The sequence below is a fragment of the Labrus bergylta genome, chromosome 11 (assembly GCF_963930695.1).
Source record: "Labrus bergylta chromosome 11, fLabBer1.1, whole genome shotgun sequence".
Classification (NCBI taxonomy): domain Eukaryota; kingdom Metazoa; phylum Chordata; class Actinopteri; order Labriformes; family Labridae; genus Labrus; species Labrus bergylta.
In genome coordinates this window covers 20,879,354-21,013,722 of record NC_089205.1, presented here as the reverse complement: position 1 = coordinate 21,013,722, position 134,369 = coordinate 20,879,354, and the positions used below count along the sequence as shown (strand labels likewise).

General features: G+C 39.9%; 11 protein-coding genes across 18 annotated transcripts in view; 6 read left to right on the top strand and 5 right to left on the bottom strand.

Moving 5' to 3' along the window:
- The window catches only part of LOC109985758 (SH2B adapter protein 2), a 22,369-nt gene extending 12,935 nt beyond the window's left edge, over positions 1 to 9,434 (top strand). The window contains exons 3-9 of the mRNA XM_020636156.2: positions 2,593 to 2,694; positions 2,882 to 2,973; positions 3,324 to 3,424; positions 3,513 to 3,674; positions 3,800 to 4,002; positions 4,638 to 4,812; positions 6,496 to 9,434. Of these exons, the coding sequence (XP_020491812.2) occupies positions 2,593 to 2,694; positions 2,882 to 2,973; positions 3,324 to 3,424; positions 3,513 to 3,674; positions 3,800 to 4,002; positions 4,638 to 4,812; positions 6,496 to 6,842 (1,182 nt within the window). The 3' untranslated portion in view covers positions 6,843 to 9,434. The remainder of the gene's footprint in view (positions 1 to 2,592; positions 2,695 to 2,881; positions 2,974 to 3,323; positions 3,425 to 3,512; positions 3,675 to 3,799; positions 4,003 to 4,637; positions 4,813 to 6,495) is intronic.
- Positions 8,968 to 12,067, bottom strand: dnajc30b (DnaJ (Hsp40) homolog, subfamily C, member 30b). Its single transcript, XM_020636157.3, has one exon. The coding sequence runs from the start codon at positions 12,005 to 12,007 to the stop codon at positions 10,823 to 10,825; it is 1,185 nt and encodes a 394-aa protein (XP_020491813.2). The 5' UTR covers positions 12,008 to 12,067; the 3' UTR covers positions 8,968 to 10,822.
- Positions 12,068 to 13,211: 1,144 nt separating this feature from the next.
- On the top strand, positions 13,212 to 17,862 carry bud23 (BUD23 rRNA methyltransferase and ribosome maturation factor). Its single transcript, XM_065960673.1, has 12 exons — positions 13,212 to 13,398; positions 13,696 to 13,733; positions 14,949 to 15,044; positions 15,154 to 15,236; positions 15,434 to 15,530; positions 15,627 to 15,723; positions 15,842 to 15,892; positions 15,974 to 16,059; positions 16,299 to 16,344; positions 16,437 to 16,498; positions 17,200 to 17,289; positions 17,448 to 17,862. Exons 1-12 carry the CDS (start codon positions 13,351 to 13,353, stop codon positions 17,500 to 17,502), a joined length of 849 nt encoding a protein of 282 aa, XP_065816745.1. The 5' UTR covers positions 13,212 to 13,350; the 3' UTR covers positions 17,503 to 17,862.
- Positions 17,863 to 18,361: 499 nt separating this feature from the next.
- stx1a (syntaxin 1A (brain)) lies at positions 18,362 to 72,999 on the top strand. 5 transcript variants are annotated; one of them, XR_002278037.3, is made up of 11 exons: positions 18,367 to 18,807; positions 36,304 to 36,381; positions 43,004 to 43,103; positions 59,810 to 59,884; positions 61,620 to 61,693; positions 62,046 to 62,154; positions 67,245 to 67,318; positions 67,398 to 67,532; positions 68,832 to 68,869; positions 69,089 to 69,199; positions 71,688 to 72,999. XR_002278037.3 is itself a non-coding variant. In XM_065960670.1 (10 exons), the coding sequence occupies exons 1-10, from the start codon at positions 18,778 to 18,780 to the stop codon at positions 70,838 to 70,840; spliced, it is 864 nt and encodes a 287-aa protein (XP_065816742.1). In that variant the 5' UTR covers positions 18,362 to 18,777; the 3' UTR covers positions 70,841 to 72,999. The 5 variants fall into 5 exon arrangements, 4 of the variants coding, with proteins under 4 accessions (XP_065816742.1, XP_065816743.1, XP_065816744.1 ...); XM_065960670.1 differs by lacking the exon at positions 68,832 to 68,869 and having other exon boundaries at positions 18,362 to 18,807; positions 70,763 to 72,999; XM_065960671.1 differs by lacking the exon at positions 68,832 to 68,869 and having other exon boundaries at positions 18,364 to 18,807.
- A 689-nt stretch (positions 73,000 to 73,688) lies between these two features.
- LOC109985756 (caspase-1-A-like) lies at positions 73,689 to 78,099 on the bottom strand. Of its 2 annotated transcripts, none has more exons than XM_029277780.2 (8): positions 77,950 to 78,099; positions 75,693 to 75,977; positions 75,479 to 75,567; positions 75,166 to 75,342; positions 74,849 to 75,086; positions 74,597 to 74,755; positions 74,388 to 74,497; positions 73,689 to 74,217 (listed from the first exon to the last, which is right to left on the bottom strand). In XM_029277780.2, the coding sequence occupies exons 1-8, from the start codon at positions 77,954 to 77,956 to the stop codon at positions 74,113 to 74,115; spliced, it is 1,170 nt and encodes a 389-aa protein (XP_029133613.2). In that variant the 5' UTR covers positions 77,957 to 78,099; the 3' UTR covers positions 73,689 to 74,112. The 2 variants fall into 2 exon arrangements, with proteins under 2 accessions (XP_029133613.2, XP_065816740.1); XM_065960668.1 differs by having other exon boundaries at positions 75,479 to 75,564.
- A 4,566-nt stretch (positions 78,100 to 82,665) lies between these two features.
- Positions 82,666 to 89,642, top strand: LOC109985755 (rab5 GDP/GTP exchange factor-like). 2 transcript variants are annotated; one of them, XM_065960293.1, is made up of 9 exons: positions 82,666 to 82,779; positions 83,407 to 83,583; positions 83,720 to 83,895; positions 84,247 to 84,422; positions 84,943 to 85,024; positions 85,138 to 85,270; positions 85,395 to 85,486; positions 85,619 to 85,875; positions 86,657 to 89,642. In XM_065960293.1, the coding sequence occupies exons 2-9, from the start codon at positions 83,411 to 83,413 to the stop codon at positions 87,086 to 87,088; spliced, it is 1,521 nt and encodes a 506-aa protein (XP_065816365.1). In that variant the 5' UTR covers positions 82,666 to 82,779; positions 83,407 to 83,410; the 3' UTR covers positions 87,089 to 89,642. The 2 variants fall into 2 exon arrangements, with proteins under 2 accessions (XP_065816365.1, XP_065816366.1); XM_065960294.1 differs by having other exon boundaries at positions 82,670 to 82,779; positions 83,410 to 83,583.
- A 133-nt stretch (positions 89,643 to 89,775) lies between these two features.
- Positions 89,776 to 93,515, top strand: LOC109985778 (high affinity immunoglobulin gamma Fc receptor I). The gene is made up of 6 exons (XM_020636179.3): positions 89,776 to 90,629; positions 90,714 to 90,749; positions 90,894 to 91,187; positions 91,429 to 91,701; positions 92,311 to 92,586; positions 92,721 to 93,515. Exons 1-6 carry the CDS (start codon positions 90,605 to 90,607, stop codon positions 93,215 to 93,217), a joined length of 1,401 nt encoding a protein of 466 aa, XP_020491835.2. The 5' UTR covers positions 89,776 to 90,604; the 3' UTR covers positions 93,218 to 93,515.
- Positions 93,516 to 94,729: 1,214 nt separating this feature from the next.
- Positions 94,730 to 97,504, bottom strand: otol1b (otolin 1b). The gene is made up of 5 exons (XM_020636138.3): positions 97,230 to 97,504; positions 96,376 to 96,791; positions 96,171 to 96,260; positions 95,857 to 95,928; positions 94,730 to 95,770 (listed from the first exon to the last, which is right to left on the bottom strand). The coding sequence occupies exons 2-5, from the start codon at positions 96,776 to 96,778 to the stop codon at positions 94,872 to 94,874; spliced, it is 1,464 nt and encodes a 487-aa protein (XP_020491794.1). The 5' UTR covers positions 96,779 to 96,791; positions 97,230 to 97,504; the 3' UTR covers positions 94,730 to 94,871.
- A 4,857-nt stretch (positions 97,505 to 102,361) lies between these two features.
- On the bottom strand, positions 102,362 to 106,690 carry sptssb (serine palmitoyltransferase, small subunit B). Of its 2 annotated transcripts, none has more exons than XM_065960728.1 (3): positions 106,395 to 106,690; positions 106,171 to 106,266; positions 102,362 to 104,570 (listed from the first exon to the last, which is right to left on the bottom strand). In XM_065960728.1, exon 3 carries the CDS (start codon positions 104,560 to 104,562, stop codon positions 104,320 to 104,322), a length of 243 nt encoding a protein of 80 aa, XP_065816800.1. In that variant the 5' UTR covers positions 104,563 to 104,570; positions 106,171 to 106,266; positions 106,395 to 106,690; the 3' UTR covers positions 102,362 to 104,319. The 2 variants fall into 2 exon arrangements, with proteins under 2 accessions (XP_065816800.1, XP_020491831.2); XM_020636175.3 differs by having other exon boundaries at positions 102,362 to 104,575; positions 106,395 to 106,688.
- A 2,628-nt stretch (positions 106,691 to 109,318) lies between these two features.
- Positions 109,319 to 120,014, bottom strand: nmd3 (NMD3 ribosome export adaptor). The gene is made up of 16 exons (XM_020636164.3): positions 119,876 to 120,014; positions 119,416 to 119,517; positions 118,272 to 118,406; positions 118,072 to 118,168; positions 117,651 to 117,731; positions 116,956 to 117,084; positions 116,471 to 116,561; positions 115,441 to 115,519; positions 114,884 to 114,980; positions 114,117 to 114,234; positions 111,512 to 111,657; positions 111,041 to 111,153; positions 110,882 to 110,954; positions 110,550 to 110,656; positions 109,780 to 109,850; positions 109,319 to 109,561 (listed from the first exon to the last, which is right to left on the bottom strand). The coding sequence occupies exons 2-16, from the start codon at positions 119,457 to 119,459 to the stop codon at positions 109,428 to 109,430; spliced, it is 1,515 nt and encodes a 504-aa protein (XP_020491820.2). The 5' UTR covers positions 119,460 to 119,517; positions 119,876 to 120,014; the 3' UTR covers positions 109,319 to 109,427.
- Positions 120,015 to 122,334: 2,320 nt separating this feature from the next.
- ppm1lb (protein phosphatase, Mg2+/Mn2+ dependent, 1Lb) overlaps positions 122,335 to 134,369 on the top strand; it is a 44,377-nt gene continuing 32,342 nt past the window's right edge. Inside the window, exon 1 of the mRNA XM_020636124.3 lies at positions 122,335 to 123,242. Within this exon, the coding sequence (XP_020491780.1) occupies positions 122,844 to 123,242 (399 nt within the window). The 5' untranslated portion in view covers positions 122,335 to 122,843. The remainder of the gene's footprint in view (positions 123,243 to 134,369) is intronic.

Genomic DNA, 134,369 nt, shown 5'->3' with positions numbered 1-134,369 from the left:
ACCACCAAGAACGAATAAAAGGGTAAAAGTGCGCAGATATAATGTGAACTCAGGAGTACTTTATCATCGCAAAAATCCAACACAATCTTTCTGTGCTCTCGGTTTGTTGATTTTGTTGGCTGACTTTTTTTGTTGGGTCAGTTAGGACAAAGAGTCAGTTAGGGCAAAGTGCAAAACAACAAACGTCATTTTGCCACTTTCCTCTTGAGGTATTTAGCCATGCATATACAGTAGCTTTGATTCATCACTTAGATTCCCACGTTGTTTGGAAATAGAATTTCAGATCAGATAAAACCAAAAGTTTTTCCCTCAACCGAAAGCTTTTTGTGTTTGTGATTGTCTGAGAAAGTGAGTGTATGATTTATGTTACCAGACATTGGGCTTTAAATTTAAGGTTGTTTAGATTAGATTGGAGGCCCTGAGCATATACGATATTGGATACATGTTATTGTCCCCCGGGGGAAATTTGTCTTGGGCAAAAGTGCACAGAAAGCACACAACTTTGTGAAACTTACATACAATAAAAACAAATGTAACAAAAGACTGGCCACCATTAAAACAAACACATCAAGTAACACATACAATACCAAAAACCTAAAGAGATTCTCTATGTGCTCAATTTCAAAACATAATGAATGTAAAATTAAGACAAAAGGCTAAACAAATCTAAAACAGAAACTAAAACGGGGTGAATTACTGTGCATGTTGTGCTACTGCTCACGCTGTTTGTATTCAGCGGTTGGCTATTATTGCCATGACCATTTGCCAAATATTTGAAAACATGGAATAATAAATACAAAAAAAAACTGTGGAGAGGATCTGGAGAGGAACTAGTTTAGAAACTCTGTCCTGAATGTGAGTGTGTGTATGAGTGTGCGCACTTCACGGCCCTCTGATAATCAGTTCTACATTTTGTGGCTCTCATCACTACCAGACCCGACCCTGCCCTAAATACACACTGACTTCCTGTCAGAGCTGTATGGTGGAGCACATGCAGCCATGTGCACTAACTAATAAACACAGGTCAACACTAACTACACATTTCAGCACACGACATGAACACAGGGACTGTGCTGCCACAGGAGAGGGGCACAGGAAATGGTCAAATGGTTCAACTCAGGAAGTGGTTTCTGACATCTGATCCACAGAAAGGAATTGTGGGTGTGGATGGCAGCCAGCTGCACACGCAGATCAAGATGAGAACAGTGTTACGCCAGACAGATCAGCTGATAAGCCTCCGCCAGACCATCAGTCAGCCTCCATCTCGCTCTGCCTCTCCTACCACACAGGAATAAACACACACACACTCATTGGATCTGTTAAGATTATCGTCTGGATCCAGCTCTCTGCAGAGAGCAAACTGAGGCCAGGATGTTTTCTGTGTTCACCCTCTTGTTAACTCCTCCTGCATGGTGAGGCAGTGAGCAGAAATGACCACAGGGAAATGCAGGAGGAAGTAACTGGCTGTATAAAAAACTGCCCCCCCCCCCCCCCCCCACTACATAATATTGGCATTATTTATTGGAGGTATTTCATCTTAGAGCAAAGACGGATGAGAGAGGTGTACAGCTCATTGCTGCCAAGATGACCAATAACTCAGGCTGCATGTTGCTGCACATTTCCTATTTGAAAGAGAGGTTGGGTGGGTTGTGAGAAGTGTGCAATTAACAGTAAATACAGAGAGGGAAGCCTGTAAAACTGATTAAAAGCTCTATTTTTATTCTTTTCCGTTGTAAAATGTTAAATGTGTACTCTCACAGGTGTTGCTGCAAACAAGATATAGTGAAGCATTTAATTAACTCTGGACTTTTCATTTGCATGTCTCGGTTCCTTGAGCAAAATATTTTTACTGAATGCATGCTTGTTTATTTTCTAACATTGTGCAACGCAAAGGCTCTGAACCTTTTATAACTGTGAGCCTTTACCCCCTAAAAATGTGGGATTCATCTTGTGGTCACAATATAACATGTAACATTCTATTTTCCTTACTGTAACTATATAAACACAGAAGAAAAGGTTTGAAAGGAATACCTTGTTTTGTCTCAATGATAGGCTTCTTAAGAGGCTTCTTTTAGAGCTGTGTGAGTGCAGTTTGATCATATTTGATTGACAGCATAAATGAAAATGCTACAAAGTGTTATAACATTTTCATTTAAATGTTGGAAAAAGCAGCAGAAACAAAAACGCATAAGAAAAAAAAGCATGCAAACTCAGAATGCAATCAACATAGGTCCAACATAAGTCCTGTGAAATAATAACTATTGAAACTTAGAAGTTAGGATTATTTTTTAATCTTGAGGTTGAATCTTTGTGGTTTATGAGTGACTCAGAGGAAGCAGATTTTTCGTTCACAGGTATGTTCTGTTAAAAATATGCATTAAAGAATAAAAAAAAACTACTGAAAGGTGTCAGAAAAGAAAAGAAAAGATGTGTTTTTTATCCTCTGTTGGGGATCCACAGAAGACTGCAGTGAAATGCTGACCTTGTGATACAGCTTCCACTTTTGTGCAGCTACCACATTTATCATCTTTATTTAAAAATCAAGCTAAATGTGATCTTTCATTCTGTATCTGTCTGCATTTTTTACTTCAGTCATCAAAGCCCAAAGTCAGCATCCCTCTGACAGCCATCGTGGAGGTGAGGACCACCATGCCGCTGGAGATGCCTGACAAGGACAACACCTTCGTTCTCAAGGTAGAAACTGAACTATTGTACAAAATTATTCACACAACTGCACCTACCTCAGTTTGAGAATATACTCTATTGCTCGTTAACAACAGGATCATGGAAATGTTTACGCGGATTTTCCTTCTTCTGTAACCGTAGTTTGTTCGTTGAACAGAATTCAGTGTGTGATCGCCATGTGTGGCTGCTTTCACAGGTGGAAAATGGGGGAGAGTACATCCTGGAAACCATCGACTCTCTGCAGAAAAACTCCTGGGTTGCTGACATCCAGGACTGCATAGACCCAGGGTAAACCTCCAGATAAATATTTGCTGTTGGCTGAAGATGGAGAAGGACGGAAGGACAGAGAGAGGGGGGAAAAGGATTACGGGAAGGGGGAAGGAGGGTCATTAATCATTAAATTAAGGCAGTTTCTGACAGGTTGTTTTGGCACAAACATGTGTGCGTTGTACCTCTGACATTCCTCCTCAGTTTCCTGTGCTGCTGTGCAGCTCAGGACGTAAACACAAAGATTATTTGTGTCCCTGTTTGTGGCTGAGTTAGGGCTTAGTGACGTTTGTTTGCACATGTGTGTGTGTGTGTGTTTGTGTGTATGAATAAGTTCTTGTGGTTCTGCTGACCCGCCTGCTTGTGTACAGTGACAGCGGCGATGACATTGAGCTGGCGTCTTGTCCTCATGGTCAGGCCTCCAAAGACTGCTCCATGGTGGCCTCCTGCAGCTGTGAGCTTCTATCTGAGGGTGAGAAAGAGTCTCTTTGTATTAAAGGAAATGCTGCAACACAAAATGTAAATGATTAATAATACATTTAAAAAAAAAATGTTTTTAGGTATATATCGTGCTCCAGAGAGGTCCTGTCCTACACCTGCTGAACATTATAGCGCCCCCTCAGTCCGTTGCAGGGAACCCCCCTTCACCCAGCACCCATCCCACATGCCTTTGGAACGCTTCCTCCAGTCCCCTGAGGCCCAGAGCTCCAACTCCTCTTCAGGTAAAAGTACATTCCCTTTTCTCTGGAGAGATTCAATATCAAAGCAAATAAATCCAAAAATCACAGAAGAAAAGATCACAGGTAGAGGAAAAAAAAAATCATTTATTTGTTTTGTCTTTGATCAGGTGGCAGTGAAGGAGCAAAAGAGTCCAGTGGAGATGCCAGCCTGGCAGGTTACCCATGGTTCCATGGTACACTGTCCCGCGTGCGTGCGGCTCAGTTGGTGCTTGCAGGCGGTGCCAGGAGCCATGGGCTCTTTGTAATACGACAGAGTGAGACTCGGCCAGGGGAGTATGTCCTCACCTTCAACTTTCAGGGCAAAGCCAAGGTACGACCATCATAGACATGAGTCACACATTTTTATCATGTGATTTAGTCTAAAACTCTGTTAACTCAGATTGAGGCTCAATGTGTATACGTAGATTTGGGGTACGACTATTTAAGGATTACAATTGTTTTGAATGCAATGATAGTGTTTTTGGTGTGTCTAAGAGAAAAATAATCCCAAAGCATTCTAAATGAGGAGGGACTGTGGAAGCTAGAACAACAAAAAGTGTTTTTATTTTACCTTAATAAAAGACTTTTAATCACATATCACAGACAAGCTCTCATGACATTTCAGCATTCAACCAATGCAGCTCCCAGCAAACCGAGTCGTTCAGTCCTCGGAAAAAATGTTTGTTTCCCATATGTAACATGATCCGTGTAAGCCTACATCACATCCTGCCAGCCGGCAGTGTTGAGGAAGTGTCAGCTGCTGCCTCTTCCTCTGGTGTCTTGGCTCTCTTGTCACTCTGCTCCCACGTCCAGACGCTTCTTAGATCCCGTCCTGACCTCTGTCTCTGTGTGTCTCTTTCAGACAATTACTAAGTCGCATACTGCAATCCTCTTTCTTTCTCTTCTCACTCTTCGTTCCTCTAAATAACAAACCTCTCTCCTCCATATTTCCTTTCCGTCTTCCAGCATTTGCGTTTGTCGGTGAATGAGAATGGACAGTGCCACGTCCACCACCTGTGGTTTCACACTGTGTCGGACATGCTGAGACACTTCCATGCCCACCCCATCCCCCTCGAATCAGGAGGCTCTGCTGACATCACTTTACGCTCCTACGTACAAGTGCAGCGGAGCTCCACGTCAGGTATGCAGCACACCGATGTAAACCACTCAAACACGGCCACACACAGGGTTAAAACCACTTATAGATTTGGATTTATCTGCCCAACTGACTGTAATGCACTTGTATCGGGCCTTTGAATTGTTATAACAAATGGATTATATATTTATTATGTCTCTTTCTAATAAGATAATTTAGTTCTAGCACATCAGGCCTTTATTCATAGGAAGACATCTTAATAATTTCATAGTTGTAAAAGCCCAGGTGTAAATCATAACATTAAGCATGGCTTAATTCTATTAGCTGCTAAGTTGTAGAGCGCTTGTATTTGTCACACTGACATGTCAACATGCTGATTTATATTTTCAACAACTAAAAGCATTCAACTACTACTAGTTTAACAAATGGTAATGCTAGCTCTCTGCATTTTCCATAACTAATGCAAGCGGCTACCTCTGTGTTGAAAAACAAAAACAATAGCAAGTGCAGTTCCTCTGGTGTCCACTTGAGGCTGGCTGCAAAAGGCCCGGAAGTCATATAAACATTTTAAAGACGAATTAAACATCCTTACATCCTAGTAAAAAAAAAAGAAATTGATCACAACAATTCATCTTTCCATTGGGATACATCTCCATGTCATATACAGTTCATGAGCTAATGATACTATTAGCTTGTAAATGGCTATACTAACGGCAGGTGTTCTTAAAAGAGACCTAGTGGGTTTCCAAATATGACTTTTTTGCTTGAACTATGGCTTGGTTCTCTTCATATTTTCACTTGTCATTGTCATTTGTTTTAATCAATGGAGAAGCTGTAAAATTATAACAATTTTTCAAACTCAGGGATACCGGGTTAGCTTTACAATGGCTATAGCCCTCAAAGTGGTGGCCCTGGGTTAGACTCACTCTTTTTTCCTTTCAATAAAGGCATTAAAAAAAAACACAAAATGAATCAATAAAACACAAATCAGATTCCTGATGTTTCAACCTGACTTTCAACCTCGAACCTATAAGCAAGGCGTTATTATAACACCATTTAAGCTTTCATCACCGAGCATGATGTCTGAGGAATATTCCCTCCATGTGAATGTTGGTCAATGACAATGAACTGATAGATATTCCCTAGGTCACCTTAATGATAACGAATGAAGGTTTTAAACATCCAGAAGGTTAGATGTGTTGATTATAAGTTGAGGTTTGTCTTCAAACTCACTCAACCTGTTCCTTCTCATCCTCCTCCTCCTGCTTTATGCTAACACCGCTCCTGCCCTCCTCTCTACTGGCATGGGATGAATGCCCTCCTGTACAGGAGAGTGAGGGGGTGATTATACCGCAGGAGTTTTGCATGCAGTCTGAGACTCCAGCCCCAACCCACCCTGGTGGTCACAAAGGGGCCCTCTGTTTCCCCAAACGCTGAACCTACACACTCTCATACACTCACTCACTCACAAACACACACTTACAGAGTGAGGGTTTGATTCAAGGAGTAAAAGGCTTCACTGATACTCTGGTCAAGCGTGTCTTTGGTACAGTGTTGTTGCTGTTATTGCCCACCAAGAAAAAGCAGAATAAAGGAGGCCCACACTGCCTGTGTTTACATGCTACTCTATGAAGGAGCCTTTTGCAGCTCGAGCAACATACGAGCACAGATTTATCTGTACTACTAATCCATAATTTATCATAATGACTTCTTTCTTCTCCCAATCAGCTACAGATGTGACCACGCCTCCAGTCCTCACCCCACCCAGGGATGCAGTAGGCTGCCGGACAGATCCAGCACAGCCAGCCCTCCACCCTGCTGGGATCCCAGCGCCTGCAGGGCCCCCTCCTGACGCCCCGCTCTCATCCAGCACCTCCTCCTCACCCACCGCACCCCCCTCTCTCTCCCGCAGTGACCCGGGTCCTGGTGGAGGAGTGGTAGGAGGAGGGTTACAGAGCCGGAGCAACAGCTCTGAACGCTTGCTGGAGGCCTCTAGTGGTGCATCTGAGGACTACCACGATGCTGACGGGACTCGCAGGGCCCGAGCAGTGGAGAACCAGTACTCTTTCTATTAAAACAGCACAGGGCAGGGTTCAGTCATGCATTATTTTGGATTTGATGATGCAAAAAAGGTGGCGGGGATATTAGACTCTCTGCTGATGATGAAAATGTTCCAAATCACTGGATCACACGTTGTTTTGTTTGTCTGTTTGCTGTCGGAGGTGATTTCATGTGTCTCTGATTCAGGAGGGGAAGTGAAATCATGCTGATCATGCTGATAAGTCCCTCCGGCTCTGCAGCTTTAATCGCACTTGTCAAGAATGTAAGGGAACAAAGAAAAGAAATGTTGAGATGATGCAGCAGTGAAGATGAGCGTAGGAGGAGAAAGCAAAAGGAAGTCATCCAGTGGAGTCATATGGCTTTGATTCACTTCTTCCGACCACTTCCTGTACTCAGTTTCCCAAGGTTCCCTGGGAGCACAGCCTGTGTCACCACCCCGCTGAAGGGTTGAGAGCTCAAAAAGGCCCCTGAAGAAACAGTCCTTACTCCCAGAGCTCCCAAGAGCATCACAATTATGTTTGTAAAGCTGCTTTGAGTCTTGTCCCGGATATCCTCGCTGTCCCTGCAGGGTTTCCCTACAAAGTCCTGCCCCCGTTCGACTCTGCACTTACATCAGTTCAGTAATCATGGGGATGTTAGTGTTAGCTGGGAGATATTTTTTCTGTACAGCCTAAAGGGTCTTAGTGCCTGACAGTTACGATGAGGAGGATAATGTTGGCACCTCAAATAGTCATAAACGCCCAAACGAAAAAGCAGGTGATTCATGTTAGTTTGTGAACATGCATATCTCTTTGTTTTACCCTCACAGTTTTATTAACGGCGGTGGTCATATTTTGTGTTGAAAGTCAGCTGCATATAGAAGATGAACAGCACAAGTTCAGTTTGTATGAATATGGCAAGATGGCTCCCATTTTGCTCTCACGTTGGGTTATTTCTCTGAGTGTGTGACGGTGTAATAGAGTTCAAATATTTTTCGGTGAATGGCGTGCTAAAGTTGTGTTTCCACAACGGGGTTTTTGGAGTCCCTCCTTCTGGTGCTGGTTCTGTGTTCAAGCGTATCATATCAATAACGTGTAGATTAGATATGCTGTTAATATAGGAGTTCAATGCCTTTAAGATATTATCATACCAAATCCAGCATTTATTGGAGGGACTAGGGACTTGTTTTTTTTTTGTTTTTTTTTTAGAAAGGTGTCAGTCTTTGATACTGTATTCAGGGCCTGATGTGGACAGCCATGGTACAGGCAGTAAAGCGTACGATACTAGATGGCCATGCTTGAATAGAAAGATGTTACATTGCTGCTTTCCTTTGTGCTGAGAATTTAGCTTTGAGTAAACATTTGATGAGAAAACCTAAACACCACACAGCTAAAGTCAATGTTGTTGTAAGGCCAAGACCTCAAATCTGTTACAAATCTCTAACAGATTTTACATTTTAGGAAGGGCACACGCTCACTTCATCGCTAGGAGATCGTTGATTGTTAGCATACTGGTATCTTTACGTACCTTAAACATGGATAAATTAGCCCCTTCCAGAGATATCCCCAAGGGAATATCGAGGAGGCTGCGTGCAATCTTTCATGGAGTTTGTGCGGTAAACAAGACATACAAATGTAAACCAGTAAGTTAAGTAAGCTTGCACCTCAGAATTCTCCCGCTGAGGGATGAGAAATCCCACTACCATAAATTCTAGCTAACTAATAAACACATATATCCATTTTTTTTTCAATCTGAAGAAGAAATACAGTCACAGTTTTTTGGAGGGTTTCATACCTGACTATTTTAAGGACACTAATGCTCAGGACCGGTTGCCAGTCAACCAGCGCAGACATCACAAAGTTTTCCACTTCCACTTGAGTCCGACCAAGAAATAATGTGACACATTTGTCCTCATAAAACCTCAATATATTGTTTTTACAATTCACTTTTCGTAAAAGCAAAAATTAATACTATTTTATTGAGCCCTTTTGTTTCCTTTCTATGTGCTAAGCTAATTTAGCTGACTGCTTCACACTTAAAACACAAATCCTACAGTGGTATCAAACTCTTCTGATCATCTTTTCTCAAATACGGAATAAGAGTATACCTCCCAAAAATGACAATATGAAGCATTTTATAACACAATGGACAATAAGAACATAAAGGCAAACACACTTCGGCTACTTTATTTCACACATCATCAACACTCGTTCAGTTGGAATAAACATATCAATAGTTGACATCTCTCTTTTCAAGCATGGTAATCCAACTTCAAAGGAGAAATCTTAATTTTGGTCGAGGAGCGGACAAAGCAGTTCATGTGCCAACTTGAATTCTATTTTTGAAACATTTATTCCTCAGCCGCTGTAAATTACATTTTTCCTATCAAGTCTTGTTCGTGTTTAATTGATTATTTCTTCTAGATGAAACCTCCTCAGTGGAACCTGTTTTAAGAGCCCATCTCACACATATCACAGATTACTTATGTCTCCCTTTTATTTTCTTAACACTTCTTGAAGCTAGATTTTCTGTTGTCTGAGTTTTGAAGAGTCTGTGCAATTTTGTACAAAGTGATGTACTTGACATACTACTTTATATTTCTGTGAATAAAATGTGAGTAAACTTTGCACGCTTTCTGCAGTTATTTTAAGGTGAATGTCATCGTCTTTGGATGCAGTCATGTATGATGACATGTCATGAACATGTGGTGAAGGAAGGCTCCAAGAAGTCTGGAGCTTCGGTGATAACAAAGTCTGATAGTGAACAGCTCTGTAGAGACTGTTGAATGAAGTTGAGACAAACTTAAGCGACAGAAATGCGACCCCTGACATTAAATGAGGTTTGCTTTTGTCTCAGTTATAATTTTAACAGCCTTTGCTCCATAAATAGTCCCCAATGTGCGAATGCGGTCAGTCTTAATGCATTCAGTGTTAGTTCATAAATGACAGCGAGTGATCCAGAATTAAAGCTTCAATTGTTTCTCGTGTTGAATTTGAATATGATCTCAGACTTCAACAGGTTTGATCTCATGCTGCGCAGCCCCTTTCTTTGCTGTTGTTGTTTAATGTCTATAACTACAGCCATCCTGAGGAGACATAAACATGAACACGGACATGATTTGATGTATCCAGATGCCCTCTAGTGGTTGGTTAGATTTTATACAATTCAGGAAGAAATTGTTTTATAACAGTATCCCTAAAATAAAATATATATATTTTTTAACATAAATGTACAGTACTTACACATATACACAAAGAAGGCCTGTTCATTTCCCAATAGCAAATTATCTACACATTTGACACACACAAGTAGTTTCCTTTATTTTTAAAGATCTGTTTTCTAGGAAAGGGAGAAAAATTGTGCGTTCTTCAGCGTGATACATTTCTACTTTTCAATCTTCGTCCTGGATTTGGATGAACAGAGTAAAATACGAGCTGCCAAAACAACTTGTTCGCTTAAGGCTTCAATTCTAACAGTCATTAAATGAATTAGGTGTTAACACAAAATCTTTATGGCATTTCATAATAGAATATTTGGAGGTTCAAAAACTACAAACAGTTTTGTTCCTGCACAGGTTTTATCTTGGCAAAGTCAGCACAAACTTCAACAAGACTATGATATGGTTGCTTACCATATAACCATAATAACAGGAAGAAGCCCACATGGTGTGTGCTTTCTTACTGCCATTACTAGATTATTTTATATGCTTCTTATGTTGCAGGAAAAACAAACCCTGATGATGCCAATGGCCTCACCTTGTATAGGGATTTTTTTTTTTTTTAAATGAATAACAAGCCATTCTGCAGCTTCAAACAAAATAGACACGTGCACAGGCGGTGTCTACGCCTGCAGCACGCTAAAAATAAGCATCTTCAACTGTCATAAACTGTGCAACACTTGCAAAACTATCTGAGGTAGGACCCCGTCCCTGTTCCCCCCCCACACACACCCTCACGACCACCCTGAGAGTTGTAACATGCAACCTCACAGGGGTCCAGTCACTGCTGCTTCTATTTCAGGGCTCGTGGAGATTAATAAAAATAAAGCCTGCCAAAGCCATCAACATGGCCACGGTCACCTCCATCATTTTCCCCTCCTTCCACTTTTGATGAGTCTTCTTGTTCTGCTCCTCCATGTACTGCTTCCTGGCTCTCATGTCTCTCTCCCTCTGCAGCTGCTCGCCGTAGTGAGCTTTGTAGAAGGCGTCAAAGTCGAACATGGTTTTCCCTCCCGCTTGGGAGAACCGCCTGGCTCTCTGCTGATGCTGCTGCGGGTTCCCTGTTGATCTGCTCGCGGTCTCTTTGGAGGATGGTCTCCCCGCACTCTGAATGTCTGACTGGCTCAGGATACCACGGTCGTACTTCCTCCTCAGGCTGATGCTGCCCAGCACGGTGTAAGCCTCGCTGATCTCAGAGAAGAGCTGTGTGGCCTCATCACTCCCTGGGTTCTTGTCAGGGTGGTAGATGAAGGACTGCTTGTAGTAAGCCGTCTTGATCTGGGACTGCGTGGCATTTGAAGACACCTTGAGGATGTCGTAGTACGCTGTCCTGCTTCTGAACAGCGGGGGAACCTTTTCCGAGCCGCTGTCACTCCTCCAGCTGTAGCTTCTGCAGGTGGTGGAAGCTTGCAATGTGTCCGGGTGAAGCTTCAGACGCTTCAGTCTCAGTCCACCACCACCACCACCTGACCTCTCTGAACCCTGCTCAGTAAGAATCAAAACAAGAGTGCAAAAAGCTCGATGCTGCTGAGGGAACCTTGAGTTGTCAGGGTAGGTGGACGCGGCAGTGCTGGTCCACGATGTCATCCTGGCTTGCAGCAGCTTCCCCTGCTGGAGAGGCTGTAGTCTTGAGAGGTACAAGGTTGTTATGTCAGAGTGTATGCTGCCTCTGTTAGGAACAAAATCGATGAAACGGGAAGACTCCAGCATAACAGATGAAGTACAACACAAATTCCAATGTTCTTGTTGACTTTCACCTGATCTCACCCTGGAAACTTTCTCCAGTTTGCACCGTGTTGCTCTTCTGTTTGACACTTCACGACGACCCTGGGTTGAGTCCTGCTTTTTCCGGCTGCCATTGAATGTGCCGCTAACGAGCAGAGGTGCGGGACTCTCGCCGATGACCACCGGTCGACTTTGGCTTTTTCTCAGCGCGGTCAGTCGGTAAGCTCCGCTCCCGAGCCTCTGACCGACCTCTGCCATTTCACCGAAGGGAGAAGAAACAACAGGGGGAGAAGGGGTAAGGGTTGCCGGAAACCAACTACCGAATCCGGCGACGTAACACAACGAGTAACCAATAAGAATCAATGTTTACAGGAAGTATAAATCATATCGCTAAAAACTGTTGTTTATGTATTTATTTTGTTAGATATTGGTATCCAAGAATATAATTGTAATATTTGGACATTTAAAAGAAATGTTGTTTAAAAAAAGGGCCTGTTTTAGAAGTTGTTGTTCTAACATGAATTCAGTTTTTTTGTAAAATTGTAACAATTATGTGTTAATTAACGTACTTTTGAAAATAAAAAAATTATATATATATATATATATATATATATATATATATATATATATATATATATATATATATATTTTGTTTTTTTGTTTTTTTTTAAAATCAGAGTGTAGATAACTTTAGAGTTAAACTGTAGGTTGTAATAATAGGTTGTAAAGGTTTTTATTTTTTATCCGTCTTTATTAACAAATTTAAAATATACAAAAAATGTTTATACAAACTCTTATGTATGTGTAATTGTAAACATACTGTACCAAACTGTATAGATATAAGGATTGTATAATATATAAATATAGTACATCAAATTGTACAAATAGATATGTATATATAGATATATGGATTGTATAAATATATAAATTATTTAAAAAAAATCATAGTATATCAAGTTGTATATATTTATGGAAAATCATTGGATTGTAAATATCAAATATAGTATCATAAATATAGTATAGCAAATTGTATATATATATATTGTATATATAGAGAGATTATAAGGAACACAGGAATTTAATTTAATAAATATTAATTATTGAGCTGTGGAAAATTGGTAGGATTAAATAAGTTTTATACTTCTTCCTACTCCTTTTCAGGCATATCAATTGAATATATGTAATTTTCTTTTTCTTTTTCTTTTTTTTGAACATTGTTTTTTGTTTATTGTATTTTCATGCTTTTCATTTTGTTTTGTATTTTTGATATGTTTGATTTTATTTGATATGTCTGAAATAAATGTAATCACTCGATCAAATCTTACAGAGGATGAACATACAGCAGCAAAAACACACAGGAACAAGTTAATTCAAACATGAAAGGTTGTAAAAGGTTGTAATCTACCGGTACAGTATTTTGCCCAGTAGATGGCGATGTCGGCGTTTGTCTTTTAAAAAACGAAGAAGTATTTCTTGGTCGCTTGCTTATGGCGTAATCCTTCCTCACGTGTAAAGTAAACTATCACAACATAGAGCTTTTTTAGTTGCTAATTTTTACAAATAATCTTAATTTTCAGATTTGGACGCACAGAGAGAAAGCCATGGCCTCCAGCTGTCGTCGACCTGAACACACAGCTCCTCCTGAAGTGGTCAGTGACGAGGTTTAATGTAGTTTTGTTTAGATGCTAGGCTAAATGTAGTCCTGTTTCTGTAGCAGTGTGGGTCTTTACATTCTTTATTTAATGCTGATGAACGATGGCTGACTAATAAATATTTAATTCTAGAATAGCGGAATTAGCCTTCCATGTCTGGTTTTATTTCTTCATCATGATTTAACATTTTGAAGTCTGTTTTGAGGTGATTCAGTAAAACTTCAGTAGAATCAGCTGACTGTGTTTTGTTTGACACGGATTCAGTGTGAATGTGAGTTTCTCTCTTTCCTGCAGTTCTATAATGAAGATGAGGCAAAGAAATACTCTCAGAAGTAAGTCTGCATGTTATCTTAACTATCACACTTCATACTGTGATGTACTGTAGCATGTGTGAATGTTACAAATATAACATGCAGTATTGTGTTATTATTGTGTCATTTGAACTATGATGGTCTTATTCTGACCATATTTCTTATACCACTGACTGATTTGTCTTGATAAAATGTTTAATTGTTTGCACTCTTTAATGACATATAGATTGTGAAACCTGGATTAGTTTATTCCAGTGTTCAGGTTGACCTCCTAAAAGTTGTTGTTTCTTTCCACGCTCCAAATATATCCAATTAAAGTTGAAAGTCATAAAATAAGATCAGATAATCCTTTATTTATCCCACAATGGGGAAATTTACATTGTTACAGCAGCAAAGAGCAAAGACAAAAAGTGAACACAGTACAATTTAAATTAAAAAAAAGAAAAATTAAGAATGTACAAAAAATAGATCAGCTATTTGACAAAAGTGTAGTCTGTAATATTCAGTGTAACACAGACATGCACACAGCGCACATAAAGTGTAACATGTTATTGCACAAAGTGGATTGGTAAACATAATATAACATTAATATAACATTATTATTGCATGTCAGAGTGAATTGTCCGGCTGTGTGTGTGTTTTGTGATCTACTGGGAGCAGGCTTGGTTAAACAGTCTGACTGCAGCAGGAAGGAAGGACCTGCGGTATCTCTCCTTCTGACACCGCGGGTGGCGAAGCCTGCCGCTGAAGGAGCCGCCCAGAGCTGTTACAGTTCCATGCAGGGGGTGGGAAACGTTCTCCATCAGGGATTATAGCATAGTGCAGAAACTTGACTGTGTTCACGTTCAAAACCTGGAATCAAAGAGTTTTTACAGTTTGTCAAATCACACAAAACAATTGCTCTTTTATCAAAACAGTTCAAAGCCGCACTCGCGTAAACTAAGCGTTGATTTAGCTTAGTTGGTCCAGGAGGCGCCCCATAAAGAGTGGCCACAGTCCTCATGGCACTGGTCACATGATTGACCCCCAATCCTGTCATATCCTTCACTGTCATTGATATAGCAACATGTAGCACGCATCATTTCCTGTTTGTTTCTGCAGACTTAGTTTAGAGCAATAGTCAAAGAGAGATTGCATCACTGATCTAGTAGTTGATGTCAAGGTGTCACTATTTATTTTAGAAAGTGACATATTAAACTGTAACGGAGACGTGTGCTGTGTTTTGTTGCTTCACAGCTCTCGGATGATTGAGATCCAGACTCAGATGTCAGAGAGAGCTGTAGAGCTCTTGAACCTGCCAGAGGGGAAGCCGTGCTTCCTGTTGGATGTGGGGTGAGTGAGCTGACTTCGTTTGATTCTCACTTAATTTGAACATATCCAGTTGTACTACCAAGATGAATCCAGTGTGTTGGAAGTGTTTAGCTGATTATTTGTCTCTCAGGTGTGGCTCTGGCCTCAGTGGAGACTTCCTGTCAGAAGAGGGACACTACTGGGTGGGAGTCGACATCAGCACTGCAATGCTCGGTTTGTTTTAAGCCGTTACATTTAGCTAGAAATGAAAAAAGTGACTTCACTGTATTCAAAAGATACTGACTATCAAAAACTTAAACATATGTTTTCATGTGTTTTGAAATGTATTTGTATCATTATATAAAAAAAAGTATTTGTGGATACATTGTGGGAAAAAAAAGATTGAATAAAAACGTCTTCTTGTGTGACAGATGTTGCTCTGGACAGAGACGTAGAAGGAGACCTCTTAGTGGGGGATATGGGCCAGGGGATGCCTTTCCGACCTGGCACCTTTGATGGTTGCATCAGGTAAAGAACATTTTTCTTCTTTTTTTTTTTAAAGAGTTCCCCTGCATTGATCTTGCATTGTAAGTATATTTCAATCTTGTCTTTATTTCCTGTCAGTATCTCTGCCCTGCAGTGGCTCTGTAACGCTGACAAGAGAACACACAGTCCTCCAAAGAGACTCTACACCTTCTTTAGCACTCTTTACTCCTGCCTGGTAAAGTTTTCATACTTGAACATTTTTTTTTTTACTTCTCTGACAAAAATGTAAACACCAAGAGGCCAGACTACATATAAGACTTTATTTAATTCTTACCACTTTGTTTTTCCTTCAGTCACGAGGCTCAAGGGCAGTTTTTCAACTTTACCCAGAAAACTCAGAACAGGTGAAATAACATCATCATGATTGTTCATGTACTACTTTTTTTATTTTCTCTCTCACCTTTAGTCTTTTTCCCTCGCTTTAGCTCGAGTTGATCACGACGCAGGCCATGAGGGCAGGCTTCGGTGGAGGAATGGTGGTTGATTACCCAAACAGCAGCAAGGCTAAAAAGTCAGTACTTTTCAGAAACGGTGCTTTTATTTTGACATGTGCAGCTGCAACTGTCTGCAATTCATTCCGTCTTAATGGCTGGTGAAATTACCAGGAGTGTATTTGCAACACAAAACTAATTAGAACAAGATGACAATGACTTGTCTGTTTGTCCCATTAGCCTCGTGTGAAATTGTTACAGATTAAAATGGTTCGCCTGATTAGTTCTTCTACACACACACACACGTTTGTTTTTCCAGGTTCTTTCTCTGTCTGTTTGCTGGAGTCACAGGAGTTCTTCCCAAAGTAAGAAACAAAGGAGTAACTTGATATTTTGGATGTCTGTTTTTCATCTCAGCTACATTATAATCACTGTGATCATTATCTGTTTATTTCAGGGTTTGGGTGCCGAGACATCAGACAGAGCTGTTCCTAACCAGGTCCAGTTTTCAAAACAAAGGTAAAGAGATCAGGCAGAACCTGAATGTGTGTAGGGTATTAAACAGTGTGAACGATCTGTTTACAAGCTTGGAAGTGTCACTTTGTTTTAGTCATTAGAGTGATTTATTTGTTTTATTCAGAACGATGCAACGTGATGAGATGCAGTCTGAGATGGAAGTTATTCAAAGCATTTTTTCGGACATGTTTTTGACATTATTATTTGCATGCTAAGCTTTTTTATAAATTTGCTAAATGTATTGGACTTTAAAATAAACAAGTTTATTTTCATGCTTATTGAATAACATATTATTTGTTCATCTTTTAGCTTTTGTTTAAAGTACACTGCATATCGTTGGGATTTGAAAAAAAAAAAGACATTTTAATGTTGGGATTTGTTAAAGCAACATGATCCATAATCAAATTCATTACTATTTGCAGCCGTTTGTAAAAGTGATTTCCTATTTTGCTGTGTCTATGAATGAAAAGAGCCAGTATACAACATAAGAAACAGGTCTCAGCCTTTAGTACTGCAGGTCCAGTCATACCTGCTTTGATGAGGGCAAGAGACCGAGATAAAAACACAAATAAAGGGCCATCGTTCTGCCTGACTTTAAAACTCTGTCAGGCAGCTTTTCCTCCCTTTGACATAGTGATGTTCATGTTGGTTGTTTCAAATACAACAAGCTACATTTTAAAACACCTCGCCTTTTCTCCGTGAAGATGCCGCTTCAAGAACATGAAGGGGAAATCAGTGAAGAAGGGAAAAGACTGGATCTTTGAGAAGAAGGAGAGGAGAAGAAGACAAGGAAAGTCAGTACCAAGAACTGGTTTTACCACCCTGTGTAGAAATATTTATGTTCTAAATAATGCACCTGAAGCTCTAACTGAAACGCCTTTTAATTATCTGTTTTTCAGTCCCACATGCTGATGAAATGTCCTCTCTCTGTTGTGTGTTTGCTCATCTGCAGGGAGGTTCGAGCTGACACAAAATACACTGGACGTCAGAGAAAACCTCATTTCTAGATGTGACTCATGCAGCGCTGCTTTCATAAGCGCTCGTCTGTGCCACTCCGCACTCAATCGCCGCTGGAGGTTCACAGTGTTTGGGCTCGGCTCATTTTTCAACATTTTAATTCAAGTAAATGAGATGCAAGAGTAAAAAGCCATTATGCCCAATTATTTTGTAATTCAAACAAGTGTTGCGCAATTTTTCCACACAAATGTAACTTTCCACGTTGATGTGGCTGGAAGATACAAGGACCGTGATCTGTGCTGCTCACTGGGGACAGAATGGTATTGAAACCATTTTTATGAATGTTCAAATTTCATGTCTTGTATCCCTGATCAGCGGTTTATTCTCAATTAAAAACAAGCACAATGCAATGTGTTAGAAGTGAATGAAACGCCTCCATAGTTCTGTGAAAACTGAACTGAATCACCACCCCGTGTTACAAAATTTACCACACAAAGTAGACGGAATATGAAAAACCACACCCACAGCACGTATTCGGGCTTTGTGTGTTTTCCTGAGCAAGCTGGCAGGTCATTAAGGCAATGACGATTTCAGAGGCAATATGGAGAAGAAGCGACCTCCATCATCAGGGGAAGCTGCACCTAAATATCTCGCTGTATGCCATATTCAAACACATGAAGGAAAAAAGACAAGTTGAGTATTGTTAAGATGATTAAAATGTATTTTCACAAGTATAGAAATAGATCTGTTAATGAAATTAAAATATCTATATTTTAGATATATTTATACAGATGTGACATTTTAAATCCTAATTAAATTCGAGGTCGACCATGCCGTACTACCGTGTGTGGCCAACAGAGGTCGCTGTCCGCTTTGGCACAATGGAGACCACCTGGGCGTTATCTCTGAACCTGCTCAATCCATAACCAAATCAGACTCCATCTCACCAGTCGGTCAGACACTCAGTCTGAAGTGTTCATTTCTTGTCAGTCTGTTGGACTGACTTTGAGGCAACAGAAGGAAACTAAGAGTTTGGAAAAGGGGTCAATGAGTACAGCTGAAGGAAGAAGTTGGGGGTGTGTAATGGGTTAACTGCGGAAGGCCTCGCCTCACCTTTAGTGCGCGTCACCCGGCTCTGTAAAGTGGTCCCACCATCCCAGCAGCCCAACCAAAGGAGGGCAAATCACCGCCTCCTGCAGCCGCCAGACGCGCTTATCTCCTCGGTCTGTCTCTCATCCTCGTGCCGGTGTCCGCCTCTCCGCTCCATCCGCGCACATCCACGAGACAACGGGAAACTGAAGGGATAAGAGTGATTCACAGGCATCATGAAGGACCGAATGCAAGAACTTCGACATGTAAGTTAATGTTTGATTGGTTTTAAAAGGTCACCACGTCCTTTTTTTTTTAATGCTTTGTAACGTCTTGTAGGTTTAAAGAAAGCGCACATCCACAGAGCTGTGCGCGCGTATGGAGCAACAGTTGTGACTCTCGGGGCTCTGATGGAGGCTGAAATGTTGTGTTCCACGAAAGGTAACAGGCGCAAACTGTTACCATACTTCACCGTGTGTAAAAGCAGGATTAAAGCCGGCTGAAAAATAACTTTCAAATGTCACATTTAAAGTAAAAAAAATAATTGTCTCCTTCTATCCAAACGGAAAATCACTTTGATGGACTCATTCTTTAAATTACAATGAATTTGAGAGAGATCTGAAGAGATTACAGGACGTCAGGGCAGTTTGTATGAGGAAAAAAACGTTTTATATTCAGAATATTCCTTCAGCGTTTTCTAAGTGAGACTAAATTTGTATTGATTAACAGTGGGTGAGATTACAAACCTTACCTTGTGAAAATGTGTGTGTGTGTGTGTGTGTGTGTGTGTGTGGACGACCATGGGTGTGAGATTGAAAAAGGAGATGTGTCCCATCACGCCCATTACACCTGTCCGCCCTTCTGCGCGTCACCGACGGTCTTATCTAAAAGCCTCTAACCGCCCACAGTCTTTTTTTTTTTGTACTACATTTTAATATTTGCAATGCAGTTAAGGTGTCATGTGAGCCAGATTGGAGTTGATTATGCAATATATTTGATGTCAATCTCCACATCTCTTCCCTTAACCCTTCATTATCTTTAAAATAAAACCTTCAAATCTGTTGGGAGTTGGAACATAACCATACAAATATGCAGTCCATGGTGTTTTAATACCATTATTTGTAATTGTAAGTATTTCCTTAATGTATTTAGGAAGTATCCCAATGATGAGGCAAAAAAGATGATGCCTGGATAATTAGGTTGTGCCTTGTATTATCCTCTGTAGGAATGCTGCTTTTCAGCTTGATATATGGGCCGCTTTTGGGTTTGTATGGACAGCTGTATTTATGTGTGCGTGTTTGTGCATGTGGGGTTAAAGTGGCCATTGTCAGATCTGGGTAATTGGCAGTTAAACTGGAGAGAGAGAGAAAGAGGGGAAGGGGGGGAACAATTTATGTCTCCTCAGTTTTCAGTGAAGATCTAGCTCTGAATTGGTCTCGAGGGAGACAACAGCTTTGCCGTGTGTGTGTGTGTGTGTGTGTGTGTGTGTGTGTGTGTGTGTGTGTGTGTGTGTGTGTGTGTGTGTGTGTGTGTGTGTGTGTGTGTGTGTGTGTGTGTGTGTGTGTGTGTGTGTGTGTGTGTGTGTGTGTGTGTGTGTGTGTGTGTGTGTGTGTGTGTGTGTGTGTGTGTGTGTGTGTGTGTGTGTGTGTGTGTGTGTGTGTGTGTGTGTGTGTGTGTGATGAGAGAGGCGTGTCTCAAGCCTGCCATGCTGCCTCCTCCTGTGCTGAGAGGAGGCAGTTGCACAGAGAGAGAGAGAGAAACGGAAATCAAACAAAACCAGCCGGAGTGAACCGTATGCAGGGTCGACAGAAATTGCCCGCCAGCTGCTGATTCTATTTCTTTTTATTATTTTTGGTATCTGTCGTGTCTGAAAGATATGGCCTCTGACAAACTAATTTCAGGCAATCCCAACCGAATAAAATTGAAGTAAATTGCAAGTCGCAGACTGTTATTTCCCATCAGCACCAGATTAACATGGTTTTTTATTCACAGCTTCAACTTAATTCAGCTTGTTGAATATCATGTAGATGTCTCTGTGGGTCTGAAGAGTGTTGAGAGGTTTAATGAGTCAATCGTTGTTCTTTTCAAATACTTTGCGTGCCCATATTGAGTTCCTGGGGCTAAGCCTTGTTTCCACCATGCGGTTCGGTTCACTTCAGTACGCTTTATTAGCGTTTCCACTGTCAGAAGTTGAGAATGGTACTAAAATAACCAATCTGTACCATCCTACTGTTGTGCTACCCTTCTGTTGGGGTGCCAAGCATACCGATCTGACCCTAAAGGCTGTAGCTTAACACACTGCAGTCCATTGATTGGGCGATAGAATTGTAAGTTCCCATGCAACAGCGGTAATAAAGGTCAAACACAAAATGCACTTGCTTGAAAGTCCAGTGGATTTCAAGAGAGTGGCAGTTTTTTTTTGCGACTAATGTCAGCATGTAGCACTGTCCCATTGACGACCTCGTAGGTGCAGACCACTGCTTGACATCCTCCATTTCTGCCCTTTTGTTTACAGTATCCCATTCTTCTTCTTCTTCAGTTGAATTTATTAGCAGGCTAGACTGTCAAGCTGCTATGATGTTACTCTATTACGTTATCGAACACATCTTTGTTTTCAACGTGTTACGCCTCACCTAACAAGTAAGGGTACGATTGGCTGTGGAAATCAGGATCTACAGTACCAAACTGTACTGAACCAAACCGGACCGCTTGGTTGAAACTGGGCTTTATGGACCAGAGACCACCTCTTCAGACGTCTTGTCTGTCTGCCAATAAATCCAAAGATATTAAATTTACATTCGTATTAGACCTTTCAGAAACCAACTAGCTGCTGTTCTCTGATATGCTTGATAAATTATCTATACAGTAAAGGCTTGAATATGCAACATTTTACAGATAAATACAGCAGAAATCCAGTATGTCTTCTGAAAATAACTCTCTGAGTCATGACTGTCTACAATGAGTGTGACACCCGAGCCGTGTCTACAACATGTTTACGTGGACAGGACGACCAGCTCACCCCCTTGCGTGTAAAAGTTGTTAAATTAGAGGAACGAAGAATAACACACTGTACTCGCTGCTTTTTTGAATGTCATTTCAGCTCTGCAAGGGGTCTAAATATTTTGGTTTCAAGCTACAGTTTGCTGTGTCTTATCTACATATTTCTGCTGTTTGTGTCAATTTGGCACACAAAAACTCGTATCCAGCTCCAAGCTAAACTTGAAGTGAATCTTTTTCATAGAAAATGTATACACAGGCTTTTTTGATAGCATGCTGTTAATCATGAATTTCAGTTTACTATAACCAGCAAAAATCCCATCACTAGAGCTTTAAAGTAAAGCAAAGAAGTAATCATATCACACGTTTCAATGTTCTGCAACTGCTAAAGGGCAGTTCACTTTATTTGATTGATAGCTGGTATTGGCAGTGAGAGCATCGCTGAGAAGTCATCTTGACCCCGACTGTTTATTGGACGAGCTCTCCACTTGCTGCTGTCATATACCCCCACTGAGTTTAGCATGAGTCTTTGCCTTTTCATTTTCAAGCTGCAAAACATTTGTTGGCTGTTCTGGAAATATTATTTGGCCTTTGAAGGAAATCAAATTAAAAACAATGGAAATAATGGAAACAAATCTGGAAACACAGAGATCCATCACTTTATTATGTTGGGGGGGGGGGGGGGGGTAAGAGCCCCTTGAACCTGGGAACTTTGTTGCCAGGGAACCAGCTCCAATAAGAGGCATCCAAGCTGAAGTGGTCTCTTGGGGTTTGCCATGCTATAAGCAGCTCGAAGACCTTTGAGAGATTGGGACAGAGAAACCTGGCCAAGAAAAGGAACATTAGAGGTCAATTATGGAGCTTGGCTCAAGAGGAGATGCTTTCAGGTTAGCTGTCAGGGTATCATTTGTTACCACGGGGGGGCCTGGAGTGCACGATGAAAGCTTTGGGCTCCCTGAGGTGGAGCTGAAGGTGGACGATGAGAGATGGATGGATGGAGTTTTTGAGTCATTCATCTTAGCATTGAAACATCAAATATTTTATTTGACTGAGGCTCATCTTATGTATTTGGGAAATGGGTCATTGCAGAATTATTCTTGTTGAGCAAGGTGACGTGATGATGTTCTGAGATGTCTGTGCTATCTAGACTGCAGTCAAATGTACAGCCCAAAAAAGCAAGTGGAAAATTGACATTTCATTTCTCATCGAAGAATACAAATCGAATGCCACGTCTTTCTCGATGTGGCTCTTAAATTCTGAGCAGGAATGCGTTGATAAGAACGTTTTTCTCTCCTTATATTTTGTTGCCTCAACTTAGTGACCCGCTGATATCAAACAGCTCTCTGATGCCAGTTTTAAAACCCTCTGTGTCGTAGGTCTTAAGATATGAGATAAAATCTGCGATAACAACGTAAAGACCTGTTTTCAATAAGAAATGCTATAAACAAATATCAAACAGTTCATATTAGCTACAACTCACATTTTGTCATCAATCTGCTGTTCTTCATGTTTTACTCGACATCTGTGTTTGCAACGTGTCCCCACTGAATCAAAAATCCATAAGCATTTTTTCCCACTAATAGCAATGCACCAATTAGTCTGAGTGTATCTTAATGTGACTGAATCAAAATGATGTGAAAACATGACCATTATAGCCTCTATCTAATAAGGTAAGATGTACGCATGAGTGAACAAAGCATTTACTCTGCAGAGCAAAAATAATGGCATGTATATCGCCTTAATGATGGAATTGCGATTTGTAGCATAGCCATACTGCTTTAAGTAATGGATGAATTTTACTGTTACTTAAATATTAAGGGATTGAATGGAGGGCATGCCCTCATTGACTGCAAGATAACAGGGAACCCTCTGGCACTAAAAACGCAGTCTCCAGCCTTCTGCGACTTCATGATTAGAACTATTATAGTAAAAACAATGAATTTAAAATGACATTGACAATGGAGCCGTATTAATTATGAAGTTTCATTATTGCATATTTCAACATTTAGTTTTGTCAAGTTTCTTTAATTTTGGACTTTGGGATCTAAATGTATAAAATGTTTGCTTTGTGTTAATCTTTTACCAATTACCTCCATGTGGAAAGAATAACCTTTTACAAAATTTTGACCTGAGGGTTAATTTTCACATCCAATGAAAGCATTGGAGCATTGAAAAAGAGGAGAACTGGACTTCATAGGTTTGACATTGCTCCTGTGTCTTGATGTGTGTTGGTTTCGATTGAAGCTGAAAGTTTGCTCACTCGTGTGCTCGAGCGTCATTCTGGCAGCAAATTAAGTTGAGCTCATAACTGCATGAGGGTGCAGGTTCTGTTCCAACATTACCCATATGCACATAAAGCTACTTTATGAGCTCAACACCTGCTCGGTTATCTGCTCATTAGCTCTCTGCCTAAAAACTGTCAGTCCCAATATCTGAAACGGTCATACAGCCTCTCCTGTACCCTTGCACCTCGTCCCATCACTCCCAGTCAGCCAGGCAGTGATTTTGGTGACAGATGGCTGAGCTATGATAGATTTTTCAGTCTTCTTTAAGCTCTGAATCATAAGAGGAAACATACTGATTAGGATATTACAGTACTCACACTGCAGGGGCAGTTATCAATCAAATGTTTATTTCCTCTGCTTTTTTCCTGACATTTTGTCAGCCCCGTCTTTTTTTTTTTTTTACCCTTTTCTCATCTCCAGCTCTTTTTTAATAATATCACCCTCCCTCTCCTGTACTGCATAGTTCCTCCTTATATTGCTCTTTGCTCTTTTGCTATCAGTGATTTATCACATGGCTTCCTGTCCTCCCCTGCCTTTTTTCCTTACCTTTCTCCCCACCTCTGTCCTCTTTTTTGCAGTCTTGTTAGTCACTGTTAGCATCTGTTCAGGCAGCCCTTTGTCCATGTGTACTGTGGGGACATTCACTGTCAATTCCTGTTCTGTGTTGGAGTGACACGTTGACAAATTGGATGGATATATAGCGTCGGCTCAGGCGCTGTGCGTCTTTGACTTTCTTGATTTGTTTTTTGTTCTACCTTCTGTTTTCTTTTTCTTGCCTGCATCCACCTCCCCTTTACTGCACGAGTCAATATCCTTACCTCTTTTTCTTTCTATCCTTGACCTGATCTTGACTGTTGTCGTGAACAGGGAAAGAAAAGCCACTGCTAGCATCCTAGACTGAATGATGGTTTAACTCTCCATCTGATGGTTCCAAAAAGCTTTATTGACAAGTAAGCATGCCATAACCAGAGTGGCCGTATGTGCTAAATAAACACACTAAATAAATTATATATAAACAACATATAACCATCACTTCATGCCCTGCGAAATGTGTCACTATAACCTTTTAAAAGTCTAATTATTTAGATCACAACTTAAAGCATGTGTACAAAATGAAAACTCATTTACAGCAATGAAATTCTGGTCTGAAATGAGGCACTTTGTTGGGGAGAATAGTTTTGGAAGATGCACATAACTTTTAAATTGGTCTTTATAATGACACAAACATATAAATATGTACCTTATTTATGTTTTTTAGCTACTTTAGTTGCCTGGAGAAACGTAAAGCCAACAGGGTCAGAGGTTTTATTTGTCCTCGTTCAAAGCTTTAAGCCTCCGTGCGTGCACTTGCAAATCGGGAATAAGGCACACACACACACACTAAAAAAATGTGTTGTCATTCTCGTGTATTGTCACAAGACCGGCATGCTCAAACACAGTCACAAACACATCATTCATCAACACATACAGGCTGCATAATTGCATTAATGAGCCTTGAAATGAGTGTGACCGATCTGGCACTTCACCAGGGACTTGTTTGTCTCTGCAAATGAGGTGACAGTTGCATTAATATGTGTGGGCTGCTAATAGGTATTTCTGAGATGTGTGAATGGATGGTCCATTGAATTGCCGTGCACTTTACGCTGGCATTATCTACACCACAAAAGCATACAAGAGAGGCTCTTATTTACTCCTTTTTAACTCTACCTGTAAGACGTCCCTGAATTCATTGTGTTGTTATATCTGTGTGTACAGAAAAGTTTGTCAGTAAGTTTGCAGCTCCTGAGGGGTTTGCTGACGAAGATCCTAATGAAAAATAATAACAAATCTGTTATCAAACCTTCCACATCTGCTGTTGGAGAAATAGCCTCAGGTCATCTTTGTTGCTGCTGCTAAAATTGAATCTGTAATTTGCCACATCATCTTATAATGGATGGCAGCACAGAGCTGATAACGTCTCTGATCACAGATCCTTGTTAAAAAAAAAAAAAGTCTGTTATGAGCTATCATTGACCTCATTAGGCCCTAATTAGCCAAGTGGGTCTTTGTGGGGTGATAATCTTTTAAAAATATAATAATAATATGACTATTCTTGACAGAGTGAGACGTAACAGGCACTTTTTCATCAACAAGTTATTCAAAATAAACACCAAAAATCACAATTTCCCATAATTTCCCAGTGTCTTAAAAATTCCTGAGTTGCACCTGTCGTCCTGTTTGTGCCTTTACATCATACATGTTATCAAACGTATTCTCATTATAAGCAGATAAGTGGTAAAGAACATACTTGCAAGCAGAAAAGAGTATGAAGCAGCTTTTAAGAGGATGGAGATGGTGTTAGTTTGAGACAACATCGCGACCAGTGTTGCTTAATGTTCGCGATGCTGTCTCAAACTAACTTTCGATCAAACTATTTACAGGCAACAAGCTGGAGCTGGGGGGGGGGCTTTAAGCCTCCTGGCAACTACACGCCAACATATCAGTCAGATCAACATCATAATGAATAACTCCTATCCTTTATAAATGAAAATGGATGATGCTGATGATGAAAAAAATCCCCCCTTTACAGTGTGTGCCCAGATAAATGAATAGAGTCAAATGGGAGCAAAGGAGGAAGTCACTCAGTCACCAGTTGTACTTGTATCATGTGAAAGTATTACATACTGTATAATTATTTAAACTCATGTGCATCACTAGCTGAAGTTATGTCATTTATGTAAAGTTTCTTATTTACTTAATTTAATTACATATATGCTGTACAAATCTTATGTGCTTATTTTTTTGTTATTATAAGAGGGTAGTGAAAAGAACCTGTTGTATTGATATTGGGGGACTAGTGGGTGTGAAAACTAAACCTCGGGGTTAAGAAACTGTCTTACATTTTTGAATGAATTGAATTGAAATAAAAACTTTTCACTTCAAAAATGTCTATATTTTCAAAGTGAATTTGCCTCTGCTTCTCTTTCTGGTATTGTATTCTCGCCTTTTCTTTGCACTTCTTGCCCTGCAGCTCCCCCCTGCTAACATGATCCTTTCTCTGTACTTCCTGCCAGCCCTCCACATCCTTCCCACTCTCTGTTACAGTTTGCCCATATCTACTGTATAATTGTGTTAGTAGCACATTGGTGCTGTCACAATCCTTCATGGTCAGGGAGCTATGGCGTGAGGCGCTCTAAATAAGCCCGACAGGGGAATAAAGGGAGGGTACTGGGTGCGGATAAAGAAAACCACGGCACAAGTGTTGACAGCACATCTCTTTTTCCTGCCTGTGATCTGTCGTTAAAGTGAATTTGAGCCTGGCTTTATGACTTCCTTTTACCCACTTGCACTGACTGGTTGCCCACCAAGCTTCATATAAAGATGTTCAGGGTGGGAGGATTTGTGTATTACCAACCTGACAAGGATGGTTCTTTTGTATGGAGCTCTTTGGATACAATTTCAACCTCTGATATCATTACCTGGTTGTGCAGCTGATAAAGAGTACTTACCTGTAACTAGCATGAGATTTACAACAATAACAGCTATATACGGCTCACTAAGTATGAAATGTACATAGGCTACTGTTGACACATTTTCTCTCTTGTCTACTTAAGAGCATTGGAGAAACTGTTTTGATGTAACGCTGCTTTATTGAGTGTTTGTTAAGAGTTTTTAAAGAATTAACAGGTCTGTTTGTTTTTGAAGGGAATAAAACCCAAGAAACAATGAATGATAAAGGAATCATAACCTAAAACCAAGCGGAAGCGCTAATCAACAAGCTGAACTTACTGTGGCGGCAACTAAGCTAGCAGTCCTGTCACCATTTCCTCCAAAGTGTCAGAGAAACACGGAAATTAGCTAACGTTTCATGCTCTACCAGCATGATGTTGTTGATGTTTGTTGTTGCCATCAGTTAAATGTGCAGGCATCAGTTCTTACTTTCTGCTCTACAGCAGTTGTTAACTGTAGCAGCCATAATTCCTGCATGCTAGCAGTACAGTGCAGCTTCCTGTTGGAAGTTCTTTGAGTCATGAACAGGAAGTTAGTCACCAGGAAAGGAGTCCCTGGCCTATACTCACAGAAGCAGCTCCTACGTTCAATTCCTTACTGATATTTAACTCCTTACTGAATCGCGAACATGCTAACAAGATTAAACGGAAGTAAACATCCCCTAATTGGTCTTATCGGAAAGTAAAAGTGTAATCTCTGTGAGGAATGGCAGCAGCAGACATTCAAACTCTGACCTGAAATAGATTATTATTGATATGTGAAAAACTCACTGCTATCGCATTACAAGTCATTACTTAACCTTTGATTGTGTGGCAGTTTGTAAATTTGTATTTAGGCGTCTTTAAATGGCAGCACTTTGATGATTACGCTGTTAAAGGTCAGAGAGATGTGAGGGAGTGAGAAGGACGGAGGGGGATGAAAGAAGAGAAGAACGCATGTGGACTAATAAGAAGTTAAAGTTAAATGCCATTCTAACCAACACTGTAAAAACTATGTTTCTTTATATAGGCTGGGCATAAACCATTTGCATTGAACAAATATGAGTGCTGATAAGAAGATGGGTGGTGGGTTGTTAAAGACGAAGACAATTATAAAGTGGAGGCGTGAGACAAAAGTAACGGAGTCCATGCTGTGTGGGCTGCAGAGATTCACTAAAAGGAGGCGAGAGAATGACGGACAGGAGAGAGAGAGAAAGAAAAAAGAAGAATAATAAAGGGGGAGGATACAGAGGAGAAGTGTTGGGGAAAAAAGGAAATTGTTGGACCACTTTCACAGTGATGCTGTGGTGTTAATGTTTTAGCCCTTTGCAGGCCTACATTATTATTCTACTTCTGTATCTGCTGAACTTTGCTCGCTGAGGGCAGAGCTGATAAAATCCTCCAGTTAACCTCGCACTGATCCTTTTTTTTGTTGATTGTTTCTTTTGATGGAGTGCAAAATGTATTTTTGCTTTTAAGACTAGGTGAACCCAAAGTCATAAAGTGTCTTATATAACATTGGGGCCTAGTCCACACGGGTGGTATTTTTGAAAGCTGAGGTTTTTTCTGTGTGTTTTGGCATTTCGTACACAGGCAAACAGCGTTCCAAGTTACTGAAAATGCACCTTTTTGAAAACACCTTCTAGGGTGAAGATTTTCAGAAACTCTGTTTAAGGTGTTTATGTGCAGACGGGGAAAACAGAGTTTTGGGCTTGTAATGTCACACTGTGCGCTGCCTTCTCCTCTGTTTGTCTTCATTGTGCGACGCTGTCACTGTTGTTTACATCAGATCAGTGCGTTAGCCTACATAACCAAACTAGTGCTCCCACCATGTTGAAGAGAGGTGCCTGAATGTGCAATATTGCAGAGGATTGGCAAGAACATTTAAGCATGCTAAGGACCTTTTTTTTTTTGACTTGACATGCTCATGACAGCCATAACAGTGTGTTTTGCATTTTCATGTGGAAGAAGCTTAGCAAGGTATTCTTTTTTGAAAAGGAGGAAAAACTTTATTTTAAAGAATTACGCTTACGTGTGGACTAGGCCTAAAATTACAACAGGTAACTGATGGACACTTCCAAGATGAACATTATTTTTTTTTAAGAGTCTGGAAATTTTTTGGGTGGGGTTTCTCAGGAAATGTTGGGACACTTTCAACAGAAATTCCAGGAATTTGTGTCTGATTGTTTTTTTTAGGAATCCACATTTTAAATGTTCCAAAGTTTGAGCAAATAATGGCAAACACCGCTGTAATTTTTGTGGGATTTTCCAGGAATTGTCATGGGAAATTGCTACACATTTTCTTGAGTAAGTGTCTGAAAATTTCATTTAAATTTTCAGAATTTGTTCAGGAATATTGTCAGGATTTCTTACACATTTTTGTTTGACATTTTCTGGATTTTTTTTTTGTGGGGGGAAAAAAGAAATCTCTGTTGGAAATGTCTGGGAATGTTTGCAGAACTCCCACATACACTTCACCTGACTAGCTTGTGAACATATTACACTTAGCAGTTGAAGATGCAGCCCTCCTATGAGTTGATGAAGACAAAAGACAAAACAGAGAGAAAGTGATAACGGATCAGGAATCTGTAGAGGGATTCATTTTGCCTACTGAGTTTCCTCTTAATGTCCATAATTTGTCACAACAAACTTTACTACAGGTCATGTAAAAATCAATTAAGGGAGGCTGAATTTGATTTCTGCAGTCTGGTCTGTGGTTTTAAAGAGTGCCAAGTTTGTTGAGATAATAATTAGAAGCAGAACGCAGACTGTTTGGATCTGCAGTTGTAAACTTGGCAAAACCACTCAATGGATTTTCTTCTCTGTGATTGCTCCCACAATTTTTTTCTTGCTGCACTCCGGGGCAATCATGTGTAGAGAAAACATTACAGTAGCACAAATATATCTTACATTTAAGACAAACAAAGGAGTTTCTTCTGGCGAGTTATCAGCAGGAGTGTATTGATCCGCACGTCCACATGGAGAAATGCAGCACATTGTTTTTCTTCCAGCTGAGTAACATCTGCAAACAGCTCACAGCTCACAGTTATTGGATGCACAGAATAAAAGATTGTAGACTTGTTGATTGTCTTCACAGATTGCTCCTGGTGTTGTTGCCAGTGAGGAGACAGCACATTGATGTTTACCAAACGGACTGAGTTTTACATTTGGCCACCTTGATCTATCACGTCCTGTGTCCTCTAATCACCCACGCTGTTCTCTGGTTGTGTAATTATCCCAACTCGATAGCCTCACACTGAGTCCTCCTCCTTTTCCATCAGCTGCTTATTTACTCTGACAGTCATTCAGTCAGCTGACCAGCCGGGCGATCAGCCTGTGAGAGCGTTGGGTTCGTTTGTGGTTTTGCTTTGTCAGCTTCGCTTAACGATTGTTCTGCTGATTTAATCCCATTAAATACTTTTTTTATCTCGTCAGTAAAATATGGCTATTTTTATAAGCAAGGTGTTTTTGAAGCTGAATGTTTATCTTTGGGAGGAGCAGTATGAGTTTTGACAATGAGAATTATGCAGGTTTTGGCTAGTTTTCACATTTTTAAAAGGCCATCGGTGGCCATTCGTATAGAAGTAGAGGAGCAGTGTATTGACTACAGGAACAGTGTCTCAATTCTAAATCATTTACATTTACTACAGTTACTTGTATTTGCAATGAAACTCTATGGCGCAGGGTGAGACGAGTGTCCAGAGTACGCAAAAAAAAAAGATCTAAAACTCAAAAGTTTGTGTTGACAATGTTTTTCCATTGTTATCAGTAGAGGCCCCGCTATGAGTGAAAAGTGATTCGACTATGTAGTCTGGATAAGAGGCAAACAGCAGTAAGAGCCAAGTCATTGGTGGTGATGTTGGAAGGATTCAGGATTCAATTAGGAGTAGACTTCTGAAAGATAAATTGAAGGTAAATCGGATTGAGGATGGTCCCAAGGAATCAGCAATTAAATTACAGCAGCAAAGAGGAGAACAGATCTAAAGTTTGACTGTTGCAAGGCTGTTGGAAATGGGGTTAAAACCTGGTTGGTTACCATTGAGTGAGTTAATGCCTGTGATGAGCTGGTAAGTGAAGTAAGAAGATAGAGAAAGATGCATAAAAACAGTCTTCCTGCTTGGAGTTACACTGAACATATCAATACAATGAATCAGGGTGGTATCTCAACTGATAGATTGACTCTTGTGAGGTATATTATTACTTTAAGTTTACCTGTTAATAAGTCAGCCATGTAAGAGGTTTAGGAGTTTCTGTTACCATTTTAATATTGATATGATTGCTATTTACAAGCTGGAAACTCATCATAGTAATTAATGGTAACGTGAACATGACAAAAGGCAAATGTCAGGATAGAGGAAAAGTGTTGAGTCATGTTTATGAGTGCTCACACCACTACATAAAAAAACCCTACAATTCAGTTATTTTTCTATATTATGTTTTTTGGCTTTTATAGCAAACAGGAATATAAATCAAGTGTTCAAGTAAGTGTGTGTGTATGAGTGAGCACACATCTATAATGAATGTTATCTCGCTGTATTATGATAATAAATCTGGTTATGCGCTCAGTATTCCTCTGTGTGGCTGACTGATTCTTATGAGTAATTTCTAATGGGACAGCAGGAAGCTGCTTGAGCTGGCTGTAATACAAAGATGCAGGAAACTACTCTGTTTTAATATGGAAACACAAAAAGACAATAAAGTGCTGCCCACTTGGGTCTCCGTCACCACTGTAACTATCTTGTCATTTTCTCTGATGAAACCAGGAAATGGCTCTGAAAGTATTGTTGTCATACACACATACTCCACATCCCTCTGCTTTTTCTCTGCAATTAGCACTTGCACTGATTTGGATAATCGTTGTGTTGCCATGTTCATCTGTTCCTTTATTTTCTGCCTTCAGATGTAATTCCTTTGCAGCCTGCATACTCAATCTTTAGACCCTTAGCCTCTGAGAGCGGTGGTTGACATCAGGGGTGTAACCATTTGCAGTAAAGGACTTCTGACCAAGATTCCCTTTTCCGTGTGTTGCCATGTTTACATTCTGAATAGCAACTTGAGAAGTGAGAAACTGGTGTTTTTGAGAGACAACGTCGATGTTAGCTGCACTTTCATGCAGGTGTCACTTGAAAGTATAGACTGTATAAAACATAGACGTAGTCTCAGTGATGTCACCCATTGGTGTCTGAAGAGGAATTATTAAGCCTAGCGATGGCAGTTGCCATGTTGGAAATGCTGACTCTTACTTTCTGTCTATGTAGACACAGGCTAAGAGGTAGAGTTGAGGTTGGCTTATTGGCCTCCAGGCAAACAGCTACAATGCATCCACCTGTCAATCAAATCAGCCTCGCCCCTTTGTTACACCTAATAAAGCGAAACTCAGTTCTTATCAAAATAGAACTGAGCTAGAGAGCAAAACTGCTTTTGTGTTAAACTGTAAACATGTTTTAACTGATGTAAAATGGGCATTTTAACATGGGTCTTTAAGGGGTCCCTTGGCTTTTTCAGCCACCACAAAAGGACACTCAAGGAACTGCAGTTTCTTGCACTTTGACATTGGCTTCCATTTTCAACATCTGAGGTTGTTGTTTGGTTTGGTTTAATAATAGGCCACCACTCCACCTGCTGGACATTTTTACCTGCGTGTAAGACCCAGAGGCGAACTGAAGGGTACTAGCTCAATGGGGAACTGGCTTGCACAAGCTTGTAGTGTCTGTGTGTCTGTTCTGTGCCTGTCTCAGAGCATCTGCTGTGTGTGGACACTCAAGTCCAAGTCTGTACTCTGAGGAAGGAGTGCAGCATGTAAATCCTCTCCCAGCCTCAGCAGGAGCTTCAGATCTGTGTGGGTGGTGGGGATTTTGGGATGCACCACTCGATCTTCTCCCCTTCTGACCACTCAAAGTAAAACCTCCTCCTCTCTGCAGGAGATGCAGTCCCTCTGTGGAGGAAGAAAGCACTACTGGTGCTTATTTTGAATCCCTGCTAGTCCTCCTCCTCCTCTGCCTCCTGCTGCTGCTGCCTCTTTTCTCTCTGCTTGTAATAGTCTGCAGCTCCTCCAATGTAGTTCATTGCCATACCAACACATAATTTTATTTATAACTACCCTGTGAACAGTTTAGCTCCAAACTTACACCAAAGAAAATATCACCAACCAATTCAAGTTAAAGCACATTAAAGTTGGACTCTCTCACTCCATACATTTGAAATGATTTTTTGTTTTCAAATATATTCTTGTAGTTGTTGGATTAAATGTGGTTGACCATGGTTGGACAATGTAAGCATCAGCAGGGTCACTTTGCATTCCTCTCTTAATTTTACGCCAATTGCTGCTTCATTCCCTGAAGTCCTTCCTCTCTGATGCGTTTCTAATCAACACAATTTCTTTGTGTGTGATTTATCCTGAAAATGCTTAAAAACCATTCTGGGACCTCCAGAAAAATGCTAATAAAGTTTACGCAATATTCATGTTACAGTTTATTTTTTACTTTTGTGCAAAATTGGTCAAATTGAGCTTGCTTTAGATGAGTATTTCATTGAGGTATACTTGAATGCATTGTACAGTAAAAAAAATGCTTAATGCACCCATCTCAGAAAAGGTCGTCTTGTAAAAATTCTTCCACCAATTTTATGATTCAAGAAGTTTCTTATGCTTCCTATTTACATTCACATTAATGTCCTTGCATCCAACCGCCTGAACTTCTCTATACCAATACAAATATGTTTATATCAGTCTTAATGATTTACATTTTTATTTGACCTTATTAATTGAGGGTTTTTTGTAAAGACCCTCCAAGCACCGTGCACCCTTTAATTTATTACACCCATATCACATTGCAACACCAATATATGCACTACTACACTATGCTTGCAGTCCACAGTGCTCAACATGGAAATCCCTTCATATCCTCACCTAACCTTGAGTAATTCTCCCCCCCATGTGTTCTGTAGTCTTCTGTCTGCTAAAATGATCTACATAATTTATTCATTTGCATATGAATTTATAGATTAATCGCTTAACTAGGTTTCACTTTTCAATCATGGTACACATTGTATATTTTTATTAATTAAAGTATGCCTAATGATGATTATAATTCACATACATAAATGTATGTGAATTGTATAAAACATAATTTAAGTTATGTTAATTCATTGTCACTTCATTGATTTGTTCATATGACGTCTTTATAGCTGGTTTTTGGTTACATATTATTGTCCATGTGTTGGCCTTTCTGAAAGTAGAACAGAATGTGTTCTTATTCAGCTGTACATTTTTAGTTAAACTGTCAGATTTAATTATGCATTATAGATATAAGCAAACTAACTTCATGTTACTGAATCCAGCTAACTTGATGGAAGGAGTCTAATGTGTTAACTTTTAATGAATGTAGCTGAAGATAGGTACCCTAAGTTATGTTTATTAAGTGTGTAAACTCAACTTTAAATACCCAGAGACATGAGTTGTTACATTCAAGTATAAGTGTCTTCACATTTTAAGGAGTGAAACAGTAAATTGTCAAAGTTGTTGAATTCATTTTATTTGTGTCTTCGGATCAATTCATTAACCAATTGTGAAACTGACCATTTTATTTCTTTCTTCAATACAATAAGGCAATGTGTTGTGCCCTTGGGGAAATGTGTCTTGGACTCTGAGTGCTGCACACATTGAGTTTCCTAAACAGTAGAAAAAATATACAAAACACAATGAAGGCAAGCAACAATCTACATGTACATAAAGACGCAAATGCCAATTAAAAACACAATCAACATACAGCATACTGCACAAGATCCACAACAACTGCAACATCATTGATAAAAATGTAGGTCAACATAATACATACTAAACATTATTGTAAACATGTATTTGTCATGAATTGTCACACTTGAAAATATTTTTGTTTGTTTGTTCCAGAAATTTGTTTAAGATTTCCTGCTGTTGTTATGTTGTTGTGCTGGAAATAAGGATGGTGAAAAATACCCTCCCTCTCATAAACCATTAATGGGGAATTTAATTAGTTTGACAGCTTCAAGATGAATGTGAAGGAGTGCGGTTGCTGCTAATGTAGTGAAATGGCTGATATGTCGTTAGAATAGGTAATTTAAGAATAAATCATTGCTTTAATGATGAAAAGTTTTGGAAGATATATCTTTTAAAGATAAATGTTTAAATACAAGTTGAATGTTGTACACTGTCTTTGGGATAAAAGCAGCCTTTTAAGGCTTATCCTTTCTTGTTACCATTTTAATCTGTTTTGTTAAAGTTTAAGTTGGGAATTGAAATGTTTTTCTTTCTAACCATTTGAAACAACATGCATGGTTAACTTGCTGAATACTTGGAGATTGATAGTTGATACCAGTGAACTAGCAGACAACTCCCTCTTGTTCTTTGTTTTGATTGCACAAATGCAAGAAATGTTAGCTAGCTAGCTAGCTTCAGAGAGTCTTTTAATTGCTTTTGAACACAGCTATGCTAGTGGTTTCCCACATTTCCAGGTTGTTTGCATAGCCAAGCCAAACTAACCATCTTGGTTAGCCCTAGCTTCTTACCGAGAGAAGCTAATGTGGTATCAATCTTAGCTGCCAACTCTTGGGAAATTAGTAAATTAGTGTTTCTTTCCCCTTAATACAAATATTTGTCTTTCAGCTCAGTGTTTCTATATACTTGTATCTGTTGGTGTATGTGTTTGCAGGCTGTAAAAAGTGCGTAAAAGTCAAGTTTCTTTTGTCCTTAGGTCCTAATTCAGTAATGACTTGCTAATCACTCAACCTGTGGTTGTAATTACAAGTGTAGATAAGTGCTCCTTCTTTCTAATCAGTTGATGGGTGGAGTGCTGGGGAGAGTGTTAATACTCTTCTGTTTAACCTTGAATTATGCATCACAGGGTCCAATCGTGAGCAGTCTTATCACCAAGTACTACATTCATTTATGTCTTTTTAATAATGCATAACTTTGGCGAACATGTTCATTTATCATTTTATGGATGTTTCAAATAATCCTTAATCTTGTGTGTTTGTCCAGGGGAAGGAGACGGCGGAGGAGGAGGATGAAGTCGCTGTGAGGATGGACAAAGACTTCATGGTTGAATTCTTTGAACAGGTTGGTTTCTCTCACAATCCTGTTCTTAGATTTTCTCTCTCTTTGAGTCATTATCATTGCACATTTCACATAATCAGTCGTTTTAGAATAATCCTGTTCATATGCCTGACTACAGTTCACATTATTCATTCCCTGATATTGAATCCAATAGTGTTGGTTTTTCAGAGTGCTGTAATCAATCTCATGCCATTTCTCTTCTTCGTGGAGCAGTGATGTGATTTATGGCTCTTGATGTTCTTCCTGGGGTGGCATGAATGGTAGTGTATTTTATTTCATTTCACATTTAGGGTTTTTATTGATTCGATAACACAACAATACTCTTCTTGTCCAGATCTGGATGACAATATTGGTGATTTTGAATCAGATTTTTACATCCACTTGTGCTTGGCAGATACTCAATGCACTGAGGTATATGCATGCGTCTGGGAGTGTATTTGCCTGTTCATGCTGTGCCCGTTTGCCGGGAACACAAAGTGTAAATCGTAATGGCTCACAGACAGGGTCAGGGGAGCATCTTTAATGGCCTGCTATATAAATCTCCTGCAGTGAATGGTTTAGCTGTATAAAGCAGGATAGTTCAGATCTGATCCGATGAGGCCATATTTTATGGGGCAGTTCTTGTAAATTTAAAATGCCTTGATATGTACATGTTGGCCCTAACATCGAAGTGTTTCAATCACCAATGCAAATACTACTACAAAGGGAGGTTGGGCAAGGTTGAATGCCATTTAGCAGGCTGTTTGAGGTATGAAAGAGCTCTGACACGCAGCACTTTGATACGAGCTTTCAAAGCGATAAGAGACATTATAAACGCATCACATAAGAGGCCAAATTGTCTGTGACTGAGCTGCAGGTGCACCAATCAGATACCCCTGTAATCATATTACTTTATCAAGGTATCAAAAAATGATAACGATTTATATTATATTGTTTCATATTGTAACTGACAGGAATGTAATGGTTGAACTGTAGCCTATATAACCCTTGATAGTGACTGTTAGTGCAAAATGGAGCTAGGGACTACTTCAGACATAGGCCTAGATAAAAATAATTCCATATTCATATTTTCCATACTCTTATAATCATTCATTCAAGCAGCAGGGGAACACATGAATTGATTCAGTGCTAATTCATCCCACTTAGCTGCTTATAGCTGCTTCCATGCAGCTATAAAAACTGCTTGCTTCCCAGCTATTTAACTCCATTCATCTCCTCTCCTACCGCTGCCACCCGCATGAGCATTTAGATTTGTCCATTCCGTATTGGTTCATGTATATTTAAAGTATTTTGTACTTCAGATTCTTACAGTTGTTTGTGAGCTTAGAGACGAGCCTTTGTGAAACAAAGTAACTTGGTTCAGCAGGGTTAGCTGGATGATTCTTTGCTGGTAATCCTCCTGATTACAAGTTAATTTGAGTTGTTTTCTCAAGATCCTGAAGAGTTTTTTTCTCTTCATTACAGAGCTGGTTTTGTTATTCTGAGATGATGAGAAATAAAAGTTGAGCAATCTAATGGAAATGATTCGTTATGAAGGGAAAACTGGGTGGATATGATGTATTGATGTAAGTCCTTGCAGAGCTTCAATACTGATGAAAGTAGAAGGACTATTTTATTGAGGATTTCTTCAGCCTCCCCTACAACCCAATGCAGGGTTTTACTACTTCATCCAGGACTTATTCTACTTAGAGTAAGGTTTTACAGTCTTTACTAGAAATACATGATATTACTTCAAAATTAAACATAAAAACTGTAGTTAGGTGATGTTGTATCTTTGAGGGAACATTGCATTCTGCAGAAAAAATCCTCCAAATTTGTCTCTTCCCCTTTACTGTTCTGTGATTGCTTCTGTCTTCTGACAGACGGTTGTTATCCGTCCTTCGTGTTGAAGCGTACTTCACTTCAGCCGTCTGAAAATTCAGTCTATTAAATATTTCTTAAAGTGGAGAGGGAGAGGAGGAGTGAAATGTGGAGATGGGGATCATAGGAGAAGAAATGGAAGCCAGAGGGATGGTGAGAAAGACAAAATCTGAAACGAGAGCCAGCCCAGATAGAAAGAACAAGTAGTAACATGTGACATAGGGAGATGTAGATGGTAGAGTGAACAGAGGGGGGAGTAATCATGCTCACACCCTTACTGGGTGTGTTAATTAATCCTTCAGTGGTGATCTAGCAGACGTGGAGAGACCGCTGCAGCCCTCTGTGAACTGCTTCTAACCATAAACATGACCCTGAGAGTGAGAGTTATTGATTTCATGATTAATTTGTGGCATTTTTATGCGCAAGAATTCACAAGGCTGTGTCTCTTTCTGGTGTTTAGTATCATTAACTTCACTGTGCTTACGTAGTGGATGGTTTGTGGATTTCAGTTCAGCCGAAGTAAAAGAAAGAAACCATGAAGAAACCAAAGCCAATAATTTATCCTTAGTAATGGCTTTTTATCAGGCTAATTCTACCTAACCTAGCTTGTTATTAAGTGCCAAAGAATTTCATAAACTGCAAATCTGACCTGCAAATTGATTTTAAAAGTGATATTATTTTAAATGACAATTCTTGTGAAAAATTCTGAGATATTTTGGTATACACAATACCTAAACTGGCACTGGACATCAGCATGAATTAAAATTATGTGTCAGGGGAACTTCAAAATCAATGCTTAGTTGACATCAAAACCCAAAATCAATCAACACCTCCAACATTAAACACAACACAAAACCCAGATGTCTTCGTTGCACAATCTAACCCCTTGGTAAATGTCAAAATTCAACTTCAGATTGAGGTCAAAAGCTAACTTGAAAACCCAGCTTTGTCTTGCAGGGAAACTTTATCATTAGACTGTGAATTTAGGCTGAATATGATAATCTCATTTATGTGAACAATTGATGTTGGTTTGACATTTACCACCAAGAAAAACAGAAATGTAATCTTGGTTGAAAAAGAAATTCAGGTTGACATAACAGATGGGAGATGCTGTAATAAAATCTTGACCATCTGCTATATCGTTTGACACCAGCTACGACGTCTGACATCGGCTTTATCATTTCACGCTTTCTGGCCTCCAGTGCCTGTACTGTATGTGTAAGAACCACACAACACCATACTGTATGTTGTATGTTGACCTAACAGCTTGGATAGATTTGTGTACGTGCATGTGTCTGAAATATGTGGAGGCTTGAAATACTGTCATGAACTAAGCTGTGACATAATGCTATTTATATATTATTATACTCTCAATTTGAGTTATTTTTTTATTTGCAAAGGCAACATCGGACAACAATTAAAATTTGACGTATCTATGTTTTCTGATGCTGTTAAAGGGTTATTTACATTTTCTAGTAAATCCGGCTTATATGTTGAGTAATGACTGTTCTACAATTGCAATATTTTGGTTTCCTATTTCTTAAAGGTAGAAATGTATAGACCTCAATGTTTGTGGTAAATAAACATTACAGATTTAAATTTAAGGTCTTCTCAGTGTGGCATTTTGTTGATTGTTTAATACAGAATGCTTGTAAGTGAGTTTATTCTTACATATGTACATTTTTCCTACCATAGATTCATATAAGTTCCATTACATTTGATTTGTCAGTACTCTTCTTACATCGCGTAGTGAAACTCCTTTCTTTCCCCAAATATCCCTCACTGGATGATGCAAGAATAAGGGAGCAACAGCAAGACAGACTCTGGCCTCAAGCCTTTTTCATCATCTTAACAAGATAAGAATGAGATATATACTCAGGTAAAATTTAGATCAGATGATACATTTGAAAAAAAAGCTATTATTAGTTGGTTCAATAGGACATTTGTGCAAGTTGTAGACAGGTGTCATGGTGTAGAAACCTATCCACTTTATAAAAGGAAGATACACATGTGTGAGGTATTCCTGGGAGAGTTTGTCTTTTTATTTGTTCCTGCATGTGTGTGTATATTATTTTATCTCTCCCACACCAATAAAATTTGCCTGATGTCTTCAGAGACCCGAGAAGCTGCGTGACTCACGTACACATGGTTTCCAAACTGAGTCGGCTTACAGTGATTTCATCTTCTGCTCACTTCACGTCTGTTTCACTTCCTCCTCTTCCTCCTTTCTCAGCCTTACTTTTTTTTTTTTTTTTTTATTTTGTGATCTTTCCCCACCTGTGTGTCTTACTTTATTTAACTCTGTCCTCTTGTCACTGTGCCGTCTGCAGCGTCTGGTCTCTCCCCAGTGGTCTCCCAGAGCCAATTATGTTGTTATTAAAGAAACAGATAGAATCAGTAGGTAATTAAAGAGATAATGCGAAAATAATAACCTGGGCTGGGTGAAGGAAATCTCAGGACTGTTTTGATGGATGAGATGAAGAACGTGCAGAGCTGTGAGAGGTGACAGGTGGACTTCAAAGGGCAAAGTAAAACCAGAGACATGGAGACAACTGTGGATATATTCAGGTTTAAGTTCAGGTTGCTTTATTGGTATGAATGGTAACAATCCTTGTTGTCAGAGAAAAAATATAAAAAAAACGAAACAATAAAACAACATATAAAACATTTAACAATTATGTTATAATATAAATACTTAAATAAATACATATACACATGCAAAGATATACCTTGACATCAATAAAATCAATTACAGTGAAATTATTCCTAAAATAAAAAGGAAGTCAATTAACTAACTGTTTGTCTCGTAAGGTATATCAGTTACATATTGTGCGACTGAATGTATAAATTGTGCCTCTTCTGCTGAACTTTGTCTTATTAGATCACTGTGTGGCTCTTCATGTGGAGCTTGTACTGTCTACATAACATGGATTTTGTTTAGACTGTATTCTTAAGTTTTGTCTAGATGTACCACACTCTCTGTCAACTGTAGGGATTATAGAGATTGATATTGTAGAGAGTGATTTGGGGGGACATGCCGGCCTGTAGCAGAGCAGATATAAGGGAGGAGAAAGAGAACACGGGTCCATGACAAACTGAGATGAAAGTAGAGGTTGATGAAGTGCTGGACAGATGTGATCCGCTGCTTGTCCAGATGTTGCCTGAGCCAGAGGCGGCACAGCTGGTGAAGAGCCAGCAGCGAGGTTATTGGTTAGAATGTCAAACCCGGATGTTGGTGTCAAACGATGCTGTGAAGTGCAGAGGTCAAATTGGGAGATACATCTGTGCACTACCAGAGTCAGTTTTCTTAAGTTTGCATTTAGGTAGAGAATAGAATAGAATAGAATAGAATGAATCGAAAAGAATAAAATGGAAGACAACTAAATTGAAATTTATTTAAAATAAAAGAATTGAAGAGAAAAGAACAGAAAAGAATAGAAGACAAACAAAGAGAATGGAATAACATTCCTTTTCATTGTAAACAAATATTTTCTGTGCATCACTAAAACAGGAAAATATATTAACCACATACCCTTGTGCATTAAGCAATCCACACACATGCACATCCATAGTATTAATTCAAAATGATAAAAAAAAAAAAAGAATTCTTGAAAAAACTGCCCATTGAAGTGGTGAAGGTGTAGTGAAGTCATCACTATTCTGTGCTTAAAAGTGCAGTGAAACGTATTGGGATATTTGTCTTTTCAGGCTTGCTTGCAAAGATCACAGTTAAAAATATAACACACTCATGTCCTTCCCAGTGACGTCACCCACTGGTTTCTGAAGAGCCATTTTTAAACGTCCACCTGCCTGTCAGCCTGTCAGACAACTCAACCACGCCCAAATGTATGCAGATTTATGAATAACTCTAACCCAATCCGCCCACCCTCCACCCTTTCAGTTTTAGCAAATATGGAATGAGCCTTTGAGACCAAAACCGTAATACGTTAATTTCTGTAAATACAGCCTTTTTGCATGGGACTTAAAGGGGAAATGTTGTGGCTTGTCTGCCAGCCTCAAGTGGACACTGCAGGTTTTTTCTGGAAAGTACAAGGTTAGCTTAGCATAGCATTAGTTGGGTGAAATTCCAAAGGTGAGAAAATCTTTCCATGCAGCCCCCTTAAGTGTATTCAATTATTTAATCTGAACAAAACAAAGGAAAGATTTCTTTAACCTGTGTCTTGGAAAAAAAAAAAAGTCAAAGGGAAAAATAGTCATAAACAAATATCCAATGTGGTTTTTTTTATATATTATCCTTTAATTATAAACTGGCCATCATGGCCATACCGCACAAATACTTTTTTTTGCAGAGATCCCAGAGAAATGACGATTGAGACAGGGGAAACATCAATCAATCAATCAATCAATCTTTATTTGTATTGGGGAAATTCATAGCAAATGTTATCTTAAGACACTTTACAAAAGAGCAGGAAAAAAACCTTACTCTTTGTTGGCATTAATCTATCATGAGCACAGCATGAAAACAAGAAAAACATGGCATATCAGTGTTCTTTCACTCAAGCCTGCCTCACTTTGCTTTCATTCTTCCCCTAATATGATAATGACATCTTCAGTTCAGTTTCTATCAACATCGCTCAAGCTAATCACGGCTGCTTCCTGCCTGCCAGCACTGAGGAGATCTAAAGTGCCTCTTGGTCTGTCTGTCTCTCTCTCTCTCTCTCTCTCTCTCTCTCTCTCTCTCTCTCTCTCTCTCTCTCTCTCTCTCTCTCTCTCTCTCTCTCTTTCTCTCTATCCCTGTCAACAGGTGGAGGAGATCCGGGGTTTTATCGAGTCTCTGGCAGAGAAAGTGGAGGAGGTAAAGAGGAAGCATAGCGCCATCCTTGCCTCACCTAACCCTGATGAGAGTAAGGCTTGTTTTGTTTGTTTGTTTGTTTGTTTGTTTGTGTCTTCTTTTCTAAATGCTCCTATATTAAACTTTTGGGTTAACAAGCTCACCAAACCAAACCCAGACATTCACAGTCCTGCTGTTAATGAGTATCCAGGTGAATTCTTAAAACTGTTTTTAATGTGACTGTCCAGTTGGATTTGAATCCTCTGAAACATCTCCACTGTAGATTTTCTTGACACGTCCATCTGAAATCCTACTATTATAGTAGTTACATGCATCCAAGCCACAGCTGTAATCTCACCTCATCTGCCATTTGTGCAACTGACCCCAGATCTCAACATATGGTTTGATACATATGAGTGATTTTAGAGCAACTTGTAGATGGGGCTTTCTATCACCATAGTCATCAATGCATGAAATTAGAAAATATTCTGCTAGAAATGGTGTTCATGCTCTATAAGAGTTCAACGACTTTTATGATCTGTGTTAAGGAGCACTAAAGCTCTTCTGGCAGCTCTCAGAGGCCCACAGATCTTACAAATACGCTTTTTTGTACTTATTTTGAGCATTATGCCACATTAATAATTTGTTTCATTTATATTGCTATAGACTTTACATTTATATGCACTAATTGGTTGTCTGTCTATGTAGCTGTGTGCTTTGTTAGTGGTTGAGTTGGCCTTTTCCACACTGGATACAAATGTCAAATAAAAATGTTAATCAGCAGCAGTCAATTTGTAGAAGATCCATATTTGTATCAAGGATGAAAGATTTCTTGAGCCGCAGGTTGGAGGACATTGGAATCAGTCAGGCAACAAGTCTATTCTTAGTTCAGTATGATTTACTCACACGTGTATGAAGAGAGTCTGAGAGCACAGAGTACAACAGAGAGAGTCTGTGAGGAACATAGAGATTCTCTGTACTTTCGTAAGAGCGTCTGTATGTGCAGATGTTGATTTCTATGCGTGTAAGCTACTGGAATACTCATTAGCTGGAATATTGATGTGTGTGTGTGTGTGTGTGTGTGTGTGTGTGTGTGTGTGTGTGTGTGTGTGTGTGTGTGTGTGTGTGTGTGTGTGTGTGTGTGTGTGTGTGTGTGTGTGTGTGTGTGTGTGTGTGTGTGTGTGTGTGTGTGTGTGTGTGTGTGTGTGTGTGTGTGGTGTATGCAGAGTTTGAACCACCAGCTGCTCACTTACTGTAACTATTAGCCTTATCATATTAGAATGCTTTAAAATATCTGCGGCTTGAGAAAATGTCTTCCATGTAAAACTCAAATGTATTTTTGTAAATTTGATTGAATTTGTGCTGACTCAAAGGTAGTGTTATGTAGTCTTTAATGAGTTCAATAGTTTTCACCTGTGTTTTCATAATGTTCATTAATTGAGGTTTTGGGCCCAGGTGGGGGAATTAACGTCAACAAAATTGAAAAAGCAATTAAGTTTTTCTTAATTTAAGAACAAACGTTTCATAATTATTGGCACTGACTTTTTTTTTCTCAATCTGTGCATCCCTATGATAATGACATTATATAATGTAAGACTTGATGCCACCTATCACTTCATTATGAGAATAGCAAAAGCAAACCAGAAGTTACCCTGCGACCCAAAGTTTCATGAGCAGCTTCTCATGTTGAGTTGCTCGTCAATGTGCACTTATTACCTGCTGTTATATATTAATGTGGGTCTTTTTTTGTACAATAATGCGCTTGAAAGATTAAGAAGTTTTTAGGGTGACCACCAGTAAGCACAGTAATCAATTTAAGATTCCAACTTTATTCTTAGTCTGTCTTCCTATTAAGAAGTTCTTTATTTCATTGATTCAAATGGTGAAGTTTAGATTGTCCAAGTCTGACCCTTTTGTGCACACGCTTCTTAATGATAGCTTTAAAGTTTAATACTACTGACTACTGAGTCAGTAATAAGTCAGAGTAGCTCTTAAGGGCAAGAAGAATGTACCTCAGCAAAAGGCCTGTTAGTTTCACTGGACAAAAAGAAAAATGTCTTGATTGCTTTAAAGGCTTTATATGCGATTTTTTTGATCCAGCAGATGTCGCCCTTGAGCACCAGCATGAAACCTAAACAACTCGCGTTGCATTGTTGTGTTAGCATGCTAATGCTAGTGATCTTTATTACGCTCGTATCTTCACACTGCATGTAAATTTACCTGAAATGAGTGTGATCTAGAAACACAGTTAAGCAGTGAGTACAGTATGCTATTCTTCTTTTCTCTAGTCCCTCAATTAAACAACTTTTATACGTGAGGGGAGGAGTCAGCCGCCGTCCTGGCGATGTAAACAAACTGAAGATAGGACTCGGAAAACAAGGAAAGCATCACAGACAGTGGGACTCGGGTGTTACACCCATTGTAGACAGTCGTGACTCAGAGTTATTTTCAGAGGATATACTTGATTTATAAAAATCACATAGAAAGCCTTTAAAGAAATTAAGAAAATAAATATCTTTTTTTTCTGACAAGCCAGTTGATGTAAGATCTTGGAGATGAGTTAGCCTCTTTTCACCAGTCTGCTATCATTTTAAGCATTTATGCCCTCATGGTGAGATTTCTTAGACTTCAGTTGTCCATTTTTCACCATTCTTCTGCTTCCATTAGTCATAAGCCCTGTCTTTTCCCTTTTCATCTGCTGTTTACATCTGCCATAATTCTCAATCTTCCTTTCCTTGGTTCAGCCTGTGATGAAAAGTTAACTCAATCTTTCCGTCGCTCTTTCTCTCTCTCTCTCTCTCTCTCTCTCTCTCTCTCTCTGTCCTCTCACACATCTCTCATCCTTGCCAGACCATTGATCTGGCCTCCTGCTCTCAAGAGGGGGTTGTTACTCACACTTGTAACACCACCCTGATACTCTAGCTTCCACCTACCTGAAATAGCATCGATCTATTTGCAGCAGCAGGCATCAAATGAGCCCTTTAACAAGCCGGGTTGTGTAGGTAACCCACAGAGCGAGGCAGCAATGAGGGAAGGTGCTGCATTTAACACGTGAATTCTTCAACAAGTTGTCTCCTTTGTGACTGAGATCACTGATCTAAGTGTGTGTGTGTGTGCCTGATAAATGCACATCAGTCAGCAGCAGATGTAAATGTCAGGGTCGTTCATTACACGGAGGGCATTGTGTTTGTCAATGTTGCATTGTGGCTCCACCAGAGACTACAGTTATCTGAATAACTTCATCCAGGTGGCTTCTCTGTTTCTTTAGCAGTATCATTTCATGTATGGAGATATGTGCAACTCCCTTTTTTCTATGACAAATTTACTTAAAATTATCTTCAGCCACACAGTGTGTGTTTTTTCGACATAATTCTGATGGATTACAAATTTATCAAAGTAACAACAAAAAGCTATGAATAGGGATAGTAGTACATGGAGAGCATGCCGACCAAATTGTCACTGTTTCTAAATATTTGCACACATTGAGCCACAGGACGGACTTGAACCCGGGTCATAGTCTCCGCGACCTAACCGCTAGGCCATCTAAGCCCCTTATCCACTTATTTTATATTTAAAATCAGCTCAAGGTCAATTTTAAATTTGCCACCAAGCCATTAACGTGCCCTTTATTATTAGCTGTACTTTGTGTTTTGTGCTGGCTGTGGATATGTATAAACATTTTAGTTTCCACACAACAGCATGTCACGTTGTCAGTTAGCAAGCTGGCACAATCACAATTCATCCTGAGAGGAATGCTTTTCCAAATTTCATAGCAATCCATCCAGTTTTTGTTGAGATGTATACACCAAAATACACATTTGCCAACTTCTTAGCAACTTCTTGGCACCAGAGGAGAAGCCAGGAAATTGCCAAAGTCTGTTGGCTAAATCGTTTGGGAATCATGGCTGTATCGTGGCTGTCCCAGAATGTTGGGATTAATCTTGTAGATGTGTTGATATTACTTGGTGTCCAAAAAGTCTGGTGGAACATTATTGTACTGTAGGTGCATAGTATAATAAACAGTAAACACATGGTTAATTTTGTAAAGCAACAGAACTTACGCAGGCTGGTGTGAGTGTGAAACAACTCACAAAACGTGAGTGAAATTTACATTTTAAAAAACAGTTTTACATTTTATAAAACCAAATTACAAAACCAAAACACTTTTACAAAGGACAAAACACATTTACATTTTAAAAAACAAATTTACAAGATGTGAAACACATTTACAAGCACTGAGACAAATTTACAAGTGGCAGAACACCTTTTACCAATCCCCTAACAAATGTACCAATGACAGAATCTTGACGGAAAGGGAATGTACCAAATGTAGGAAGTGACCCGTAAGCAATGGAGTAAGGGGTCATTTTCTTTGTTTTGGTGGGAAGTGTTCTCCTCTTTTGCTTTGCTCTTGTCAAAACTGATCCAGCCACTAGACATTGCTGGAGTAATAAAAATGTTGCTCCAACTTATAGTTAAAATAGGGCTACTCAGACAACTAGGAGGATGTGTAGGGCCCTACTATGTCACATTTATGATCCTGATCACTTGATTGAAGTGTCTATAACACCAGAATAAGCTGGTATAATTGTATAAAATAGGGTTGATATATGTGTTAAGATCATGTGAACTGTGCCACGTGCCATTTTCACAAGGATGTTGATATATCCTTTCTGCTTCTGATCCTCTGATGGAAACAGTCTGACATTTCTGTGTGTCATCTGAAGTAATTGCACAATGACATTTTAATGTGAATCCCAGGCTCTTAAAAATCTCCCATGAGTCATTGTTGCATTGAAAATGTTGCTCACGTAAAAGGTCAGTGTGGTCTTATATCCATTGTTAGGAAAAACGTATTTCCTCTCACTCCTGCTTTTCTTTCTCTTTCAGTCAGTTTTTCTGCATTTTTTAGCTTCTCTTGTATTCTTTTATTTTCACCTCTGTGGTGAGAGAGGAGCCTGCTTTTCTTTCAACATCAACTTCAGAGATGTTGTCTTTTACCAAAACAAACCTATTTCCTTTCAAAATAAAATCACCCTCCTTCTTTTTTCCTTTTCAATCGCAAGTTATATTGTGAATAACTTAGGATTTAAGTAGTGACATTTTGTTCTCTCCTGATATATAGTATAATGACGGAGCAGAAAGGATTCACACACACAGTATAGATTAATTACATCAAAGGCCTTTCCCAATGCCAAGTTAAATTGTGAGTATGTAAACCTCCTAATTCTGTCACGCTTTATCAGTTTCATAATTGCATCATGTCTGCCTAGCCGACACCCACCAGTCAAGCTTCACAACCCCCCCCCCCCCCCCTCCATTATCCTTATCCCTTAGCTTTTGTGTTCACTGACTGAGACATTTTTTCCACTGGGGTTAACTCTAGACCACATTACTACAAACACCCACACATACTAGCCCACACATATGTCTATGTGTAATATAACCTTCACCCCTGCATTACACATTATGCCATATCACAGTTTACCCACCTCCCTTAATGAAGCAGAGTAAATGTCCACAGGGGAATTGCGACGCAGTGTTAGTGTCTGTTTGCTAGGCTGATGTTTGTGTGGGCTGTGAACACTATAGGTTCAATACTGATGATGAAATAGGTAACAGCAACATGGTCTTAATGGATATTGAACTTGTGTTTTCTCACAAGCACACTCCTCTAATGCAGGAAGGGAAAACACTAATGCATTTTTAGATTTCGAAGATGATTGACTGTCCATGAAATAATTGCATTATTTCTTTTGTTATCTGGAATTTCTATGGGCCTTGTGCATCACTGCTTCTACTTACTTTAATTGATGGCACTGGAGATGATAGATTTCTTAAGGTCACGAGGAGGTGATGGCTGCTTCTGTTGCAGGTGCATCAGTGGCCTTTACACTCTGCTATCCCCATGAGAATGTTAGGCTCTTGTGAAATACCTGCAACCAACACAATATTTAACCAACACAGATGCAAGTCTGAAAACCTTAACTCTTATTCAACATTAGTTTTAATTAATGTGCTTTTGAAAAAAAAAATGTGTATGGCCCTGTGACAAGGTTGTTCAAAAAAAATGCATTGTAATGTCCTTCTCCAACGACACTTGTTCCTCCTCTTATTCCTACAGAAATGGATATTTTGTATAAGACATTTTCAGAAATAAAGAATTCTAATAAAGTTTCTCACTAGACCCCTTCATCTGCAGGTAAATAAATGAATGTGGCAAATCTGTTAGTATTCTATTTAGTGCATGTAAGAAATCATTCACCAACATTTTTGGATTTTTTGTAGCATTGGGTCATCTTCAGCTGTTGAATTCCTTATTCCAGTCGCTGAAATCGACACCTTTGTTATTTGGATAACAATTTGTATCCAGTGTATTTGCTGTGATGTACAATTATAGACCACTGAAAACTTACTCCTAGATACTATTCAAATCACTATGTGTTCATTGTCTTATACCAGTACTAACCTTGATTGTTCAGGAAGGAGAAAATCAGTAAAGCATCAGAGGTAGCTGGAGTAGGTTTCCAAGCATGGAGAAATATCTTAGTCTATTAGCAAACAGTAATGCTTTTAAAGACTTCTCTCAGGTTATTCTTGGATTTGATCATCTTAAATACACTTTCCCACTCAAGTTGTTCAGTAAGAGGTGGAGGAAAACGTTGTTGACATTGTCACTTATCCGTCATTTCCCACAGTGAATGTTCAAGACTGTTAGCTGTGCGTTTACATATTGGCTAAATCTGACTTTATGCTGACTTTTTACTTGGATGCAGGCCAGGAAGAGTCATCATTATGTCGGGCCGAGCAGGTTCAGCCATTTTCATTCACAATTGAAGCCTATACGACGTAAATTGGCAACTTTGTTACAGATTGCCGATCGAAGACAGAAAACTTACACCTCACCATCCTGTCTCTGAGCAGGAGTTACCCATTGGGGGGGTTTAACCTTAACTTAAGACCAAATATTATAGGGTTTATCTTACTGTATAGTTTGTAGGTTACAAACTACTGGACATATTTTAAAGAAGCTCAAAAGCACACAAGTATGGTTTATGGTACTTCTTCAAGATTATTGTACATCTACAGTGTACTAAATAACACTGAAATAACAACATTAAAGAAGAGACTCATTCCATGCATTACACCTGACACGTGAGTGACAACCTGCATGTTGCAATAACACCTACAGGCAATTGAAAGTATCCAGTTAGCCTGTTCTATGTGTCGATTGATCACAGCTTTACTTAATGTGCTTCTTGGTTTGTGCATTGAAACCGTCTGAGACAAGCAGCCATGAAGTAAGACCTTGTAGTGCTGTGCTCTCTTTACTACGAGGAAGAAATCAATGCTAGCAGAAAACAAGTAGAGTGACTTTAGATTTGTCTTTTATCTCCCTTCTTCTTCTGGCTGCGGAGTCAGACTCTACCTACATCCTGAGAGTAGATTAGTCTACAAATTACTGCAAGCCACAGATTTCTACCTGAGATTATCACACACAAGGAAGAGAAATGACTGTCTCCTGTTGGTCTGTGGCAGTGGTGTAGCGCAGGGTATACGCAGGTATACAGAGTATACCCACTTATTTTTCAGTCTCCATAGGGCATACCCACTTCTAAATCTCCTCAGATTCACACCATTAATTGATTGACCATATTCAGTAGGATGCTGCAATTCCTAGTATGGTAAAGGGATGACCCTCTCTACTCTGTCTCTAATTGGCTAGCAGGCGCACTAACTAAAATATGCAAGAGTAGTCTTATGTCACTGTTAGTAACAGAGGCCGTTTATTCTCCACTGGATGGGACACTTAAAAAAATAATTTGGGTAACAATTAACAGTATACCCACTTCTTCAGGCACCCCTACACCACTGGTCTGTGGTAATGTTGTAGCAGTTTTACTCAGAGCACCTATCTTTTGTGACTTGGTTTTCACTCAAACCAAGTGAAAATGTTGTGCGAAAACTTTTGAATATAATGAGGACAAATGATGAGTGATGTTTGAATTCTTCACTTCCAGGAGAACCAAGTTAAAATTCCACAGTTTGAGTTTCGCTGACTGCAAAGCATTCCGACACATTCTCGGTTAATTAGACAGAGAGAATCTGCTCCTTAACACCAATGCTCAGTCGTTTATTTAACAACATTTTCTAGCCTTTTTTTCTCAACCACTTTGTGTTCGCTCCCTGTGACATCTCAGCCTCCACTTTTTAAACAGCTTCTTTCTGCTGACTTGTAAAACTCGCAGCTCTTGAGATGCTCGTTTTAATTGCAGCCTGTGAGTGTTACTATTTCTAGTGTGGAGTTTTTGGCTGAGTGTGCTGCCTCCCTCGGAGTGCTGCTTTGCCACAGCTCCTCTACTTTCAATACCAAAAAGTGCTTATAAGTTCCCCCAGCTTTCTGTATTTCCTATTTTCTCTTTCTCAACCAATTCATTTTTTTTACTCTCCTTATTCGTTCTTTATTTCCCTTCCTCTTTACATTTCCCCATTGAAGTCCAAGCACATGTTGTTATTGCTACTGAAGATGTTCATTTTTTCTGAATTCTAATATCCTGTTAAAAGTGAGGTTATCACAATGAGGACAGTCAGGGCCATGGCTAAGGTCACACACACATTTATACACATACTGGAGGTCAAAGCTGGGGCGATAACTGGTTCATGCAGGGATAAATGAGTTTAACTGCCCTCTATGCTCTTGACTCTTGAACCAGCGGTCAGTGAGAAGCGAGCAGGGTTCGGTGCTCTGATCTAGATTGAAATGTCAAGTGTTGAGAGGCAGGCGGAGGTCTCAAAGTGACAGTAACACTGCCGTGATATCTCACAGGATCACAGTTATACTGTCTGGAAGATGGTGTAGGAGGAATAGAGGCTGTCAGAGAGAATAAGGACGTTATAAGATAAGATTTAATACAGTACAACAGCCAAATCTTTTCTTGACTAAAGAAAAAGACGATGTACTGCTTTTACTTGCTGCAGAAAATGATGATCAGAACAGATCTCAATAAAGAAATGATCCACCAATTTCCCCCAAAAAACCCATTTATGATTGACTTGAATTATGAAGGGGGAATAAGATGTTACATGTCTTTCAATATTAGTAAATATATGTTCATAAAGATAAGAGTATTTAAACACCAATATAGATGTAAATATCAGACACAGTAAAAACAATCTTGTTTAGTTTGCAGAAAATGACGTCCATGTTTAAATTCATATTTAATGCTCTTGATCTTGTTGTGTTGATTTTGGCGCCCCCTGTGGATAGAGTGATAGCTTTTATGTATTTGCTGATCTTGTCCCGCAGTTTTTTTACATAAATCTCTTTTTACAGTTCAGACATATCACTCACCTTAACATAAAAAAATAAATAAGAAAGAATGTTGTAGCAGCATGCTCTTAATTGCCCCCTCTGGTGTTTACAGGCATTAAAACTTACCTTTCAGAAATAATTAATCTTCTCACCGATGTTCCTCTGTGTGTTTGTAGGTCATAAAGAGGCATCGGTAATTTCAGTCTGTTTCATACCCACTTAGAACTGTTCACAGTAGCTTTAAGTTTGCTTTTTTACTTACTTGAACACCTATAAATGTTATACATTCTATAATAAGGATTTTATATGTTCTATGCAGCAATAAATCTGCGTATCACCTCTCAGAATAGATCTAGACTCTTCACTAGTAGTTATTCTTTATCTGTGCTGTCAGTTTATCATTACCTGAGTTCATACTGTAGACCGGCAGGAAGGTAAATATCAGTCATGTTTGAGGGATGAGCTCATTTTCTGTCTGTCCGAAACATCCAACTGCTGCACTCTAGACGATCAATAAGCAGAGCGATCACACACAGAGGACTGGTTATATATTTACAGAAAGAGCAGAGGGAGACAGAGAAAGACTGTGAGATTTAGAACAAATTATAAATGGCTCCACGTAAGAGATTGGAGTGGCAACAATTAACCCTGTGTTAGAGAAGAGGAAATAAATGTGTTGGTGTCATAGTACACAAAAGACTTGACTGACAAACACAGATACTTGGTGGAAAATCAATTTGCTGTAATAGTGACAGTCGAGGGGAAATCTGGATGAGGTTTTCACTTGATTGAATAAATGCTGCGGCTGTAGATCCAAAGTTGGAGTAAGACTGATGCGGTGCAAAGAATTGGCACAGGATTTCCAAGATGTTCATCTCTTATTAGATCTCTGTAATGTGCTCTTATGATCATAGTCCTCAGAGTTAATTAGGTCAAATCCAGATCAGGAGACATGAAGGCTGGCAGTTGCAAGTGCAATAAGATCTTCTACATTTGCAAAGGTTGTTAAAAAAGATGTCCTACAATATGCTGCAAACAGATTTGATCACACTGGACCAGACTGTTGGACCAGACTGGTGAACCAGTCTGAAACTCAACTGCAACCACGTGCAGCATTTTCAGACTGAGAGACTCCATGAATAAGAGTGTAGTGCGTCAACTCAAGACAACCTAACGGCAGTAATAGACCTGCAAGCTTTGCAGGTGCATTGCTGTATGGAAGACTTTTTCTGCAGCCTTTTTGACTACATGTAGTAGTAGTTTACTGTTAGACGTCATCATTGACGACAAGCACATCACCTTTTTTGTAATAAAACAAAATGTGCTTCGGGTTTATCTAACCCCGTCCAACTCTTCTTGTAAATTACAGGCAGCCTGTACAAGGGGCTGCAATGGTCTGAGTTAATATTATGTTTTCATGCCCACATATTTCTTTACTAATACATGTTAATGTTACACGTTACATGTTGATCAGCTTTCTACCTGAACTGTCTTTGACTAAAACAGTGAAATGTTGAAGTGTTGAGTTTGTGCACACCTGCTCTGCTTAGTTTTTCTGAGCTGTTCAGTCATTCTGATTTAATTCTTCTGGGCCGTACACGCCAAAATTGGATTCAATCCCAGCGTACAGCCAACTGCAGCAGTAGTCATATTCAAAGGTTTCTCTGTGCTTTGATATCTAAGATACTATGGTCCAGCTTGAAATGAAAATGTTCCACTACTGAACCCTTCTGGGGCTTATTCTGCATTCAAACAAGACACCTGGTAAAATTCTGAAGTTATTATCAGGATTCATTGTGGATAACGATGAACTTTCATTTTCATTTTATTCTCTTATTTCAAACATTTTTACAATAAATTAAATAAGAAATACATGCAGACATGGCTAACAGCAATGAGAGCATGCTGTCTGAAACGTCTCGATTTTAGCTTTATTTGAAATGATCTCACTAATGTGTACAGCACTATATTGACATATTATCAAACTATTTATTTATAAAGGAAAATTTGTATAACCTTATTTTATATTGAGAGTTTTTTTTACTGAAAAATAAAAGTATAAATAAGTAACATTTTAAGAGTAAAAATGTAAGCAATAATCAGAAAGTGTATTTGACACTTCCATGTTTAGGTGTATTTTGATGATAATCCTTATAATGATAAAAAAAAAAAAAGAAAATACAACCGATTGCACATGTTGTTGCAATCACTTTACATTTTTCCAGGGTAGTCATGACTTAAAAAAAATGAGTGTCATCCGAGGCCTCGTTAAATTTTAAGGTGCTTCAAAAGACATAAAACCTTTAAATTAGCTCTGAGCGTTGTTTCATTTCCAAAAGATGCTGAGCGTTTTTCTTACAATACGTGCTTATTGTTCATTCTTCATACCTCATTCTTCACACCCTCAAAAATATGTTTATAACACTTCATTATTTAGTTGCTCTGACCTTCTTTTCGTTTCCACATTTCCTCAATTTCTTCATGCCTCATAGCCCTTCTGTTGCTCTCGCTTTCTCTCTGCCACTTTAAACAACGTAAAGCCGACGAGAGGCCTGACTCCACATTATCGCCATAGCAACACAGTCTTAATGATGGCAACGAGCGTGACCTGAAGATCCTGTTCGAGAGCTTTTGGAAGAGAGAGGACCGGATGTGAAGCCACAACTCAATTGACTCCTCAGTTGTGCCCTCTCATTTGCTTCCCTCTTACTCCACTTGTTCTGCACCGGTCGTCTTTTCTAGCAGCCAATTATGCAGCTGAACACCTGATCGAGCAGGTTGTCTCCGTCTAGTATTCACAAAGGGGGGGGGGGGTATCTAATCTAATTCCTTGACACACACTTATACATATACACTCCATGAATGGCCAAAAACAAAGCTTTTTTTGTCATTATCTCAGTGATGTTTGTGCAGCTGACCTCATTGAGCAGGATACTAGAGGTTGCTATGGTTACACAGAAAAGCTGGATGCACTTTTTCATAACCTTACACCTCTGAGTGTTTCTGCATTGTGCAAAAAGTGCACAAGTCGACGCAAAGATTAACATACTAATCCTTTTTTGTAGAGAAACATCTATGAATGACAAGTACTGCCCTGTAGATACAGCGATGTCACCCTTATTTAGACCTGAACAGAAATGTAATTGTTCTAAACAGACAATCTGTGATCTGCAGCTGATTAGACTCATAAAGCAACTCTCCCTCTGCATTATACACAAAACCCAGTTTTTATCCGATTGCCCTGGAGGCTTCAGCCCACCTCTTCACACCAGTCTGAGACCCTCAGAGACCCCCTGTATGCTGCACACATTTTGCCCTCAGCATTGAGATGAGACACAGTTTTATTCAAATGTTGCATCAAGATTGAAGCTGCTCTTCTGCATATCCTCCATGTTTCTCCCATCATTTTACAGTAGAATAGGATTTCTTTCTCACCCAGCATTATAAGTTCACTTTCTTTTCCAAGTGACTCTGCCTATACTCACGTGTGGCTATCATATTTATTAACTTGAACTTCACCAATTTTTTTTAAAGAGCCACCAAGTCCTGGTTAGTTCAGCAACTTTACCCATGTTAAAGTATTTGTAGCTATATCACAGCTAAATATGTGTCTTATTGTAGTTTACTATACCCAGTTTACTCTCTCTCTCTTTCCCTTTTAAGAGTTTTAATCTTATATTTACACAAAAGCCCTTCTAGGGACGGGTATTACAAATTAGCATCCGCTATAAACACTATGATACTTGCAATTGCATGTTGTTTTCACGTTGTCTATATATATTGTATCTGTCTCTATCAAATAAAACATCAAATATATTAAAAATACTATATGTGCAGGTGATAAAAAAGACAGGAAATCCTTTGCAGGCTAGAGATGTGTTGCCTTCAAAAACACACGTCCCTACACATTTTAGCTGCTGATCATGTAATTGCAATTTCTTCAGCTCAATTTGCTTGTGTGTTGTTGTTGTTTTTTACTTTGTCCTCTGCCTTCCCTCTACTGCTATCAAACTTAATGACAAAGAACAACGACTCTCCTGTCCCCCTACATTCAGACATTTAAATAGATCTGTCTTTTTCAGCCAATTTCATAAATGGTGTGATTTCTTCTGTGCACAGGTCTATTATGCACAGTATAAGTTATATAATAAGTTATTATTCTGCATCGTCATGCATGTTCCCCGCTTTGTGTTAGTGAGCTGCATGCACCACAGGCTCAGTGTTGATTATATCGAAATACGGCTTGTGACAGCCGCTGCTTAGAGAGTTTGTGTGTTTACATATTGTCTCTTTGAGGTTTACCAAGGATCTGAATGAATAGATCCTCTCAGATCTGGACAATTGCTACATGGTATAAAGGCAGCTTCCTGCAGTCTCTTTCTCTCTCTCTCTCTCTCTCTCTCTCTCTCTCTTTGTGTTTATGTTAGTGTACTTCTTCTGCATCAACACACACACACACACACACACACACACACACACACACACACACACACATATATATACACACACACACACACCTCATTACTATTGCCTTTCAGTTTCATTTTGAAGTGATTATTTTATTTTGGTGAAAATCAATCCTGGCTCCTTTCGTCTTTTTTTCATGGCAAACACAGCAGGTTATGACTAACGGGGGTTCGATCTTTTATGTCGGTCTCTTAATATGTTGTATCATTCTTATCCTAAACCCATGTTTGCATGCTTTACAGTAAGTCCTCCTTTCTGATTCTGTTATAAAGTGTAATGATTGTGTTGATGCAGCCTCCTGTGGTCAACAAAACAAGGTGAAACCCTCTGCAGAAAACTCCCCTGCATGACTGCTCTGAAATATGTGCTAATAAACAAGAACAAAAACACACAAAAAAACATTACTGCCTCAAGATTTAAGTGGTCAAAAACCGAATGTTGTTTCTTTAAAAAGCACTTGCCTGGACTTCGTAGTGGAGTACAAATTTGACATGCTCATCGTGTCGTTGTAATTTCTTAGATTTAATTTTAGTCTGCCCTTTTATCGTCCCTCTTTTCATTACATCTCCCAAATGCAATCAAAATTATTACAAAGATCCCCCAATTGTCCTCCAATCATACATTAAAATAGCGTCATTTCTTCCTGTGCAAAAGTCTGAAGTTATCATTCAGCACATTCAGCATGCATGCCGTCTGCCCTGTGCTGCTGAGCTGCATGTACCACAGGCTGATGTTTGCTGATATGGAAATACATCTGTTAAGCAGATTAAACGCTTTAAGGATTTTACTGATCAGTATGTAATGTGCTTTTCTACCTCCAATGTGCTGTTATAGTTTAGATACAAAATGGTCAGAGGATTTATCCTAGCTAGTGTAAGCTGCTAATAAGGATTCATGGGACATACTGTATATTATTCATTGTGAATAAAATAATGACAAAATTGAATCTTCCACTTTGGGCCGCTGACTGTTTTAGATGTGAGGGTGGAATTTCTTAAAAAGGACACCATGAACATCAAACAGTGCGGATTGAGAGTGCTACTTTGGGGAAAAATCAAATTTGATCATCTCACAATTTTTAAGCTTCTTTCCTTGAAGATAATGTGTGCAAATATTGTTTTCTTGATTGAAAACCGATCAGCGATTGAAGTCTTCTCTATGCATAATTGGATGCAGATGTTTGCTCTGGCATCAGCTCAGTAATTCTGCCCCCTCATCTCCTATTCATCTCTGTGATTTATGCAGCTTTGTAAAGCAGGTCACATCCACTAACAAACTCATTATAAAAGAAGCACTGCAGGCGCTTTGCTCTGTTTTGATTGAATAGTTTGACTTAAGTAACCCTTTAAGACAATTTTTTAATGTCTGCTGGATCCTCTGGGCTTGTTAACTTATGAAGATTAGGGTCTCCTATGGCATTAAGATGATAAATGACTTCAACACTTCTTTGCAATGTGCTAAAAATGGCAATTAATGCTCCAGGGTAAAAGGTGTGAGAGAATGTGTGAAAACTATTCTGTAACTTTCCCTTTGTTCCATTCTATATCGAGAATCAGATGAGAAAACACTTCACTTTTACCCCCTGGGTTTAAGTATTTTTAAGCACCACATTTAAACTACATCAATAAAGCTTGCACATATTTATCAACGTTCTTGTTAGAAGTATAACTGTGGGCAGCTAAACATGTATGTAACATGAAGCATGGTCTCGTAAGTAAAATTATAATTGTTGACCAATGCCAAACACTGAAGATGTATTTTTATGGGCTGCGTGGTGGTGCAGTGGTTAGCGCTGTTACCTCTCAGCTCCTCCTGGTTCCTGGTGTGACTCCCCCGTCGGAGAGGGCGTGGCCTTTGTATGGTCTTCCCATGCATGCGTGGGTTCTCTCTGGGTACTCCGGCTTCCTCAAACAGTCCAAAGACATGGAGGTGACCGTAGGTGTGAATGTGAGTGTGGCTGGTTTTCTGTCTCTAAACGCCAGGCCTGTGATTGGCTGGCGAACAGTCAAGGGTGTACCCCGACTATCGCCCAATGACACCTGTGATCGGCTCCAGCTCTCCGCAGCCCCGAATGGTTAAAAAAAGCGTGATAGATAATGGATGGATGTCATTTTATGTACTTACTTACAGCTAAATTAAATGTTTGTAATAGTTTTGATAGAATATTTTATTGTTGTAGTTGAAGTAAAATGTTACCAGACGTGGCCTTTCCACCAAATTATGACATAAAAAAAACGTACAAGTGTTTACTTTTATTACACTGTATGCTGGATTTCTGGATTTGAAGTATAGTTATAGAATATAAATCATTAGAATTGTTCAAATTGTCTTGAGATGTGTTTAATGAAAAATGCTTACTGTTCTTGTAGGTATATACCCAGGCTTTAATAATATACTAAAGTGTTGGACTGCACAGAGGGAATTATATATAAGAATGAAATAATTAATAGCAGAGGAGGCAAGTCTGTTTTTTTCTATGTGCGTCCTAAATCGTCCCACAGGATCTGTCCTGATTCTTTCTTCATTTATTTAGACTGCTTTTTGTGTATTCAGCAAATTGTATCATTGTGCATTGGGACTCTCTTGTGCAATTTTGGCCCATGAACAAGAACAGTTTCCATTTAGAAAACGGGCAGCGTGTGGAGGGACAGCAGAGTTTGATGATTAAATTATTCACCAGCAAAATCAGCCTGAATGTACCTTCTTGATTGCTTTTTTTTCCCCCTTATCTTAAATTTTGCTGCCATCCATCACCATTTCATTTTTTCCTCTAGTCAAACAAACCTTGCTTTTGGACCCATATAACCTCATGTGTTCAGACAGTACACTTCTGTATGTTTGATGATATGGGCCTGCATGGAAAGAGAAAAGTAGACTGCAGAGAGAAGTGAAGGATGCTGGTACTCTTAAAAAGACAGCACACGAAGAAGGATATACGTATGTGAAAGTTTTAGATTCACAGAAGTCTGTTAATATCTTCTTCTCTCTTCTCGCCTCAGAGACAAAGACCGAGCTGGAGGATCTCATGGCAGACATCAAGAAGTTGGCCAACAAAGTGCGCTCCAAATTAAAGAGTGAGTGGAAGTGTTCCCATATTTTTTTTTGCCTTAAGCTTCAACAAATGAATATTTTCTGTTATAATGTTTCGCCTGTTTTTTGCTGTCCACACGGACTCTGTTTCAGACCAAACAGAATTGGTCAATGCAGCTTGGACTGCAAATGCAAACCAGCAAACTTCCCATGTTGAAAATCCAGACCCCTGTGTACATATTCTGTAAAATCTGTACATAGAGATAAGATAGAGACAAACAGAGAAACAACGACAACAAATAAAACAGATGTACAGCTACAATGCCAGAAATAATGGTAAAAGCTAAGTGTTGTGTTAGCAGCAATAACAAAGAACCAATATTAAAGTAACATACTGCTTGCAAAATAAATAGATGTGTAGCTAGTGCTGAATCACGCCCACAACATGGACATACAGTTTTTACTTATCCATCTATGCTCCTTAAAGATATGAGATGTAAAAATGTTACACTAAAATATCTAAATTCATTAAAAATTCACTTAACCTATGTTTTATATACATTTTGTTGTTGAGTACTTACATTGCCTCAAATATTTCCAACAGAACATAGCCAGAGAAATTCTTCATTTGACAGTTGTAACAGGACGTGCCATGTCAGACATGCTAATCGTTGCCGTGGGAACACCGGATGCTTTACGTCAAAGATTGCTACATAAGAAAGTGTGAACTGCAACTGAAAGCTGCAGTACTGTTGCTGTAGGGGCTGTCGTGATAAAAAAACGTCATGTCAATTACCTGGATACATCGTCGGTAAACATGTTCTCTTCCTCAGGTCTGTTTCGCCCGTTTGTCTTAACTACAGAAAACTCTCAATTGTTTTTCCTCTGGGGTTTCCAGCACTGTCCACTGACCCCTCGATTAAAGGCAAAAAGCCCAAAAATGAATCTTTAAAAAAAAAAAAAAAAGGTCCCTTACCCTTCGAAAGTTGGACCAGCTTTCTCCTCACATCTTAAGTGAGAGAAAACTGTGAATGTAAATCAGCAGGCTCTAGCATCTCTGTGTAATTCAGTAATTGATTGAGTGCCTCACGTGGCCTTACGTTGACAGCCCCTTTAATTTAACTAATTATGCTCAGCAGCAGCTCCTCTACAAAAAAAAAAAATCTGATGTGATAATTTTCTCTCTGTAAGTAAGCTCAGAGAAAATAACTTATAGGGTAAAAGGTTTTTGTCTTCTCAAAATGTCCCTCAAGAAGAAGACAAACAAGAGCAGTTACCATGTCATTTATACTTCGATCCATTTCTTCTTTTCCAGGTCCAAACACATTCTCAATGGTTCTCTCTCCACTTGAGTGAATCATTTTACGTGTGATTAAATCATATTTGTTCCGTGTAGAGACGTATTGTTACTTACATGTACATACTCAACGTATTACGTTCCCCATTCTGTAATAATATCCCCATGTGGCTGAATGTAGCTTCAGGTCAAAATGTTGCCTTCGCATTAAGTCCTGTAAATCTAAATCTGTATTTGGTGAATTGTAATGAACTTTTCTGAGCACAGTTTTTCTCCCATTCATGAAATCATATTTGATAGCTTGCCTGTACATCATCCACTTGTGCCGCCATCAGATTCACTCTGTCAGCACCGGGACAGTTATGACACATTGTTTCACACTTCTTAGTTTGAGTGATAAACCAATGGCACATCAGTCTTGGTGTTAACTTTCATGTTGTGTAGTCTCCCCGTAACCACTTTTATTTTTTTGTGTCTTCCAGGTATTCAGCAAACCATAGAGCATGAAGAAGGCCAGAACAAGTCAACAGCTGACCTGAGGATACGTAAAACACAGGTACAGTTCAGGAGAGGAAGCAGCAGAGAAAAGAGCCTTTTAGTGGCAAACTAGACAATATTAAGACAATTTGTGTACCCTTGGACAGTCATTGAAGATAATCATTTTTTTACCAAGAAAATGCTAAATGTTCTATAAAAATGTCCTTTGTGTTTGTCAAAATCTTTCCAAGCTGTGTCTGCTATGACCATCTTCTATGTCCCCTGAGCAGGGCATTGTGGGAAAATCCTCCACAGGGACACTGACGGTTAAAACATGCTGGCACATGTTAATGTTGTTCCTTTATTCTTTAGATATGAAGTTCAGTGTCTGATGCTGCCATGAGATGACGTTTTTTCTTCTTTTATTGTAGCACTCCACGCTCTCCCGTAAGTTTGTTGAGGTAATGTCAGAATACAACACCACCCAGTCCGACTACAGGGAGCGCTGCAAGGGACGCATCCAGAGACAGCTGGAGATCAGTGAGTACCCCTGGTAGAATAAACCCTCCTCTGCCCATTGTACTGACTGCACACATTTCACAGTAACATTTCTGCATCTCCTGGCACATCTCCCCCTATTAGAAGTCACTTGTGTGAAGTTTCATGTTTTTTTCCGTCTCTGACAACATTTCAGGTAGATAATAACTATAAAAAAACGAAAAATGAAAAACTTATTCAGACTATGAAACGTCTAAAACGAGTGCAATTTCCAAATCCAAAGAAGAGCAGAAACCCCAGAGCAAACCAGTGTTTCCTGCAGTCACAATGTGTTGCCACAGGTGCTGCTAAAAAGATGATTTTGAAGCTGGTGATTTAGAAATAAAGAGGTTTCAACTTCAGTGGTGAAAATATGTAATATCCACACCCAGCTGCTTACCTGCAACTTCAACACCAACACAGACTGACAAAATGGTATTGAATGCATACATTTATTTCAAATAGAACGCACAAACAAATGTTAAAAACCTTCCACACAAACTCTCAAAAATAAGCGACAGCAAAATATAAAACCCGGTAGACATCCAACGTCATCATCTGAGCCAGTCATCCACCAAATTGAGCACAAAATGAATTCCAAAAAAATGTGTTTGTTTTCTTTAGAGAGACATTTCAGTAAATCTCCTCCATATTTTTATTTTGCATTTGTCTGTTGTTCAATACCAAAACAACCACCCTCACACTTTTCAAAACACATACATCACCAACACCCACACCCATATTCAGGCACATGCCAGCCTGCTGCAGCTTGGATCTGAGCTCACTCTCACTCTTGTCACACTGGTTGTGTTATATGATTTGACAGGTTTTATCTGCAGGCCCTGGCCTCCTGGACCTGACACAGCCTCTACACCCAGGCAGGCTGCACGGTGCCAGCTGCCCCTCACAGTCACTGTAGCTCTGTAAACTTTAACTCACACGCACATATATACATGCAGAGAAGCCACGATGACTCATTTAATAGCATAGGAGAGCAAGGGTAGTTATTTTGTATGTCACTCGGCATGGATGTAATTTCTCCTGGCCATCTGTCTGTGTAGAGTGGACACATGCAGCAGATTCTGAACGTGTGAGCACCACCCACTTTATGCTACATGTGGTCCCGTCAAAAGAACAGCAGTGTCATCATGAAGTGCTTCCAGAGGCTAATCAAAGGACAAACTCTCCTAATGGATTTAAACACACATACACACACACAACTGACTCCTGGCTCCTCCAGATCCATTTGGGTTTGATTTTGTCAGCAGGTGAAGTCACAGGAGGCCTCGGCTGATATCACCTGTCGCCAAGGAAGGGATTAGACATGCAGGGAGAGCACGGAGATAGAGGAATAGCAGCACAGAGGAGAAATAATGAGAACGAGGCAGAGAGAGAAATCCAGTTCTTGGTCTTTATTTGAACTTTTAAATGAGATTTAGTGTTGTGCTCTGAGCCAACACAATTCAAGTCCTTTATGCAGCCGGAGAGCCGTGTTTCTGTTGTGCCAACCTGTGTGACTTATTTGTGTGCAGATCGATAAGAGTGTGTCACACACAGAGTGAAACCTAGTCTGGTCTGCCGTCCTGAGGATCGATGTTTCCTCTGCTGACACTCTCCTTTCCTGTTGCTGTTGAAAGCTACAGGGACGCAACATCGGGACATGTTGTTAACATGTAACTCAAAAGACTACTGCATGTTATCTAGTCTTTGAATGGTTAAAAAAACTGGGGCCCAGTAAAAAGTACAAATATATTTGAAAAAAAAACCTATCAGACTGTCTTTTTTAAAGATTATTTTACATCTTCTGTCAAAATTAAATAAATTTACTTTCTTCTAGCGTGAACATATTTGGTTAAAAAAATGAAAACTATCTTCAGGATACAGCTGTCAGAGCTTTTGACACATCACATATTCCTGGAGAATTTATGATACTGTTTGCAGCTTGGGGTTCATTGCAAATATCCTCCTGCTGTCTCTGAACTGTATAAAACACCACTCACTGAGAAAATGTTATGTAACATGTAAAGAAAATGTTGTTTCAGCCTCTTGTTGTTAATCACCTCTACAGACATAAACCTGCAGGAAAAGGTTACAGAAAATAGGAACAGTTGTATGAATATCAAATCGGTTTCATAACCAGCTTTGTGGAGAAACTCTTCACAGCTTTAAGACTGAGCCAAGGGGTTGTTAGCTTAGCTTAGCTTAGTTTAGCATAAGACTAAAATAAAGAAGGAACAGCAGACTGTCTTAGAAACAGCATTAAAGCTGTAACTTATCAACATGTTACATCTTGTTTGTTGATACATACAAAAACTGAAATGAACATATGCCATTTTGTGGTTTTAAAAAGGACCAGGGAAAACTCACAGTCACTCCTCCAGCCAGTAAAAAACATTCCATGCATGCATACTGTTATCAGTTTTAAAGCAGTTTCATTTCTGCAGTTTTCTCGTCTGTTAGTGAAGGATCAAGCAGAACCTAACACATTGATTTGCCTCAATATGCAGACAGGCAGGATGGCAGCAGCACGGAGGGGGTGTTGGTCACAGGCATTGCAGGGTCTCTTTGACATTTTACTATTTTTTTATTTCCCCCACAGACACTCACACACTACAATGCCGGGGGGGGGGGAATTAGACGACACAAATACATTCCTATAACAAACAGCTTGACCTGTTTGTGTGCGGATAACATTTCCTATTCCTGTGAAATTGGAATGAAGCGTATAAAGAAAAAAAAGACCCCTCGCCTTTATCTCTCTTCATGAGTATGGTTTGCCTTTTCCCCTCTGTTCACTTCAGATCTCACTTCATTTGTGTTACATAACAATATAAAAGAAATAATTCGGATACTGGTAGCAACATAGTATGAATGATTCAATAGACCATGAATGCTACGAGCGAAGTGCAACTCCTTGGCTTCATATTAGGCTTCTCAGGGTTTGGGTCTCCATGGTAACAAATAAGAGCCTCCCTCTGAGCTGTCAGAGTGTGTGTGTGTGTGTGTGTGTGTGTGTGTGTGTGTGTGTGTGTGTGTGTAGGAAGTGAGATAAATAGGGTAGAGTAGTTTCTTCTTTTTTTTTCTTTTCACAATTATCCATGACTCATTTTTCCTCCTTTCTGTCCTTTCATCTTACACTCTGACCCCCTTTAATGTTGTAGTTTTAGCCTTCGTGATAGAGGAAGTATTTATTATCAGAAAGGCCTGGAGAATAGGGAATTGATCACAGAGATCCTCTTTGTGTGCTGTCTTCATTCTCTCATTTGTCAAGTGGCAACATGTCATTGCAAGGCCTGAACAGGTTCTTAAGCAGTTTAATGAAAGAGCAGGACCACTCGACCACAGCTTAATGAAATTCATTGGTTTGATATGGCGTTTGGATTAGGCAAGATATGCCCAGTTAATGCAAATAGCAATGTACAAAGGTGCACGCACGCACACATGGGGCGCACTCATGCACCAGTAAATGTAAAGTAAGCAGCTTCATCAGTATTCTGTTCGTGAAGGCAATCACCGGCTCCGACTTCAAACCATCATCAGTCACCATACCTACACAGCCACTGAGGCCCCCAGGCAACCGTCCTCTCCACACATTACACAACACAACCAGATACACACACACATACACACACACACATACATACACACACACACCCACTGATTATGTCATGAGTTGAAGTTCTATAGCTGCGGCTTACATGTTAATGATGGCTGGATGTCCAATGGAGACAAAAAGTGCAACATCTGACAAAGCTAGCCTAGCTGTGAATTTGTTTTTTTCTAAATAAGTGTGGGTTAGAAATAACCAATTTTGGTAATATTAAGGCATTTAAGGAATTGAAATTGACTTTCTCACAAGAGTTACTTAAAAACTTGATTATAAATATGAAGCTCAAAAACGCTAAAGTTAGGTTAGACTTGCCAACTACACAGCTGTTGGCCTCAGTTTCTTTGAGCTCCGTAAAGCAAAAACATTGTTCAACATGTCGTACAATGAGTGCAAAATAGTAAACAGTCTCTTCTCAAAGAGATGTACCTTTGCCTTTCTTTACTCGTTTTACGTCATCCATAAGGCCATGAGTTGTGACGTGAGCTCACCAGTCTCCTTATGACCTTCTGTCTTCTTTTAAAATGCAAGGTCTTACCTTCATGTTTTACTCTACATCTCTTCTCAGGCAAGAAAGTCAAGTTTACAGGTAGATTGGTGTTCATATAGATAGAAAAACATTCAAAGCATTCATGTGTCCTCCTTCAGAAGGTTGTGGAGGTGAATGACACTTGTGTCACGCACAGAATGAAAGAGGTGATGTTTGACAAACGCTGGACTGCACGAGGTTGTCATGGCAGGTTCAAAACAGATCAAAGTCCATTGTAAACTGTAGATCTACTGAGGGAGAAACTTTAGGCTAAAGTATTTGATGTTAGCCTCAAGTTAAAATTGAATCTCCAATTAATTTATCTTAATATCCTAATTTACTGTGAATCCGTTTGGCAGCTGGATCTAGAGGGAGAATAACATTCAAAACTGGCCCATTTTAAAGGAGGCTTGTTTTTAGGTTATTGTACAGTGTCTCAACTCTGGAGCAGACCATTTCACGTTTACTCTCTATAGTGTTTGCTCTGTAGGCCTTTCAGTGTTTGGGCTGGCCAGTGTTTACATGACTGAAGATCCATGTGCTGTTATAAGGCTATTCCTGTGTTTCAGGTTGAGTTCAACTAATGACTTTTTTTTTGTTTTTTTTTTTTGCAAAACAATCCAAAAACACACTTACTTAACATTCAAAGCACTTTAAGTTAAAATGTCAAGCTTGTGATCCAGATCCATTGACTTGCGGTCCCTGCAGCAGCTATTTTGATATAACATATATTGTTGGTCTTAAATATGGATAGACAGAAGACAGATGGATAGAGAGAAAATGAGCTAGTGGGAAGGATGGCACACGGAGCCTGCTTTAATGACTCCTCAAGGAGGAGCAGATTTTTTTAATTAGGGGTTTTCAAATGTAGATTTCATCAACTGCAGTGTGACTTGCCAAAGACATGACTGGTCGTTACAGTTTGTTACAGATGTTAACATGTGTTTACACTTCCAGCTGGGAGAAACACAACAAATGACGAGCTGGAGAGCATGTTGGAGAGTGACAACCCAGCCATCTTTACGTCTGGGGTAAGTGATACAACAAATAGAACATTTTAAATCTCGTCATTCTCCTCATTAATACTTCCGCTCTGTTGTCACGCCACAGATCATAATGGACAACATCACAGAGCAAGCTATGAATGAGATCGAGACTCGACACAATGAGATCATCAAGCTGGAAAACAGCATCAGAGAGCTTCACGACATGTTCATGGACATGGCCATGCTGGTGGAGAGCCAGGTGAAAACATTGATCTTCTCCGTCAACTTAAAAATGTCTTGTTTCTAGGCTATTCCCAAAGCATCTAAAAACAAACCAGCAGGTGCTCAATGTAGTCATAAATTAAAGATCAGTCTTTCAAAAAACATGATAGAAAAGTAAAGTTAGAATTCCAGCTGCTAGGTTCTTAATTTTCTTCTTTCAGTGGTTCAGAAAGTTGCCCAGGCTTGTGCCAAACTTCATTAGGACATACAAGCTTTAAGAATGTAATTGATGCAATCACACAACAGCTGTGGCATCTCCAGAAGGTGTCAGTCTCTTAATTCTTGTCTAGTAATGACATACAAGTTGCAGAGTGTCTTAGTTTAGATTTTGGTCTATCCATGCCAACAGAGTTGGAAGGAGTTTGTGTTTTCGACTCCATCTGCTTATCTGTTTGCAAAATAACTCAATAAAACCAGACAGGATTTGGGACACACATATTTATTGGCTCAAGGATCAGTTGATTGAAATTTGGTGATAATCTGTATCTGGGATTTCTGCCATAAGACCTTTTTTTACATGATTATTACGCTATGTTCATGAGCTGGAAGGAACATTGTACACCTGGGACTCTCAAATTGGCAACTAAACAGCATAGCATTAATATGCTGTTTTGTAAGAGCATTTAAATATAAAATTACAAAAAATGACACAGGGATCGGCTTTGTAGGTTCAAAGTGGTTTAAAAAAATATTAGAGGTTTCTCGTTTCTGAGTTAGAAACATTCTCTAAAAGAACAAAGATGCTTTATGTACTGTTTGTTGTACTTGAATCATCCAGTGATCTGTGACATTAAATGGAGTTCTCTCAGTGTAATCAGGTTTTTACATTCATATCAATCTGCAGGCCCTGCCTGTATAAGTGTGTGAGCTGAACCCCCACAGAGATGAACTCTTTCAGTCATCAGATATTCTCAATCTGAATTATGCAACAGGGAATCTGAACACAAGAAATAGAAAATATGATGAATGACAAATATGAATGTAAATAGTGGCATGAAAGTGATATGAATAACAAAGACAGCACAATGGGATAGATTAATTCTTTATAGCTTCCATGTCCTTTTCTGAGTATACTCTTATTATCTTGTCAGGCAGCAGTAATGATGCTTTAAATGTAATAATCTAAATAACTAACCCTTTCTTTATCAGCCGATCAACAAATCATTTAACATGTCATTTGAGTCTTTTTGTTAATTTAGCCTTTCTCAGAAATGCACTCTCTTTTTTTCCCTTTCACAACACAATTCTGTCCTCACCACATTGTTTCAAGCTTTAGATAAGAGCAAACAGCGCTGCCCTTCCAATACAGCCAAGGTAATTCACCTGTGATTCCTTCCTCTATTTTATGTTTTATTCTAATTGTGATTGCACTGCATGTGTTAACCCTTTATACCTTTTTTTTTATGCCATAATCGCCAATAATGCTACATTTGTAATATTAAACATTCTTTGAAGCTTTGAAGGAAAATAGGCATCACTGTTTAATGTATGACTAAAACAAACAAACAAGAATTATTATTTTTTTTTGTGCAGGGTGAGCTGGTGAACAACATCGAGCGCAGTGTGCAGGAGGCTCAGGAACATGTCGATCAGGCGAAGGAGACAATCCCAAAATGCAAAAAGTTCAAAAAGACAAGCAGACGGGTGAGATGCAAAAAACACACATTCTGTGAACTAACGTATCATCTCTTTTTTCCCCTTTTCTCCCTTTCTTTTCCCCTTCTCTCTCCTTCTCGCTTACCCATCATTCATCCCCTGTCCCTCATCTCCTCTCCATCTGTATCCACGCCTCCTCCTACCTCAACATCTGGCCCCATCTCTCTTCTTCCTGCCTGCATGTCGTCCACACTCCTCCTCTGTTACTAACCTGTCCCAGGGGGAAATGATAGACCGCATAGAGTACAATGTGGAGCACTCAGTAGACTATGTGGAGAGGGCAGTATCAGACACTAAGAAGGCGGTTAAATACCAGAGTAAAGCCCGAAGGGTGAGTCTCATATGCAAAAAAAAAAAAAACAGCGCATGTGCAAAAATGTGCTATCACACGAAGAAGTGAAGCACATTGCATGTATGTTCTGCATATGGCAGAGTGTAACTGTAACTGTTGTCAGTGTATGCATGCCCACCTGTCATGTATTCTGCATGTGAACCATGTGTGTCCTCTATTCTATACCAAAGACTTCCAACCAAGGGTAGGTGGTGTACCACAGGTGGTACATGTACTTCGGCAATTTCCAGGTTGTCGATGAAGCAGGCCCACAACTATCTGCATATTTGTATCTAGCTGAGAGATTAGACACATGAACAACACACTTAATGATCAATGAACTACAAGCTGTCTGTAGAGGACTCACGGAAACCCAAACCAGCTTTAGCACCTGGACAGAAATGCTAATTAGCTTAAAGTATAAAACATGTATAGGTTATTGAAATGTTAAAACCCTTGCCTCATCAAATGGCAGAGGAACAAACACAAACTCTGGTTTTGTTAGTACAGACATGGTGGACCCCTGTGAAAACACACAATTATTTGTATTTCTTTCAGATTGAATACAAGTTAGCTAGCTGTAGGCTACCCCCAGTTTTATAGTTTTCGACGCAAAGCTATAAGCTAAACTCAGCTAATGAGCTGCTGGCTAATATGTGTAACACTCAAAAGTTTGAGCTACAAGTTTCAGAATGAATGGACTGTGTTCACTCCACACTATGAAAATTCAAAGAAAACTACGAAAAGGAAAAAGAAAAAAAGATGTTTCCAGGATCACTATGTTTTGAAAAGAATCAAGGAAGTTGAATGACATTTAGTTTAAATTTCATCCAAAAGAAAATTGTCTGAACACGGTAAAGATGAAGCCTTTTGACAAAAAAAAAAACCATACCAAAACAACTGGTCAGCAATTCATTGAGGTTGTTAATCACTGTTTTTCATATTGCTCATCCTTCCTTCTGTTACAACTTCCCAGTACCATGGAACAACTCTGCCACCTATTGGTCAATATCTAAATCAGCACTGACAGGTAGAAATGTTCTACATCTACAAGGGTCTTCTTCAGAGTATTTTCCCCTCTAACAGTCAACAACAGTAAAGTGTTCTTCTCTTCTTTCCTTTCCTTTCCCTCTTTTATGTTTCTTATTAATTCTCCCCCAATAGAATCCTTATCTGACGTTTTGTTCCTTCTTGTTTCCCTCCCCTTTCCTCCCATCCAGAAAGTGATCCTGATATCAAGTTGTATAGCAGTGTGTCTGACTATCCTCATTATTGCCCTCTCAGTTGGACTCAGTTAGGGTTTAAAGAAATCCCTTCAGAGCAGGCGCGGCAGGAGTCGGCGCCTCCCTCTCGGGGTTATTTCAGCACTTAAATGTACTGTATGGCGATCTCTGTGGTCACTCAGAGACTGCTTTAAAAGTAGAATGCTGGCATAAATAACCAGTCTGATGGCACTCTAATATGTTTTGTGCACTTAACATTTTAAATGTTTTTTTTTTCTAAACAAAATCTCAACTATTTAGAGACCAGTCATTTATGTTTGTGTTTTGATTCACTTACCTTCATAATGTGCATGTTTTACAGTCGGTTGAAGAGCTTCGCATGTGTTTGTCTGCTGATATTTATTCATGTTACCCGCCAACGCCACTTGTTTTACATCTTAAATATGCTTCAAAGGCAATATGTGCATTGTTACAGAAAAGTCAATCAATCAGTGAATAGACTGATTTCAGCTCGCTGCATATATTTGGCTGTCTGACACGTTAATCGCTTTGAAGCTGCCTCGAGGTGGCACCCAAAATGAGGCATCTTCAGATTACATACTGGCTTTAACATGAATACAATTCAAATTTCTGCATCTGTAAGTTTTCAAAATATTGTGTGATCTGGGTTGAACAAAATGCAGGCACGTGATATTGTTGTTGGTTTTAAAAGGAAGAGAATTTAGAAATGTTCGCAGTCAAACTTAGTGAAATCATCACAGGCATAAAAAGGATGTTCTCTGCCATGCCTTGTGTTTATCTGCTTTTCCTCTTAACTGCATTTTGTTCGTTTGGTTATTTATTTTATAACACGAACAGTAAAACTAACAAACACGTTTCTCTTTTCCCATTGCTGCCTTGGACATTTTCTAACACTGTGCAGAAGAAAATAATGATTATTATATGCTGTGTAATTCTGGGAGTTGTTGTCGCTTCCATCATTGGGGGAACGCTGGCCTGAACCTCACCCACAATCACACTGAAAGGCACACAGCCGAACACACACACACACACACGCAACAGATTCACATTTCCAGTGTCCTGTTCTCACGGATGCAATCTAATACATGGTTTGAACAAGGTGCGCTGCACACTGTACGACACATTTTACACACCGTGTACAGGGCCGGAGGTGTTCCCCCGCATGAGTTGCTATTCTGTAAACGTGTGGTGCTGCAAAGTGTTAACCTGAGTGTTGAATGTTGTCAACAATATGATGTTTCTAAAAGTGAATTCTTGAATGACAAAGATGCTAAACGATATGTAAAGCTATACTAAAACATTCCAACTTCCAGATATGACGCTTATTCAGTTGTAATGTCTATTTTGTGTTGCACAGGCAAAATGACCGGCCGCTAATCTGCAATTCACTTAAAGCCACGTTTTGTCAGAGAATTATCTTTATTCATTCCTAAATATTTGTACTTTTTTTTTCTATCGTCCTCTACCTCCTTTCAGACGCTCTGCATGATTTTGTTGCTGTTAAGATGTTGTTTTTCTGTTGCAAAGGGAGCTGGGATTTTTGATTATTTTTTGTGGAATCATCACACTGTTGAACTTAAACCTTTTTAAAAAAATATATAGTTTATGAAAGCAACGCGACTATATTCACCGGTTGTGCAGCATTTCTGACCAGTGTTGGGTGTGAGTGTGTGTGCATGCGTATATAAGTTAAAGAGAATAACTGTTCATTTGTAGCTACAAGTTTGAATGTGCTGAGTGTCAGTTGTCGGATGAGAACATGCAGTAGCCTACTTGTTAATAGCCACCTGTGTCTTTGTTTTGTATAGAGTGTAAACTGTTATAAAGCTCTCTAACACTGCCACTATGTTCAAATAAGATGTGAAGATGGAGTTTAGTCTGGTAGGATTGATTATTCTGGTTGTAAGTAACAACATTGTTGTTTCGTGTGTTTTTATAAGCTTTAAACTGAGTGTACTATGTGTCATGCTACTTTATGTTTACTTTTTTTTTTCAACTTGATGAGTCAGTGAAAGCATGAACTCATGTAGCCGTCTAAAAGACTCTCATATCAGTTTTCTGGTAACACATCAGACATGCACAGATTGCAACCATGTTACCATGTTGCCTACTCAACGTTTTGCCTTTGTGTTGTTTTGTGATAACACTGTTTTATAAGTTTGATTTCACTTTGTTTTTGCTTTTTCAAGTAAAATCTGTCTGAAAAATCAAAATTCTGAGTTTGCGCATTGTTTTTCATTGGTGCGTTTACAGAGTCAGGAGTTCTCTGTGACGGCGAGCCCATTGACGGGAAATTCTGTTTCTTTTCCCGTCAGGATCCTGCTCACAACAGTGGGTCATAACCACTTTGTTGTAATGATGTGCTGGTCGTGTTTTCAAAATCCTATAAAAGCAAGTTAGCCTACTTGTTATTCAGAAAGCAGTTTTGAAATATACACCGCCTGGCTTCAGCAGCTGGGGATCTAACCCCTGACCTCCTGTTTGAGAGTCAACCGACTCAGCCAACTGATCCGTAGCCACCCTACTTGGGAAACTACTTGATTACTTCATCCATATGATGAAAAGCACTTAAATCAAGTGTGATAGCCAAAGTGACTGTAAAATATCGCAAGAGAAAACAGCAATGATGTTCCTTCTATGGACTGGCAATAAAGACTGCACTGTACACATTATTGTAACAGGGTAATTTCCTGCATAGGATTCATAAAGTATCTATGTAATTGTATACTGAAATCATGGTCTAAATGTGTGGCCTATTGGACATCCAAACATTAAGGAATCCGTCCTGCTAACATGTCATGTTAGCATGGATAAATGCAACAATTAAGAAAATAGAACTATTTCAAAAATACCTGGAGTTGTGAATGTATCCTGTCCCTGGAAAAAGAGGCACAGCCTATAGTTATTTTTATTTGTGTTTATAACCTGTAAAAAAATCGTCATACAAAGGAGAGCAAAAGTTCTAGAGGAAATGCCTATTTGGTGTAAAAATGGCAGTTTTGATATGTTTAATTATGTATAAAATACAGTTACAAAAGGCGGCTTGTAGTGAGCTGCATAATGCTCATGATAGACTTACCATGATTAATCCCCACTTCTTTAAATGAAAAAAGTAATGATCGCATAGTTTAACTATTTGTAAAGAAAAAGAAAACGATAATTACTTTTATATGTTTGTGCAAACATACTTGGAAGTATAGAAGTGCGTAAAGAGACTTTAAAGCAGATATTGAAATTGACTGCAGAAAGCAGAAATTGACTGGCATGTGTTTAAACATTTCTTGTGAAAGGTTTAGAAGATTGGTCCAAGCAAACATTCGAGCATCTCAGACGCCTGGGAAAAAGTAAAAGTGCTTTGTTAGGGTACATCTGTCTTTGGTTGGCATCTGCATTGTGGACTGAATAGGAAATTTTTCAAAGCGTTCCATCACCTGTGAAATGAGAACAAACAGTGTTAGAAATTATGAAACATCCAGACTTAAAACAAGAGCATCATCATAAATGTTTGTTAGCGCCACAACTGATTTATGTTTGCACGTGATGGAGTTTTAGACATGCCTATTTCAAACTCAGAGGGACAGTTTATGCTTGCAAAACTTACTTTTCTGAAAAGTTCCTCAATGTCGTCTTTGTGTGCAAAGGTGTTGAGTACCGCAGTCAAATACTGGATCAGAATAGATCCTCGAACAGTATCTCTATACGAGACTGTATCTGCAGATATCATACAGGAACAACAAATATTTAAAGGTTTCATCACACAACGTAACTATTCTACTTCATGCAGCTTATTGATGATTGAAGCGAACTGACCAGGGGTGCAAGAAAGAAAAGAAATGAAGTCTTTTTCTTTGTGTACATGTCGGCAAGTATCCTCTTTCATGTTGTCTTCATCAGCCACCAGGCCGCTGAGCTCATCGCATATCAAAGCTGAGCTTGCATCATCTCTAACCAGCACTGATCCTTTCTCCTCTGAAACAAATGTAACATATATTTAATACAACATAAACAAACAAGACCTTATTAAACTCTTATTATTTGGTACAGTAGGTACATGAGGATCACCTCCCCTGCAGGCCTGGACGATGATGATCTTAGGTTTGTTCAGCAGGGCCGGACATTTCTCAGAGCCCAGGTGTTTGTAAATGTTGTTGATGAAGAACACACCACCAGTTGGCTCATCTTTCCAGTCCACACCGAGGACAGCACCCAGTTTCCCATGAGACATGATAACCACCAACACGCTGTCTGTCCCTTTGAGTTTCGGATGTTTAGAGAACTCAATAACTGCATCATTGATTTGCTGTGGGGACATAAAAAAGGGAGTTACTACAGTGCTAAGTCAACAAGACAATAATATGCTTTTTAAGTCTTTGTAGTACCTTTCCTGTGAGATTTGTGTGTTTCACCACCTCGTATCCCAGACAGTTGAGCAGTTTCTCCATGTTCTCCTCGTCTTTCACAGCACCATTCCTGTTGAGTTTCTCGTTGGTAAACTTTATATTAGTGATCAGCAGAGCTACTCGACTCTTAATGGAATCGCTGGTCACTTTGTAAATCTGGGGGGGAAAGGATTTATGGGAAGAAAGTTAAACAGAATTTGACCCAATGTCTCACTACTGGCAACTAACTAGAGAGTAAATCTATTAGTCAAGACAGTGTGATTATTTGATATAGTTTATATGAATGACTAACACTTGGGTCATTCTGTTTCTCCCTCCAAAAGGCCTGAGTGGAAGGGATAAGTGAGGTGGACCATTCTTGCTCCAGCTTGGGCTCTGCTGCTGAAACAACAGAGAAGTGAAGTTGAAAAATAATTAAACTTCTTCTGATTTGAAATACGCCAGTTATTTTATTGATGGTGTCGCAGTATATGGTTTTAAATCAAAAGAGGACAAAAGGGCTTCACCTGGCTGAGCAGGTGGACCACAGGACAGACCCAGTTCAGAGAGCAGTGTTGCATCCCTGCGTTGAAGGTGAGTGATCATCTTCCTGCTGGCTGCGTCTCCTTTCCTCTTCACGGTGTCGATGAGACAGCGTGCCTTGTCTGCTTTGCTCTTATTCACCTCCAGGATCGAGTCTTTCTCCCCATCGTTCACGATACCATCCTCCAAAATGTCGTCCAGGAGCTGACTTATCACCTCTTTGCTGATCTTATCCACAAACTTGCTCCTCACGCGGGCGAGCTCCTTATCTAGAAGAGGGGAAAAACAACATATAAGAATCATGACGCTTAACAAAACAACGGCAAACTTTTAAAAATGATGTATCTCAAAAATGTTACATTGTAAGCAAAACAGAGAGGAACCTCTCCCCAGCAATATTATTGAGAGATAATACAACATTCCTGTAATGAATCCTGAGGGTGCGAATGTTTTGTTTGTGTCTAATTTGTGTTAAATGTTTAGTTTGTGGTGGCCATAAAGAAATGGGTGGTGTTTCAAATCAGTTAAATGGTGTTTTTCATTATTTAGCCTCGTTGCTTAACAGTGGAGCCCTACTGATAAATCAGCCAGCCGATAATATCTGCCAATATTACCTTCTCCAGTGTCTATCCGAATCAGCTAATTTTATCACAGATATACGCTGATGTGACGAAATTTATTCCCCTGTTTCATAGCAGTTTATTTGAGTTGTATTGTATTACACTAGTTCTCTTTCTGGCTGTCACCAGCAGAGAGTACTATACGGATTACATCAAGCATTATCTCCCTCTAGAGTGTCAAGCGTACATGTTACTTTCCAGTTGATCGACCATCTTGTCTTCATTATATATCTTTTCCACAAGTGTTTGATCTGCATTTGAGCGATCAAGCAATCAGTGTGTATATCTATATCTACAGTATCTATCTCTACAAATTGAACATAGATCTAGTCCTTCATGCTGTTTTTCAAGAAAGATATTGGCCTATATATCGGTATTGGATTTATTTCTTCCCTATTATCGGTTTCAGACCCAAAAATCCCATATCGGTCGATCCCTAATTTATAGGGTGGAAAAGATGATTGAAACACCTGATGCATATACATGATAAGGAAATCAGGAGTAAACAGATTATGTATAAAGCATTAATTCTTGATAATCAGCAATGATGAGTTCAACCATTCTATTCTGTAAGTATTGCATTAGATCTGTTTTGGATCTTACTTCTACTTCTGTAGCCAGCTGCAAGAATAAATAGATGAAATGTCTTTATTGTTATTTCACACAGTACTACATTTGCTGTGCTTCTCTAAAACAAAAAGAATATTATGCATCACATTTAGGCACACACACATCCATAAAAGTTTTAAAAAAAAGGTATAGATGGAGGTAGTTTAAAGAAAATCTGGTGTATTCAGTGCAGTCTAAAGTTGCATATGAGATGTAGCCTAACCAAATATGATGCAGCTGCTTGGTTATTAAATCTACTAAACGAAAACTGCCCACTATTTTGATAACCAGCTTTATATCTGTCATTTTTAAAGAAAATGTCAAAAGAAATCCTGGTTCCAGCTTTTTTAATGCTAGACTTTGTTGCTTTAAGTTGTCGTTCTTAGTTAGAAAAGGCGTCGGACATCCTGTAAGATGTTTATTATTCTGTTTCGTTGCGGGGCGGAGAGTTGGCAGTGGTTTATAGTTTTTGCCCTTCCTCCTCAAAATGTTAAAAAAAAAAAAAAAAAAACTTTCCCCCATTCTTAAAACGTCAATATGTGTTTGTCTGTTTTAATCTTAAACATGTTTTTAAGTTAGAAGAAATCACAAGCTTCATCTTCATGAGCACACTTCCTACATTTCAGCTCCATAAAGCGACGTTTAATTATTAACGTTTGCCAACGTGTTCCGCACACACCTTTTAAAAGACAAACGACATTTAAGTGAATGCGCGTCAATTAACCTGTGTTTTTACTTTACAATAATAATTTAAACAGATCTGCCCCTTCTTTTTGCTTTAATGCTCAACATGGGAAAAAAGGGGGGGGAAAAAGCAGCGCGGAAACCCGCCGGCACAAACATCAACGAAGTGAAAGTAACTCGTGGCTCTCTAACGCACACTCATACATCTTTTCTTTTTTTTTTAAAGCAGACTTCTGATAGACTTTGTAAGACGGAGAAAGTTAAAGACACTACTCATAGCTCCTGTCCTTCACAAGCTGTATCGCAATGCAGTCGTCTGAATTCTTACCAGCCATTTCTCATCTCTCGTATCTGAGTTGTTGATAAAAGTCTGCGTGCAGCCTCGGTGTGTTTAAGGGAGATCTTGGTGACGACAAATGCAAATGACGAATGCAAATGTGCGTCACCACTTTAAGTGTAAACTGAAGAAGTCATGTAGGCCTGCAGTACTACTACTTCTACTTATCAATTATCTACTTTCAATTTGTTACACTTAACACGTAAGAAGAAATACTGAAGAGTGAAAATTAAACCAACATAGTTTGCTCAATTGGTGAATATATGGAGGGCTTTTTAAACATCCCCATGGTCTATAAAAGGTCATCTGTTCCTCTGGAAAAGACTGATATTAAACAGGTCACACATTAACATCAGAAGTGATAACAGTTTCATCATAGATCATAGAAATGGGCTATTTCAATCAAATAAGTATGATGAAAACAGACTTTATTTTGAGTGAATATATCATCATCACACATTGCATTTCATTTGAATTAAAATCCCAGAGCAGAAATCCCTGAGGTGGTTTAAGTCCCTTCTCTGACATTTAAAAAAAGTTGCCTCAAATTTCAAAGTCATCATTCCCATTACTTCTAAAAAAAAACCATTATGACAATTCAATACATTTATCATAACCAGTAAATATTGTATGTTTAATAACTGTATGGAAGTCGCATTTAGAACCTTTTTAAAACTTTTCCTGACAGTATAAAAATGAACAAATGAGCCCCAAATTTCCATCCGTTAAAATGAATAAAAGGAAAATGCATTAATATATAAAGCATGCATTGGGATTCAGACAGTCAAAGATTCCAAGTTTGTAAATTCACCTCTAGTGGAGAAAAACAGATGTCATGCATTAATAGTAAAAGTAAACAGGTTCCATTATCTTCCATGGCTTTAAATACAGCATGATAAAATGTGACGAACATGTCCAATCTCCTCCGTCCATGGTGCACCTGCAGGAGGCATTGAAGAGCGATGAGTTGTGCTTCTCTTGAGACTCTGTGCCTAAAAACGTCAAGACACACAAATCAGTATATTGTTTAAAATGAAGTATTTATCTGGGTACGCAAGTGTCTGTTTTTCTCATTTTGAACAGAAGCCATTTAAAGATCAGTACCAACAATAAGTCTAAAGTTGACTCCGTTGTTGACTAAAACAATTTTTAAAAACAAAACATCAATGATCCAAACTGTTGGACTGTATTCATGTTTTTTCTCTTAATTCAATGAACATTCTCCTCTGTTTATTTTGAGTCAAACCTACATGTACCATCCTGCTTCTTGAAATATGAATCCACAGCAGGAAATAGTCCCTGACCAATATACTATTCACCCCTGTTATAGTGTGGTAATGTTTGCTTTAATATACATTACCATGCAGGGAACAACAGCTGGAGAGGGAGTGACACAAAGAAGTGAAAGATGTAAGGCCAGACTTCAACAAAAGCAGGAACATGTTCACTGAAGCACAGTCTGCATTCTGTTGACGTGGGGCATACATTCTCACTTGTTGGCCCGCTTGATGTAATACGCCAGCTCACCTGGTTAAAAACCCAGTTCAGAGTAGAGTGTAGGGTCTCTACGTTGTAGGTGAGTGATCATCTTCCTGCTGGCTGTGTCTCCTTTCTTCTTCACAGTGTCGATGAGACAGCGTGCCTTGTCCGCTCTGCTCACGTTCTCCTCCAGGATCGAGTCTTTCTCCCCTTCGTTCAGGACTTCATCCTCCAAAATGTCGTCCAGGAGCTGATTTATCAGTTCTTTGGTGGCCTTATCCACAAACCTGTTCCTCACGCGGGCGAGCTCCTTATCTAGGTGAAAAAAAAATGAAACATGGAATTTATACCTTTCAAAATAAGGTGATTGGAGACATTGTGAAAATAAACTAATACTCTAGCTTCTCTTGAGCAACAAACTCCCATCGATAATCTTAATATGTACAGATATCAGGTCAAAAATAAAGTCATACTCAACTCGGGGATTCATGTTGTGAGCTTGTCTCAGAGATGATAGCAACAACTCACTGTTCGATTGTTGATTCAGCTTTCCTTTTTTTAAATCACCAAACAAATTACTGTAACTTTATCAAATAGCCAGCCAATGGCCTACAAGTTTTATTTTACTGTCAGGGAAACAAAGTATTAATACTGACTCATATTTGATTTATAATTATTAAGTTGCCCAAGTAATCTAAAGATGAGGGTGAAAGTTGCAAACCATGAGTTCATTGTTATTAAATTCGCAAATCCATTTGATCTTTTCTTTAGAAATGAAACTTAAAAGTGCAGGTGGAAGAGTCAGGTTGAAACCATTACAGAAGAAAAGAAAGTGGGCTAAATCATACCTACAGGATGTAACAGGAAGTCCATGTAACAAATATGTGTGAACACTATTTTCAGAAAGTGATTATGCTATTTTTAAATTCTGCAGTTTGTTTCTTTCTTGCCTTTGTCCTGGCTGAGTTATAGTAACTTACTTCATGTTTCCCAGCAGTGTGCGGAATATGGCCACGCCCTTCATTTTGAACTATTTTGTTTAAGTCATTAGATTGTTTGGCTGCAGCAGACTGGTCAAAGAGGGCGCAAATGAAAGTGAAATCTGTCCTTCTTTACTGTCATCATATTCCCATAGATCACTCTCATGCTTGCTGTACCTTTCGTAAATTGACTTGCAATTTCCAAGTTCTGTTTGGCTGCTTAAGTGCAATTGAAGTCCATAAAGCGTCTCACCTGCCATCACTCCAAATCCTCGTGTCACCAAATCGTTTCTTAACAAAATTGCAACGAGTTTAGATTCTTTCATAAACTCCTCACGTAAAGTCTTTCTTATGCACGTTGTCCTCGAGTACTATACTTCTCGTTTGTTGTTGTTAGCCTACCTGGTTGCATCCAAGCAACATGCTAAAACAAAAAAAAAAGAAATCCTAAGTTTCTCCAAACAACACGGAAACATCTGGCTCAGTGGCCTCTGTACTACGTCATCAAGCACATCTGAAAGTAACCGCCCCTAAAGTTGCAGGCATAAAGCGAGGAACAGATACAACAACAACAACAAACCTGTTATTAACGACTGAGGTGCTTTGTGTCTTCCTCAGACTGTTAAACCTTTTTAAGCAGGGGATTGAAAAAATAATGGATTCAACTATGGAGTTAGTTTAAAGGCTTATATTTCAATAGCTCTTCCTCGACCAGCTACAACTTTACAATAGTGTTGACATTTATTTATTCATTCTATTTATTTATTTGTTTAGCAGACATATATAAGAATACATCAAATAGGATAACAAAAAAATTATGAAGGTGTGTCAGGAGAGGTCAAGAAGCCAACTGGCTTATACAAGAGACCTCACCTCTTAAGAGACAAATAAAACAACTAAGCAAATAGAATTACACAATTTCAGAACAAAATTAAATATACACGTATAAACACACACACACACACACACACAATAAAAAGAGTGAAAATTTAACCCACTATCAGCTAATCAATGAAATAGGTGTGAATGAGTAAGTTAATGGGAAAATATATATATATTTATATAGACTATATATAGATATAGATATAGATCTGCAAAACTTAAACCTTGTGGATTATTTGTGCCCCAAGATATCTGAGGGAAAACTTAACCGTGTTTATTTTTATAAAAAGGAAGATGAAGATGATCAAGCTGGTTGGTAGAATATGAATGAATCTGGGAATTCAACTGAGCAACGGTTATTATCTGCATGAAAGCTTAAACATCCTAAATACATCCACAGAATAACACTGGGTGCAGTGAAATATCTTTATAAACATTTTTTTTGTACAGCCATATATGGTTCCCAGTAATCTAGTATTAGATAAACCATTTTTCTTTAGACTTATTTTTTCAAATAAACACTCAGTTTACATGGTGCATTTCATATCCCTTCCTTTACCTTCTTGTTGCCCTCTGATTCTGATTACGACGCACACATAAAATATCAGAAGAGGCTGATATCTGAATACTGATTATCTCAACGTAGTAAACCATTCCCAGAACCTTTACTCTGACCTTACCCTCTGGCAAAGTTTTACATTACACTTAATGTACTGTGGCCAATAATAAAACAAACTTTGGACCGACTTCTGAGCTGATATCTGTCTTCCTGTTTGTTTGTTTTTTTAGTTTTTAGGGTTTTTTTGGATTAGTATTACCAGCTAATGGTGTTTCTGAAGAGTGATGTTGACTTTGAGCTATAGGTGAACACACACCAGCAAAAAATAACCTACATAAGAAGTCAGATAGCCTCACAGAAATTGGCAAGGAGGCTAATTTTGATTGGTAGAAGAGTAAGGCTTGTGAAAATGATTTCCCCCACATCTCTTAGGAATATGAACTTTTGCATTTCACCTACATCTCTGCATTACTGTGGTACAACACTGCCTCTCTTCTCTGCTGTTTTCATTACTTGCTGCTATTTATCATACCAAGTCACTTTAATCACTTTATCTTGTCATTCTCTGCAAATACTGTCTCAATTCTCAATCCCCCCCAGTTAACTTCATCATTCATTTTGTACTGTATATACCCCCTGTTTTTATTTATCTTATCTATTCTGTTTAATGTGTATTTGAGCTTTCTTGTCCGTGCTGCTGTAACGCCCGAATTTCCCCTCTGGAGGATCAATAAAGTATTATCCTATCCTATCCTAGCACTAGATGGCGCTAAACCGTATTTCATCTATTTGGTGACGTATTTTAATTCCAACGAAGAAGAAACAACAGCCAAGACAAAATGGTCGTAGAAGAAAACTAGCTGGATGCTTGGCTAGTGTAAACATCCATCAACAGCAGGCTGGAGTTGTAGCGACGACAAGGTTGTTTTATGTTATTTTACTCTGCGACATGAGACAGTGTGTTGACTTAAAAAAAATAAATAAACGCATCCAACCTCGATCATCGTTTTTTTAAATGAGCTACTCAGCTAAGGTTACCTAGCTCTGAAATGAGCTAAAGTAAACAGTGGACGATAGCTTCAGACTAGCTGCTGTATTTCGCTTTTTTTTTTTTAGTATGATACGCTGTTACGAAAAGTTTCGGACCTTTTCAAACGTTACACCTATATAAGTAGAGTGACAGGACGTGTTTGTTACAGTTTATACCTCAGTGTGTTTCAGGTAACATCACCTGAGTGCTGTGAGAAGCAGCTTCTTGATATTAGCTCACAAATAGAAAGGTCAAAGTTGGAGATTGCTCACAGAAGATACATTTAAAAAAAAAAAAAAAGCAGTAGAGGCTTTTATTAGCTTTGATATTTTAGATCTTGTTGTTTTACATTACTCTGTCTGTTAAGAGAAATGTGGAGGTATTTGGATTAAATAGTCAACGAAGTTTTTGATCGTGAAATATGAGATTTTAAAGGGAGGAGCAGCAGAGGGGTTTCTCTTTTTCACACGTTTAAACTCTCTACTCACTCTCTTCTGTCTCGCTTAACTTTGGTGAAGAAGGATGATGAGCCAGCGGCGCGGGATCCACCTGGACCAATCAGAGCTGCTCTGCACGAAAGGATGTGGCTTCTATGGCAACACAGCTTGGCAGGGCCTCTGCTCAAAGTGCTGGCGAGAAGAAAACCAGCGAGAAAAGCAAAAGCAGATTCAAGAAGACTGGGCGCTCGCTGAAAAGTTAGTCTCTCATTCTGTCCCCTGTGTTGCAATCCCTGTCCTTTTTTTTATTGCTTTATTTTTTTTTTTACTCCTCAGTATGTTGTCACGCTGTAGTGTCCATCTTACAGATATTAAAATGTAATTTCCCTTCCAGGCTGCAGAGAGAGGAAGAGGAAGCTTATGCAAGCAGGCATCAGAAGCCCCAATCACAGCAGTCGGCCATCACGCCCTTCAGCAAGTTCGAGGAAAGAAAAACTAAGGAGAAGTCGAGCAAAGTCCATACCGTCACAAAGTTTTTTAGTCCTTCCACAAAAACACCACCGAAAAAGGGTACTTTAGTATTACACACATTAAACTGCACAGTGTTCAGTCATTATTTTTAGAGTATTGTTCGTTAGTTAATCGATACATGATGTTATCAAGTCATGGCAATAGTTTATTTTTATTTTTATGCTGAATTGATCAATTTTCCTGCCTGCCTCTGGTACTGTTGGCATGTTTTACTGGAAAAAATATAGAGAAACAAAACCAGAGTGAGTCATTGAAACTTTTGCCTAATAATCTGTATTCATAAACCACTTCCTAATTTTTTAACTTGAAAATATGAGGTTGCCAGCGATTGTCAGTCCAAACTGTTTTTGAAGGCTCAAGCATCATTCCATGTCTCCCCCCCCCCCCCAGACTCTCCTTTCGACGCACAGGCCAGCCCAAGCCCCAGCTCCTCTACGGGCCGCCATTCCTCCGTTGACAGCGACCATGCGACCCGAGAGTTCATTGATTTCCTCAAGCCTCTCAAGTCTGGCAGGGAGATCTTCAAACAGTGCCGGGCCTTTACAGAGAGCATGGTCTATAAGCGGGTGAGCCAAAGTGGATAGAAATGTTCAATAGTTGTCTAGACATCCCTTTAACAAATTGTGTCCCCATGGTCGTTTTGTCTTCAAGGTTGCGTTTTCACTTGATGTGAACTTTTAGTAATACTAATAAATTCCAATGAATTAAAACGGTGACACATGACTACTGTCCATCAATGTTTACACATAGCACCATTGCATAACCACCTGCTGTGATTTGTTTACAACTTTGCAGTTATTTTCTAACACCTTAAAGTTTTGTTCTGATATCTGATATCTGACTGTCGCACATCTTTACCCCACTCAAAGGAAAACACATATTTTGAAAATGTTCTCTTTCATTCATGAATTTTTTTAATTATTATTATTTTATTTTTTTCAAAATGACGGTAAAATGAATAATCATTGTCTAGTTCATGCTTAATACATCTGTATGTAGCTGTGTCTACTCTGTACTATTCTTTTATTTGTAAGCCATGACACAAATAATTAAGGTCCTACTCGATTCCTCCCTTTCCTTTTTCAGGACATGGGTGCTGATGAGCTGTCAGAGTGTGTGCAGGACTTCTACCAGAGCCTCTCTGATCGCCTCCAGACCCAGTTCAAAGGTACTGCTTAATGTCTCCTCATGAGAGGACTCCGCTATAAATAATGAATATTCCAGATGTTGTACAGAGCATAAAACCCGAGAACGTCTCTGTTATTTGCATGCCTGTCCTAGGTTCTTCAGATCACGTAGAGAGCGTTATGGATGAGGTAGAGAAGTACATGATGACTCGTCTTTACAAGGAAGTCTTCTGTCCTGAGACCACAGACGATGAGAAGAAAGACCTGGCCATTCAAAAGAGAATCCGGTTAGCAAAATAAAAGTTGACCCAAAAGCCTTCATTGATTTCTTTACATTCCCTCTGAGTGCAATAAAACAATGACGTACACATAATGATATACAGGACGGTTTCTTTTTGTGTTCTGTTGCAGAGCCTTGCATTGGGTCACCATTGAGATGCTCTGTGTTCCTGTAGAAGAGGAGATCCCGGAGGTGTCTGATAGTGTAGTCAAAGCCATCACAGGTAAGTGTCATTAGGTCTAATTTTCTCAAGGCCATAGTTGGGCATTGTCTTATTATCTTGGTGGTTGAGATCAGGTCAGATTTTCAAACAAACAGTTTGTCCCCCCCCTGATTCGCTGCATTCTTTTTTAAGATGTGATTGAAATGGATTCAAAGCGTGTGCCCAAGGAAAAGCTGGCCTGCATCACCCGTTGCAGCAAGCACATCTTCAACGCCATCAAAGTCAGCAAGAAAGAGGCCGCGTCTGCCGATGACTTCCTCCCTACGCTCATCTACATTGTGCTGAAAGCAAATCCGCCGCGGCTGCAGTCCAACATCCAGTACATCACCCGCTTCAGCAACCCCAGCAGGCTGATGACTGGAGAGGATGGTTACTACTTCACCAATCTGGTGAGACAGTTAGAACATGAGTGTTTGCATTTATGTGGTTTGTTGTGTTTGTGTCTGATTGGTCGACGTTACTTCATATTGCATGTGTCGTCTTTGCTGTGTTGAAATGAGAGGTGTTCTAATATTTTGACAATTTCATTTCATCTCTGTATATTCAATTCAGTTCAGCCAAAAACACAAACAAGGGCCTCCAAAATCATCAAAACAGTTTTAAGAAAAACTGAACTATGTGTCCTTCATGAAAGGACTTTTTGCAGGACTGATGTGTTTGTATCTGTTCGCTTTAGATAGGGGTAAAAGAAAGTTTGAAAACAGAATGAGTCTGGATGTCAAAAGTCTTGACACTTAGATACATTGGTAGATACTTAGGTTAGATACATTTTTGGAGGATGTTTGAAGATGTTTCAATAGAGAGACACAATAAAGCGATGAGAGGGGATAGATATGGAAATTAACGAGCAGTTAATGTCCCCTAACACAAATGGTATGTGCCATAACCCATGGTCCCACTTTTACTTTATTCATATGTAAATGTTGTAAAAATGGGTGGACAAATGATTTAATAAAACAAATCTGTTGATGTTGATGGGTCATTTGTATAGACCACCTCTTTGTTTAAAGTTTTAAATCTATGAATGTGTTTAAGAAGCATCATCTAACTTCCCTTTCCACATATTGATTGTTTCTCCTGACTTGTAACTGTCCAGTAATATGAAGATAAGTGTGTGTGTGTGTGTGTGTAAGCTCTGTATTAATAACCCTCTATATCCCCTCTCACCAGTGCTGTGCTGTGGCCTTCATTGAGAAGCTAGACGGTCAGTCTTTGAACCTAAGCTCAGAGGAGTTCGAGCTCTACATGTCAGGCCAAGCATCCCCTAACTGGCCCCAGGCCTCCGGGGCGTCTTCCTGCTCCCCGGGCAGCGCAGCTCTCAGTCAGGTCCACAAACGGCTCGACCTGCTGACGGGGCTCGGGGAACGGCAGGAGCGGGTCATGGAGAAGGCTCGCCAGATGGAGAGCGATCTCATCGACTGGACGGACGAAGTGGAGCAGAAGGTGCAGAGCGTCCTTGAGAGCTTCCCTGCAGAGACAAAAGACCCGACTGCACCCACTCCTAGCGGGACAACGTCCGCCGCATCGTCAGCAATCGACGCAGATAATGTGGAGAACGAGCTCCTGCCGCCACCATTACAACCGCAAGTGTTTGCTGGTTGATGTGAAGAGCTCTACTCTAACAAAAGAAAAAATCCTGAAGAGGCTTCACTCCACCCTCCTCCTTCTCCCTTTGCTGTCCATGTGCACATACGACAGGCATCCAATATGGATCCTATTTTCACTCCAGACATCTCTATTCCATCCATGCATTGTCCTGAAGGCCCTAAAATGACACATAACATTTGTGAACCATAGTCTGAAACTTTCTAGCAGAGAGCGAAGAAGATGAATGACCTCTCTTATGTTTTTATCGTTAATATGAAGCTGTAGCCGGTTAGCTTAGCTTCGCTTGGCCTCCATGTGAAAGGCTTGGATGAGAAAGAAACTATTAGCCAAGCTTTTCACATAGGTAAAAAAAACAGGCCAAACCATTACAACTTAGCAATGACCACATTCGATTTTATTTTTTTGATTTGTTACTAAAAGGATTTAGTTAAAACAGTATTTGTTTTTTGTCTCTTGGTGATCTACTTGCTTCCAGTCCTTGTGCTAAACTAATGGTCTCATCAGAATCAGAATCGGGGTTTATTGCCAAGTACATTTACACATACAAGGAATTTGACTTGGTGTATTGGTGCTAAACAATTTAACAGGGAAATAAAGCAGAACTAGCAACAACATGGCTACAGCTTTAATGTTGATGGACAAACATTCGGTTGGTCTTCTTGATCTTCTCATTAAACTTTCTGTAAGACAGCAAAGATGCAATTCCTGAAAATGTCCCAAGAGGCATAGATCACTCCCTGCATATTGTTGTAGTCATTAAGTCAAGGACCCGGTGCAGCATCTTTGGTAAACCCCTCACTTTCTTCTTCTGTTACAGTTTTAGGAGAAGACGTGTTGACTCAGCCAAGTCATTTTGTGTTCCCAGGCTATTTGGGAAATATAATCCCCCTCCTCCCTGTTCCCACTGTGCTCTAAATTTTACACAGTTTGGCATCCAGGAGGCACCCTGACACGATGCCCAGACCACCTAAACTGGCTCCTTTAAATACAAAACAGCAGAAACTAAGACTCCCCTCCAAACTCTCCGAACACATCATCGTCCGCACCTCAGTACTTCATCCTTGGAGTTGTTGTAACGTTTGTGCAGACTGCATAACTGGTTTGATGTGTTTTTTTTAAACATCCTTCTGTTGTATATTTAATCCTTCACAGAAGATTTTTGTTACTGTGTTAAAAAGTCTCCAGATGAAGTGGAGACTTAAAGCGGCACACAGGGCGCTACTGCTCGAGTAACATGGAATAACATTTCACTCAAATCCGGGGCTTTTTTTTTCTTTTCTTTTTTTTTTTTTACAAAGGAAGCTGAGAAATCTGAGTTGTGCGAAACTTAACTTCCCCCACCCAAAATTATCCCCTACATCACTGATCGTGATTTGTGCTGTATTAATGTAAACCCACCCCCACCCCCACCCCCACCCCCGTCCTTCTGAGAAATATCCGGAAAGAAAGAGATGTGCGGGTGTGGCAGTTGTGCATGCCAGTAAGTGTGTGTGTGTGTGAAGGAGAGCGTGTGTTGCATGGACATGTTCCGCTAATAATCAATGAGTCATGAAGTCCTCCAGTTCCGCTTAAGGATATCGTAGTCTTGTTTTTATGCCAGACCTCTCAATCCAGGCGTAAGCTGGATGTACAGAAGTGATTTTATTTTTCTATAGAGTGGCAGGTACCAATTCTTTTGGATTCAATAGGAAAACATTAATCCTGTAATATTTACAGTAGTAGTTAATGAACATTGCTTGAAGACATTGTTACATGAATCTAATGATAATATAGGAACATTTTCATCCGTTAGTTCATCTTCTCTGAAGGGTTTCATAGGATGTCCAGTTTAAAAAAAAAAATAAAAAAAAATCAGTTAAAGGCAATTTTAGTTTTTAATCAGAGTGGGTGTGTTTGGTATATGTGAAAACAGATGATGCTGTTTTACCCTTAGACACGGGACTTAAAAATCACTCCTAAGGCTGTTTGTTGCACTTCAGGAAAATAATGACACGACCAATTTAATTTATGTTGAAGCACTTTTCTTCAGTGTAGTTTGAATGCTCTTTAATTGAGGAGTTCATGGAATGAAGGTAGCAAAGACTGTAATACTGAATAGAAAGGTCCATTGGTGAAAACAGTGTTGAAGGCTGTTGCAGCACAGATGAATGTCTTCTGTGTGTTTTGCAGTCATGTAGTTGAAGAAATGTTTGGGAGAGTTTTATGTCGGTGGTTTTTCTTTGCTCATGAGTTAAGATTTCTTTCTGTTACTATAGGTCTGAATCATTTTTTTGAGACTCTTATTTGGAACAGTATATTCCGTGTGCATTTGCTGTCCAATTATAGTTTGAGACAAAGACTCTTAATGCAATAGCTTGAATACATTCATATTGCACTGTATGCAGAAGCCATTACGATGAAAACATCTTTGTAACCTTATAGGTTTGTTAATGTATCATTTGGAAGAAAGTATCTCAATACTGTCTTTTATTTAAATGTAACTTATTGGGGCAGTATTGGATTATTTGCATCTCTGGGTGTGTGATGATTAATAAAAGATGAAAACGCACGTGTGCACTTACTATTTATGGTTCACATGACTGTCATGATTTTGTAAGTTAGGATTGAACAAAGAGTTTCCCCAATGACGGACTACTTTTGATAATGATTATAATACATTATTAGACTTACATAGCGCTTTTCTGAATCCTCAGATGCTCAACAAAGAACAACAAAACTAACCAGTTACAACAATAAAAAGAAGAAATAATCTCAGAGAAGGAGGATGAGACAGAACAAGAAACAGTGTGTTACATTTATGTACCATGGGAATAAATGAAAAGAGTAGCATCAGGGAAACTAAATATAACACTCCTGGAATTACTGGCTTATGGGAGAAGTCATGGTTAGGGTCATTAAGGGTCATACTGAAGCAGACCTAGGAAACTGTTGTAACTGTTATATGTATTTAATAAATAAACACAGTCCAAAGTCTTTGTTCTGTGTTTTAAAAGATAAGATTATGCTTCAGAAGTCTGAGTTAGAAGAATCTCAAACCAAAGTTCTTTCCTTTATATACAATACACTTTGGTTCAACAAACACTGTCAAAGCAGGAACAAAAGTTTGTACTAAATAGACAGTTCAATTGTCTTAAGCAGACTTCTTGACTTTGGCTGAACTGTCACAAAATGTGTGGCTGAGTTAGCGTAAACAATTGTTAACCTATCCATTAGGGATTAGTTTCAAAGTACAGATACAGCAAAAACATTTGCAGGATCGAGATGTCAATCAAATTGGGTCAAAGGCAGAAAATAACTGTGAGAGCAATACAATGAAAATAAAACAGCTGACAACATCAGGTTGCAACATCGATTGTTTAAAGATAAAACTTTCCAAAAAAACATTATTTTGGAGAAAGGGGATTTCCTTTGCCATGTGTCATAGCTCTGAATAAACTTTTTCACTTCCCTCCTGACTACAAATAAAAGTCTTGCCCACAGTTTCTATTTCTCAGTAACAGAGAAATAAAAATGGACACAGTCGTTTCTCTTCTTGGTGAGTTCTCATTAGTTTTTTTAACCCACTTATTCAACATTGTGTTTTAATTTGTCTCATGCAGGATTGTTTTCCTGTTTTCAGTTCTTTTAGCGCTGCCACATTTTGTTGCACCGCAGGGTAAGTACCATAAAGTCTTATAATTTACTTCAAGAAATGTATGATGTAAATATGTAGCCTAATGTTAACTTTTTTTAAGGCCTGCGGTATGCTGTACCAATAGAACCAATTCAAACTAAATGTACTGTTTATGTCTCCATGCAGTAGTTGCACCTTATACCTCATTCAGAACTCGAGTGGAGTTGGTGTCGGGGGATTCAAGGATCTTCTCAGGGGAGAATGTCCAGCTGAAATGCAGCGTTCCTATTGTCCACACATTATCCTGGAATTACCTGTGGTACAGGGGATCGGAGAAGCTCCATTGGGTTGGGGAGCACCTCCATCTGTGGGATACCAAGGTTAAAGACAGTGGAAAATATTACTGCCAGGGTGTGAGGGAGACATTAGTGGGAGACATACTTACCCTTCAAAGTCTGCCTGTGGAGATCAATGTGGACGGTAAGATATTGGTCACGAGCATAATTTCAAATTTCTTTAATTTGCCATTTTTAAATGTATTTTTCCACTCTTTTCTTACATTTGTGACTCGTGCACACACTGAAAATAGAAAAAGAAAGCTCTCAATCTTTTTTGAAATGATAAATTGGTTGGCTGGTTTTAAAACATGCTGTCACCATTCAATATAAAACTAAAGAATGTTATTTTAAGATCACTTTTTTTCTCTGTTAATTTTCTGCAGGAGGATGGGCTATCTTGCAAGTCTCGCCTAATCCCAGCCTTGTTGGAAACACCTTGAAGGCAACGTGTAGAGTCCGAGGTGAACCCCAACTTAATGAGGTGATCCTGTACAAAAATGGGTTTGAAGTCATGAGACAAAGGGGCCTCGACCCAACTTTTCACCTGCCCATCATGGCTCTTGAGGACCAAGGGCGATACTCTTGCAGGGCTTCCTGGGACGCAGGCAGACAAACACGCTCTGTGATTTCAGCTAAAGCTCCAGTTCAGGTCTTAGGTAAGTTTATGAACTGGTACTACTGGTTCTTCTTTGGATGTCACGTGTGAAGTTGATATAGTAGGAAATGCACTAATTTGCTTTCCTGCCTATAGTGAAAGGATTGATACTGCTATCAGATTGTGTTGTTCAATTTGTAGGTTTATCCTTGGAACAAAAATGCATGGTTGCTGATGGTATGTGGTAGACTTTTTAAAAGATTAGATGTGATTTGGGTAACTGACTGGAGTCTTGTTTTACAGACTCTGAGTAGTTTTGCATCTGGCAAAGAAATAGACCCACATACCCATTGGAAATGCCAATAGTTGTTATTTTAACATATATACTGAATGGTAGATGTAGAACTACAGCCAGCAGAAAGTCAGTTTAGCTCGGCACATAGCCTGGCAATGGTCCAAGATAACAATCCACCTACTAACATCTCTCACTGATCCTGTTTTTTGTACCAACCTATTTAGCATACTGGCATTATAGTGTTATCAGTCATCTCATGTAACTCTGATCCTCAGAGTGTTGACAGAGAATAGGTGAAATATTTTTCTCTAGAGAATATTTTTAAACTATTCTTATGTGTCAATAATGTCCTCTCTTCTTTGGTTTCTATGTCAGAGGTTCTATCACAACCAGTTCTGGAGATTGTTGCAGACAGTTACCTGATTCCAGAAAAAAAGATGAAGCTTATCTGCCATCACCAATACAACGCCCCTGCTCCTGCCCCCCCAGTACACTACTATTTCTATGAGAGTGACATCCAACTGGGAACAGCAACCTCTGAGAACCATAATCTGGTCAAACGGACTCCAGGCAACTACAGATGCAAGGCCAGAGTGCCTCAATTGGGCCTCTCCAAGTGGAGTAGTCCCAAAGCCTTTGGACAAATGACAGGTACTGAGAAGTAAAGTTCACCTGCTGTCTGCCTCGACTAAAAGTTGAAACTCCAATCCTTTTCTGAATGTGAAAATCATGAACACTGCGCAGCACTTTTGTAACTTCTGGGGTAAATGTCTCTTACCTGTTAGGGTCTCAGACGATGATGCCTCCAATTCTTCATCCCAGAGAATCATGGCCCTTAGCTCCCCGAATCTCCTTGTCAGACTGCTCCCTGTCTCCTGCAGCTGAGCCAACCAAGGACAAAACCTCCCCTCAACGATCCACAGCAACTTCCTCTGTCATACAACCTATTGATGTGAGCACCAAATCCTCAGTTTCTCAGCTTAACCCCTCACAATTACCGCCCAGCACTCTGTTATCTACAGTCCATCCAATCAAACAAACAACTCTCCCCAAACCTGTCAAATTACATGACAAATCTGCTGAGTTGTCTAGAGAACCTGCTGGCATGCCAAAGGAATCTGGTGGGAATCCCAAGAGATCTTGGGACATCCCCGAGGGATCTGGTGACTGGTCCAAGAGATCTTGGGACATGCCCGAGGGATCTGGTGACCGGTCCGAGGGATCTGGTGACTGGTCCGAGGGATCTGGGGACATGCCCGAGGGATCCGGTGTCCTGTATTAACATGTTCACACACATTTTTGACCGTTGTGACATAGATATGTGTTTACAGAAGAGAGTATATTTGCCACGCCTTTGGCTATCTATTCTTCATGTTGCATACAGTGCAGGATCAACGGACTGCAAATGCACACTTTTATATATATAATAGTTGTGTAATGTTCATTTAACAATTATTAATGATTAAATCCTTTCTCGTGTCTCTATACATCATCTCATCTGTAAAAACTAAAAGGATCAGCAGTATTGGTTACTACAAATAAAGGTTTCAATAAATGATTAAAACAATTAATGAAATGAATTAATTGAGTACTTGGTTTATTTTAAAGAACACGTATCCTTTTTAAAAAAGATGAAGCAATTCTTCTTACACATTATAAGTATCAAGAATAATAACAAAGTTATAGGTCACAGTAATCGTTTCTGCAGAATTAACACACATCAGAAATGTCTGTCTACGTTTTTTAATCACATATAGATATCAAAGGTCATCGGTGACGATGATGGTGTAGCTGGAGCAAGAAATGGAGTGCAGACTGACAAAACAGAAGAAAAAAATAGGCAGCAGAATTTGATGAGCGAAGGGGACACTTTTGGGTCAGACAAGTTTAGAGCGTGGGTTCATGTTTGTTAAACTGAAGGATAACTAAACAGAGATTATCAATAAATACAGACATATGACTTTGAAAGAGTAAAGGCAGAGTGTATTGTTAAAGAGAAACAGTGTTGTGCTTGGAGTGGACAAAAGGTGAAGAAAAAAGAAGAAAAAAACTCTGCACACCTGAATATGCTTTAGGTGCACTGGTTAGAGACATAACAATAACTCGTGCAAATTGTTTCACCTACCTTAGGTATATTTTTACACAACACCTTGTCTAGAATGTGGACCATCACAATCACTCAAAAAAATTTAAATGCATACAGTGGAATAATGGTTTTGGCAATATCACACTTGGGCCGTTTCTGCACTTTCACTACTTAGTTAGTGTATGTTTACATGGTACTGCAGACCATTTACTTTTTCTTACATGTATTTATCTGTTTGATTCAAATGATCATGCAACCAGAGAAATAAGAGTATTTAAAGAGCAAAGGCCTTCTGCTGTCATGTTAACTAACAGTATTTAGAACACCCTGGGCTGAGGAATACATGTAGTGAAAAGTCCCAGGCGACTCTAATGAAATGCCTCTTGTCCAATCAAATCGTTCAGAAAAGTTTGATTTAAGATTAATATAGGCACTTATGCCATCATTTACTTAACTATTTTTTTTAAATCTTAATATTATATTTCCTTATTCAGTTACCTACCTACTGATAGTTTGTTTATGAATGAGATCCTTAACCCAAGTGTAGAAACTTTGAGGTGTGTTGATTTCCCTCTTCAAGGTAGATCAAAATGTAAATCACTTAATCAGCAGTTTACAAGCATTCTGTACACATTGGTTTTTCAACGTGGTAAAACAAGACAAAAAATGCTTTGATGTTACCATTCGGTACTAGTGTGCAGTATTGTATTGTATACAATTATGCAATTTTCCACCAATGCATAAATAATGAGCATTTACATAAGCACCACCAGTATTTGGCCTTTTTGCAGTTAAAAAAGAGTCAAATTGAAAAGGTCCAATAAAAAAAAAGAAGTTTTCAGAGGAGGTTTCAGGCTTTGTCTGAGTAAAGCAGGAATCCGGAGAAGATGCTGTCATCCTCACTGCTCGCGTAAGCCCCATTCCAATCTCTAAGGGTCTCCATCCACACCTGATCACCTACCACCAGTTGCAGCACCACCAGAGTGGACGCCTGGTCGATGTCTTGGCCGTACAGAGAGTCCCGTGTCCTTACCCGTCGTGATCCATTTACTACTAGTGTGGCTCGCAGAGGCTGATTCCGTACGGTGATGTGGAAGGAGAAGACATAAACCCCCGCATGAACACATGTGAAGCTGTTGGAAGTGACATTGAAGTGGTTCTCTTCGTTGTAGAAGACTTTGTCGAAGCGGATTGGGAAGCCTGAAGGAGGAAAGGACTTTCTTGGGGAAATACCTACACTAAATGCAGATCGTTTTAGAGGAAGCCCTGATCCCTTAGCTCCTTTCATTCCACGAATGCCCCGATCGCCTCGCATTCCAGGATAACCTCTGTCCCCCTTTGGTCCAGGCATCCCTCTTATCCCAATTGGTCCCTGAGGTCCTCTGACCCCAGATTCTCCTTGTGGGCCAGGAAGGCCAGGATCCCCTCGTACCCCGACAGGACCTGGAGTTCCATGCTTGCCATTAGTTCCTGGGATGCCCATCCCTCCTGGGATGCCTGGAGCCCCTGTGTCCCCTCTATCACCTTTTGGCCCTCTCTCCCCAAACGTGCCACACTCCCCTTTATCCCCCTTGTCTCCCTTAAGACCTGACTCAACAGTCACTCCTGGAGGTCCAGCTGGGCCCTCTTTACCTGGTTCTCCTTTCTCACCAGCAGTCCCATTCAGGCCAGGTTCCCCTTTTTCCCCACTACCTCCTTTGAGTCCTTGCAACCCTATTTCTCCTTTCACACCTTTTGAGCCAACATCCCCTGCAAGTTAAGAGAAACTGTGTCAGAAAAATGAAAGTCTGGCAACAATATGAAAGAACCCAACAATCCCCTGAACAAGTTTTCACCTTTTTGTCCTGGTTTCCCAGGCACCCCTGGTGGTCCTGCTGTACCGCTGCTTCCTCTGTCACCTTTTTCACCTGAAAAATGTACCGAATGGCGCTTAAATTGGTGACACCATTACAAGCTCAGCTGCAGTACAGCTTATCTTGCTTCCTCATTTAAAGCATAGCCAATGACTAGAAACATAAAAACAATCAGTAACCAACATTTTAGGGCATACTCACTATGCATGATATGGCATGGCTGCATTCTTGCAATAAATGATAAAAAAAAATTAGAATCTAAGTCAAATGTGTACATTTAAAAGTTTTACACTTACCTCTGTCACCTTTTAACCCCATAGGACCACTGACTCCCTGTGATCCTGGTAAACCAACTGTCCCTGGCATCCCTCTTTCACCCGGTGGTCCTAAATAAGCAAACATGGATTAGGTTAACTATTGTGTGAATTGACTGCACACATAAAAACAAATTGATTAAATAAAAAGTATTATTCTCTGTCAATTTATTAAAGAGTTGTATACCTGCCAGCCCACGGTCTCCTTTGGGCCCCCTGGGCCCTCTCTCAGGTGGACAGCACTCACAGAAGTTGAAGTAGCACTCATTATAATCCAGGGTGTAGTTATCTGGACCAACACCAGGGGTCTCAGTTCCCTCTGAGTAATACTGCGGAAACGCATGACTTGGATAGGTGGTCTTCTCGGTGGCAGGCGGGGGTTGGGGCTCCACAGGTTTATGGCTCGGGACTGTCTTGAGAGTCTTGGGCATGCTGGTAGTCACAGGGCTGTGCATGGTTATCTGAGGGACGGGCTTCTTAGTGTACTGGTACTTTGGTTTGGGGGTAGTCTTAGCCTCAACGCAGGACACCACAGTGAGTGTAATCACAACTACAGCTGCAAGGGTCAACTGACAGGAGATTATCCTCATGGTTGACAAGGATCTGAGAACAGATTAGTTTATTCATGACTATGAAATTATTACCATCAACTTAACCTCTTCAGACAAAATTGCACAATTTATAACATTGGTACTATCCTACTTTTCGTCTCTTTCATTCTCAACTTTTTATTAATTCTCTATTTCTCTATTTCCACTTGCACATGCCCTTGATGATCAATTTCAGGTTTCAGTCATGTTGTTTCTCAATCATTCAAGCTTATAGTCATCTTTCAATTACATTTGGCTGGATCAATATTAATCTGCAATGAAAAGACATGCATTTTCTTGGGTATTGTTGATATGCAAGTCCAGTTCGCTCATCAACATTTTCCTTTTTTACACATAAAATAATATAACTTTTTGTCTAACATCATTCTAACATTCATTGTTCTGTTCTTTAGGTTTATAAAAAAAAAAAAGAATAATAAAAAAGACCTACCCAGTTATGCATAAGTGGAATGGTCATTTATCCTCTGTAGCCTTTGCTTGGAGGCAGCACCAGAAGCTCCAGGTCCGTCTGATATCTCTGCCAGGCTTGGGTGAAAGACCCCACCAATGAGGGGTGGTTGCTGAAGACACAGGGGGAGGTCTGAAATCTAACTACGGCAGGCTGGAGCCGACCCAAGGAGAACCACTGTGCTGTGGCCCGTCCTCTGTACCCCTGTTGTGTAGAAAGGTGCTTTTGTGACACGGGATATAGTGCCCACCAGAAGCACTCCTGTTGCTTCGAGCTAGGTGTGGAGCAAAGGCCGTGGGGCAATGGGTCACCTGATACAGGAGGCATTCCTCCAACATCCAACTTGCTACCAAAGCTCTTATGCGGGACAAAGCCAAGCAAAGAGGGTACTGTGAATAGGGCCAGGGCAAACCAACTTTTTTCAAGGTTAGGGTTGGACACTACTCTGCATGATGCTACAAGCAGGAAGTTTTTAATCTATTTCACACCTCTTCGACATGTAAAGTTGATGTTTGAGAGTACACCTTGTTAATCATTAACATAATTTTTTTCTGCAAACTTGCGCAGCATAAGAAAGTATTTGGTTAGTATCCAGCAGAAAGCTTTATCCTAAAGAGCACCGATAATCTCCTCGCTCCACGGCTGCTAAACCTGAGCTGTTTGTCAAAGGAACCAGCTTATCTCCCTCAAATCGGTGCAGTTGCAACGCTTGCCTGATCACTGTGACCGACTTTCCACACATGACCCCCATGACTGCTGGCATCCATGTTTGTTGGCTATGATTCGTGCTGTGTGGCCGGACAATGATTCATTCTTATGGCGTAACAAGATACCACCGGGTTTTTTGTAGAAAAGTGATTTTCTGCTAGCTGTCTTGTCGAAACTCTCAACTTGCCAGTGACAATGAATGTTTGAGCAGTGGACATGCCTCAGTTGTCAAAGACCTCACGTCCTTAGAGGGATCCATGTCCAGGTATGAGTGAGCAGGAAAAAGGGAAATGAAAGTTGGGAAACAGAGAGGGGTGCTGGTTGAATGGATGGATGAAGAGAGAGAAGATTGTGCTTATTTTAAATTCAATTTCATCTTCTAGCTTAAAATGTTCTGTATCCGCAGTAATTATTTCCAGCAGCACAGGTGAAGCGTCCTTAACTTGACCCTTCGTAAAATATAAACAAAAGGAGCATGCTATGTATAGCAGAGCCCTGAAAAAGAGAGAGAGGGGCTCCTCTGGGGTTCTCCTTGCCCGACCTCAAGCCCCATCGTCTCTTGGCTCCATTCAGACCACACACAACAGCGGCGGTCAGCTTACAGTGCCCAGCTGGCCACAGAGGACCCAAGCATCGCTTACCTGTCAGTTCATTTAACACCAGCACTGTCGCGGCCCTCAGACTCCATCCACACAGAGTACAGAGGGATAAGGAAGAGTTAACTTACTCAACAGATGCAACCAAGCAGAGAGAGGACCAGAGACGACTTGGATGGATGGAGGTGGATTGGTTTACATTAACCCCATTCATGTAGATCTCGAAGCAGCAGAGAGTGTATAGGGTGAGTTAGAGAGAGGGTGAGACTATAAGTTATAGATTTATTTTCTAATCAACAAAGCAACATGTTACTATTGGATTATTCCCCATTAGGTGCTCTGAATACTACTGAGGAAATGGAGTGTTTTTTGTTATTCACCATGGGCTCTTATCAAAGAAAATCGAGATCCTGCCGCATTAGCAGCTAATGACTTTGGCAAGCGATCGACTGGCAGTGAGTACACGTCTCATGTAGTCAGAGATGTAGACGGAGTACAACAACACATTCTACTGACACACTTTCTCTGACCAAATGTGCTTTGCAGTAAACAGAAGGAAACAGCTAGCATTGCTCTGTGCAAATTAATCAAATCTGCTTCTAAGCACCTCTTTGATTGCTAATTAAAAAACAATATCATATTCTGTTCCTGTAATTTTCTCGTGTTACCTGGTGCAAAACGTTGAATCAATTCAAGAGGCGAGCACTGTGAGACTTATCTCTTTTGAATGGTTAAACTGACGACTTACTGCCTGCCGATCAGTTCAATATAGTAATTAAACCATTCAGAAAAATCAAAGGGTCATGCTTCCTTTTAGAGTGCGCTAAGGTCATGACTTTATCTCCAGAGAACAGGAACAACCTCCACAAGGGGTAATGATGAATGTGGGTCATGAATACACAGTCTATGCTTCCTTTTGCTCCCCCTCCCCTTCTTTACTCTACCTGCTCTCTCCCCCAGCTCCGAGGAACACAACACGCCTCCCTAAGGCCTTGCCCTGCTGCAGCCTCATTGTATCACTTCTTCTTTACACCTCACAAAGGCACGACTGACCTTAAATGCCCCTGTCGAAGATCTGACTCGACAAACATGTGAGGATCACACACGTTTGATATCACGTGAAAAGGTGATTACAAACACTCTGTTTCACTTCCATTGTGTTTCACACAGAAATCATTTCTAGTGTCAAAAAAAAGTCATTTAAAGCAGCTGCACACATTAAGGAAATATTCCCTTTATTCCTCTCAAGCATACTTAATCATACTGAGAAAATACACCACAGTGTGAAACAGGCCGCTTTCTCAACTAGATTCACAGACTTGTTTTGATTTTCCTTGTTCAGAGAATCTGAGTCATTGTCATTATATGCACAACATTGAACAAAAGATCATTCATATGTTTGACCAGTTGGTGGCAATCTTGTGTTTAGCTTGAACGATCCTAACGGTAAGAGACCTTGAGCTGTTCAGTGAAATTGTTAAGACAACTGATGAAAGTAAATTAAAATCCATTTATGTATTTGATGTATGTATTCAAATTATACATCATTCACACTTTAACCTGATGAGCCATTGAAATCCTGATGGTTATAATGGTGATGCTTCTCTGCACCAGCGCTTAAAAAAAAAGAAAAAAAAAAAAAGGTGCTGTAGAGCACAACATGTTTTTCAATGCAGTGAAATCCCATTGACCATGTCAGGGTTTGGCGCCAGCTGTGGTGTCACGCCTCTCTGGGCTCAAGTTTTTTATCAGGACAAACCACTCCCAGATTTATGTCGACTGATTCATAACCCAGATACCCTGTGAAACTGGGAGTTGTGTCAGACCAATTCTCCTCCCAAATCTGATCAAGGAACAATGGTAATATTTGCTCAATCATTGTAAATGCCATGGGACAAAAAGGCCTTTTCTGCCTTTTTTTCAAATCTGATGTTAATAATTAGTAGAGAGTAAACAACAGAATATGATGATGCCATCACAGTACCTGATCGCTGTTGCGGATGTGATTTATTCCAAGCATGTTACTGGAATATTTATATCAGACGTGCCCATTAGATGATCAGTGTATGATCTACACACAACATGTTTGGAGACTTTGGAGAGTTTAATATCCACCACAACGTATAAAACTTTGTGGCAACAGAATAATACAATCAATTATAGAAAAAACAACAACTAAAAGATTGTGTTTGACTCATTCCCCACCCAGTACACTTCATAACGACAGACACAGATATACCCATTAATAAGACCTCGTGATTTGTGATAGCAGGGTATCTTCTTATCCTGTTATTTCTGCAAAAGTGGCCAGACTTAATCATTGTTCTTCATGTCACTCAATGATTGTGGCTTAACAGTAGTCCTAGTTATTACCATGGAGACAACCATTGTATGGACACACACCTATAAGAAGCTGAACAATAGCACTTTTTTGTGTGTTCATGTACGTGCGTTTGTGTGTGTGTGTGTGTGTGTGTGTGTGTGTGTGTGTGTGTGTGTGTGTGTTAATTTATGTCTTGTATAAGTGTAAGAAGCTACTGAATGTTAGCAGTTGTATTACTATTTGAACACTTTCTGGGGTTTTCTTGTAAACTGAAACCTGTGTTTTTGTGCAGGAGTGTTTTTTTTTCTGTGCATCATTTAGCCTACGTACATCTGTGTGTGGAAACGTCTGTTGCCAGTAGTCCCCTCGGTTTAATGTGAAGGAAACTGTCAGAGGACACATGTAAACACAACAGAAACAATACACCGCTCCTCTGAGTCTGCAGATAGATTTGTTTACACCCTGTCATCACAGAGATAACCTTTGACCGCTTCCATCATGGGACACAAATTAACATGAGAAGTATAAACAGAGGGCCGTTCTTCAAAGACCCTGATGGAGACCTAAAAACACCTGACTTTGCAGGACGACGAGAAAAAGCAGGACTTGCTTTTTTTTTTGTAGAAGAGGAGATGATCAAATGAAAGGAGGAAAAATGAAAGAAAAGAGAACAAACAAAGTGAAAGAGGGAAAAAAAAGATGAGGAAAATAAGTGAAAGGGATAGGAAAGAGGTGGAATACAGAAAGGGTAAGGAAGTGAGAGGAGTAGAGAAGAAAGGATGTGAGGTAAAGGAAATGATAGTGGAAAGGGAAGAAACTAAGAATAGAAAGGAAGAATGGGGAAATAATAGGAACAAAGTGGAGAGGAATGGGCTTCAGTTGTATGTTGGGATGGGGAGAACTGAGGATGTTGCAGTTTGTATTTTCCAACAAGATGAAGTTGTGCAGTTACATGGCATTTTAACAAAGTAACCTGACCCGTTTCTCTGCCGCTGCAGCAGCAAAAGCCACTCATCCACTATCCATTCAGGAAATATTGCAAGAAATTAGCATGTGCAGCTCAAGTTCAAGCTCAGCACCCTTAATCATGCTCTATTCTATTAACAAGACAATCTGGATGTCGGCCTTTGCGCTGATTTAAATTGTGTGCGTCCAAACAAAGGTGGACAGGCAGAATACGGGCAAACAGTGCTTTGTGAGCATGCACAAGTTACCTAGTGTCTGCAGCAGAGAAAGCAAAGCCCCCGGGTTTTCATTCCTGTACTGTCGAGGGAGAACTGGTTTGGTGACTCTGCCTCTTATTGTATGAATTCACTTCATGCGGTACAGTTAATTGTGTCGCGGATATGCCACCCATAAGCCTTTGCTGTTCCATTTCAAAGCCCTGCAAGACTGAGTGCATACAAGACTTGAAATGCTGCATGGACACAAGTAAGAACAAACAGTAAGCATAGAAAGTCATACAAAAAAACAAACTAGGATGACAAAGAGAACAATTGTGCTTTTATTTTTTTAAATGTTTTTATTTTCTTTATGTTGCAGTGATGTGTTTCTTTGATGTAGAAATATAATATTCATTTAGGTGGAAAAAAAAAAGCCTCTCAAAGCGTGCTTCATTCTAGGTACAGGAAATGTCTCAGACTATAGTACGTTTTTAACAAAAGTAAAATGACATGACACAAACTGAGAAAAATATAAAAGCTTTTTCAGACGGGGAAATAAAGTAAAGAACAAATTCTGTGTTGTTTCTTTGATGGCCACAAGAGAACACAGATATAAATAATCAAAGAAGTTTGGTAATTGACATTGTAACCAGCCAAGCATTTACCATTATATATAAATATATCATTTCATATAAATAAAGTTCATTTACAGATTAGGATTAGATCAGCGAGCCCTTGGCCCAAAGCACAAACAATCAGAGAGTATCTGAAACACACAACTAAGAACAATGCTCATTATTACTACCAGATCCCACATGACTCATTCTCTCTCTGGTTCCATATATACAGGTCAACAATAGGTAAAGAAGACAATGTTGGCTTTCCATGTAGGATGTTTTGACTGCTGATTATTACATTTTATACGTGCCAGCTTTGACTTCAGATGTTGATTATGAAAAAGCTGTGTCATTAACAAAGCCAAGCCTAAAACACAAAGGCGTGCTGCATCAATATTTGCTCATGCTCAGGGCAGAGCACGCCTTTGGGACATACCAACAGTTAAAAACAGGAGATAAAGATAGGGCCTCGAAACACATATATTCCTAATGGTACTCACTTTGATCAGTAAATCTGTAAATGTAAGCCTAGGACAAACACTAAGAGACCGTGACTCTCTATTAATTATTGCATAGTTTGGGTAATTCTGTGATCTCTCTTTTTTTAAGATCAGCCATATAGTGACTTGAAATGTGCAATAAAAATCCTGCCTGTTAGCATCAAGGTGCATGATGGCAAATACAAAAAAGGTGATAGTGGTTCAGATACAAAACCATCGATCAACCAGTAACATTAAGTGCTTGCTTGAAATGTTGGGATGAGTACAAACTCAAATTTTGATCAAAGAACAATTCACAGTTCGGGATAACATGGTGCCACTTACTGTATGTGGCACATAAACAGAATACTTAAAGGGGTTAGTGTTACACATCCAGTTCATTCTAAACCTCACAGAGAGTCCTCCTCAGCCCTTCAATAAAGGTGTATAATCTTACCTGCTGCTCTGAAGGGTTTTTTTCTAAGGCTGTTTGAAACCACTCACTTGATCCCCATGTAGTAAACAGTCAAAAGTTCAGGGAAATTATTATTCACACACTAATGAATCATTATCATCACTGACAGGATTCTGACAACCTGAAATTCCTCATTTGTAAAATGCATCGCAAGCAGAAGTAGTGTTCATACCAAAAACTTTTTTCTTTTTTTTTTCATTCCATTATAAAAACCTGAAGCAGAAATATATTACATAATTCAAAAATAGTGCATATTAAATGGCTGGGGATCAGAATGGTGCACTACATATTAAAGAATAGTGATTTCTTAAACAGCTAAAGTTGTAAAAATAAAATAAAAAAAAATTCCAAAATTATCACAGGTGATATTTGGCCTGGCCATGACCCACTTATGACCCTATCATGCAAAAACCCCGGTGTGGGATGCACTCACACAGAACATGTGGTCGGGAAAAAAAACAAAATAGGACCAACAACATTTTACAAGCTGTTTTAAAGCGAGGTGGCAACAATAATGAGTCTAACACCATGGGGTAAGGCCAGAAGGTTAGGGATGTAAAGAAGACAGTATGGCTCTGATTTCCAGATTATTCCATGAAGATCTTCATGATTTCAGTCTTATAAGAAGGACGAACTCCAGAAGTTGAGAAATGAGTTGGGGACTTGTGGTTAATAATCTCACCCTTTCACAGCCTCTTGACCCCCCTTCTTTTAGTTCATGAGGGCCATGGCACTCTCAGGCTGGCCGCCAAAGATCTGCAAGAAAAACTCCAGTGCGAGGCGCACGTGGATGGGCACAAAGACATATGAGGTGTAGATTACCATGGCTATGGCAGAGAAGAGGATCGAGTTGAAGATGGACTTTTCCCAGGGCTCCAGGACGTAGATGCCTGTGATGAGCAGGTACTGATAGTACAGCCAGGCCAGGTAATCCCTGAAGTTCTTGAAGTTCATCTTGCAAGCTGGACTGAAAATACATGTTAGTGTTTTGAGTGTTGAGCGACTGTAAGAAAGGGATATTGTAAAGGGGGATGTGAAGAAGAAAAAATGGATGAGGGAGGAAGAGCGAGATTTTGACGAGATGAGAGTGATTACAAGAATTTAAGAGTTTTAAACCTGTTTAAGGTAACGATGAAACACAGGGACAGGAAAGTAAATGTTAGGTTAGTAGAAGTACAGAGGTATTAGCAGGAACTTGCACTCGAAATATTGATGGTTGTATGTATTTTTAAGGCAGAAGAGTGACCTCTGTGAGAATGTTTGGATCATTATTATTGAGGCGATTATTACATTGATGAAAGGAAAGTTACTCCGTGTTACTTCATATCCTGCTGTGTGTGATTATACATCATACTTTGTGAACTGATTATATCGTCTCTAAGCTTATCCTTGATCTTCAAAGTAACGGAGTCGTTAAAGCTTTCAAAAAGTTCAGCGTTTCCTCTGAAATGTATTCAAGCAGAAGTACAGGGTGGAGTAAGGTTCCAACATTCAAGTAAAGTTCATCAACACTGTAATAACATGGAGAAGGTCTGCGTAGTTAGATACTTTTCGACATCATTAAACTTCTTAGATACAACCTTTATTAAAGTGGGTAAATTAAGAAAACACTCTGGGAAAAGGAAATTTCTCTCTTTGGGTAAAAAAACAGACAGATTTTTTTAACCCTTGTATATCACAATAACACAACATGTATAACTTTACTCATGAGTACTGTCCATGAACTGATTTTGAAACATTTTGAACATTATCCTGACGACAACCACAGTGTAAATGTATCCTTGAATTAAATAAGAAAAAAGGTGTGTGTGTGTATGTGTGTTTGTGTGTGTGTGTCAGGATGGGGGGAGGGGGGTTAAGCTTTTGTAGAGTTTTGTAGGATCCAGTTGTGTAGTAAAGAAAGACCAATGACATTAAACCAGGGAATCCCACATGGACCTAAAACTACTCTCTAATTTTCTAAGCAGGCAACGCTTACACATAGGCTCATCTGAATGGTTTATGGTGCAGTTTATAAGGTAACATGTTTCAAATATCAGATACAAAGCAGTGTGTTTATTTGAAGAAAACAAACTAAGAAACAAGGTAATAGCCACAGGCAGGAACAGATCCTGCTGCACAGGTAGGGGGCGGGGCCAACAGGTGCGCTTAAAGTGCAGGTGCTCAAGTTTCTAATAAATAGGAAACAGGGCAGCTTTTTTTTATATAATCAAACAAAACAATTTTTCATGTAAATAAAACAAACTGAATCCTAAAGTTGTTTTTTTTTAAAGAAAGGCACATTTTGTAGCTGTATTGACCAGCTTTCATTATTTTAGAACACGTTTGGTTCCTGAATCAAAACATATTGTTTGAAATATTTATTAACATGTTGCGCACATGTTGGCTCAGACAGAAGTTTATTTGCAGTCCAGATTATATACTACACTATCATCTGCACATGTGCGCCTAAATCGTTTAATTTGTATTCTTATTCCTTAGTGTATTGATATTTATGACAGACAGTATATCAAAGGGGATATATGAGCTCTGGAGTGTGTATAACTGAATGAATTGACTCACCTCAGCAGCCGCCGTGTGATCCCCTGGATTAAACTAATGATGACGGTAATACCAGGACGAGCCGAAGGCAGCAGCCCGCGTCTCTCTGCCTCTCCGCTGCTTGGAGTAAACGGGGAAAAAAAAAGCTGCCTCACTTGTTTGCCACAGGCCTATATGTAGTAGGTCATACAGACTGAGAGAACAATGCCACACCCACTACACTCATGTTTACCCTCGCGACTCACCTGGCTGGCTCACAGGTCATGCAGGTGAAGAGACCGAGGAATTGGATGCACAGCCAGAAGCATGCAGATCGTCCAGGCATCGCAGACAGAGAAACTCGGTGTCTCGCTTGCAGCTCTATTTTTAAGCCATGCAGCTCTACTGGAGCCACGTGCAGTGCGCGCTTTTGTGCATCATCTTTAAACTTCATCCAGTCTTCGTCGCATCCTTCTGCGCAACCTGTCTCAGCACCACCATGCTGCCGCAGCACCGCCTCTGACGTAGGCAGCAGCAGAAAAACAAGCAGAGGCAGCAGACAGACCAGACACTGGTAGGAGCGGGGGGGGGGGGGGGGGGCATACTGCAGCGCAAGGATGTTGAAGTTAATTTCAGTAAAAAGAAAATAAAAAAAAGAAAAAGCTATGTAAGAAAAATGTCTGAGGTGTGGCATGCCAGGTGATGGATTGCAATGCACACTAACCTAATACGTTCATGCCTTAACAAGGAAAACGCTTAGTTGTAGTATAAGCTGTGAAAATTGTCTCTTTGTTTGGTGGCCATCAAACACAGTTATGTCCTATCTGCCAAACGGTTGCTGACTTGCTCGGGGCTTGTACTTGACAACAGCATACATTATTGAAGTGTAAACACGGGCAGGGCCGCCTTGGCGCACAGGTTACGTCTGGAGAGACCTCAGATCAGGACCGGTTTGAAATGCCAGACACATTTTAAAACATTCCTCCTGACACAAATCGACACTCTTCATTGAATGAATATGCAGTTTTCTTTACATGAACGTGTCCTGACCAGCTTCAGCATTCAAATCAGACATCCATCCTCCTCACACCTCAACAGCTCAGTTAAGAAACAAACATGCCAGTGGTCTTCGCTTTGAAGGTGAGTTTGTGATCATAGAAATATGCTAATAGGGTCTACAGAAAAAAAAACTCTTAAGGTCAAAAAATCTCCTTTTTGTGCAACATTTTACAAATGTTGAGGAAATCAGATCAGGAGAGCAGTGATGGAAAATGAAGAACCCCTGCTCTACATTGTTGCCCCCAACACACAACAGAGGAGGGGGGGGGGGGGACTCACTTCATTCACTTTCCCAAGTAGATCTGATTTCAGTTAACAAGCAGCTCAGGTGTGTGGAAAACAAGACCGGGCCTCCTCCTCCTCCTTTCACTAGTTCTAGAATAGGAGACATAAACACACTAACACAGCCTGTGACACACACGTTCCTCTGGTGTCTAAGATTACATAAAGCTTCAAATCTGCAAGCAAGCGTGCCATGCAACAAACCTGCCGACAAAAGAAACTGTTAAGACTCTAAACTATGGTTCGGATCAGAAGCATGTGTAGCTTGTTCGTGGTTCCAATCACCCAAAATGAACAGGGATCATTAGAAATGTTAGATAAAAGTGATGCACTTTGAAATACTTTAAGGGGTTTTAAGATGTAATATACCTTTAGTTTTTCTCACATTTTACAATGAATCGTCAATAAAGCCTTTGATAATGTATTGACATACTCTATTTTATCCAATAATAATGAAGCCCTGTCAGCAGTGTACAGCTACCTTCTATTAAAATCAAGAAATTCAGGGCAAATAAGAAAACGTGTTGATATTCCTTTAACTTTGTGGTTAAGCTCCCACACTTTGCCCTTGTTCTTCTCATGTCTTTGCACTCTGCAAAAGCTGTTAGTGATTTAAAAAATCAGGTGAAGACACACCTGTTTACACAGGCATTTGGATAAGTCTCCTTCATCTTTTAATGCAGTGTTCTTTACTGTGTATTGTAACTGGGAACTGTGTATTCAATCTTTTCTGCTCATGTGATATCTTTTCCTTTTTTAATCACTATTGTGGCAATTGCATTATTACTTTCATTTTTTCTATGCCGTGCCTTCATAAAGTGCTCTGTAACTGTTGAAGAGTGCTATACAAACAAACTTTACTTAGATTCTTAGACAAGTTTCTTTCTTGTGCTTTTTATTTTGTAAGCACAAAATATATGATTACACATCAGACCTCTTTAAATATTCTCAGACAAAAACCTGCCAAACGTTTGAGAGTTTTCAGGGCATGTCCTGGTGCCCAGTGTGCGTCGTGCGACTATTCATGTCTTTATTGTATTTGTGTTTCTGAGTTGTATGAATGGCGACAGGGTGGAGTTGTTTTCACATGCGCAATGGCTGAAATTTATTAAGAGCAGCTTAAAATATCATCTGCATCTCTTTCTTCTGCCTCTATGAGCACAATGCACTGTCTCTGGTGAAATGTTGCTGCTGCTGGGAGAGTATTTGAATATCTGTAAGCCAAATGACAACATTAACAAGCTGTGTCCTACTCAACACAAGAGCAGCTATTTGAAGGCATTACTCCCCTCTGGTGGTTTTACACAGTCAAGTACTTGACTCTACGCAGGTTTTATCAGACCCAGACTTTAATCAAACTGAACATGTTCGAAATGGAGAAATAAAGGATTCAATCATAAAAGAATGGGATGTCTGTTTTTTTTTTTTAATACAGAGAAGCTTTCCAAAATAAGTGTGTAGTACATGCTGTTTTATTATACACTCTGGATTAGGGACACAGATGATGTGTTTCAAATCAAAAACTGTCAGAAGAGCGTGATATATTTATTTTGATATAGTTAACTAGGAGCACTCTTTTTCCACGTCAGTTCAAAATTTGCATAAATGCAGAAAATCATTAAGAGAAAAATGAAATTCTTAATTTCATAGACCCAAGGTTGGTATAGAGATCCACTGAGCCGATGTCAAGGAGGTAAACAATCAGTTTAACAAAACTGAAAGTTCAGTTTCTGAGCAGAAACACGTGTGATAAACCCTTATAACCCCTAACACAGTTTATGGGTTTTACATCATTATATCACATTCTGAGTGGTGTTTTCTCAATCTGACATTATTTGTCAATATTACAAATTTGTCCTCAATCAGTTTTAAATATGTATACTTGTATCACTTCTTCGTCAGTGGTGTTGTATTTGACTGATCAGCTGTCAGTGTCACTCAGGCAGAATGATGATCGTCTACTCTGTCATCATGTCGGCGCCCTCTCCTCCTGTGGCATCTGACAGGCTGAGCTCCTCCAGCATCTCCATGAGCGAGATCCGCGGTGCTCCGTCATCCTCGTTGTCGCTCTCCACTGGGATCTTTGATGCATCTGGAAGCAAAAAAAAACAACAACACAAACGTTCATTAATTATCCAAAACATCATCTATAATAAACAGAAACTTCCCCTTTAAGCACCGATGGACTCTAAATGAGTAGTATCCAAACAGTTTAAGCAGCAAACATGAAAGTATAAAACATAACAGGGAAAAGGCAAAAGCCTCTGAGGACAGTGGTGCACAGAAAAGTCTGCAGGGTCTGCTGATCACCTCTGAAGATGTTAACATTTTTCCTCAGAGCGTCATCCTCCTCCAGGTCCTCCAGGAAGTCCTGGTATTGTCTAGAGACAGAAAAAAACAGGTTGCATTTCTTAGAGAGAAAAACAACTTACAGGATACATGACATTGTTGGCACATTTTTAGACTGTGCACTTACTAACCACAACAATACCATAACCTGAGTCACCGTTTCAGGTATTTTAAGAGTCATCCTTTATCTAGCACTGAACGGACGACATCTGTGCACATCATTACTTTACTCACAGCCACAAATAGATCAGGAAGATTTAACTATTGTTTATTTATTCAGTATTTTCCAAGGACACAGTGATCCTAATGAATAAACCCTGTTCTTTGTAACAATATTTCATGAAAAGAAAATAACAAATATTAAGATACCTCTTGTAACTGGATATAGTTTTTCCAAAGACCAAATGTCTTGACAAGTCTTGGCATGTTCTACATTAAAAGGCAAAATGATTAATCCTACAAAGAAGTATCAGAGCCTGATGTAGCTCTTCTCTTTGTAATAAAGCTCCTTTAAAGTCCATCACAATGGATGGCTTGTTTTCCATAACTGGTGTTGAAGCCAAAATGTCTTTTTTGTATGTATGCAAGAGACACCTTGGTAACACAGTACGTTTGGTATATACAAGTCTAAATTATTTTAAGGTGACTACCTTCAAACCTGGTATGCTGACCAGACAGCACTGCTTTTATTTACATCAAGAAGATTTACAAACTCTGCATCACTCTCCTACCTCTCATCGTCTGTGTCCATGCCTTCACGGTCTCTGGCCATTTCCTGCAGCTTCCAGTTCCTGCGCTTCACCCTCCTGCTGCGGTCGTAGCTCTTCTTGATCAGCACCTGAGAAGGGTCCACAGTCAGGTGTTACATGAGAAAAAAAAAAACTACAACAGAATGTCTACATGTGTTTTTATGTGATGCTATGCAGGGATGTTGTATTCTGAAGTCAGTATTCTATGGTTCCACTAGAGGGCAGTGTTAATCAAGTGGATAGCTACTAAAGGCATCACTTGAAGTTAAGTTGTGTTGGAGTGAGGATGTTCAGTGAATTCAGGCGACTCTTACCACATCAGGGACGTGGTGAGGGTTCATCTTATTCAGGTACTCGTCATTGACGTTGGAATTGGCAAAGTCAAACCTGCAGGGTGAGACATAAATGTTCTTTTCAATGTCAAGCTGACAACATTGCTATCAGTCTTTACCACCATCATCTCTTGTTCTTACCCAAGCACCAGGTCTCCGATGTTGAGCAGGTGACCAAGGAATGTCCGGCAGTGATACTGCTGACTCGTGTCCAGCTCGGAGGTTTTCTGAACCCACACCTCGGCCAGGGTGTGCTGCAACACACACAAAAGGAATACTGATGTTGTTTGCGGCCAATGGAACAACATGACTCTTATTCTTTTCCTCCCAATTCAGTCAGACAAATGCATCGATACTAATGCAACATTCAGACAGAGCAAACAGCGTCCCAGTAAACCTGATTCCTTGCCCCTTGCAAACAAACACTCCTGTGTGTTTTCTGTCGTTTTGGCCTGACTCGCACATACAGGCATCAGGGATAATGTAATGGCGTGCTATTGATTTTGCTTCCAGAAGAAAAGCAATGTTCCCTCCATAATGCAATCTGTTCTGCAACAACACACACACACAGACACACAGTCACACAAAGCAGACTCACTCTCTCTCTCTCACCTTATTGGACCTAATGCCGGCTCCAGCACCCAGCTTCTGGTTTCTGATGATCTCTGTGTCCATAACGATGAACTCCTCCAGCTGCCGGGGGTTACAGAGACTGTTGAAGGGGGTACGCCAGTATGTGTTTCCGTCCACCTCGGCAACTAATGAGTGAGAGAATGTTTTTGAATTTATTTCTGACAGTTAGATCAAGAAAAGGCTTTAGACGAGACAAATATCATACAATGCCTCAAAAATAACTTAAAGGGCACATATTATACTAAATACACGATAGTATGTTTTTCATACACTAATGTGTCCATAGTCTGTCCAAAACCCCCCAATTATGAGAAAATTCCATCCTCTCCCTCCTTTGCCTGCTCCACTTTTCAGAAAAGATCTGCTCAAACAGGCCATTTGGAGGTTTTCCCTTCATGACATCACAAAGGGGGAGCAGTAACCTCTCCCCCAGGTGACACACCCACAGCTAGGTGTTTGTTCTGTCCTCTGAGTCTGCGTTCTCACCGTAAACATAAGGGCATGGAGCAGGACAGCTTAAGCCGCCCTAGCCCTTCCAGAGGGGCGTGGTCAGACACAGCTCACTTACATTTAAAGCTACAGACACAGAAACAGCCTGTTCTGAGCAGGGATGAAATAGAGGGGTTTATAGGAATGATCAAATACAGGATCAGAGCGATTTCTCACTAAGAAACTTCACAGACATACTCTGGGGACATCTGAGACTTATTTAAAGGAAAACGAGGATAATATGCAACCTTTAATCTTAGATACTTAATGGATCCAGAGGGAATTTCTTGATATTTTTTTTTATGGCTGTAGCTATATGTATAATTAAACTCCTATGCATCTGATTTGTCTGTTAAAGTGTTTTCTATCTGTGTATATTCCAACTAAGCCTAAAGAATGATGTGTTTCTGACATATTGCTAGTGAACTGAACACAAGCAGACAAACAGCGAGCCAAATATGTTTAATCCTGCAATTAATTGCCAACTGCAGCTCCAAGTCTGCAGAACAGAGCTCTGCCTTGAGGCGGATTCTGCGTCCCCGCCTGCTCGAAAAACTTTCTAAAGCAAAAATAGCCTGCTCTTTGAAGAGTAATTAAAAACGTGTGTGCCGCTTCCAAAATGCCAGATTTCTGCGGAGGAGTGTCTCAGCCTCACACATCATAACTGATCACAGCAGATAACAAGAGGAAACACGTCATCCCTTACTGTCACCATACTTGTATTGATTATAAATCCATTTATTCACTTTCTATGACAGTATGTGTAATGCAAACTAAAAATATCTGCTTTTGTTGTGCTATGCCGTGACTGTGAGCACAGAGAGGCTACTGAGTTCAGGCGTCTGTGATGAACATGTGGTTAACAGACTGCAGTTGGTTTGATGAAGCAGATGAAGAGTTTCTATCCGCAATGACTCTCAGACATTCTGCCTAAAAATGTGCTGAAATGATTGTGATGTCAGACATGATTTAAAGTCTCAGGAACTCTAATAAAACTATAAAGTTACATACAAGTAAAGTCAATCCATCAGACAACAGTTTTCTCTGCAACAATTTAGACTGTTTAAAACGTTAGGGTAATTTCAATTAAATATAAAAAATAAAAAAATAAAAATTACAGCTCTGTGCTTTTCTCAGACAAGGCAATATATTTGAGGACACACCTTAGCCAGTGCCTTTTTTATTTAATCTTCAAAATGTATTCAGACCACTGAACTGAGCAGTCTAATCTAGGCTTTAACTAAGGATTCTTTTATTTGTTTACAATCAAAAGGTCCAATTGCTGACTCTCTGAGTCCACGTTTACAGTTTCCAAAACCACTTGTTTTCTTTGACCGTCAGTCAAAGCAACACAGCCAAGTTCAAAACTCTACCATGTGAGGAGGAGACTGTTTTCGATTTGATGCAATTGTTGAAAACTTTTCTGGTCTGTTTCTACCCTGATGGTTTTATTTACTACAAGGATTGAAAAGTAAGATGACTTTCTGCTGCCCCTGCCTGAAATCTTCCTGAGTTTCTCGTTCACACATGTCCCTCGCAGCAGGAGGTTTCCATAGTAGGTTTCATAAATGAATGACTGGGAAAGATAAATACTTGAGAGTAGAAAAGGGTACAAAGCAGCGTCCTTGTGTGCACGAAGATCACACCGGTTGGGCACCAGTAGGAGGATATAAAGGATATCACCACAGTCAGCTTTCTCACATGAATATTTCCTGTTGTGTTCACACATTGGCTCACCCTGACTTCTTGTGGAAGTTACCAGGATTCTGGCTAGAAAATGTTAGAGTTCAATATTTGGCCAATTGGGTTCACACATGGAGCTTAACGCCAAGAATTCAGGAAATGTTCAGGAGTTTTGTGCCTGTGTGTAAAGGCTTAGAGTTAAATCTGTAAATCTTCAGCTATGAAAAATGTGCTTGCTTATGAACACAGCTCTTTAACAGAATATGGAGGTCTCTGATTCAAACTATGACTCTGGTGAAAACAAGCACATAAAACAGACTGCCACTTTCTTTACACACAACAGTGCATGTGGCGCGTGTTGTTGTTAGAAACTGTTCAAACTCAGCGGTGCTCTGGCAGCAGAAATACTCACTCTGCAGGGTGTTGGGATCGATGAGGTGGATGGTGCTGGTCACACGGGCGCACACACACACTTGACCCATGTTCCCCAGGCTCTGCGCCAGCCGTGGCGAGAGGCACACTACGTTGTCCTGGCAACCAGAGAAAAGCAGACAACCCGGGGGTCAGACTAAGGTCACAGGCAAAGTAAAAAAAGACTTCTATAGAAAGTTCACAATGTGTCCTGGAGCTTGTTTCCAGAAAGAAAAGACCCCCCCCCGTTATCCTTCAGGGGAAATAGAAAGTCTTTGTCTGGATTCAAACTTTGAGAACTGCGAGGAATCTTAAGACTTACATTTGGTACAAGTTTGAACACAATAATCCTATTAAGCTGTTGATATTTGTAACAAGCAGAACACTTCTCTGATTCTTATTTATTACGCCCCGTATGGCCTTTTTCATTCAATGAAAATAAACCCTATTCTATTTGCTATTATTAGCACAGACCTTATATATTTCAAAAATACAATGAAGCAAATCAAGACATGATAAAGACATCGTTGTAAAGTATCCAACACCAACCCTTCCTTAGCTCTACTTCAAAGTCATACATTAGTTTAATTTACTGTCAAAAACAGAGATATCATGAAGATGTTTGGACAGCTTTAAGTATCTGTTTGTCTGCGGATCAGAAATCTGACAATGATTTTGTCTGAAACTGGAGACATGTTAGCCCTGACCTTCTGGTGGGAAAAATACAACATGATACACAAATAAAGGTATAGACACATGTCTGTTTACCTTGCAAATAGGTACAATCTCCATAGAGAAGGTGCTCTTGTAGTTAAACGTGTTTGAATGGATGTCGTGAGAGATGAGGCGCTGGGATGTCTTTGACCTTTTAAAAAAATAGAGAAAGAAGATTATTTTCAATTGTTTTTAAATGCAATTATGGGATAAAGCTGATAGTGTTGCAGGAGTGTCACTGTGGCAGGAGTTTCATTAACAGAGAAGAGTGTAGTGCAGTTTTCATCTGAGCTGTGGAGTCATGTCAACATGCTGCCTCTACATCCAGCAGACTGATTGTGTCATGTTTGAGTTTCTGTCATGCATAAACATCCTGCAGCCTTTTCAAATGGTAACATAGTTATGCAGACGAAAACATGAAACAAATCCTATTATAACAAAGGTGATTTTTATGGGACATTTAGTTTAATTCAACCCTCATTGTGATACACACCCTGTTCTGACCTCTATTGATTGGCATGTTGATAAAAGAGAATGAGCAAGGAGAATGTTTCTCTAAAACTCAGCCTCATATGGACAATGAGTCCAGGCTCAGGCTGAAGCGTCCTCACCTGCAGGGCACGGTGCACTGGAGGAAGTCGGTCATCTTCTGAGCGTGCTGCTTGGAGCCGTAGTAGAAGTCAATGCCATCTGAGAGAGAGAATAGGAATCCCTTCAATTCTCCAAACAAATATTTATCACTGTTGAGCCAACTTGTCAAAAACAAGGATGCCAACAATCTATACACGAGAGCAGATGAACACAGGGGCAAATATGGCAGCCACATGCAACCTCTATAAAAAAATAATAATAATAATGTTTAAGTCATGCCGAGATATGGAGATGATCTAAAACGACACTCTCAGCGAGATCTGCACTGCACAGTCCTGTCCAAGAGTGCAGAGAGCTGCTGCTGGGCTGTCACTCAAAGCTCAGTGTGTGCCTGAGTGTTTGGATGATGTGTGTTTGTGGTTCTATGTTTTACTCATTTTGTGGGGGCATGAATCGCTTTACACACTAACATGGCTGGTAATTTGCCTTTCTACAAACAACAGGCAAGCTCCCAAAATGTAAATCACTTTGTTTTGGGGTGAATACTTTGTTTAAAGTTAGGGTCAGGTTAGGTTTACTGAGTCTCAGAGAAATTAATCTAAGTCAATGTTAAGTCCTTTCAAGTGATGCCAACAAATCATGCGACATGTAGAATTTCACATCACCAAATAGGGCATGAATCAAGCTTGCGTTGCAGGAATTTGGTGTGGCATGCGTACTCTGATTACAGCGCAGTGATTAGATGCACGGCGATGCCCCTCTGAGGCCCACACGAGGACAGCTGTATGGACTGATTGGCGCCAGTGATATGCATGCATGGCTTGCTGTCTGGTACGGGAAGGGGGTAATTAACACTCGACACGTCATTATGTTCTGCTTAGTTCTAATCCACATTAGTTACGCCGCTGACGAATGAGACGAATTCAGACTTTTCACTGTGATTTGTTATGAAGCCAAAAGGAGAACAGCAGGTCCGTCCATCCACTGGAGACATGCAGTCCAGCAAACACAAACTGAAGTATTAAAGAAAATCACATGCCATCGACCTACCATGGATTTCTTTGATGTTGAGGGCATTTTGGTGGAGCTTGTGTTTGAGGATCAGCTGCTCCAGATAGTAGAAAGTCTTCTTATGAAGAGTCTGCACACACAAAAATCATCATGAGCATACAGAGAGTTATACAGATCCCAACAGCTCTGTGCCCACATCATGTAAACATGCATGAACAGCTTGGCATCTTCCTCGTCCTGTCGCCTCGTTCAACCTTCAGAAACAAACCTAAGTCAATTAAGACCTTCAGCCTCCAAGGCAACAATGGTTTTATTACTTCCACTAAAATCAGGACACATTTTGGGGGCAGAGCACAATATGAAAAACAAAGGGAGAACGAGTACAATGCTTTAAAAAAAAAAAAAAAGAAGGGCTCTTAACCCTTATTGAGATGCTGCTGCAAAAAATAGCATTAAGTTACAACTTTCACTGCAAAGACTGAAGGTTTTATACAAAATCTGTCTTATAGGATATTTCGTCCTACCTTCTGCCTAACTTGAACCACGGCCTTCCAGAAGTCCTTGGCTTCCACACGATGGCAGTCGTCGCACATCTGATACTGGATGACAAACTCGACCACAAACACCTGCTGTAGAATCGCACCATTCATCACCTGGAGAGAGAAAAGTCGGCAACAAGTTACACCATATGCTCGGACTGCGGGAAAACAAAAAAGTCGGCATCTGAAGCTGGGCATTTCTGGACAGATAGAACAAACACCTGTTTCTATGGCGCTACTTCTGTGACATTTAGATATAGTGGCCTGATGACTCTGGATTACAAGGACCTTCAAACAGCCCAAACAAAAGTGTTGGCACAAGACTCAGGTTCTCACTAAAAGGTCAAGGAGATGAGATGACAACTACTTTAAACTCCCTTCTCCCAAACACACAGAACTCAAGAACAGACGTCTCCATGTACTGTTTTTCTTAAAAGTCTGTCGCATATATAGTGAAGTAAAGGTCACTTATAGAAAGTTGATTAATGTGTGTTATACCATGGCATCTTCATCGTCAGATATGCGAAACAAAAAAGTTCAAACACAAACTGTGCCTACCACCCGAACAAATAACCCAGATAACCTTTAGATAATTGCATATCTCCGGTCCCTAAAGACATTTTGTCCTTTTGGTAGAATGTCACTCTCCCACACTTATCCCTTCCTCTCTGTTCTGTCACCTCTTTCTGGATGGTCACTTTCAGCTTAATCCTTTTGGAGTGTGGCTCTGTCCAGAGGAAGCCGGCATCAATGAGACGTACCTGAGAGAGGAGGGGAGGGATTTTCAAAGCCATGAAGTTCACATGAGGGCAGGAGAGACTGGAAATTAATTAAAATGTAATTTAATTTAAAAAGTCGTTTTTACTTTGAACTTTGTGCATGTTGTATGTTCAGCTTTAGTTATCTTGAGGTCATATGTTTGTAAATTAATTAGGGCAGCTTTATATTTTAGAATCCTTCATAAATGTGTCACTGAAAGGTGTTAAATGTGCATGTGCATGGGTTTTTCCTCAGCATATTATGACAAAAATTGGACTTATATATTTATTGATATTTTGATATTTTTGTGCATTTTGGGAGTTTAGGTAGAGTCACACTTACTTTGGTCATCGAGCTCTTTATTTTTTTCAGGCAAAGGGCCAGCAGCTCCCTGGACTCCAAGGCACACTGCATCCAGGTAGCAGGAGGCTGTAGGTATCTGCATGATGAAGGAATATACACATTTAACGCTGAAATTCCTGTAAGTGTTTTATGTGATCTATGCAACATGTGGTGAAATAAAAGTTCTCTTTGGAACAAACCTTTCACACTGCTTGCAGAAGCTCACTGTGACCTGCTTGGGGATCCCCTCCGAGATGTCGACCTGAGTGCGCAGGCAGGCTACGCACATGTTGGCGGGGTTTGGAGGAATAGGGACCCCACAGGTACAGCACAGGCTGGGAGGCAAAAAGCAACAGTGATTACAAAAATATAATACGACTGTATCAATAAAATATATAAAATGTGATAATGTCAACATGTGTTATAAAGAATCACAGGATAATACTGAAAAAAAAAAAAGAAAAATGTTGACTGCATCCCAATTGCGCTGTATGTTTTGAACTTGCTTTAATAAAAATATGTTGAAAAAAAAAAAAGAATCACAGGATATATCCTGACAAAAAAAAAGTTCATTTTATGGATTTCCTTGACTTCCAGGCTATTATTATATGATTTTATTTTTATCAACTAATGAATCATTACAATAAAAAAAATAGATGTATATGGTTTTATCAAAACTAAGAGCATCAGATATCAGAGTGTTTTAAAAACATCTCCTGGTTGCTGATATTTGAGATTTTTTTCAATTTGTCTATTCAAATGTTTTAGGAATATTCAGTCATTGGAGCGGGCTGTGGCTCAGGATCTTTAAGTTACTGTGCCAATGGTGGGGTTCAAATGAGACAGATACGATCCTGATGGGAGAGGTTGAGGTTGGGGTTGAGGTTGGGGTTGGGGTTCCCCCCCCCTTTTGTGGCCGCCTCATCCTTCAGTCTATGAACACACTTGAAGGGTAAACGAGTGAATGTGACACGTTGTGTGAAGTGCTTTGAGTTTGAAGACCACAATGCCCATCATTTTCCAAATGTGAGTGCTTTTGATTGACAGCAGCTTTAACCTGATTGTTTTCTTCTTCTTGAAGGCTGCGCTCAACATTTTCAAAGAAGCTTATATCTTAGGACTTCTGGAGCAGTTTAGGAGACCTCTCGTGTTTTGTCTAAGCAGCCTTTTGGTTTTGAATACGAACAACGGTGTGCCAATGTTTAATACGGCAGAACACCAGATCTTCAGTGAACAGACAGTAATAATGAAAACATGCTGTAGATTATGACTACAACAGAGCAGGACAAACATACTGTACTATGTGATAATATGTTATTGTGAATGATTAATCTTTCCACTTACATGTTCCCCTGGCTGCTTGTGGCAGGAGCTTGTATGTACTCCATCTTTATCAACTCGTCCAGGCGGTGTTTGTCTGTAGATCCTTGTGTGGGTCAGTGATCACTAAGAAGAGAAACAGAACAGATGAACCACAGGACATCTCAGACCCCAAGCTTAAACTTTGACAGTAAAAAGACTGAGAATAACCCATGTTAGCTGGTAGCAATGAGTAGTAACCTTCTTTGTAATATGATTTACATAATGCAGGACCGTGGTCTCGTTGATTTTTAAAATCTACAATCATTAAAAATCAGTGTTTGCTCTTTATTAGCTGCTGGCTGATGGTCTGGATCACTTAGCATTAAAGGCTAAATTGCTAGTCTCGATTTTTAACAGATATCGGATAAAAACAAACAAGAACAAAAACAAGAAAAGTATTCAGTAAATACAACTTAAACAACCGAGTGATGACAAAACTCACAGAAGATAGTTTGTAGGGAGATTCACAAAACACCATGAAGTAAAGTCCCCCACGTTTTCCCCACTGAGGACCCAGGAAGGACTGGTGACGTCGTGCGCGGCCAAAGGACCCCGGAGCTGCCCTAGTTTGCCTGAATAGATTTCCTTCAAAATGCAATTGCAGTCATATTAAAACATATGTAGCTTACAATTCTTGTTGTAACTGAGCCACAATTTTTTGAAGCTGTCACAGGAAGTAGAAAAAAAGCTGATCTGACACAGGGGTTTGTTTTAAGAATAAAGAAATACAACAAATAGGCCTATAACAAAGAAAGATTAAAGAAGAAAGTTAAGAGTGACTGAACTTTAACTTGTCACATTTTGGCCTGAAGTTATGCCCTGCTGCAACATAGATGAATATCACATAGGCCTAACAGACAACATACTGTAGGGGAAAATGAAAAACTTAGAAATAATTTCCAAGAAATGTCACTTAGCCTACACAAGACCATAAAAGATCTTGAAGCTCCTGTGATGAAGTTTCAGTTTGTATCGCTTGTGGCTAAGCCATCTGTCTTTTTAACAGTTCAATTTATCATTCCTTCAGAATCTTTGCTGTCGAAAATGTACACAAACGGGGTTAACTCCACTCTCCTCAGTTAAAAACAAAACAGAACTGTGATTACATGATGCACACACACCACACATTACAATCTGCACATTGCACTTTGACACCCTGGACACTTTACACACTGACACTTTACACTGTTTATATTATTCTATAGTCTACATTTTGTATATTCAAACATTTCTTTTTTAAATTTTACATTATATTTCTATTTTACTGTATATATGTGTATTAGTAATTTGAGTGTTTATTGCATGGCCTTGCGGAACAGTCTTTTACATTTCACTGCACATCTGTATGAGCATGTGACAAATACAAATCTTGAATCTTGAATCTTGAATCTTGAATAACAGCTTGGAGTAAAGCACATCATCTGAAACCTACCCGCAGCAGTGGTTTCAGACATTAGAAATAGCTATAGCTATATGTAAATGATCAATCTTTATACCGATGGTCACTTTTCAGCTATCAGGTCATTAAGAGGCATTAATATCAGTCCATTTTATTACCAAGAAAGAAACTCCTAACAGGAGCTTGAAAATTAGATTCCTTCAATCAAAGGAATTTATCAAAAACGTACACTACAAGCTACTTATTTCCTGTTGAATCATGTGCAAATTAACATGCTTTGCCTTAGGGGAAAACAAGCTGCTGACCCCCTTTAACCTCTCCATTCCTTCTCCACTGAGCAATAGATAAAGTAGCCTATAAGAAACTGTCTGAGATACCACGTTTTTCTGTTTGTTGTTTTGAAAGCTGCTCTTTCTGTAACTTTGAATTATGTATGATGTAACAAGTTGAAATAAATTGGGTCTTAACATTTCAACACAGGGTTACCCCTCAGGACAGGTATTCACAATCCAGGTATAATTAACCATCCTAAACATTGTTATCTGAGTTGGTAAAGCTAAGCATGAGAAAACATATTGCCATGGTACCACAGTATAGGGGACAATTGTCAGATTGCTTAGGTTTAGATTTTGTTAAACTTTTGTGGTTTGTTATGGAAAAAAAAAATGCTCATGTTTACTTCGCTACTGGCTTGTGCACCTGTGGTATCGCAGCTTCCTGGAGACCTTTACGTACTGTCGGAAATATCTAAACTCAAAACAAGCGCACATTCGTGATCACGTAGGCCTACAATGAAAGGGGGTGTCTAAATACCTGCAGGGACACCAAACTGGTTTTTGGCTGTTATTGGACCATGTGTTTGAAAGCTGTGAGGAAAACTGATTTAAAAAAAACAATTGTTGGTCGTTTTAGTTAAGAATCGCTCGGGTGAGATTTTGGTTTCGTCAGCGAGTTCAAAAACAAATGCAATGCTGGAAAACAGCAAAAACGCTGAACATGCAAACACAATAAAAACCTACAAATGAAGAAAGCAATTTAACCTTAAACTCGACTTGTTTTGTACAGGGTTTCATTGGTACCAAAACATTTGTCTGTATTGAATTATTAGAGTAATAATTAGTAAAGTAGTCCCCTGTAAAGTGCCGGAATTGCCTTGCAACTACATTGAAAAGTGTCTTGCAAATAAAGATACCTTGACTTGAATGGCTTGATTCAAATATTCTGCATAAGCTACTTATCAAATATTGTAATGTAAAGATGTTTTGTTAAAAAAAATCGGACCAATTTTTTGGGGAATTAACTAACATTTGCATAAATAGATAAAAAAAAAATGCAGCAGAAGCATAGAAGAGTACAGTATTATCCAACAGAGTATTTTTATTGAATATCTTTTATAGGCAGACCCGTATGTTTCTGTGGAACACTTGCTTGAGGACCTGCTACAATACGAGCTGCACCTGAAGGCAGCACCGCTGTTTAGTCGGGCACCAGCAGAGAGGCGCAGGCAGTGTGGCAGCTGGGAATGTGAGAGCCTCAACACAGACCGCTATTTCAGGACTGGGGAACACAGTAGCAGGGGCTTGCCGGGAAGGTAGGCTCTGCCTTCTCCTCCACTCCAGCCAACAACTACTAGGCTTCATTTGGCGGCGGCGGGGGGGGGGGAGACACCTTGGTTTTCTGTCCGGGGGAGTCGGTTGTTCTCAGACCGCATCAGACGGTCAACACACAGCCGATGGTGACTCACTGCGGGGCTGCATGCTAGAGGGGACCTTTCCGGACCACCTTAACCGTGTGTTTGTTCCCTGTCTCTGTATCTCCTGCCTGCTGAGTCCAGTGTAAGATGCAGTGAAGGGGACACCGTTTAGTCAGTGTGTTAGTTGATGTCTCTGGGTGCACAAAGGCTCGTTTAAATGGTGTACCAAGCCACCGACGCCACCAACGATGGACTGAAATCAGCGGCGGGGGCCAGCGACGCACAACCTGCCGCGATTTCCTGCATGTGAATAAGTAGATGATAGAGGATACAATGACCCTGCTGTCTCTGTTAGGAAGGATCATGCGTTATTTTCTGCTCAGACCGGAGACCTTGTTTCTGCTGTGCATCAGCCTGGCTCTCTGGAGTTACTTCTTCCACACGGACGAAGTGAAGACCATCGTCAAGTCGAGCCGGGACGCGGTCAAGATGGTCAAGGGGAAAGTGGCGGAGATGATGCAGAACGAACGCTTCGGCGGGCTAGACGTCCTGGACGCGCAGTTCTCCAAGACGTGGGAGTTCAAAAGCAACAATGTGGCCGTGTACTCCATCCAGGGCCGACGAGAGCACATGGAGGACCGGTTCGAGGTGCTCGCCGACCTCGTCAACAAGAGTCATCCTTCTGTATTTGGGATTTTTGACGGCCATGGAGGAGAGGTGAGTGTGGTGTGTTTAAGGGGAGATGTTCTCGTATCTGTATCCAGAGTTGGGGAAGATACTTAAGAATTACTAGCCTGCTTTCCAAGCCATCAATCAGGCCTACTTCACATTGAAATAAGTGGAACTACAACCAAATTGGTTAATTTAAGTAGGCCTATAGCTGAAACTAAGTGAATAAATTCAACAGTTCTTATATGACCACATTGACAATTTAAAAATATTATAGTAGTTTTGGTAGAGACATTTGAACGTTGGAGAAGTGTAGAGATTATGTGGTATATGTTCATAACTCTATACACAAACTGTCCTCTGAGGAAAATTTGATCCCTGGAGAAAATATTTGAAGATAAAGTGCTACACGAGTAGTTATGGTGGGGTGGGGGCGCAACAGTGAGGCTTCCAGGGACCCATATTTTCTTTGAGTAATGTTTGTGTATTCAGTTCAGAAACTATAGCATAGAATTATTTCTCTTCTCCAACTTTGAAATTTCACCACCAAAACTCCATAGTGCACCTTTAAGATCAAACACGATAAAAATCACATTCCAGCAAAAATTGGGTTCCATTAAACCGACTGCGAAAGGTAAAGACTTGTTCACCTGTGATGGACCAAACCAATATCCTAAAACCACTATGGATGGGAAAGTGCTGGGATCGCAGGTTTTTGTAGTGCATCAGTCAGATACCTACCAGAAACGTGAGTCCAGGTGGGGGGGGGGGGGGGGGGGGTATCGCACCATGGAGGACACCAACATAAACGTATGACTGATGCGTTACCATGTCTTCCCAGTACTCTCAAAAATGGGACAGGTTTTTGCAAAAGGTAGTTCTTCAAAGCAGCAAAACATTTCATTTTCTATTATGGCCAAAACAATTAGGCATAGTTAACGACACAACAGTGGCACACACACACAAAGCTGTTGGAACAACTTGATTCACTAAGCAGACATTATGTGATTTATCTTGTGAAGTAATGGGCTTGTCAAATCTAGCAAGACAACTACTGAAATGACTCCACTGCTTTTCAGACCTGTGTGTCTCTCAAAAACCAGCTCCTTCTCATTCCCAGTTTGTTGGATACCTATGGTGTTAAACCCCCCTGGCTTTTGATACCAGCTCATTCTTATACTCTCAATTAAGTTGTCAAAATTGTAAACTTTGCAACAGAAAATTGGCCCATAATACCAGCCCTTTTTTTTTTTTTTATCCCAAATAATCAGATACAGTCACGACCATTGGCTTTTCAAAGTGACACACAAAGTACCCTCCAGCATCTTCATGACACAAACTTGGTTTTCAACTAGCTCCAATTTAAACCTGCTGAGCGATGCGGTTGTAAGGTCCCAAAACTGAGCTGCAAGAAAATTCTGTTTCCATATTTAGTCTACATGGTAATTGGATTAAAGCAAAAAAAACATTATCAGCAGTATGCACACACTTATCACAAAACTTGATTAACGGAGGTCTTTGAACAAGACCCTCTTTGAGACTGAGTGCATTTCATGTTTAAATTGAGTTAGTGAAAAATCAGTTAATACTCCGTAAAGACGCTATTTCCATGGAGCCCATAATACCTTGCTACAGCCCTGCACACACATTCGCCCACTCTTACCATGTGGCAAGGCAACTGAATCGTGTCTATTTAAAGCTTTAAACCAAGAAAAAAATGAATATATCTCATGTTTTTTGTGCCAAAGGAACATTTTCGGAAAGGCCCCCGTTATAGCAGGAAGATGAAGTCAATTTAGTGTGCTTCAGCTAGCTGAGCTCAGAACTCTGAAGGAAAGCATGACTCAAGTGGGTCATTAGATCGCTGATTGGCTGCTTGCTGTCCACCCCCTGTCGATACTTTTTTTTTTTTTTTTTTTTTTTTAACAGATAAGAAAATGTCTTTTCTCTCCATTGTCTCCTGACACGAGAGCATGAGCATTGAAATTGTCAGTGCAGCAAGGGAACAGCTTAACAAAGCAACTCATAGAGAGCCTTGAAGAAGATGTCAGTGAAAGGGACAAAGAGCATTCGAGATGATGCCACAGCTCTGTGGGAGGATGAAAACGCTGATTTATCATGAAGTCATGGCTTTCTTGAACGCTGGCATTGTTTTTTTTTTTTTTTTTTAGCACAACAACCATGACCTCAGCTGGATGCGACAGTCACACAGACAAAAAAAAAAAATACAATCTGTAATGCACAGGGCATCCGATTTCCCTCTGTCTTTGACTTTTTTTCTCTCTTCATTCAGCTTTACATTAAACATCATACATTTGTTTTGATCAGCCATCTCTGAATATGAAGGGACCTCTTGCTGTTATGAGCCTGACGGGCAGCAACCGTCTCCCCTCTTCCAGTTCAACTGCTGTGGTCTGATTGAGGCTGAACGATAGCATGCTAAAAATAGGCAGGCAAAGGCATAGAGGATAGCTGTTCTTTTAGGGGAAATTAAATTTTAGTCCGCAGTGCTGACTGCTGCAGCTTTTGACCAAAAGTGGTCATTGGATTGTTTTTCCCCTTCGGCCTTTCCCCCCCTATGCTTCTCTCCTCTGTGGAGTTTCTCTCAGGAGACATAGCTGCCTAACCTGTCAGCCCTTCAGCTATATGGTTATGAGACGAGGACAAATGAATAGTGAACAGTAGATGTATGTTTGTTTATGTTGCTGAAAATGGAGACAGTGAGTGAGAGAGCGTAGAGAAGGCTCACACATTGGCCGACGTAGGCGAGAGGCTGTCTTATCACTGCATGTCCATGGGAAAATGTTGCTCTGTTTTCATTCCCACACGTCCTTTTGAAGTGTGAGGATTGGTTGCCAGACAGCAGCTTTCAGAAGCAACTTCCTCTGGTTAGTGAATCTATATTTCTTCTAGCAATGCAGGGCATCCAATGAAGCGCGGGGGCCCAAGGCAACACGAGGAATACAGAGTGTCTCAGCTGACTAGTTAGCGAGTTGTCTTCCGCTCTCATTTCTTCCCACGCACGTTCTCTGCTCATCAAACCTACGTACTGTACACATTCATTAAAGCAGATGCAAAGCCAATCTACAGTCAAGTCGGGCCTGTGTCAACATCTATGCAGCTCCCCAGACTTGGCATCAACCTCAACAGGTCTCATATTGTTGGGTTGGAGTCAATAAAGGCAGAGATTAAACAAAAAGGGGAAGAGACTGTTTCTTCAACCAGGCCTCACTGAGGCTGTTGTTGGAAAATGAGAAGAAAAAAATACCTGCTGCGTTTTTCTTTGACTTCATCCTGTTGCATTAATGCTTTCAGAAAGCTCTCTCTCTCTCTCTCTCTCTCTTTGTGGTCTTCTTTGTGTTAAAAATGCGTCATACATCATACGTTATTGCGAAGATGAGTGGCGGTTTATTGTGAAAGCGCGCACGCTGTCAACAGAGCGTTTGAAAGCAAGAAGTGCACCTAATGTTATCACTCAGAATTAGTTTTCACTGAAAAAGCATTCAGACCTGTGAAATGGTGTAGGAGTGTTCAAAAGAGACGCAAAATGCAACGAGATTGTTAGAATTTCTGACAAATGTTCGTATTTGAAAGTTGGTATTAGTAATGTGTCTGTAGCCAGGAGGCAATCGGCTTTTCACAACATGGAAACGGCACTCCTTGTTCTGTCCAAAGGTCTTTAAATCCGCTCACTCTCTCTCTTTATGTAACGCTTACAAACTCAGAAACTTGACAACAGTAATTAGTGGCTTTAAATCAAGTTGCTTGGTGTAATTATTTCTCCACTAACAACAATTCAGTACCATGCAACTTCCTCTTTATCTGGCAACCTCATAGTTGTAAAGTTGACTCTCACTCTCACTGCTTGTTACAGCCTGTGAGAATCACTTATAAAACTACAGTTTTTTATTTTCACCTTTCTGTTGGTGTACAGATTAAACAGACAAGCTTTTTTTAAAGATTTATTTTTGGGGTTTTCGTGCCTCTAATGCAGAGAGAGGACAGTGGACAGAGTCGGAAACCAGGGAGAGAGAGCGGGGAATGACATGCGGAAAGGGGCCATGGGTGGAAGCGAACCCGGGCCTACCGCTCGAGACGAGAGACCAGCGCGCCCCATTAAACACACAAGCTTGAACATGTCAGTTACCTGCGAGTGGGTAAATGCTTTCACTTTCAAAAGAGACAGTTATAGTTGTTATAGTCTTTATGCTAAACTAAGATAAGCCAATCTACACTTTAATTAGCACACCTCACTCTTGGATAAAGTACATAGCATACGTTACGAACAGCAAAACGAAAAGTCCTGCACTTTCTTAAGAAAGTTGAAGTTATAAGGTCAAAAATAAATTTGAATGCTTTATTGAGATGGACACTGTGACTCCTCCAACACTTCACTCCAACCAATCGGTTCAAGACCAGGAGCAGCATCAGCCAGTGCTAAATAACATTAAGATATCTTCCGCTTCTTTCCATATCTGTCTGCGCCACACATCCTCTCACACACACACAGTCCAAATTCAATTTTCAAAGTGTTAAAAATCAGTGTTTAATGTGTATATATCCATGGGCGGTCTCAGTCACATTAAACGTTTGCTCAGGGAGGGATTTATCTGTTAAACGGAGATAGATTTCCGGCTGACGTATGGGAGTAACCTGCATGAAAGTGATAACCCTGGGCTCTCCATCTATATAACTGCAACATGAGCCATTTATTCCATACTAGCATGGAGAGAGTCAGCCGCACTCTGCTCCTCCCTGCCTCACTGTCAGGTTGTGGCTTCAGGCGCTGCACAATCACCTTAGCTGTAGAGTACAGAGGAAGCTATGGCTGTTTAACTTTGAATTGCAGGGGCTGCTTTTTTTTCTCGGTCTGTTTTTGCCTATCCTTTCAGCTGCAGTTCTGTTGATTCTTTTTTTCACAGCTCTCTTTCATGCAGTTTCAATCAGTGGTGTTTGTCTCTAATTGGGCTTTGATAGATGATAGAACTGAGAAGAAGGTGATGAGAGTGCAGGGTAGTTGAAAAAAAACAATACAACTACAGGAACAATTACCATTTTAAAGAGACCCTCTCTTTATTGTAGCTTGACTGTAGATTTGTTTTGCATCTAATCAGGCTAAATGGCCAGTTCAGCTTCAACCTTATAACTCGGGCCTTACCAATATGGGATTTTTGGGGTCAATATCGGAGAAAGAAAAAAATCAGATACCGATATATCGGCCGATATCTTCCTTAGATCTATGATCGATTTGTATAAAGATAGATATAGATATACACATTTACCGTGTTGATACCTCAAATACATTTATAAAACACAAAATATTACGACATGAGTGACACATGTATGTGCATCATCGCTTAACACTCTGGAAAGTGATGCTTGTTATAATCCAGCTCGCACACCCGGCTGGTGACAGCCAGAAATAACTGCTAGTGTTACATGATGAAACTAAATTGAAATGCTATTTGACTGGTAAATAAATCTAGTAATATTGCCGCATATCGATAAAAATAGCAGATACCAATAGTCACTTGATAAGCTAATATCGGACAATATTATCAGCTGGTTGATTAATCGATCGGGCTCTAGTTATACCTCATCTCTTGACTTTCCAAGCCAGAGAGGCTGCTGTTTGAATATTAGATTCTTTAATGGGCTTATGTTCATGTTTGTGTTATTCTCACAGTGCATGGGGTGAGTTACATACTTAAGATACTAAGCAGTTTGAATTCCTCCTGAGTCTGCTCCCCCTAGAGAGATGAAAGAAGGAGCCGCTATGTGACTAATTGCTCTGTTGGCATTACAGGATTAGACAGAGAGAGCAAATGAAGAGTGGGTGTGTGTGAATATGTGTGTGTGTGTGTGTGTGTTGCGAAGCTTGCACACGACGATGCTCACCTTCTCCGTCATGGAAGTTGAGGAGTCACATGGAGATCAGAGGAACAGTCCGGTGTTATCAAGACTTCCAGGGAGAGACGATGTTGCTGTGAGAGACAGATACCTGCTGCACACTTTATCACGTGATGTCAGTAACCCCAGCTCGTTTGTATGACTTAATGGCAAATAATAAACAATAACACAATACATAAGGACTTTATGAATTGTTAAAGCAGCTTAATCAATATTTTAGAATCATACTGCATCATGAGAATACTTACTAGGACCGAAATAGAAAGCAGAAATAGCACATCCCAATTCTGGGCAGGTAGCTGGGTACCAGCAGGCTGTACACCTACAGGTTTGTCAACATGCGTAGCTAGCTAGTTCATCTAGCAAGATGGCAGAGAGGACAGCATATACATTTTGAAAATATACCTATTTTGTTGAATTTTTGGACGAAAGGGACAAGAACATCATGGTCAAATGAAAGTTCCAGAGCCCATGTCCTATTGTTTTTATATAAGCAACTGTACCTAATACTGCCTTTGCCCAGTTTGTTTTCAGATCGTTGGCATAACAAAGAGCTGTAAAGGTTATCGCACATCTGTTATTCCTGTTATTAGGCTGCAGTCACAGATTATTTCCAGTAAACAATGGACAATGAAGGGGGAGTGTAACAAGTTGCAAAAGGGTTTTCCTTTTTGGTAATGCAAAACTACTAATGTGTTTCTTTTCTTTATATGCAATGCAGTGTGGTAACAAGTTACTTTTTAATGGCAGTAAACTTTTACTTTTAATAGTAACGTTACCGTTCACTGGTAGTTGGTGCACATATTGGAACCCCTTTAGTCAGTTGATGGAGACCCAAACAGAGCTAAAAGACGGCTGTATATCGGCCTATAATCATAAAATACACAATAACTCCTCCAAATCTACGCTAATGATGCTACATACTTGTAAGATGTGAAACGGTTTGTCATAAAGTTTGACTATGTTAGGTTTTTAAGATGGTGAAATGTCAATGAACTGATTTGAAAGCTTTTTTCCGCTCCTCACAAGCGGTCAACTAATTACCTTATTATTGATTTACGACATCTAGTACCTCTGCAGGGGCTGTTTCACTCAAAACCCCTTCTTTTCTCTTTAAACCATGACATGAATGTGACTGCACGGTGAACACGGAGACAGTCCTTTCACCACCCGGCTCGGGCTGCAGAGCTTTAGTCATACACTGAAGTGTCCTTGAGTTAAACTGAATTCCTGTCAGTGCAAGCAGTTTACTCTGCTCACTGACTCAACAGGGCAGCAGGGATGAATTTATCTAATGATGATCAGAAAAAATTGCTCGTCACTGCTCAACTTTCTGTGCCCACTTCTGTCACTTGTGGCGAAAGCTGAAGCTCCATTCTTCAGTTCTGGCTTGATGCAAATTGAAGTGGAAAGTAAAAAGCACACAGGAGGTCAGGTTCTGCTGGAAAATACTCGTGCTGCGGAGAAGAGACAGGAGGGCTGGAGGGCTCTACTGAAAAGTCTCCTGACCTTTTGGTAATTGGTGGTGAAGTCTGTATTCCTTGCAGCGAGAGGACTGATGGGGAGCGACTGAGGAGTGTAGTCAAAGAGTATAACACCAAAACAAGCACGAGTGGGGCTGCTGCCTTTTTTAAGGTTTAGCCCTGGAGTTAAACATCTGTGATCTCATCTTTTCACTGTCATCAAGTTTTCCATCAAACACATAGACAAGCCCTTTACGATATCCATGTGTTTTTAGTCATATTTTTTCTCCAGTGTGTCCAAGGAAATGAAAAACTTCTCCACACATAAGAACATAAGAGCAATCAGAAGGTTCAAGACAACATGCACTTCTCTGGTTTGATTTGTGTGTGTGTGTGTGTGTGTGTGTCTGTTTGACAGGTCTTTCTGTGTGTTTGCCAACAGCATGTAGCACCAGATAAGAGTGCCTTCTTCAGCCTCAGTGTGCCGTCCTTCCCTTCTGACAGTGACTGCTCAATAATTTAACACCCGCTCTGTCAAACACTTCTCCTCAAACTCCCTGACTAAATATACACACACCTCCAAGCAGAAAGAAGCCACAAGGTCATTGTTCCACACTCACATCGCACCACCTATCAGTGTGAGTTTTGTTTGCCGGGCCGTCTTGTGTGAAAAGTTGTGTGTGTGTGAAGTTGGCACTTCATGGTGTTTAGCCTCTCTTTGTGCCTCCCCATTTTGTCCAACTCTCTGCCAGAGGGGCGACTTTGTGCGGACATGGCACTGAAGGGTGGGTTTGGTAATGGAGCTGTTGTGTTTGGTTACCAATCCCGCCCCCCCCCCCCCCTTCTCCTTGTGTCACCCTCCCATCACCCTTTTTTCTCTTTTCACCTATTCCCCCCTCCTACCTCCATCTCCTCCTCTCTCTTAGGGGGGCTGGCAGTGAATGAATGTGTCACAAAAACTCCATCTCCGAGGCCATGTCATCCTGCTGTCCCCCCATTATAGCATCTCCCTCACGGCCCCGCTGTGCCCACACTTGCTGCTTGGCCACATGCCACCTCCAGTCACTCCATGTCTGTGCACTGCCCCATGTGATGTGTAAGCTATTTTAAATGCCAAGCATGCTGATTGTGTTGGAAGTGTAGGTTTAAAATCCAATTGAGGTTGCAAAACCAGCCTGGCTCTGAATACATAATGCTTGCCTCCAGCACTGCTATATTTGTCCAAAGCAGTTCTATTAGATTGCACAGTCTTACAGGATGTTTGTTTGTTTTGGCATGTAGCTGATTAGCAGGCCCTAAATCTAATCACATGGCTGGAATTGGCTGGTCTCATTTACAGTTCCCTTTGCTCGTAGAGTGCAGTTACGTAAAACGCTCAAATAAAAGAATGCTTGTTTTCCCGTTGAGCATCGTCTACAATTTAAATCCGACTATAGGGGCCTAAGTCTGCATGCCAGCCGCAGCCAGCTCCACAATTGTTTGTTTGTCTGTTTGGATTGAGAAAATAGATGAGTCAGTTTGGACTTTGCCTGCTCGCTGTCTTGGCAGTGAAGCCCGGCGGCAGGAGAATGTTGGCTCAGAGAAGGTAGTAAGTCGCAGCTGTTCTGAGTTTGCGACATTGGTGTGATTGTGTGCGCAAAAAGACTGGACTGTGATTTTCGTAACCCTCAGAGTTGTGGCTCTTCCTGTCTTCACACTGGCCAGATGGGCTGCCGGGTAGGGCAGGTGCGTCCTGGTAAATAGATACAGCAGGCCTCCTGGTTGTGTTTTTCTACCGATGTCCTATCACTTCCCAGTGGAAGTTTGTTTCCTTTTAATGTGAATGGCATTTTTCTATCGCAGAAATGTTTGTCTGAAGATTTAAAAGTTAACTTGCCAGAGCTGATCTGCTGCACACATGTGCTTCACAGCCTCCCAGACACCACTCCATCCAGACAGGAGGAATGCAGATAATATGAATGTTGGTTATTTGCACATGGTTTCTATTCTCTGCGAGCTACAAACCTTCAAACACACTCTGCGGCGAACTTACCCTGATCCAGGTTTTCTTTAATTTACAGTGTAAGGAAGGCCCACGGGATAGGAGTAAGGATCTGACTGACTCTAAGGCATGCCATTCATTTGTGCTTGTGATTACAATAGGGAGGAGGAAAGGTCTTTTGTGAGTACAATGTGTATGCTTGTGTACTCACAGGCATTAGTAGTCTTTTATCGTTTGTGTAGCCAGGTCTTTCTGGATGTGTGCCACACACTGTTGATTGTGGCCCTTTGAGATTTATTACCCTTTTTAGAGTTTTTTTTTTCTCCCTGTTGTTTTCCTTTGTGGTCCTCTCTTTTTTTTTCCCGGGCACTTATTTTGACGGGTGGTGCAACGAGGGCATGGCAACACTGGTTGGACTGTCTGTTGAACCATCTGCTGCACAAGGGCTAGATGAAGTTCTTAGCCCTAAGGAGGTGAAGAAGCAGATGGGGGGGGTCATGTCCAACAAATTGAAGCCTACATGTTGATCAGAGTAACTGAAGTAAATAAACTGTGTCTTCTAGTGGGATTTAAAGTTGAGGCCTATTTGGACTTTCAATCCACCGTGACTAAAGACCACAGCTTGCAATCTTGAGTATAAACACTCCATTTATCCACATCCCAGTCGGGTACGGGCTATTTACTGGCACTCCTAGTTATAGATGGCCTCTTTCAGAAAGGGGCAGTTTGCGGGCTCTGACCATAGTGACTTCACAGCTCTAATTACACATGGTCCTGTTAACATGCAAGCTTGGGTTGGTTGGTGGTGGGAATCTCTTAAATAAAAAATTTGTTGAATTTAGTTTAAAGTGATCATTGTGCAGCTTGTCAATCATAACTGTCACAGTATTTAAACAAACATTAACATGGGAATCTTTGACCTTACACCACATATACAAGACATACATCTTGGCCCTTAAAGACAAACTGAAAAAAATATATTTTAATGAATTCTTGTAAAAACCATTTAGTAGCAGATCCTTTAGGGGAGAAGATAAAACATTGTGTCTGACTCAATCATTGTCCTGATTAATTGATTAACTGCTGTACAATGTAATGACAGCATTTGAAAAATGTCGATAACATTCCAAGGTTAAGTCATCATTCATAAGTTCTGATTGATTTTCTTCTATCAACACTCCAACCCCTCCCCCCATAATATATTAATAGAAAAGAAAAGCTTCTGAAAATTCTCAAAAGCTGAAATTTAGTGATAAATGAATATCTGAATGGATGGTAGTCCACTGGTAATCTTCTCAGCTCGATGGCATGTACAGTGTTGGCCTCCTCCACAGATGTTGTTTTTCTATACTGTCAGGTTACCACATTAAAGCCAGTTATTGGAAAATTGTAAATTTGACTGTGCTGATGTTTTGCTGCAGAGACTGGGGCCCATTAGCTCAGCAGATGTACATCATCCATCATATCGAGTGTGTTTGTTAATGAGTCTCTGTTAAAATAGCTTTACATGCATTTGTATGTGTGTGTGTGTGTTTGTTAGGGTTGTGGGTTTGGTGATTGCTCTGAGTGGATAGGAAGTTTAGATGCAGATAAGCAGAGTTGGTAATTGATTAGTGTGGTGCAGAGGAAGCTTACGGTGACGTGAAGCTAATGCTAACAGCTCAAGGCTCTTAGGCTGCCTTCTCTCTTCCTGAGACGTCTCTAAGCTGAAGCTAAAAGGAGTAGAAGAGACAGCGGGGCAGATTAGATTTACACTAATCCCACTGGGGAGATTGGGACTATACGTTCTCTCTATGGATTCACTTTTCTTTTTTTTCTTTT

What these genes read in the sequence shown, in the direction of transcription:
- dnajc30b (XM_020636157.3), bottom strand. Translation starts at nt 12,007, where the DNA reads ATGGCAGAGGTCGGTCAGAGGCTCGGGAGCGGAGCTTACCGACTGACC.
- bud23 (XM_065960673.1), top strand. Translation starts at nt 13,351, where the DNA reads ATGGCCTCCAGCTGTCGTCGACCTGAACACACAGCTCCTCCTGAAGTG. An exon ending in TGCTTCCTGTTGGATGTGGG is followed by an intron (nt 15,045 to 15,153) that starts GTGAGTGAGCTG and finishes TTTGTCTCTCAG; the next exon opens with GTGTGGCTCTGGCCTCAGTG. An exon ending in AACAGCAGCAAGGCTAAAAA is followed by an intron (nt 16,060 to 16,298) that starts GTCAGTACTTTT and finishes TTGTTTTTCCAG; the next exon opens with GTTCTTTCTCTGTCTGTTTG.
- stx1a (XM_065960670.1), top strand. Translation starts at nt 18,778, where the DNA reads ATGAAGGACCGAATGCAAGAACTTCGACAT. An exon ending in CCAGAGACAGCTGGAGATCA is followed by an intron (nt 62,155 to 67,244) that starts GTGAGTACCCCT and finishes TTACACTTCCAG; the next exon opens with CTGGGAGAAACACAACAAAT. An exon ending in TCAAAAAGACAAGCAGACGG is followed by an intron (nt 69,200 to 70,762) that starts GTGAGATGCAAA and finishes CCTCCCATCCAG; the next exon opens with AAAGTGATCCTGATATCAAG.
- LOC109985756 (XM_029277780.2), bottom strand. An exon ending in AGAAACAGAATGACCCAAGT is followed by an intron (nt 75,343 to 75,478) that starts GTTAGTCATTCA and finishes TTTCCCCCCCAG; the next exon opens with ATTTACAAAGTGACCAGCGA. An exon ending in CGTCCAGGCCTGCAGGGGAG is followed by an intron (nt 74,756 to 74,848) that starts GTGATCCTCATG and finishes CATTTGTTTCAG; the next exon opens with AGGAGAAAGGATCAGTGCTG.
- LOC109985755 (XM_065960293.1), top strand. Translation starts at nt 83,411, where the DNA reads ATGATGAGCCAGCGGCGCGGGATCCACCTGGACCAATCAGAGCTGCTC. An exon ending in AAAAACACCACCGAAAAAGG is followed by an intron (nt 83,896 to 84,246) that starts GTACTTTAGTAT and finishes CCCCCCCCCCAG; the next exon opens with ACTCTCCTTTCGACGCACAG. An exon ending in GTTACTACTTCACCAATCTG is followed by an intron (nt 85,876 to 86,656) that starts GTGAGACAGTTA and finishes CCCTCTCACCAG; the next exon opens with TGCTGTGCTGTGGCCTTCAT.
- LOC109985778 (XM_020636179.3), top strand. Translation starts at nt 90,605, where the DNA reads ATGGACACAGTCGTTTCTCTTCTTG. An exon ending in ACATTTTGTTGCACCGCAGG is followed by an intron (nt 90,750 to 90,893) that starts GTAAGTACCATA and finishes GTCTCCATGCAG; the next exon opens with TAGTTGCACCTTATACCTCA. An exon ending in TGTGGAGATCAATGTGGACG is followed by an intron (nt 91,188 to 91,428) that starts GTAAGATATTGG and finishes AATTTTCTGCAG; the next exon opens with GAGGATGGGCTATCTTGCAA.
- otol1b (XM_020636138.3), bottom strand. Translation starts at nt 96,778, where the DNA reads ATGAGGATAATCTCCTGTCAGTTGACCCTTGCAGCTGTAGTTGTGATT. An exon ending in AGGAGACCGTGGGCTGGCAG is followed by an intron (nt 96,261 to 96,375) that starts GTATACAACTCT and finishes TTGCTTATTTAG; the next exon opens with GACCACCGGGTGAAAGAGGG. An exon ending in TGGGAAACCAGGACAAAAAG is followed by an intron (nt 95,771 to 95,856) that starts GTGAAAACTTGT and finishes CTTAACTTGCAG; the next exon opens with GGGATGTTGGCTCAAAAGGT.
- sptssb (XM_020636175.3), bottom strand. Translation starts at nt 106,582, where the DNA reads ATGAAGTTTAAAGATGATGCACAAAAGCGCGCACTGCACGTGGCTCCA. An exon ending in ATGACCTGTGAGCCAGCCAG is followed by an intron (nt 106,267 to 106,394) that starts GTGAGTCGCGAG and finishes TACTCCAAGCAG; the next exon opens with CGGAGAGGCAGAGAGACGCG. An exon ending in ATCACACGGCGGCTGCTGAG is followed by an intron (nt 104,576 to 106,170) that starts GTGAGTCAATTC and finishes ATGTATTTTCAG; the next exon opens with TCCAGCTTGCAAGATGAACT.
- nmd3 (XM_020636164.3), bottom strand. Translation starts at nt 119,459, where the DNA reads ATGGAGTACATACAAGCTCCTGCCACAAGCAGCCAGGGGAACAT. An exon ending in ACAAGCAGCCAGGGGAACAT is followed by an intron (nt 118,407 to 119,415) that starts GTAAGTGGAAAG and finishes TTTGCCTCCCAG; the next exon opens with CCTGTGCTGTACCTGTGGGG. An exon ending in AGATTGTACCTATTTGCAAG is followed by an intron (nt 114,235 to 114,883) that starts GTAAACAGACAT and finishes TCTGGTTGCCAG; the next exon opens with GACAACGTAGTGTGCCTCTC.